Source organism: Canis lupus, chromosome 12 (genome assembly GCF_003254725.2).
Source record: "Canis lupus dingo isolate Sandy chromosome 12, ASM325472v2, whole genome shotgun sequence".
Taxonomy (NCBI): domain Eukaryota; kingdom Metazoa; phylum Chordata; class Mammalia; order Carnivora; family Canidae; genus Canis; species Canis lupus.
Window position 1 is genome coordinate 6,540,251 of NC_064254.1, and position 141,898 is coordinate 6,682,148.

At 47.7% G+C, this 141,898-nt stretch overlaps 2 protein-coding genes and 2 long non-coding RNA genes across 5 annotated transcripts; 1 reads left to right on the forward strand and 3 right to left on the reverse strand.

The window, feature by feature from the left end:
• Positions 1 to 7,334: 7,334 nt before the first annotated feature.
• On the reverse strand, positions 7,335 to 8,161 carry LOC112641522 (uncharacterized). Its single transcript, XR_003124682.3, has 2 exons — positions 8,062 to 8,161; positions 7,335 to 7,950 (listed from the first exon to the last, which is right to left on the reverse strand). It is a non-coding gene; the product is annotated as an uncharacterized LOC112641522 (long non-coding RNA).
• A 6-nt stretch (positions 8,162 to 8,167) lies between these two features.
• Positions 8,168 to 58,934, forward strand: CMTR1 (cap methyltransferase 1). 2 transcript variants are annotated; one of them, XM_025418621.3, is made up of 24 exons: positions 8,168 to 8,437; positions 10,413 to 10,550; positions 20,519 to 20,670; positions 22,565 to 22,723; positions 25,583 to 25,675; positions 27,291 to 27,362; positions 28,523 to 28,617; positions 28,737 to 28,809; positions 33,580 to 33,778; positions 34,830 to 34,948; positions 37,196 to 37,292; positions 37,601 to 37,733; positions 38,456 to 38,635; positions 48,451 to 48,507; positions 49,269 to 49,326; positions 49,799 to 49,867; positions 50,862 to 50,993; positions 52,045 to 52,167; positions 52,787 to 52,878; positions 53,665 to 53,733; positions 54,930 to 54,977; positions 55,807 to 55,919; positions 56,529 to 56,637; positions 57,451 to 58,934. In XM_025418621.3, exons 2-24 carry the CDS (start codon positions 10,418 to 10,420, stop codon positions 57,581 to 57,583), a joined length of 2,508 nt encoding a protein of 835 aa, XP_025274406.1. In that variant the 5' UTR covers positions 8,168 to 8,437; positions 10,413 to 10,417; the 3' UTR covers positions 57,584 to 58,934. The 2 variants fall into 2 exon arrangements, with proteins under 2 accessions (XP_025274406.1, XP_035553944.1); XM_035698051.2 differs by having other exon boundaries at positions 8,254 to 8,437; positions 10,369 to 10,550.
• Positions 58,935 to 60,269: 1,335 nt separating this feature from the next.
• CCDC167 (coiled-coil domain containing 167) lies at positions 60,270 to 78,269 on the reverse strand. The gene is made up of 5 exons (XM_049092556.1): positions 78,119 to 78,269; positions 63,552 to 63,839; positions 62,378 to 62,472; positions 62,128 to 62,180; positions 60,270 to 60,609 (listed from the first exon to the last, which is right to left on the reverse strand). Exons 1-5 carry the CDS (start codon positions 78,158 to 78,160, stop codon positions 60,506 to 60,508), a joined length of 582 nt encoding a protein of 193 aa, XP_048948513.1. The 5' UTR covers positions 78,161 to 78,269; the 3' UTR covers positions 60,270 to 60,505.
• Positions 63,846 to 77,845, reverse strand: LOC125752291 (uncharacterized). The gene is made up of 3 exons (XR_007401434.1): positions 77,669 to 77,845; positions 72,037 to 72,228; positions 63,846 to 70,427 (listed from the first exon to the last, which is right to left on the reverse strand). It is a non-coding gene; the product is annotated as an uncharacterized LOC125752291 (long non-coding RNA).
• Positions 78,270 to 141,898: the final 63,629 nt, after the last annotated feature.

Consider the following 141,898-nt stretch of genomic DNA (forward strand, 5'->3'; position numbering starts at 1 on the left):
CATCTAGGGGAATTTTTTGTTTCTCTTACTGTATTTTTCAATTCTAAAATCCCTATTTGGGAGGTGCCTGCATGGCTCAGTCAGTTAAGCATCTGCCTTAGGTTCAGGACATGATCCCAGGGTGCTGGGATGGGGCCCTGCGTTGGGCTCCCTCCTCAGCAGGGAGTCTGCTTCTCCCTCTGCTCCTCTCCTTCTGCTCATGCTCTGTCTCTTGTTTTCTCTCTTTCTCTCAAATAAATAAATAAATAAAATCTAAGAAATAAAATAAAATCCCTATTTAGGTTCTCTTTTATGTTTTTATCTTTCTTTGTGGAGACTTACTATCTTCCTATTCATTTTAAGAGTTTTTACTCCTTCTTAGATCATGGTTATAATGGACATGTTTTTCAATTGTGGTAAAAAGCACATAAAATAAAATTTATCATCTTAACCATTTTTAAAATTTTAACCATTTTAAAATGTACAGTTCAACAGTTTTAACTATATTCATATTGTTGTGCAACAGATTTTTTAAAAAGATTTTATTTATTTATTCATGAGAGACAGAAGGAGAGAGGCAGAGACACAGGCAGAGGGAGAAGCAGGCTCCATGCAGGTAGCCTGATGTGGGACTTGATCCTGGAACTCCAGGATCATGCCCTGAGCCGAAGGCAGATGCTCAACTGCTGAGCCACCCAGGCATCCCTGTGCAACAGATGTTTAGAAACTTTTCATCTTTCAAAACTGAAAACCTATTGAGTAACAATTCCCCATTTCCTCCTCCCCCAGTCTTTGTAAAGTGCAATTCTACTTTTTGTTTCTATGAGATGGACTAAGGTTTCTTTTTTTAATTTTTAAAAAGATTTAATTAATCAATTAATTAATTAATTTATGAAAGAGAGAAAAAGAGAGAGAGCTAGCAGAAAGGAGGGGCAGGGAGAGGGATCCTGACTTAGAGCTTGGTCCCACAACCCTGAGATCACAACCCAAGCTGAAATCAAAAGTCCAATGCCTAACCAACTGAGTCACCTAGGAATCCCTAGCTTGACTACTTTAGATTCCCCATGTAAGTAGAATTATACAGTATTTGTCTTTTTGTGACTGGCTTATTTCACTTTACATAATGTCCCCAAGGTTTATCCATGTTTTAGCATGTGACAGGATTTCTTTATTTTTTAAGGCTGGATGATATTCCATTGTATGTATGTACCACATTTGTATATTCATTCACCATTGATAGATACTTGGTTTGCTTCTACCTCTTGACTATGCAAATAATGCTTCAATAAACAGGGGTGTGCGAATATCTCTTTGAGATCCTGCTTTTGATTCTCTTGGATATATACTCAGAAATGGAATTGCTAGATTATATGGTAATTCTATTTTTAATTTTTGGAGGAACCTCCATACTGTTTTCCACAGTGGCTGCATTTGACGTTCCTACCAATAGTGCACTAGGGTTCCAATTTCTGCATGCTCCCATCAATACTTGTTATTTCTGTTAATATACACACATACACACATATATTTTAAGATTTACTTATTTATTTGAGAGAGAGAGCATAAGAGAGAGACCATGAGCGGGAGGGGTCTGCTTCTGGTGTGGACATGAATTTTCACTCCTTTGGGTAAATACCAAAGAGCACAACTGCTGGTTCATATCTTAATAGTATACTAAGTTTTTTTTTTTTTTAAGATTTTATTTATTTATTCATGACACACACACACACACACACACACACACAGAGGCAGAGACACAGGCAGAGGGAGAAGCAGGCTTCATGCAAGGAGCCTGATGTGGGACTCGATCCCGGGTCTCCAGGATCACACCCTGGGCTGCAGGCAGCACTAAACCGCTGTGCCACCGGGGCTGCCCAAGTATACTAAGTTTTATAAGAAACTACCAAACTGTCTTCCACCAAGGGGGAGGGAGAGAGAGAATCCCGAGTAGACTCCCTGCTGAGTTTGGAGCCCAGTGTGGAGCTTGATCTCACTACCCTGAGATCATGACCTGAGCTGAAATCAAGAGTTGGACACTTAACTGACTGAGCCACCCAGTTCCCCTTATATATTTTTTGATATGATCATCCTAATGAACGTGAGGTGATTTCTCATTGCAGTTTGGATTTGCATTCCTCTAATGATTTCTGATATTGGGCATACTTTCATATTTTTGTTTGCTATTTATATTTCTTCTTTGGAGAAAAATCTATTAAAATCATTACAAACTTTTGTCTCTTGCAGGATATAGGATTAATATACAAAAGTCAATTTTTTTCCTTTATACCAGAATGAACAAATGGAATTTGAAGATAAAACACAATACTAGGGGTGCCTGGGTGACTCAGTATTTGAGTGTCTGCCTTTGGCTCAGATCGTGGGCCTGGAGTCTTGGGATCGGGTCCCGCATTGAGCTCCTCATGGGGGTCTGCTTCTCCCTCTGCCTGTGTTTCTGCCTCTCTCTCTCTCTGTGTCTCTCATGAATGAATAAATAAAACATTTAAAAAAAAACCCAGAATACTATTTACTTTAGCACCCTAAAAAATGAAATACTTAGATATAAATCTACCAAACATGTACAATATCTATAGGAGGACAACTATAAAATTCTGATCAATGAAATCAAAAATTTAAATAAATAGAAAGATATTCCACATTCATGGATAGGAATACTGTCAAGGTATTAGTTTTACCTGACTTGACGTATAGATTCAATGCAACCCCAATTAAAATCACAGAAGGTTATTTTGTGGTTATTGATAAAGTGACTCTAAAGTTTATACTGAGAGACAAAAGGTCCAGAATAGCCAACACATTATTGAAGGAGAAGAACAAAGTTGGAGGGCTGACATAACCCAACTTTAAGACTTACTATAAAGCCATAGTAAGGATAATGTGGTGTTGGCAAAAGAATAGGCAAATAGATCAATGGAACAGAATTGAGTACCCAGAAATAGACCCACACAAATATAGCCAACTGATCGTTAGCAAGAGATTAAGGGCAATACATTGGAGAAAGTCTTTTCAACAAATTGTATCTGAGTAACTGGACATCCATATTCATTTTTTAAAGATTTTATTTATTTATTCATGATAGACATAGAGAGAGAGGCAGAGACACAGGCAGAGGGAGAAGCAGGCTCCATGCCGGGAGCCTGATGCGGGACTCGATCCCCGGACTCCAGGATCGCGCCCTGGGCCAAAGGCAGGCACTAAACCGCTGAGCCACCCAGGGATCCCCCATCCATATTCATTTTTTAAAATATTTTATTTATTTATTCATGAGAGACACACACACACACACAGAGAGAGAGAGAGAGGCAGAGACATAGGCAGAGGGAGAGCTCGATGCAGGATTTGATCTCGGAACTCCAGGATTACGCCTTGAGCTGAAGGCAGACCCTCAACCACTGAGCCACCCAGGCATCCCTTCCTTTCACAAAAATTAATTAAAAATGGATAACATACCTAAATGTAAAACACAAAACTACATATTTCAAGAAGAGAACGTAGGAGAAATCCTAGTGACTTTGGGTATAATTATGACTTTTAGGATACAACACCAAAGGCATGACTTATGAAAGACTTCAGTAAAATAAAAAATCTGTTCCATGAAAGACAATGTCAAGAGAAGGAGAAGACAGATTGGGAGAAAATATTCATAAAAAGACACATCTGATAAAGGAGGGCTATTTAACACATATAAAGAACTCTTAGAACTCATAAGACAGCAAGCAACTCAATTAAAAATTAGGTCAAAGACCTTAACAGACACCACACCAAAGAAGATATACAGATGGCAAACAAGCACATGAAAAGATGCCCCACATAATATGTCACCAAGGGAATGCAAATTAAAATAATGAGATAGTATTACACACATATTAAAATGTCCAAAATCCAGAATACTGACAACACTAAGCACTGGTGCTGGTGTGGAACAAGAGGAACTCTCATGCATGCTGGTGGAAATGCAAGATGGTACAGCCACTTGGGAAGACAGTTTGGTAGTTTCTTTTAAAACTTAATATACCCTTAAGATATGAGCCAGCCATTGTACTCCTTGGTATTTACCCAAAGGAGTTGAAAACTTCCACACCAAGAAAAATGTCCACACCAAGACCTCCACATGGATGTTTATAGCAGCTTTATTCACCATTTTCAAAACCTAGAAGTACCAAGATATCATTCATTAGATAAATGGATAAAGAAACTGTGGTAATCCAGACAATGGAATATTATGGAGCACTGAAAAGAAACGAGCTATTAAGTTATGAAAAGACATGGAGGAAACTTAGTGCATTTTACTTACTAAAAGAAGCCAGTCTGAAAAGGCTACTTATTATATGATTCCAACTATATGACACTCTGGAAAAGACAAAATGAAGACAATAAAAAGATCAGTGGTTGCCAGGGTTTGGGGTGGGAAGGGAAGAATAGGCAGATTGCAGAGGACTTTTAGGGTAGTGAAAATACTCTGTATGAAGCCATAATGATGAATACATGTCATTATACATTTGTCTAAACCCTCAGAATATACGACACCAAGAGTGAACCTTAATGTAAACTATGGACTTTGGGTGATTATGATTTGTCAATGTAAGTCCATCAGTTGTAACAAATATACCTTTCTTCTGGAGAATGTTGATAATGGGAGAAGTTCCCTTCAATTTTGCTGTGAACCTTAAACTGCTCTAGAAAAGATAAAGTCTTTTTTTTTTAAGACTTTATTTATTCATGAAAGACACAGAGAGAGTGGCAGAGGGAGATGCAGGCTCCCTGCGAAGAACCCAATGCAGGACTTTATCCTGGATCCTGGGATCACGCCCTGAGCTGAAGGCAGATGTTCAACCGTTGAGCCACCCAGGCGTCCCAAGACAAAGTCTTAATAAAAACAAAAATAACACTAATTCAAAAAAACAACAACAAAACACTAATTCCAACATATGTACCCTCACAAGGCTAGAGCCTGTTGATTTTCTTTTATGTTGAAAAATATTAAACATTTCCTCATTCTTTGTATATTGAGTAATTTTGGATTTTATCTTGTACACTTCAAAAATTATGCATGTGACTCTGGGTCTTGCTCAAATCCTATGGAGAATGTTGATTTTGTTTATTTGTTTCTGTTTGGTTGTTTTTTGTTTTGTTTTGTGTTTGTTTGTTTCAACAGGGAACTGACTCAGGTAGGTCCAAACCACAATTTCCTACCTACCTTCTGTGGGCTGTGATTCTAATGGGCTGTAGGCTTTGCTATCATAGTCATCTTGTGACTGTCTGAAAACTGGGATGGAAGTGGATTAAGGAAACAGACAAAACAACCCCCCCACCCCCCCACCCCCAGTTTCTCTGATCTGTAGGAACATCTTTCTTGTTTCTGGGATGAGAAATACATGGTTTCTCTTGAAGCTCTATCCTCATCTGCTGCATAGTGGTAGGTTTCAGGCTACCTTTCATTCCTAGCCAGGAAATAGGGTAACAATTAGGAAACTTACTTCTGATTTGGTGGTTCTTTGACTTTGGATTTCCTTCCCTAATAATCCTGCTACCATTTACTTTTCAGAATCCTTAGATAGATGTTCCATGCATTCTGCCTAGGTTTTAGTTGCATTCAGTGGGAGAAATGGAATGGAATGTGTTTTCTACATTTTTTAAAAAGATCTTATTTATTCATTCATGAGAGTCACAGAAAAAGAGGCAGAGACACAGGCAGAGGGAGGAGAAGCAGGCTCCATGAAGGGACCCCCATGTGGGACTCGATCCTGGGAATCTGGGATCACACCCTGAGCCAAAGGCAAATGCTCAACCGCTAAGCCACCCGGACATCCTTGTTTTCTCCATTTTGACAAGAATTGCAACTTTCTGGTTTTATTATTGAGTAATATATATATATATATATATATATATATATATATATATATATATTTTGGTGTAAGTCATCTGTCAGATATATCGTGAATATTATTCTCTCAGTTTGTGGCTTACCTATTCAATTTCTTAATGGTATCTTTTGATGAGCAAAAGCCTTTAATTTTGTTGAAGTCTATTTCAACAATTTTTTCTTCTTTTAATGCTCTTTGGGTCTTTTGTTGAAAAAAATCTTTGTCTCCTCTAAGTCTGCAAAGATATTCCCTTATGTTTTCTTTTTTTAACTTCCTTCCCCCCCCGCCCCGCTTATGGAGATATAATTGACATATAATATAGTATCCAGTTTAAAGTATATAACATAACCTGATATATGTATATATTATGAACTGATTACCACAAATAAGTTACTATCTATCACCTCACATAGTTATAATTTTTTTCTTGTGATGAGAACTTTTAAGATTTACTTTTTTAGTAACTTTCAAATAAACAATATATTATTGTTCACTATGGTTGCCTAATGTTTTCTGTTATAGGCTTTATCATTTTTGCTCTTATGTGTAGGTCTGATCCATTTGATTAAATTTTGCATATGGTGTAAGGTAGAAATCAAGGTTCATCTTTTGTCTATATATTTATCTAGTTGTTCCAGCCCTATTCACTGATTTTACTCATATATATTAAAAACTAATTTTATCTTTTCTCTATTTTTAAATGCATTATTTAATGTTTTACATTCAATTACAAATCACAAAATCTGTTAATTATATTTCAATATAATTGATTTCCTTTGTAATTCTTAATTTCCTTTGTATTGTATTTTATGCCCTTCAAATTATATTTTGAGAGTGGGTCCATAAGCTTTACAAGATTACCAAAGGTGTCCAAGGCACACATATGTTAAGAATCCCTGGTGAGGTGGAAAAACACTTAGCTTTACAATCAAAGAGGCCTCGGTTTAAATGTCCATTTGCTGCTTCCTAGCTCTGTGACCTTGGGTACATCACTTAACCTTTATTCACCTTCCATACTTACACAGATTCAATAAATGTCTATTGAGCACCTACTACCAGCTACTATATTAAATCCACAAGATTTAATGCAGACAGATGGGGATAACCTTTCCTGTACAAAGTTTACAACTGGATGGAGGAGGCAAGTGAGTCAAGGGGTCATTACACAACACTGTGATAAGTGCTTTGATAGCAGAAAGACAAAAAACTATGGGAACTTGGGGGTGGGATTCCCAACCCAGACTTGTGGAGTTAGGAAAGATTTCCAGATAAGGATGCTAAACATCTCAGGGATAAGTGGACATTAGCCAAGCAAAGGGTGAGAAGACTATCCAGGTAGGGGGTTGTACCCTTAAGAGACATGGGGATGGGGAGAAAGGGCCAATAACAGAAGGCACGACCGCAGATGGGGTCAGACTAAAGAGTTTTGTAGCCATCGTCAAGACATGAGTTTCAACCCAAGAGAAATGGGAGGTCGAGTCATTGACGGGTTTTAATCATTGATAGGTTACAAGATCAGAATACATTTTAAAAATTCTATACTACAAGCATCACCACTGGAGACAGGAAGAATGATTTGGAGATTATTGGAGGAATCCTGTTGAGAGGTGAGTGTATGGCTTGTGCCAATAGGGATGGAGAAGAATGTATGGATTTGGGAGACAATTAGGAGGTAAACTCAATGAAGTGTGTATCGGAGGCTCTGGGGAATGAGGGAGATAGGGCCATCCCAGATTTCTGGTTGGACCAACAGGATGAACGGTGGCACCGTTCACTGGAAAAAGAGCAGGTTTACAGAAGAACATAAAGTCAGATTTGAATTTATGGGTGTGAAGTGACTGACTAAGGATGTGAAGCAGACTTCTGGCCATATTGGCCAGAGAAGCGGAAGGGGGGCTTGGGATGGGAAGCCATCTGTTTCCACACGGGAAGATGCCACAGGCAGCATTCCTTTTTTCCTCCTGACCTTCGTTCAGCAGCTGTTGAAGATGTACTATACGCGGGATGTTGGGGATACAGCGGTGGACCCGAAGACTGGGTTTCTGCCCCTAACCAGTTCGCCGTTTACCTCTCTCGACTTGTTCTTAATCTGCAAGATGAAAATAATAACGGGATCAAATGAAATGAGGTGACGTGACGACACCTGCTCTTCTGATTTCTACGTCTGTTGCTCGCCCCGCAGAGCGGGAAGCGAGGATACCTCGGGCACCGTGGCTTTGGGATCCTTCCCCTCAGGCTCTTCCGCGCAGGCGCCCCGGCCCGCCCCGGGTGGGGTGGGGTGGGGTGGGGTGGGGTGGGGGTGGGGCGGGCCCGAACCTGAGCCTTCTTCCCCGGGGCCAGGACCCGGCCGCGCGGAGGGTGCGGGCGGCCCGTGACGTCATCAAGCTGCGCAGCCCGCAGGGCGGGACCCGAGCGCGACAGCGCGGCCGGCGGACCCGGCTGGCTGGTGGGGAAACGAAACTGAGGGAGGAGGCGGCGGCTCTGGCAGCGGCAGGGCCAGGCCTGGTGGCGGCGGCGGCAACGGCGGCCTGACCCCCGCCTCTCCGCTCCCAGGCAGCTCACTCTCTCCCCTCAGCGTGAGTGCCGACGCGCGGCCCGGGGGGAGCGAGCGGGCGGGCGGGCGCGCGGGCTTAGCATCCTTCCCCCTCCACCGCCGCCTCGGCCGCGCACCGGCGGTGGTGACCCTCGCCGCCCCTCCCCCCGCTTCCTTCAGCCCTCCCCGCCCCCACCCGCCCTCCCGCTCCCGGCAGCCCGAGTCGCCGCCGACGAAAGTCTGTGCGCACACATTCACACACTCACGTTGTTTTCAAATGAAAAGACTGGCTGGGAGAGCTGCGACCTCCTGTCGCTGCGTGGATAAGGGTGGCAGTGCCAAGCCGACACCTTGGGAGAGACGACTGGACAGGGGGTGTGAGCCCCTGCCTTGAGGGAGCAGCGGCTAGAAACAGGCCTCGGGGCTTCCCTGCCCCGAAGGGAAGTTCGCTGCCGGCGCACGTTCCTCTGGCCTGTGCGGGTCACTTGAGCGGGCCACTGGTTAAGGTGTGCGGCCTTCCCTCCTGCGCCTCAGGTTTTCCCACTGGAAAACGAGAGCGTTGGAGTAGATGATTTGGAAGGCCCCGATCGAAGGTGGCCTGGGGAGGAGCATCAGTATCTCCTGCCTTTCACACAACTCTTTACTCTCCCACCCCACCCCCTTTGTTTTTGCACCCACCCCAACGCAGTCCACATTGAGTTCCCCGTGCTTGCAGTCTCCCAGAGTCGCTAAGAATCAGATGGCCCTTTTTGCTTTTGTTAGGGGCCTCTTTTTTTTTTTTTTTTTTTGGCGGGGGCGGCCTTTAAGACGATGGCTTAAAGTGAAACGTGGTCTTGCTTTCTCTTTGTTCAGCGTCCCCCGTTCTTCCTTCCCCAGGATAACCCCTGCCTGTGGCTAGTAAGAGAGACTGCCTCCTTAGAATAAGATCATGCGTTGGGTTGACTGGCTCATCCTTGAGTTGTAGAGAAGCGAAACATGTGATTCAGGGTTTTGTGAGGTTGAGGGCATCAGCGGTGTCTTTGCCTTGCGTTGCTCTCTGGCTGCTGTGTCCATGTTAAAAGCCTGTTTTGTCACTCTGCACCTCCCCTTCCTCAAGGAATTGCAGCCCAGTTGGTCACCCACCTGTCTGCTCTTAACGTTTTGAGTTCTTTCTCTGAGTCTTCTTCTAGCCCATCAGTTGTATGTAAACCACACCCGATTCACTACTGCTCTCGCTTGCTCTTTAACTTGATCATTCCTTAAGGTTTCAAAATGTCACAATCACTTCATTCCATCTATTTTTTCCCCTCAATCTTACCTCTCATGTACCTACCCATGGGCATGGATAATGGTGACCTGGGACCTGATTGTTTCCATTCTTTTTTCATGGAGGTGTGTTGGTGTTCTTAAAATTATTTTCACACCAGAGTCCTATGATACGGCTACCTCTGGTTTCAATAACTTTCCCACTCTTCTGTTTCCTAAGTCAACCACTGCTTCCATTCCTTACCCTCATTGAAAACTCCCAATTCTTTCATGTTTTCAAACATCCTGAAATAAACCAAAACCAGTATTCGTATTATATTGTGTAACCTCTTAATTGTCTGGATAAAAATTATAATGGTGATGGAGCAGTCATTCTGAGATGGTCCCTTCACCTTGTAAATATTGGTTCATAATCATTAGGTTTCATAATTAATGTCCAGTATACACATGGCCAATGTTGCATGAAAAGTATAGAATAATAAGTACCCAAGACCTTTTACCCCTCTGTGGCTTGTGACTTTTTGATATCTGACATCAAGGCCCTGAGGCCTCTCAATTTGTGAGCTCCACACATTTTCCAGTAAAACGAACAGCTATTATTGAAGACTAGAGCTTGGCTAGCATCCTTCCTGGACCTCAGTTTGAGAAACTGGCACTGGAATCTGTTTGGAATTGCCAAATCCCATCCCTTTGATGATTTATATTTTGGAATCCCTACTCTGATCCTAGTGGCTCTGACAAGGGCAGCTGACGATCTGGATTTATGGTTGCAGTAACAATGAGGAGGAGAAATGATCCAGAATGCACTGCCCCTATCAAGAAACAGAAGAAAAGAGTTGCAGAGCTTGCCCTGAACCTGAGCTCTACGTCTGATGACGAACCTCCCTCTTCTGTCAATCATGGAGCAAAAGGTATGCTTGCCCATGTGATGTGAAGCCACTGGCCATCTGGTTATTTGAATCCCAGGTGCCTGAATTGGGCAGAACACGGTCAGCTACCCCTTGAGGGAAGTTGAGCAAGTTCTACAGAGAGATGTTGGCTCTAGCCTCTCTTCCCTTCTGCTAGTCTACTAAGAATGGGCAACTTGTTTTAGATAAAAAATTGGAATGTTAACAGTACTGTCTTAGTTCTGTGGCTAGTCTTGCAGTAGGTGGCACTCTTTTGCTGCCTTAAACCAGTTGGAAGTAGTGGTGAGCACTGAGTGCCCTGTGCTGTTAATTGCTGCTAATGATCCTGGGGCTCTTTCACAGGGGATGGGCTCTTGGCTGCATGAGCTGACCTAATTCCCCTCAGGTTTTTGCATTCTGTTTTCTCAATTCCCTCAGCTGTTGTGATCAGAAACACCCAAATGAGTTAGAGTATCCCTGTGTTCACTGTTGACACTAAGCTCAAAAGATTTCACTGATCTGGGGATCCCTGGGTGGCGCAGCGGTTTGGCGCCTGCCTTTGGCCCAGGGCGCGATCCTGGAGACCCAGGATCGAATCCCACGTCAGGCTCCCGGTGCATGGAGCCTGCTTCTGTCTCTGCCTCCCTCTCTCTCTCTCTCTCTCTGTGACTATCATAAATAAATAAAAAAATTTAAAAAAAAAAAAAAAAAAAGATTTCACTGATCTGGTTGAAACGAACATTTTACTCTGCCTGTTTTTTAGGGTTATGGACATACAATGTCCATAGATGCCTTTCTGTGAAAGAAATTGTAGAGTGCCTAGGAGCTTGCTTGCCTCAAATACCAAGCAATTAGAAGCAGCTCTATTTGCATTTACCTTGACTTGCCAGCTTTATTCATTTCCTGGGGCTGCTGAAACAAAGTACCACAAACTTAGATGGCTTATAACAACAGAATTTTATTCTCCATAGTTCTGGATGCTACATGTCTGAAATCCAGGTGTCAGCAGGGCCACGCTCTCTCCGAAGGCTCTTGGGAAGAATCCTTCCTGCCTCTTCTAGCTTCTAGTGGTTGCTGGTGGTTGCTGGCAGTCTGTGGTATTCTTGGCTTATTGCAACATAACTCCAGTCTTTGCCTCTGTGTTCTCTCTGTGTAGGTCTGTTAGAAATTTTCCTTTTCTTATAAGGGCATCAGTCATTGAATCAGGGCCCACCCTAATCTAGTATGACATTATTTTAACTTGATTACATCTACAAAGACCATATTTCTAAACGTCATGTTCCTTGGTCCAGTCCCTCCAAAAAGGGACACTATTCAACCCGTACACCAGCAGTCTTGCATTTGGGGATCTTTTGCTGGATCACTAATAAATTAGAATGAAATTTAGTAACAGATTGGTAACTGAAAGGGTGTGAAGCATCCTTTGAGAGTGGCAGGAAGTACTATTTTTACAAGTGGTAGGCTAATTGAAGGGCAGTTACTCCTCAGTTGTGCTGAGAAGCTGGTTCAGAGGAGAAGCTTAACAGGCAGTACAGCTGAAAGCATTTGGTGCAGCTGTGGTCCCAGTTGAATAAGAGACTCTTAAAACCTTGTGTGTGGAGATATGAGTGCCTTTAAAGTTGTCACTGTGGATTCCAGGCTTTATGTAATTGAGGTTACTACATGGGGGGGGCAAAAACATACTGGGTGTAGTGGCTCTAGGGACTGTTGAAGAAAGGGAGTTTTGTTTTTCACCTGGGATTTTTTTTTCTTTTTTCCTTTTTTTTTTTTTTTTTTTTTCCACCTGGGATTTGAACAGTGTGGTGAAGGTAGAGTCTCCTTAGGTAGAGCCACCTGGGTTATTGGGAGAGGTGGCCTACAATGGAAAAAAGGGAGAGCACATCTGGGGGAATAAATGTACTCAGGTGTTGAGGTATCTAGTTCTAAGCTGATCTCAGGGGGCATCTTTTTGAGGCATACCTCCCTCACAGGTAGAGGGAGGTATGGTTAAGGATCTTTTAAAGGAATCAGGCTTTTAAAATTGAGATTATCCACACACCCCCACCCCCCACCCCCGCATTTCCCTTAATTATACCAAGTAGCTTTAACCTTTTCTGGAAGTAGCACCATGTGATTCAATTAGGATTGACTACTGCTCTTGTGAGTACAGGATGGAAATCTAAATGGCCAGTACTTTGTATGAGTTTGGCAATAGGCCATTTGGTCTTTTTTTTTTTTAAGAGGGAATGAGAGAGAGAGGGAGGGAGGGGCTGAGGGAGAGAGAGACTCTTAAGTAGGCCCCACGCAGAGCCTGATGTGGGGCTCAGTCTTATGACCCTGGGATCATGACCTGAGCCAAAATCAAGAGTCGATGACAAACCCACTGAGCCACCCAGAGGTCCCTGGTCCTTTTTATTTTTCAGAAAATGAGGCAGGAGGCAGAGGCAAATAAACATTGTTAGATTTCCCTGTTAGCTTATTTTAGCTTTTGTATTGTCACAAAAACAGAGCTGGGGTTCTGGTGTCTTCATCAGCAAGATTGCTCTCTGTGACACTCCACCCACCCCATACCTGGCATGGAATAAATGCTCCATAAATATTTACTGAATAGAATTGATCGAAGGCAACAGAGTATCTTTTCCAAGAAGCTTAAAATGTTTTACCTTTTTCTTTTTAAAGATTTTATTTATTTATTCATGATAGAGAGAGAGAGAGAGGCAGAGACACAGGCAGAGGGGGAGGAGCAGGCTCCATGCAGGGAGCCTGACGCAGAACTCGATCCCGGGACTCCAGGACCACGCCCTCGGCCAAAGGCAGGCGCTGAACTGCTGAGCCACCCAGGGATCCCCGCTTTACTTTTTTCATTTTGCCTATCTCTCCTCCATTCTATAGAAGATAATTTCATTAAATACTTAGCATTTATATTATCTCTGTTTGAAGTTGGCTTTTTTTTTTTTTTTTTTTTTAAGATTTTATATATTTGAGAGCACAAGTAAGGGGGCAGGGAGGTTTCCTCCCCCCGCCAGGCAGGGAGTCTGATGTAGGGCTCAATCTCAGGGCCCCAGGATCATGACCTGAGCCCCCCAAGTGTCCCCTGGACAGTGCCCTGGTAGCTCACTGTCTTGTTAGACTACATATCCACTGAAATTTATATGCAGCTTTCCTAGTCAAGTCATTGGATTAAAGCAAATGTGTTTCCTTTTGCTTCGACCACTTCCACCTGGGCATAATGCTGAATAGATGATTGAAAGATGCTCTTTAGGGAGTACATAGAAAAAAAAAAAGATAGTAGTTACAATTTCTGTCTTTCTGGGCCTTATTTGTACCTTTCTCTGCTAGATCAGTGTGATGACTCATTAATAAATCTATTTAGTTTAATCAGTTTGTTTATTTTACTTTATTGACAAGGTAAGTACATTGCCAGGTCAAAGATTGATGTCTGACCGGAGTAAAGAATAAAAGGGATAATGTAATGGCCACTGTGGCATCCTGTGTTCTTTTGAGTATTTTAGGCAGAGTTTGAAGGCATTTTAAAGCCTAAATAAACTCTTGGAAATTCACTATTAAATAACAACCTTCTGAAGTAAGAAGAGGCAGAGAGAGGTCATTTTGTTCTTTTTGGTTGTTTCTCTCAGGGAAACTGTGGTCTAGACTCCAAGATAATTTCCTTTTATCCTTAGCTGTATATCCAGTGTGGGCTCCTGGCCCTCCCACAGCGTGTTGCTTTGGAAGTTGCCAGGCCCTTTTGCTGGCACCACACTAGTTAGTGCCTTCCCCTCCACCAGGTTTAATTCTTCCCTAAATAGGCTATTCTCCCTGAAACACCATCGCTTTCTTGTCAGCCCAGATTCATGACCTTAATCAAAAACTTCCTTTATCGGTATCTGTTTAAATTGCTCTAACGAGTTACCATTTTGTCTGACATGAAGGAGAAATTGAGTCTTTAAACAGGAATGAGTATATTCCACAGCAGTTGTTAGGCAGGATGTGATATTTATTAAAATCCATAATTTATTCTTCTGTATCTGTGTGCTGCTCACCTTGGCCATTAGTGGGTGGAGCTGCCCCTCCGTATGTGTTGTCACTGTCATTTTTAATCTTGGCATGTTTGCCCTACTGTTCTATTGCCATGTAAAAAAATTTGCCCTACTGTTCTGTTGCTATGTGAATAATTTTGAACTTTTCTTTTTTAAAATGACTTAAGAGTAATGATATTTAACAGGTGGAGAAGAAATCTTAAATGAAAACTCTAAATAATATTTTGGGCTTTCTGTTAGGTTTTGAAGGGGAGCTCACGGGAAGGTAAATGGTAATGCCACCCAGCTTTGGCAAGTTCTTAATGAAACTAATCATTTTAATAGACTGACCTTATTGCTTCTGTTAATTTAGATCTTCATTACAAAATTGCTCTGTGTTTGCTGAATTCTTACCAGTCTTGGGGGATGAAATCTCCTCTTTAGTTATTGCTGCAGCCATAACGGTTGTCTTCTTTCCATCTGAAAAGAGTGGCCCTGAAGGCCCAGGGGTGAAAGTCGTCAATGGCTGTGGCTGTTGTGGACATTAGGACTAATCTAGGCAACTTTGTCTTAAATCATGTCAGGCTAAGAATTGACTTCAAATACCATAAGAAATAAAAGAAATAAGGCTTATCCAGCACACTTTCTTGGTCTCACAAAGAAATGCTCAGTAGGATGGTATTTTAGCTTCCATTCAGCTTTACTCTCAGAACCTGTACAGACATCTGCACATGAGGTAACACCTAGGGAGGAGGAATGGAGTAGAAAGATTTTTGTCCCAGACTCTGGTGTTGGTATTTTATACCAGATTCACCACCGATTTGCCTAATGAGCCCTCCACCCAAATTTGGTTCTCCCTGTCATTTTGGTCCAAGAATGTTATGAAGACAAAGAAAACAGAAGATTTCTCTCTGAGATCTGAGGGTGGTTCGTACCCTGCATTTGGAGGGATAGTATACCATTGATGTGTGCCCACTGATGGGTCCTCAAGCAAACCTAATTGCCTGGTAACTCCACCTAGAGCTGGGCCAAGGGCATACTCTCCTTTGAAGGATACCAGGTTTTCCTAACCTTTTCACAGGTAGACCTATGAATCCCCAGAAAGCTGGTGAAAAGAATAGTACTGATTTAACATTGTAGCTTCTCGTCAGTCAGGACCCTGGATACCTGGGCTTCACAGAAAGAAACTTGAGGGCTGTGCTCAGGGAGCTACCCACATTCCTGGTACCCCTTCTTTCTTCAGTCAGTACAGATTGAAGGCAGGGAAGCAACAGAGTGAAGAGAAATCTGCACCTTTGGAAGCATAGTTCTTCAGCATGTGGGCCCTCTCTTATAGAGTGCATCTCTTTCCCTTGCATGGGAGATTATAGATGAGAGACCCAGCATTAGTCTTGAGCCACTTGAGTGGTCTTTCCCCTTAGATCTGCTATCCTCCCAAGATTGGTCTGGAAGGAACCAAATTCCTCTCAAGGCGTGGAATGGTACTTCATTTCTTTATAGCTTTATTTTTTAAACTCTAAGTTTCAAATGAATATATTCTTATTTCTCACACAGAAAATGCAGAAAAGTACAAAACAGAAAATAAATATAACCTCACCTCACAGTTTCCATGGTTACTCATTGTTAATGTTCTGGGTCTTTCCTTCTGAGTGGCACTCTCTGGCACTCTGTGACATGTGCTGCGTTGGTCTATGTAAACAAGTTGGCTCCTTATTGAGGGAATTGGATAGGTTCCTTAAGAGGAAGGGGTAGGGGTACCTGAATGGCTCTATTAAGTGTCTACCTTCCGTTCAGGTCATGATCCTAGGGTCCTGGGATTGAGTCCTGACCTGCATTGGGCTCTCTTCTCAGTGGGGAGTCTGCTTGTCTGTCCCTCCTCCTTGCTTGTGCTCTCTCTCTCTCTCTCAAATAAATAAAGTCTTAAGAAAAAAACATGAGGAAGGGGTAGATTTGGTGCCTCTCATCTAGGGATATTCTCAACCAAAATTTCTCCTTGCTAATTGCTTAGGAGCCAGAAGGTTGGTTTTCAGTTTATTCTAATTTTTTCAAACATGTTCCTCTGCCTTTTCTTTCTTCTGCAAAGTGTTATATTCTTAAAAGAAAATGGGGATCCCTGGGTGGCGCAGCGGTTTGGTGCCTGCCTTTGGCCCAGGGCGCGATCCTGGAGACCCGGGATCGAGTCCCACATCGGGCTCCCAGTGCATGGAGTCTGCTTCTCCCTCTGCCTGTGTCTCTGCCTCTCTCTCTCTCTGTGACTATCATAAATAAATAAAAAATTAAAAAAAATTAAAAAGAAAATGCATGTTTATTTTAGCTATCTGATTTTTTACAAAGTTTTATTATTTTAATTTTTTTTCATGAACCAATCTAAGTTATTTAAGCTATCTCCTACCATAAGCAAAGGGCTGGAAGGTGGAGCTTAAAGTCCCATATACTTTTCTGGTCCTCCTGCAGAGTCATGGTCCAAACCAGTGCTGTGGTCCACACTGGGTAGTGGTCCAGGTTCTCTTTATTAATTTTCATAGCCAGTTGGAAAGGATTCACATGAGAGTTAATGGAATGGAGTGTGAACCATCTCCCCCGAGAAAGGGCTTGGACCTGATGAAGAGATAGTCGTAGGCGGCGAACTCAAGGCTCTATATGCTCTCCAGGTGCGACTTCAGGAAGACGGTCAGCATACTCACTCCCTCACTGGTGAGCTCTATGAAGTAGGGGAGTGCCTTCCACATCTGAGCTGAGCCCTCCTCATTGCTGTGAGCACCACTCAACATGGACTGCCCCAGCTATGCCCCAGACCTACCTAGCAGCCTAGAAACCCAAGACCCAGCTGTCACTACCATTTTTGACCTGGACCTTAGTTATTTGATTTTTAAACTCTGTGAGGGTAGGATTATTTCTTTAGGAGAGTGCCCCATTGTGTATGGCATTGACCTTTTATAGAACATGTCCTGAGCCAAAGTTATTGTCTAATCAATTCGACAATACCAGTGTTTTGTTCTATGACAGGTCTGACAGATGTCCTATTTCAGCCTACTGGTCAGAGGGGTGGGGAACTGGGAGTTCTTAAATAGTAGTCCAAGGAAGGCCCAATTCTCTGTTAAGATAATCGATATTTTGGTACTCATGCTTAAATTCTTTGTTGTTTAACCTTTTTAAAAAAAAATTTTTTTATTTTTTATTTTAAAGATTTTATTTATTTATTCATAGAGACACAGCTAGAGAGAGAGAGAGGCAGAGACACAGGCAGAGAGGCAGAGGGAGGAGCAGGCTCCATGCAGGGAGCCGGACGTGGGACTCCATCCAGGGTCTCCAGGATCACGCCCTGAGCTGCAGGCGGCGCTAAACCGCTGCGCCACCGGGGCTGCCCCTAAAAAAAAATTTAAAGACTTAATTTTTTTTTAAATGGCACCAGGTTATAAAGCAGCTTTATTTATTTGTTTGTTTGTTTATTTAAAGCAGCTTTATTTAAGACCATCTTTGTCAAAGTTTTAATCCTGGAACAAAGTTAAATGTACTTAAATGAGACTCAGGCTTTTTTTGGTAATAGCACAGAGTTTGTCCTATGGGTATTATTATTTTCAAGTTTTCTATATGACATTACTGAACAGAAAATTTAAGTATGTTACAACTCCTAGATTACTTTGAAATGCCTCATTCTATAAACAAATTTATTAGTAATTAATATATTATTGTCAATCAAGACTTAAAATTTTTTTTAAATTCACTGTAGTGAGTACTTAATTTTTGTTAAGTGGAAAGACTCAGTCCAGGTGTTGGAGATAGAAAGTTGAGTGTGACACAGTTCTTGCTCTCCAGGAGTGACCCTGTCCAGTGGGATGCTGTTTGTGATGGGTGTTGTGCTGGTGGTAGTGCTGCTCCTAGAGCACAGTGTGAGGGAGAATTGGGCCTGGGGTGCTAGGAAGGTTTTGCTCTTCTCAAATGCTAACCCTTAACAAATTTGTGTTCTCATGGGGAAGTGGAGGGATCAGTGCAGATAGGCTTTAGAATTATAATGTAATTGCAAGTTATGAATACCTGAATAGTGACCATCATTGAATTATTTTCATGGCTGGCTTTCCTTAACACCTCCCACAAGCAGCCAGGCTTTGACTAGACATCTCTTCTCAGACTTCCTTTCTTCCTTAATGGAATTGTGCTAGTCAGTTTCTTTTTATATTTATTTTAAATATTAATAGGTAGTATATTAACATGGTTCATAAATCAAAAAATATAAAAAGAGAGTAAATGTATACTCCACTGATACAAAATGTAAATCAAATGGCATGTTTTTCACTTTCACTCGTTCCAAGTGATCATTTTGGTTATTCTGTCTCCATGCTTCAACCCCTGCATATGTGGATAATCATTTTTATTTGATGATCTTCTATATATTTCCTTCTAAAAGCTTTTTTTGCAATTACAAGAAACATAAATACATATTCTTAGTTTCTCTCTTTATTATTTATTTATTTGTTTGTTTATTTATTTATTTTAGTTTCTCTCTTTAGTACACGAGTTAGGGTACTGTGTTTCATGCATATGGTCTAGCTCTTCTGTTCATTCGACAGCGTGTCTTGGTGATCTACATATTGCAGTGCATAGAGAGCAGAAGCTCCCAGGTTTTTTTGGTCCTTGGTATCCTCAGCGTTGCCTTAACTTTTTCACCATGCTCCAGGCCAAAAACAATACCTAAAAGTCATATTACTAAGTATTTAGGTCCAAATAACAAGCATTTATAGCCTAACAACTAATATATCTTTGAAAGAATAATATGTGTAAATTGAAAAAAATTTGATTTTATTCTTAAATAAGTACAGTTACTTATTAAGGAAATGTGTACAATGTTGAGCACTGAATAACATCTTAAGCTTTGGGATGAGATTAGACACCACCATCTTCATTTTCTGCTCTGCGTTCCTCCTGATTTATGATTTATACCAGCCTCAATGGGAATATACAGAAATTATTAAGCAGATTTTGAGATACAGTCTCTTTCCAAATTTGGTTGGGTTTGCCCAAGAAATGACCTGAATAAACTGTATCGTATTGAAATAGCTTTCAAGTTAAGGAATTCATATATCAATAAAAGAGAGGGGAAAAGCCAGACAGACATAGTGAATATTTAGAGCTTGAGTCATGCCACTTTGAACCAGGAGACAGGTAATCGACCACTTCTGGCAGCTGGTAAGGTGGTCTTGTTTAGAGTCCTTTGGTAACAAGGTTGTTCACCATGAAGATAATAGTTTAACTTACTCAGGCCACCAGCTTCCTCCTAGAACATTTAGTTGTAGCTCCTCTACTATCCAGTTGATGCTGCTCCATAAGCACCTTCCCTCTTCCCTGTCCTTCCTCTCTTTTCCCTCTTCCTGCTCTTTTTCCTTCCTTCTCACCCTTCTCTTATCCCTTGCTCTTCTTCCACCTTTCCCCCATTAGCCAGCTCTTCTCCGAGGGGCAGTGCTATAGACCTATCCTCTTACCTGTAATTTTGAAAGACGGTGAAAACAAAGGCAGCTAGGAGATTAAACAATCAGAAACTGTTAGTCTCGTGATAGAACATTGAAAATGGAGTTAGGTATCAGTGTTTGGAAATTGATGTTCAAATAATAGCGGAAATAATAATCGTATCTTCAGTAAACATGTTTTATATTTGATGGTGTAGTTTTAAACACATTATTTCACTTAACCTTCCTATAAGCCCATGAGATAGGTATTACCATCTCAGTTTTGTAGGGGAAAACGTGAAAGAATGGGAAAAGACACCTGATATTTTTGAGCTCCCTTCATGTGTCAAATACCTAGGAACTTTCATTTTAGTGACTTGCCTAAGATATCATCGTTAGTAAGAGGTAGAGAATACATATGACCCTGGGTCATTTAATGAACTTGATGTGTGCAATGCATGTACTGAACACTAGGTGAATAAATGAAACTTAGACTTCTAAAGGCTACTTGGTGCCATAAACTCACCTGAACATTTTCTTTTTTTTTCTTTGCCAGCATCTGCCACAAGCCTAAGTGGGTCTGACAGTGAGACTGAGGGAAAGCAACACAGCTCTGACTCTTTCGACGATGCGTTCAAAGCAGACTCCCTTGTGGAAGGAACTTCTTCTCGCTATTCCATGTATAATAGTGTCTCCCAGAAGCTTATGGTATGTCAGTGCTTGGATTGGGTTTCTAAAGCTCCACCAGAGGAGTAAGAGAAGGGAAATTGTATTGGTATGAAAAGAAGAAAAGCTAGGGCATGAGTTTTTCCTCTGGTTTCTAGCTACTGAAATTTAGTAGAGAGTGTGACCCTCTTCTTAATAGAAGTATGTGTCACTTTTGAATTATCCATGGGAAGTGTCTGTGCAGGCCTGCTTCTCCTGTCCTTCTCAGAGCTGGATCACGCTTAGTCTCCTTAGTAATGAAAGCTCATCATGAGTACATGTGAATGTACTTCCTACACATGGATGTGTGTGGTTGGGTAAAGAGGCTTCCTGCTGTGAGTTTTTGCTCTAGTGAGTGATCTCAAAAGAAGTGACTAAAATCCTGCTCACTCTCAGGTGCCTAAGATAAATTGGAGTAGTATGATTTTTTATATTACTTCAGAAAGAAGGTCTAGTTCTCCTTCCCAGTTTCCATACCCCATTGACATACTAGAAGAAGGAAAGTGACTAGGGAGACCTGCTTGCCTTCTTTATCATATGTTAGTGCATGTGCACAAAGCTTAAGGAAATTCAAGTTTGCTTTCTGGCTAGCTTTAATATTACAGCTGACTCCTCCATTTTCTTCTGGACTCATTTAGGAATGAGAATTGCCACTTCTGAACTCATAGTCAGGATTCTAGTTTGGGGACACAGACTTTGGGGTAGTGGACAATGGGGAGGTTTGTGACCCAGTTGGCCATTTTTTCCCCAAAGATTGATTTATTTATTTGAGAGAGAGTGAGAGAGTGCATGTGAGCATGTGAGAGAGGCGCGGGGCAGAGGGAAGGGGGAGAGAGGGTATCCCTTCAATCAGCCTTTTTGACTGGGGAGAGATTTGTGGGTACTATAGGAATTCTGTCCAGCTCTTGAGTTGGTAATGCCCCTTCCAAAAGGAGTATAGACCCTCAAGGAGGGATTATGTTTTTTTTTTTAGGATTGGAGTTCTTTTATTAGATAAGGGTTCTTGGGCTTTGGGAATTTGGGTCTCTGATTTTGGGGGTATATAATGGGCCTAGTGACTCTAGAGTTTATTGTGAGCTTACAGACAGTTGTGTCATTAAAAAAAATGTTCTGGGGCACCTGGGTGGCTCAATCAATTAAGCATCTGACTCAGTTTCGGCGCAGGTCATGATTGTAGGGCCATGAGATTGAGCTCTCTTTTGGGCTCTGCCCTGGGTGTGGAGTCTGCTTGGGATTCTTTCTCTCTGCTTGGGATTCTCTCTCTCTTTTTCCTTCAGCCCCTACCTCCACCTCTCTAAAAAAAAAAAAAAAAAAAAAAAAAAAAAAGTTCCTGTCCAGTATCTTATAGTACCTACAGATCCATACCTCAGTTTTACATAAAGTGAGTTTTCAATTAGTATCTTGATTAAGTGGGCTCCTCTAGGCTCTCGTTGTCTTTATCTAGTAAGGCTATTTGAGTGGCTGAGGGTAAGGTAGAGTTGCTGCTTGAAACAGTTCCATTTGTAAATTATCTTCTCTTTACCAATTCAACTCTGGCTCTGCTTTTCACTTAATCAGACAAATTAGCTGGAAGGGTAGTTGTGTGAATGTCCAGTGAGATTAAGTGTTCTTGGTGCTTTTAATTACAGCTATGAGGTCTCTTCTCATTTATCCAACTTTTGGTTGCCCTAGACTCTCACCTCCGGAGTAGACAGCCACTGGGCCCATGGTTAAACTGCAGTGACTTATTTATGCTTATTTTCTTCATTAGGTTACAAGGAAAACTTTAGGCTTTCCTCATCTATGTTTCTCGGAGTTTAGCATAATGTCTGACATGTGATAGGGGCTGTTTGTTTATATAAGTGCTCCATTATTATCTGTTTATTTGTGTAAATGCTCTATTTTGTCTCTTTTTCAGGCCAAGATGGGCTTCAAGGAAGGCGAAGGATTGGGGAAATACAGCCAGGGTCGGAAGGACATCGTTGAAGCCTCTAATCAGAAAGGTCGAAGAGGCTTGGGTCTGACACTGCAAGGCTTTGATCAAGAGCTAAATGTAGACTGGCGAGATGAGCCAGAGGTAACTGATGAGGGGAGGAGGAGATGGGAAAGCCAACTTGTGTTTTTGTTTGCATGACTTTATGTAGCCATGTTAACAAACTAGAAGTCTCCAGAGGCAGTGGGATTTGGAACTGGGTTTTTAACATGGACGATATTAGGGATGTCCAGAATGGAAACAGAAGAGAGATACTGAGGGAGACTTGCTAGGGTGTGGATCTGTTAAAGACCAGCGGGTAGAAGATGCTGGAAGGCAGTTTGGCTCCACAAAGAACTTTAATAAATAGATACACCTTTCCACTAGTGGCTAGGGTACTTCATGAGGTAATGTGTTCCCTCTGCTGAAAGGATTCAAAGGAGTTGAATGAGAACCCACTCTCCCACTAGGTGACTGACTGCATTAGGTGCCCTCAAAGGTTCTGCACTTCTATGGGTTTCTGATATCAGCTCTATGTAGATGTTTGTTTATACTGTAGAGCTTTCCTCTTGTGGCTTTAGTCTGCTTATCTGCTTGGGTACCACTGTGTTTTAACCCTAGCTGTCAAAAGAGACACACACCCTTTTTCATGGCACAGGTGATGTTGAGATTTTGTATTTATTCATTTATTTATCTCCTATGTTATTTTACAGAGAATTTGAAGTAGATATAATAAAATAGCTAAAACTAATGATGAAATACTACCATTATAGAATTGAAACTAGAGAAAATAGAACACAAATGTCCTAGTCTTCTATATAAGCTGATGTAGTTGAACTTCACATGTGGCTGTGAACTCTGGAGAATTGATATTTTATTTGTCTCTCTGATGTTCCAGTTCAGGAAAGAACTTCCATGAATTGCACATGATAAAAACCTAATAAGGCTTCAGAGTAAGATACTGACAAGCTAGGAGCTAATGGCTTCTGGGGCTAGGCCTGCTGTGTTGGCTTGTAGTGTGAGGAGATGAGACCAGCAGAATAGCAGATGAGAAAGTGCAGGATAGGGTAAATATTTGTAATTGGGTACTAGATGTAGGGTTTTACCTCAGTGAAATTCTTGGTGCTTTCTGTGTCCTCATTTGTATGAAAACCAGTAAATAGTCCTGATACTCATAGTGAGGCAGAATTAGAACTAAGCTAAACTCAGAATCTTAAATTTGCCCATAAAATCTCTGTTTTTAATGGAGACAGGCTATTGAAATTCCTTTTTGAGGCAAGGCTGTCCTAATTATCGTTTACCATGATTCAGTTTTTCTTATACAAAAGATGCCCTATTTATTGGTTTACCTATTAGTTGGTATCCACTTCTTTAAGGTAGATGAGTCTGGGTTGCCTCAGGTGACTGTCCAATCCCGCAGTCACTGTAGAGGAAGTGCCTGGTGGCTACTGCAACCCAGGAATAGAGAGTGCAAGGTTTGACCCTTCAGACAAAGTCCAACAAAGTCCACTTTGCAGTCCATTTCTGCTCTTAATTTCACATTTCTAGAGATGGGAGATTGAGTCTGCTTATTCTCTCCAAAAGGGACACGTTCAATGTATATGAGCTTTCTTTCCCATAGAGTTTATAACTTATAACCATTTATAAATGGTTAAAGGTGATAGATTTGACTGGGGTGGGGGCGTAATTCACTGCCAGATTCATTGAAAAAAGGGCTTCAGTAAATTTAAACTTTTTTCTGTTGTTGATGGTTGGCTTGCCCTTAGGACCTTCCATTGTGTTACCATTTTATGCCTTTCAGAGCATGTAATACTACCTTTAATTACATTGCTTCAGTTTGCAGTGGTGAATCTCCACACTTGCTTAGGAGGCAGTGTGTAGAGTACCCTGCAGGTTAGCCACCTGTCTAGGTTCTATAATCCACGTCTCTAGCCCAGTGGACATAGTTCTGGCTGCATATTAGAATCATCTGGGGTCTTCTAAAAATGTGATTATACCCAGTTTCTGCCTCAGACTGACAGATTCATATACTTTAAGGGTGGGGCCTTGTTATCAGTACTTTTTTTTTTTTTTTTTTAATTTTTATTTATTTATGATAGTCACAGAGAGAGAGAGAGGCAGAGACACAGGCAGAGGGAAAAGCAGGCTCCATGCACCAGGAGCCCGACGTGGGATTCGATCCTGGGTCTCCAGGATCGCGCCCTGGGCCAAAGGCAGGCGCCAAACCGCTGCGCCACCCAGGGATCCCTGTTATCAGTACTTTTTAAAAGGACTGCAGAGGGTGTTTGGCTGGCTGAGTTGGTGATGCATGCACTTCTTGCTCTCAGGGTTGTGAATTCAAGCCCCATGTTGGGTATAGAGATTACTTAAAAACAAATAAAATCTTAGGGAAAACAAAGGACTCTAGATATTTCTAATGTATAATGTAATTCAAAAATTAAGAGAAAGCACAGTTGAGATGCCAGTTTCTGCTCTGGGAATGAATAGGCAAGAAATCTTTGTGAATAACACTTGGAAAGGCATCAGGAGGTGAGACCCATTAACATTGGGTCTTCCTGGTATAGTTACTTTTTCATAGACTTACTTACTATATGTACTTCTCTGTGTCTCCAGTGCTCTGATTGTAGGCCCGTTGGGTCCAGAACCAAGTCTTTTTTACTGCATTCTGAGTACTTAGCCCATAGTACGTATTTATGAAATAACATTGGAACAAATGAAAGAAACTTTGAAGGTTTGGGAAGTTTCTAAAGATTCATACTAGAATTGTACCTGGCCTTCAAAAGTTAACCTTCAGCATCCTGGCTCTCAGTTCTCATGTCTGACCACAACATTTGGCTTCAGCTTCCTGGGGCCTTCCCAGTATATCTGAGTCCTTTTTGATTGTTTTGGGGAAGCCCTTCCAAGTTGGGGCATAGCCCTGAGGAGCCATCTTCCCTGACTTACTTGCCTCTTTTTTATTTGTAGCCCAGTGCCTGTGAACAGGTATCATGGTTTCCAGAATGTACCACCGAAATTCCTGACACTCAGGAAATGAGCGATTGGATGGTTATGGGAAAGGTAGGATTTCAGGAAAGTGTACCCTGAATTTTTGGCACTTACCTCCTGACTTTTCTTCTTGAGTCCAGTGTGTGTGTATGTATACTCAGTGTAAGAAAATTGTGAATCTGACCATTCTGGCAAGAATAAAGTTTTTTCTATTTCTTTTTTTTTTTTTTTTAAGATTTATTTATTCATTCAGAGAGAGTGAAGAGAGAGGCAGAGACACAGGCAGAGGGAGAAGCAGGCTCCCTGCAGGAAGCCTGATGTGGGACTCGATCTTGGGTCTCCAGGATCACACCCCGGGCTGCAGGTGGCGCTAAACCACTGCTCCACCAGGGCTGCCCAAATAAAGTTTTTTCAAGATAGTGTGTCAAGGGCTTTACAGCTATGCCCCTGGGAGATGTGACAGGATTTTTTTCTCCTAGTCATTTACCTTGCAAGGCAGCACAAAATGCATAACTTTGGTCTTCCTCATGGATGCTTTTTAGAGTAGCTTTTTACACGTTTGTATGTATTCTGTCATTCATTGCTGGGCACTGTTCCAGGTAGATGAAAAGATGCTGTCTCTGTCCTCAGAAAATAATGAGGGAGTTGTTACAGAGAGAATTTGTTTAATCTCCTTCTGGAAAACTGTAAGAATTTAGTACATAGCTACCAAATCAGTATGGTCTGGAGAGCAGTTCGCAAAGTGTAGGGCCCCCTGGGGATCTCCAAGACCCTTTCAGGGGCTCTATAGGGTGCAAGTTATTTTCATAATGGTACTGGAAAGTTGCTTTTTTCACTCATTCTCTCACAAGTGTCCAGTGGAGTCTTCCAGAGGCTTTATCACAACCATGAATGCAAATGCAGAGAGGAGACTAGCCATCTTACATTAAGCTAGATAGTAGAGGTTTGTAAAAATGAAAAATAATGCCACTCTTCTCAGTAAAAGTTTTTTTGGGAAATAGTTATTTTTCATAAAAATATGTTATCTATGTTAATGTGTTGTTCTTTCACACTGAATAAATTAAAATTGTCTCGGTTTCTAATAATAAAGTTGGTATGTGTATATCCTCCACACAAACAAAAGCTCTTTGGGATCTTCAGTGATTTTTGAATTGTGTAAAACCTGAGAACACCCAAGTTTGAGCATCATTGGTTTAAAGATGGCCTCACTCAACCATCTGGTTGGATATGACACCCCTGTGAGGGTTGCTTGAGCCCTTATTTTCTCTGATGTTACCAGGACAGTGTCTGGTGTCCGACGTTTGTCCCCTTTACAGGTCAAGAAGCTTCCTGTTTGAAGGACAGGGTTCTGTCATTTAAGGCATCCCTATCCTTTTGCCTCCATGCTCTGGGGACTGACAGCTTGAATGTTTCCTTCCTGTTTGCTTTTCTCAGCCTCAGCATTCACGAGTCTTATATCCATATGGTGCTCTAGTCAGAGCACCCAGGAGGCTGCTTCATCTCACAGCCATCTGGAGTATAGCCAGAGGGAGTTAGGATTTTCCCTTTCCTGCCCCTCAGGGATTGATATTCTTGGCAGAGACTCAAGCCCCTTCTTGCTCTACTCACTTGGAACCCTTGTTTCTCCATTCATTCCCCCAAATGCAGTCATACGTGATCAATATTGGTTGTTTTCTTCTTTCTGTAGAGAAAGATGGTTATTGAAGACGAGACAGAGTTTTGTGGGGAAGAGCTGCTTCACAGTGTGTTGCAGTGTAAGGTAAGGCCTGTGGCGAGAGCTGGGCTGGAAAACCTGGTGTGAGCGCATGTGCTGGGCTCTTCCAGTCTTTTGAATTGATTGTGAGGGAGAGCTCAAATTTAGCTAAGATTTTTCCTGGAGATTGGATGTTTGGCTTGCTACATTTCTCCAAAGGTATCCTTCTTTCTGGGGCCTTGTAGTGTTGCACTGTCCCTGTGGCCAGTAGCCAGGAAAGGCTCCACTTAACCTCATTGGGTTGGTTCATTATAGTCCTGAGGGGGCCTGGCATAGTGAAAGGTTTGGATTATTCTTTAGTGTCAGATAGACCTGAATTCACATCTTAATTTTTTAACTTTCTTGCTGTGTGACCCTGGGCCAGTTGATCTAGCTGCTCTGAGTTTGTGTTGCCTCATCTATAAAATGGGAAAAAAATACTTCCCAGGATTGTTGTGAGAATTAAATGGGATAGTCAGCGTGAAGCTCCTACTACTTGGACAAATGTTAATCTCTCCTTGATAGCTTTTGGCATGACTTTGTATCAGGAAGTACACATTGCCCAGGGCAGAATGAGCCAGGGAAACTCTGAGGAAGAAATGGGTTGGAGAAGAAACAAGGCCTAAGACCAGCCTCACCAAACTTATTTTTTTGTAGGCAGAGGGTTGGGAATAGCCTTAAGGTGCCTAGAACTCATGTAAAATGAGGCTTTTTTTTTTTCCTCAGGGAGAAAATTGGAGAAGGGAATAGGGTCCCTGCTGTGTGGGTAGGTGCCATCACAAAACACCGGTCTTGGTTTGTTTTGTCCTCTGAGGAAGCTTTAATATCAGAATTCTGGTCCCTAGGCAAGTTGATGATGGCGTGGAGAAACAGATTTGCTCTGAGGACTTGTGATGCCAACAGGTGGTTTGTGCCTACCCACAGGTGCCATTTATTAACCACTTACTGTACAGGATCTAATTACATTTTATTTGTTTGTTTTTTTTTTAACCACTTTACAGGTGAAGTGGTTGAGAGTCAGAGTGTTGAGCAATTTGTCTAGGGTCACACAACTGGTCATTACAGAGCTGGGATGCAGCAGTATAGTAGCTCTTTCGAGGGCTGAATTGCACTCCTCAAGCTCTTAAGCCCCCTGTCCCATCCTGGAGGGTGGTGCTTATCTTGAGGTTCTGATTCTCTCTGGGCAGAGTGTGTTTGATGTCCTGGATGGAGAGGAGATGCGGCGAGCTCGGACCCGGGCCAATCCCTACGAGATGATCCGAGGAGTGTTCTTCCTAAACAGGTTTGCTGACATTCCCTACCTGTCCTCTCCCCTGACATGCACTGTTCCATTTCTTTGTCTGAGCCTCAGCTTTCCATACATCTAGTATACTGAGTTGCGCTTTTCTGTCTTTATTGCAGGGCAGCAATGAAGATGGCTAACATGGATTTTGTGTTTGATCACATGTTTACAAATCCACGGGACTCTTGTGGGGTGAGAACAAGATTCTTTGTCTGAATTCATAGCCCTAAATGGCTTTAAGCTTCAGTGGCCCAGAAATTGCCATTTGTGTGATGCTAGTAGAGTATTCCTGCTCTGTGACAGAGATTTTGCTTTGAGCTCCTCAAATTAGGTCCCATGGTGCTTCCTATGGTCCCAGGGATGGTCCAGTAAGCAGTTGTCTCGAGGGCTTCAGGCCCAGAGCTCTAGCCTCCAGCTTTGCAGATCCTGCTGCTTGCCCCAGGTGGAGGAGAGCAGGGCTTGCAACAGTGGCAAAGGGACATTTCTGGGCAAAATCAGCTGTTGTGACATCTATAAGTGTAGGGAACAGAGAGGGGAGTGTATGAGATAGAGCTTGGGCCCTCCTGCTCCATTTAACATGTATTTATCCAGCTCCCACTTTGTGCCAGGCACTAGGAATATAATTTTGAATGAGATAGATGTGATCTCTTCCCTCATGGCACTTAGGTTCTGGACGTTTTGGTGAGTTCAAGAACTGGTAAGGGTGAAAGGTGAGGATGTTTGTAAAGCCCTTCTGTAGAGGCCAGTTGTTGCCAGGGTGAGTATGTAGTCCTTACAATGAGCTTGTTTTTCAAATTCAAATTTGTGACATCATCTGATTGGGGTGCCCTTTGTGGTATGAGAAGGGAGTGCTTGGGGAAATGTGAGTATTGAATGAAATGTAGGCATCTGGATCCTTTCACTGGTGTATTTAAAATCAGTATCGTGTCTGAAAATACAGGCTGTGGTGTTCAGTGAGGGATTGTGAGGCAGGAAGTACAGCACTTATATTGTAGGTGGTGTCACTTAAGTTCTTCCCTTCTTTGGGCCTCAATTGCCTCATCCCTGAAATTAGCCCTACTAACCTGTCAGAGGATTGGGGTGGGACCAGAGGCCCTTAAGATCTGTTCCAGTTCTAAGACCTGTGATTTCAGATGTGGCCACTTTCCCTTTCTGCCTTTCTGAATCAGCTTTGTGTGGGATCATAATTATTAGATTTTGCCCCTTCTCAAGAAGTGGTAGAGCAAAATGATTTTCTACTCTGTTACCTCTCGTTTCTCTGAACACAGACACACCATAATGATAGAGAAAGAAAAAAGGAAATTTCATTCTAGCATTCCCTTCAGGGTTTCAAAGCATTTTTACTTACTCAGTCCTAGAAAGTTAGTTCTCTTTGACAGTGAAGGGCCAGGAGCCAGCTGTTCCCAAACCTGTTTCTGCTTCACTCACTCTCCTTCCACTAGGCCCCCTGATTATCCACCTGCTAAAGGAACTTATTTTCTAAGTTCTTTCATGTTTCAGTTCTACCTCCCTAACTGCTTCCCTCCATGCTGGCAAAACTGGCATGTGGACCCCTCTAGCCTATATTCATTTCTCTCTCCCAGGCCTCTCTTGCTGTTCTCTAGGACCAGCAGGCAGTGCAAAAGGGCTCTAGGAATTAGCATCTTGAGAAAATTAGATTGATATAATGTTGCTTTAATTTTCTGAGCTCCAAATGATTTCCTTTAAACCCCTGCCTGGCAGAGGAGCTCTGTCAAGCTGCTGGGAAGTCACAGCATCATTTTGGGCTTTTGAGTATAAACGCCTCCAGCAGCTGGTATCTGGTTATTATCTTTTGCTGTCAGGAAAATGAAATAGGCACCAGGGTTGTACCATTCAGGTCAAGGGTGGAGATGTTCGTTACATAGGAAAAGGCAGCTGTGTTTGTAATGCTTCAGGCACCTTCTTGACCTGAATTGATTGTTAGTGGCCATGGAAAATTGCCTTTTCAGAGATGTTTCTCTACACTCCACTATAAAAAGTGATTTCTTTCCAGCCCCTAGTGTTTTCTTCTCCCTGAGGACCAGAGTGACCGCCAAGCCCAGTAGGCTTGGTGTGTTTTCCAGGCGAGTCAAGATGCTCTAGAGCAGTCACCAGCAGAGATGGAAGTGACCGAGGGCCCAGACACACATCTGGGTTTGCTAGGGTCTCAGTGACTCTTGGATCAGGCAAATTTTGGAATAAGAGCATTGAGAAATTGAAGCTTGGGCAGGTATGGGGAGGTTGGAGGTGGGAGGTGGATGGGACGACGAGGTTTTTCACTGGCATTCTGGTTCTGTGGGTTGTGGTAAAAGAAGAGAGACTAGGTAGGGAAACAAATTGTAAATACAAACTGGAAGAGACAAGGAAAAGAAGGGAGTTTAGATTCTTTAGGTATATGCTAGCATATAATAAACCATAACATTATGTGCAGGCTTTGTGTGCCTGGGAATATTGCTGAAGTAGGTAAACATTGTCTGTGAAGCCTAACAGAAGACAAAAATTGAATGTGGGTCTCTGAGTTGTGGTGGTATCTTAGAGGGAATTAGGAAACACTTAAAAAGTGCCCATTGAGCCCAGGAGTACTGCACGAGACATTGGAAAAGGAAGAAGATGGAAAAGGACGAGAGTTTTGACTCCAAGGAAGTTGATCCAGTTGAATATTGAATCATCTTATGTTTGTTCAGTACTTACAGTTTATAAACATCTTTGACATATGGTACTTTAATCCTACAACAGCCTGGAGAGCCTACGTTAGTCCCAGTTTACAGTTGAGAGAGCTCAAGCTTAAAGGCGTAAATTGTATGCTGCCCTTAAGTGCACAGCCAGTAAGTGGCAGAGGTGAGAACTCCAGCTGTCCTTTCTCTGAAAAGACCTTCTGGCCATGACCTGTGAGGGCCACATGTCTGGAAATTACAGAATGAGATCATACTTATGCATACTTATGCCCTCTTTTTGGAAGTGAGATTCTTTCATTGATTCATTTTCCTTTCTTGCCCAGTTTTCCTGTGGGCCAGTGGCTCCCCGTAGAGCCTAGAGCCTGGGGCTAGGGCATGGCTAGTGGTGAGGAACATTGTTTTTCCTCCTTCCAGTATGTGTAGGCCTTAAACTTGTGATCCCTGCCTCATCCCCACTATACTGCCTCAAAAATGCTACATAATGTTCTCAGCAAATGCTGTTAGGTCTTTTTTTGTGTGTGCAAATGAATATAATCCAAAAATATGAATAACTGATGGCTCGGGAACAAAGAATACTGGACTAGATTGGTGAAGAAGAGAAAGAACTGATATATCTCAGCTGTACCTGGGTGGGCTTGTCATAGGATGACAAAGTTTATTTTTAGCTAAAGTCAGTTTCTCCAGAGACTTCTTCACTGTTTTGATATAGCTGGGTAGCTATCATCAGAGGCATGGCCCTTTTTAACCCAGAAAGTGGCTGGATTGTGAACATTAGTATTTTCCATTTCTTTCTTAAAACTGTCTCTCCTAAAGCTTTCTGGTCTTTATCTAGCAGTTGCAGAACTCTGGACAGGTACTCAGCCATTACAAACCTGTGGAGAGGGAAGGCCGAGCTAACTAAGCTCCTTCTAGATGCTGGGTGTTCCTCGGGGACCTCTGTAGTTACCTGCTCTAGAGCTCAACTTCTTGTCACCAGTGCAGATGGTATATCCCCTCTGCCTTAGACACAGTATGGGCCAGTATTGGGTCCAGCATAAATTTCAGGTTAAGAGTTAAAAGGTACTGGAGTGACCAAAACCCAGCAACAATTCAAATGAGTATTGTAATTTAGTTATTCCTGAGGTGGGTGGGTACTCTGGGGGCTGTCTGGAGGCTACACACCAGCATTTCCTTCGCCCTCTGCCTGTCAGCCTCCAGCCTCTGCACCACTGCCCCATGTCCTGGCTAGCAGAGGATTAAAGGCAGAAGGGAGTGCAAAAAGGGGAGACTCAATGCACTGTGATTACTTGGATTGGATTCTGAAGCAAAACAAAGACTAGTGAAATCTGAATCAAGTTGAATTTAATAGCAGTGTACCAATGTTGGTTTCTTATTTTTGACAAATGGCCATGCAAGATGTTAACAAAATTGGAATCTGGATGAAGAGTATATGAGAACTTGGTCTTTGCAACTTTTCTGTAAACCTAAAATTATTCCAAAATAAAAAGTGAATTGGAAAAGAATAGGGAGAGCCAAGAAGGAGGGGGAGAAGGGAAGCAAAGGCTGTGGTTTGGAAAGGTAGACCCTGTGACTAGGAGGGGGAGATGTTAGAGCCCCTCAGGCTCTGGATAGGAAGACCTGAGTCCAGCAGCCAGGCTGACTGGATTCTCATGTAGCTTTGCTGCACACAGTCTGTGAACCGGTTGCTTTGTGTCTTGGTGTCTTTTTTTTTTTTTTTTTAATTTTTATTTATGATAGTCACACAGAGAGAGAGAGAGAGAGAGAGAGAGAGGCAGAGACATAGGCAGAGGGAGAAGCAGGCTCCACGCACTGGGAGCCCGACATGGGACTCGATCCCAGGTCTCCAGGATCGCGCCCTGGGCCAAAGGCAGGCGCTAAACCGCCACGCCACCCAGGGATCCCTGTGTCTTGGTGTCTTTTATTTCCCTGTCTGTAAGTGGGGGATGCAGCATCTATTCCACTCAGTAGGACTCTTGTAAGGCAGGATTTGGTAAGGAAAAGACTCTGAGAAATAAAAATACATACTCAGATTCCTATTAAGATGCTTTTATTATAAGTCTGAGGTAGACCCTATGCTTGAAAAGCATTAGGTGTATTTTGAGGTAGGGATGGGCAACTCCAGAGGGTGATGACCATAGGAGATCATATCCTGGGTGTTGTGGCCTCGGTGGGAGCTCTGTGTTATGTTTGCTGAAAGGCTCATTTTACTCCCCCTGCATTCTCCTTCCTGTTCCCCATTGAGCCAGACTTTTTCCCTTCCTCCCCTGTCCTCCACTTGCCTTTGCAGAAACCACTGGTAAAGGACCGGGAAGCTGAGCTTCTCTACTTTGCTGACGTCTGCGCAGGCCCAGGCGGTTTCTCGGAGTACGTGCTGTGGAGGAAGAAGTGGCACGCAAAGGGCTTTGGAATGACTCTGAAGGGCCCAAATGACTTCAAACTGGAGGACTTCTACTCGGCGTCCAGTGAGCTCTTCGAACCCTATTATGGTAGGGACATGAAGGAGGAGGGTACTGGTGGTGATGAGAAATAATCCTCTGTGGGGACTTGAGATCAGAAGCAGTTATTATCCCCTGAGAATGTTTTCTTTACCAGGTCTCTCAGACTGGGGTTCCCAGATTATGTCGTGAAGGTCTTGGTTTCCTCTAGACTGTCCCTTTTTATCCCAGGCCTGGAGGATGCAGGTTAAACACTCCACTAGGCAAACTCTCCTCAAAACCATATTAAAAAAAACAAAAAACAAACAACCATATTAAATCCTCTTTTCTTCTCTTGTGGTGACAGGAGATAATGAAATTGCCTGATCTCCAGTTTAGAATTGGCAGGGTTATTAACCAATACAAACCCCATGCCTGTCGCCGGCACCGTGCACCGCGTGTGGAATGCGCTGGGTAACAGCTCAGCAGCCCCACAGCAGTCCCCTCCACTCTTTCTTGATTGCTGTGATTTGGCAGCAAATCTCAAGTTTTTTTGTAACAGTTCTTAGTTAAAAATTGATATCAGTTCCTAAATGTAGATGCTTTAAACACAATTTTAGTCTTGAAGAGGAAGAACCTGTGTTTCAGTTGATGACTCTTAGCTGGACAACTCTTTTTGTTTTTTTTGTTTGTTTGTTTGTTTGTTTTTTGTTTTTTTTTAAGATTTTATTTATTTATTCATGATAGTCACACAAAGAGAGAGAAAGGCAGAGACACAGGCAGAGGGAGAAGCAGGCTCCATGCAGGGAGCCTGACGCGGGATTCAATCCCGGGTCTCCAGGATCACGCCCTGGGCCAAAGGCAGGCGCCAAACCGCTGCGCCACCCAGGGATCCCCTGGACAACTCTTTTTGAATTTATTACAGCAGGGCCCTGTTTTTGCCTGTTGGTCTGTCACTGCAAGGCAGCTCTGCAGGATAGATGTGGATAGTGGGTTGCTCCTCACAGGGCCTTTTCTCTTGGTCCTTGAGGAGAACGTATGTTCAAAACCCCAGAGAGCTTGTGTCCCAGCCCCTGAGACACACAGGGCAGATGAGCTAACTGTGAATCTTGTGTCCTATCAGGTGAGGGTGGGATCGATGGAGATGGAGATATTACCCGCCCAGAGAACATCACTGCTTTTCGGAATTTTGTCTTAGATAACACAGATCGCAAGGGCGTCCACTTTCTGATGGCTGATGGGGTAAGTGATCTCTCCATAGGGTGATGCTTTAGGTATTTATCTTGTTAGAAGCTTTTTTATTTGGTCCTTTGCTGCCCCAGATCGTGGTAGCTCACTGTTCAGATAGTAGGGATGTATGATGTATGTTTTTATTCTTTTTGCACATATTTTCAATGATACTTTCGTCAACGTTGTAATGTTTTGGACACCTTTGCTTGGAGCAAGTGGCCCTTCTTCGCTTACTTTCTCAGAGGACCTTGATGAGAAATGCTAGGGGAGAACTATGACTAAGATGGGCTAGGCAAAATGGATTGGGAAGAACATTTCCATCATTTGTCACCAGGGCGTGGCTCCTGGTAGAGGCTGTCCTTAAGCTCCTGAGCCTCTGGATGGCTGACAAATGACCACATAACCAAAGGCAGCAGCTCAAGGGAATCCACAGGAGGCTCTGTCAGTGGTTGGGCTGAAGTGAATATTCAGGGAGCCTTGTTCTTTAGGCAGCTGCTGGAGTTACCTAGGACATCCATCCCACTGTAGCTTTCTCACCTAGCAATCTGATGCCGTGGGTGGTCTTTTCTGGAGTGAGGCACCACTTATTCTAAGAAGGACCGAAAATATGGCAATTGCTCCAGGGTCACATGGCTAGAATTGAGAAGGCCTCTAGAGCTCCTTGGGTGGCCTCTAAAGCAGTAATCATGTGGAAAGGTGAAGGAATGTGCTGGATGTCAGGATCTGAAGATGCCCTGGTTTACCAAAGCATTATGCACAGTAGGGAACAATGGAGAGACAGGCCTAGGGGAAGAAGAGGGAGGGGCTACTCCAGCTGAGTAGATGTGGGGGCCCGATAATGCTTGGGAGGCAGTTGAGGTGCCATGTGGCAGCCAGAGTGCAAACTCAAGTGTTGTCTTTCTGCTTAGTCAACATAGACTGGAGACTTGGGCTTTTTTTGTTGTTTTTTAAAAAGATTTTATTTATTAAAAAAAAAAGATTTTATTTATTCATCAGAGACAGAGACAGAGAGAGAGAGGCAGAGACATAGGCAGAGGGAGAAGGATGCTCCTTGCAGGGAGCCTCATACGGGACTTGATCACAGGAAGGACCCCCAGGATCACGACCTGAGCCAAAGGCAGATGCTCAACCACTGGGCCAGCCAGATGCCCTCCCCCCCTGTTTAATTGACTCTACAAATAGACATGCATTTTGGGAAACATCTATAAATTTATAAAAAGGGCATTGCTAAACAATTTTTGATTCTGAGTCTTTTAGCTGTTACCTTTCTGGGACTGAGTGAGAGAGACTTGATCTGGCTGGAGCCAGCTTAACAGAGGTCAGCCTCTTATACTTTTTTTAAGAAAATTATTGTGATAAAAAACATACAGTGTACCATCTCAGCTGTTTTTAAGTACATAGCTCAATAGCGTTAAGTATGTTCACATTTTCATGAAACGGATTTCCTTGCTTTTTTCCTTTTTGTGAAATTGGAACTCTGTAGCTAGTAAACAATAACTTTCCTCTCCCTCCTCCTCCAGCCACTGACCTCCTTGACTTCTCTGTGAGCTTGGCTCTCTGCCCCTTGCTGGCATCTCACAGGGAGGGAGGCCACTTCAGGAATAGCAGGGCATATTCTTTGAACAAACACCCTGGCCAGAGAGTCTGCAGGCCTGAGGGAGAGTCCTGAGATAGGAAGGGAGTTTTGGTCAGCAGAGAGAGAAATCGCTGTGACTGGCAGAGTTGTGTTAACTTTACTCCTGTCACCACACTGGGGCCTGTTCAGTGGTCAGCACGGTGGCTGAGTAAGCCCAAGCAGAGTATTCATACCCCTCTCTGGGTCTTGGACTGACGGTATTCTGTATCCTATGTTGTAGTTGGCCTATGACCAGCCAGTATTTTCCCTCTGTCCTCCTTTACTCTTCCCCTGGATTCCCCCATGGGTTTTTTGTTTGTTTGTTTGTTTTGTTTTTTAGTTTTTTTGTTTTTTTCCCCCATGGGTTTTAAAATTTTTTGGACCATCTCTTCGGAAAGGTAGACTTGGTTCTATCTCCTCTGAGTGATGGAGCAGAAGAGCGGCACTGTTCTAGTAGTCAGGCCTGGATCCTTGTTCTAGCTTCATCCATGAGGTGCCATATGACCATGCCAAAATAATTTAAACACTGAGCCATATCTTTATCAGTCAGATGGTGGAAATCAATGAAAACACTTGTAGGGTAGGGATGAATGAAGTCCTCATCACTTATCTTTCCTACTCCAATTCTTATACTCTCATTGCAGGGGTTCTCAGTGGAGGGGCAGGAGAACCTGCAAGAGATCCTCAGCAAGCAGCTGCTGCTCTGTCAGTTCCTCATGGCCCTGTCCGTGGTCCGAACAGGTGATGTTTCCTCAGCCTAGGACCCATTAGAGGCCCTATTGGACAAGAGCATGTACAAGGCTTAGGAGTAAAACAAACTAAAAAGTGTTTATATTAGTTGACAGGTGGTTAAACAAGGAATATAGAGAAGTAAGTGCGAGAGAATCTCCAAATTCCCCTTTAAAGCTGAATCTCCCCCTTAAATTGCCTCTTTATAATGGGCCCAACTGGTGGGTCCCTGGTTTTGTCACATTTACTCCCTGAGATTACCTTACCACCTCCTGGGATAGAACCCGCTGACTACTGTTGGTGTTTTTGCTCTAATCTAGGAGGCCACTTCATCTGTAAAACCTTTGATCTTTTCACACCGTTCAGTGTGGGGCTCATCTACCTGCTGTACTGCTGCTTTGAACGAGTTTGTCTCTTTAAGCCAATTACCAGCCGTCCTGCCAACTCAGAGAGGTGAGGCCTTCCTCTCCACTTTAATCAGACTAGTTGACTAAATGTTAGAACAGCAAATTTTGATGCACCTCTATGGCGTAACTACTCAAGCTTACATTAAAACCCTGATTTTAAGGAAGTTATTAGAGTCAATAGGAGTCAGGATTCAGATCTTAATGGTTCTGTGATGTGCCAGTTCAGCTTCTGCCTCCTTCTCTATGAGCCTTGTTCTTCAGACTTTGTGGGGGATCCTTGGTTTGGTCCAGGAAGAAGGTGACCAAAAGAAGCGGCACCTGAAGGGACATGGGCTGGGCAAGGGTAAAGGGGCTGCCAACCAGAGGCACTATTGCTATCCCAGTAGGGACACAGTACACATCATGCATGATGTGAGAGAAGATGTGGCCAGTCTTAATTGTTAGATGGCTTATGTTAAAAACACAGATTACTGGGTTCCATTGCTGGAGAATCCCACAGTTAATTAGGTCTATAATTTACCAGACTCCCTAGTGATGGTGATGCAGCCAGCCTGGCATAGGGCATTTGGGAACCGCTGCCACAGAGAGTAGAAATACAGCCCAGCATAAGAAGGAAGGAATTGCATTGAACTTTTGCAGCAGAGTCTGTGCTGTTCTTTGTGCATAGACTTAAGGTTGTTGAGCTTTATGGCTCAGCAAGGAGTTTGGGGAGGATGAATGTGGGAGAGAAGCCCTTGCTCAGTGGACTGACAGGGTGTTCTCTGCCAGGTATGTCGTGTGCAAGGGCCTGAAGGTGGGCATCGATGACGTGCGGGATTACCTCTTCTCAGTCAATATTAAACTCAATCAGCTGCAGAACACCGATTCTGATGTCAACCTTGTGGTCCCCTTGGAGGTGATCAAGGGAGACCACGAATTTACTGACTACATGATACGGTCCAATGAGAGGTAAGCAAACCAGGTGTTTTTGCTGACACCACTGGGGTATCAAGGAAGACTAGAGGATGAAGAACTGAATGACTGGCTCCTGGTATCACTTTGTCAGTCATAAAAAATTGGTAACTAGGATTGGTCTGCTTGTTCCAGGACTCTCTGGGATTTTGACACCTTGTCCTTCTCCCTTGCTCTGTCCCTGGGGTGGCTGTTGGGAACCTGGTTGTCACAGCCCTGCCCATGGGAACCTGAGTATGATAGTGAACTCTGATAGAGAGCAGCCTTGTCCTGTGTTCCTGGAGGCAGGAGTAACTACTCTTTAATTGCTTCTGTTTGTGAAAGGCTGTCATGGTTGTTGCCTTCTGAAGCTCCCTGTTTGGAGACAGGAGATGGCTAGGAAGCAAGTATGCGGCATACTTTGGAAGTTTCTGATATTAAAGCTTTTTTGCCAGTTCATAAATTCCCCAGATGGGTGATCTGAATGCAGTTTTGTTTTGTTTTAAACCTTTGATTCCCCCCGCCCTTGAAATAATTTTGTAATGATTATAATAATTTAAAGCTGTGACAGTTGGCTGAGTTTTCTAAGTGGTCAAGCCTTAGAGAAAAGTTTTTGAGGTATGTTGGAGTGTTGTATAGTAGCAGTGAATCACCAAGTGCTTTCTCATGGGGCAAAACAGGTATTGGAAAGGTCATTTCTAAGGGTGTAGAGTCCTGTCTCTCAGAGAAGGTATAGGAGGCCCTGGAGAATTACAGGAGAGGTAGTCTTTACCCATTTACCATCATCCTACAGTATTTTAACTTTCCACGGTACTGTCACAACGCTCTCATCTTGATGGTAATGCCAGATACCAAACTGGAGCAGATACTGAGCTTCATGTTATATGTGAGGAAACAGGTGTGAACTGGCCTAGAGTCAGCAAAACCAGGGCTTTGTAATATTTCTGGACTTCTTTTTTGCTGAACTGTGCTGCCAGCTGCTATGAGTGTGTGTGGATACGTTGCACAACTGGACTCCTCAGTGCTCCCAATAGTACAGTGTTTAAACAGTCCTATAATGAATCAGTTTTCTTTCTTTTTTAAAAGGATCAATGTAAAATTCCATAATTGAAATTCAGATCTTATGTAAACACTTCGGTCATATTTGACAAATGTATATATCCATGTAGCCTACATTTCATTTTATGAACAACAATATTACTGTAACCTCAGAAAATTTATTTGTGCCCCTATCCATCAAGCCTAAAATAACCACTCTTATTTTCATCATCATAAATCAGTTTTGTCTATTCTAGAACTTTGTATAAATGGAATCATAGACACTTTTGTGTCTGTTTTTTTTTTTTTTTTTTCTCCTTACCATAGTGTTTTTGAGATTCTTTCATGTGGGATTTGTTTGTTCCTTTTTATTGCTGAGTAGTATTCCATAATATGAGCATACCAAATTTATTATTCTTTTGATGGACACTTAATGATATTTTTAGTTTGGGGCTGTTATGAATAAAGCTGCTAAAAACATTCTTGTGCAGGGCTTTTGATGGACAGATATTTTCATTTTTCTTAGATAAATATCCAAGAACAGAAATTCTAGGTCATAGGTTAGGTGTATATTTAACTTTTTAATAATGCCATACAGTTTTCTAAAGTGCTTGTACCAGTTTATACATCCTCCAACAGAGTATGAGAATTCTGATTGCTTTACATCTTTGCCAACATATGATATTGTTAGTCTTTGTCATTTTAGCCATTCTGGTGGGGGTGTAGTGTTATACCATTGTGGTTTTATTTTTTTGTATATTTTTATTTTTATTTTATTTAATTTATTTTTTTGAGATTTTATTTATTTACTTATGAGAGAGAGAGAGGCAGAGACATAGACAGAGGGAGAAGCAAGCTTCCTGCAAGGGGCCCATTGTGGGACTCAGTCCCAGGCCCCTGGATCACAACCTGAGCCAAAGGCAGACACCCAGCCACTGAGCCACGCAGACATCCCTTTTTTGTATATTTTTAAAATTGAATATTGTATTAGTTTTAGGTGTAGAACATAGTGATTCAGTATTTATATACATACATGAAATGTTCACTACCAGAAGTCTAGTTACCATCTGTCACCATTGTTGTTACAATGTTATTAACTATGTTCCTTATGGTCTACTTTATATTCCTGTGTCTTACTTATCTAGCTGGAAGATTGTACCTCTTAATCCCCTTCACCTATTGTTCATAGGTGTTCATCCCCCCTACTCCTTCCCCTCTGGCAACCATTAGTTTGTTCTCTGTATCTGTAAGTCTGTTTCTGTTTTGTTTGTATCTGTTCATTTGTTTTGTTTTTTCAATTCCCCATATAAGTGAAGTCATAGTTTTTATCTTTCGTGTCTGATTTATTTCACATAGCATAATAAGCCTCTAGATCCATCCTTATTGTTGCAGATTATAAGATTTCATTCTTTTTATGGCCAAGTAATACTTCATTGTATATACATGCATCTTCTTTATCCATTCATCTATTGATGGACATTTAGCTTGCTTCCATATGTTGGGTGTTGTAAATAATAATGTGATGAACCTAGGGGCACATATGTCTTTTCAAATCAGTGTTTTTGTTTTCTTTGGATACTAGAAGTAGAATTGCTGGACTGTGGTAGTAATTAATTTTTTGAGAAAACTCTGTTGTTTTCCATAGTGGGTACACTAACTTACATTCCTACCACTGTGCAAGGATTCCCTTTTCTCCACATCCTCACTAGCACGTGATATTTCTTTTCTTTTTGATAATAGTCATTCTGTAAGGTGGTATCTCTTGTGGTTTTGATTTGTATTTCTGTGATGGCTAATGATGTTCAACCTCTTTTCATGTGTTTATTGGCTGTTTGTATATTTCTTTTTTGATGTGTCTCTTCAAGTCTTTAGACCTTTTAAAAATTGATTTGTCCTTTTATTAAATTATGGGGACACTTTCTATATTTTGAATACAAGTCTGGTTTCAAATAATGTGTTGTGAATATTTTGTCCTAATATGTGACTTGCCTATTCATTTTCTTAATGGTATCTTTTGATAAGCAGAAGTTAAAATTTTTTTTAATCATTTTTTTATTGTGGTAAAATATACATAAAATAGTTTACCATTTTGACCCTTTTTAAAGTGTATAATTCAGTGGCATTTAGTCATTCATATTGTTGTAGAACCATCATCACTGTATATTTCCAGAATGTTTTAATCATCCAAAACAGAAACTCTGTAAACAATAACTCCCCATTTACACCACCCCAAAGCCCCTGGTAATCTCTAGTATACTTTCTAGCTCTATGAATTTGCCTCAGGAAATCATGATTGAATCCAACATCATGAAGCTTTTTGCTATGTTTTCTTCTAAGAGTTTTATAGTTTTAGCTTTTATGTTTAGGTCTCTGATCCATTTTGAGTTAATTTTTGTATTAACTCCAGCTTCATTCTTTGCATGTAGATATCCAGTTTTCCCAACCCATTTGTTGAAATGATTGTTCTTTCATCATAGAATGGTCTTGGTACCCTAGTTGAAAATCATTTGATCATATATGCAAGGGTTTATTTCTGGGCTCTCTATTCTTTCCATTGCTCTGTCTGTCTTTATGCCAGTACCACAGTTTTGATTACTCTAGCTTTGTATTAAGTTTTGAAATAAGGAAGTATGAGAACTTCAGTTTGTTCTTTTTCTTTTTTAAGATTTTTATTTTTTGACAGAGAGAAAGAACACAAACAGGTGGAGCAGCAGGCAGAGAGAGAGGAAGAAGCAGGCTCCCCACTGACCAAGATGCCCAATGTAAGGCTCCATCCCGGAACCCTGGAATCATGACCTGAGCTGAAGGCAGATATTTAACCAACTGAGCCACCCAGGCTCCCCTTGTTCTTTTTCAAGATTGTTTTGGCTATGAAGTCCCTTGAAATTCCATATGAACTTTATTTAGGACGGCTTTTTCTGTTTTGGCAAAAATTGCCATTGAGATTTTGATAGGGATTGCATTGCATCTGTAGATTATACTTTGGATAGTATTGTCCTGTTAATAACAATTTTGATCCAATATTGATCCAATCCATGATCACAGGATGTTTTTCCATTCATTTATTTCTTTTCCCGTTTTTGTCAGCAGTGTTTTGTAGCTTTTAGTGTATAAGTTTTATACTTCTTTAATTTATTCCTAATATTTTATTCTTTTTGACACTGTTGTATGTGGAGTTGTTTTCTTAATCCTTTTCAGAATTCTCATTATTAGTGTATAGAAATGACTGGTTTGGTGTGTTGATTTTGTGTCCTGCAAGTTAGCTTAATTTGCTTATTATAATAGATTTTGTTGGAAACTTTAGGGTTTTTTGCATAAAAGGTCATGTTATCTGTGAACTGAGATAATTTTACTTTTCTTTCAGTTGGGATGCCTAGAACTTTTAAATTTTGATGATGAAATTCAATTTATCAATTTTTTTCTTTTTGTTAGTGATTTTTTTTTCTCTAAACAGTCTTGGCCTATACTAAAATCCGGAAAATACTTTCCTCTTTTCATCTAGAAGTTTCATTCGTTTAGGTCTGTAGTCTACCTGAAATAAATTTCTTCATGTGGTGTGATGGTAGGAATCGAGGTTCTTTCTTTTTCCTTATAGATAGTCAGTTCCAGCATTGTTTGTTAAAAATACTTTGCTTTTTCCATTTAATTGGTTTGGCCCTCTTGTTGAAAATTATTTGACTATAAATATGTATGTGCAACTGATTATATCTAGAGGACTCTGTTCTGTTCTGTCCATCTGTTTGTCTTTTGCCATATTCTCTTGATGACTGTACCTTGAAACAAGATACTTTGAGGTCAGGTAGTATATATTCTCCAGCATTGATTTTTTTTTTCCCCCAAGACTGTTAGCTAGTCTAGGGGTTTTTTGTAGTTCTATGTAAATTTTAGAATTTGTCAATTCCTGCAAAAAGCCTGCTGGAGTGTTGATGAAGAGTACATTGAGGTTATGAATCAATTTGGCAAAAATTAACATCTTAACAATATTAAATATTTATATCAATAAATTTAAAAGCTAGCCATTTATTGAATTTCTTTGATGTCTCCCCAGCAGTAGTTTATAGTTTTTAGTATAGAGGTCTTACACATCTTTTGCTAAATTTATCCTTAAGAATTTTGTGCATTTGGATGTATTGTAAGTAGTATGTTTAAAATGGCATTTTCTAGTTCATTGCTAGTGTGTGGAAATACAATTGATTTTTGTGTACTGACTGTATCCTGTGAGAATGCTTAATTTACTTATTGGTTCTATGAATTGGACTGTTTTAGATACCTTATATAATTGGAATCATACAGTATTTGTCTTTCAGTGACTATTTCACTTAGCATGATGTCCCCAAGATTCATTCATGTTGTCTCATGTTGCTTAATTTCTTTTTAGTTGGAATAATACTTCATTGTATGTAAAGGAGTGCCTGTGGTTGGCTCAGTAAGTATATGACTCTTGATCTTGGAGTTGTGAGTTTGAACCATACATGTGGTATGGAGTTTACTTAAGATAAAAAAAAAAAAAATTTAAGATAAATTTTTTAAAATACTCCATTGTGCATGTATTATCACATTTTCTTTATTCTCGGTCAGTGGACATTTAGGTTGCTTCTGCATGTTGGCTATTGTGCATAGTGCTACAGTGAACATGGGAGTACTGATACCTTTTCAAGATTCTGATTTCAGTTCTTTTGGATAAATACCTACAGGTGGAATTGCTGGATCATATGGTAGTTGTTTTTTTTTTTTTTTCTTGTCTTAGTGCACTGACTAATTTCTCCAGTTTGTTGTTGAATTGAAGTGATAAAAGCAGACAGTCTTGCCTTATTCTTCATTTTAAGTAAAAAGTGTTTAATCATTCATTAAGTATGGTGTTAGTAAGTTTGTTTAGAGAGTCCTTTATCAGGTTGACAGTTTATTCTGAGTTTGTTTAGAGTTTTTATCATAAATGGATGTTTAATTCTGTCAAATACTTTTCTGTATCTATAGAAATTGTATTTTTCTTTATTCCATTAATACAGTGAATTACATTGAGTGATTTTTGAAATGGTAAACAAATCTTGCATTTTTGGATATACTTTGATTATGAGTATCATCCTCATATTGCTATATTTGATTTTACTAATATTTTATTGAGTCTGTGTTCATGAGAGATATTAGTGTCTAGATCTGTATTCTGTTACTCTTCACGAATTGACCTTTTGTCATTATGAAATATCCTTTTTTAGCAATACTCTTTGTTTTGAAGTCTGCCTTGTCTGGTATTAATATAGCTACATCAGCTTTCTTTTGCTTAGTATTTGCTTGGTTTGTCTTTTTATGTCCCTTTTATTTTCAGCCTGTCTTTGTCTTTATAAATAACATATGTTGGGTCTTACCTTCTTATCCAATGTGACAGTCTCTGCCTTTTAATTAGAGTGTTTAGTATAGTTACATGGAATATAATTATTGATATGTTTGGATTTAAATCCTCTGTCTTGGTTGTTTGATTTCTGTTTATTCTGTCTTCTTTTTGTTTCTCTGTTCCTCTTCCCACCCTTTTTTGGGGGGAAAGTTTGGCATTTTTTAAAATGCCTTTGTATCTCCTTGGGTTTTTTTTTTAAAAATACCTGTTATGTTTTAGCTGCTTCAGAGATTACAATATGCATCTTTATCATGCTTTACCTTCAAAAAGTATTCTGCTTCATGAACAATGTAAGAACCTGGGCAGCCCCGGTGGCGCAGCGGTTTGGCGCCGCCTGCAGCCCAGGGTGTGATCCTGGAGACCCAGGATCGAGTCCCATATCAGGCTCCCTGCATGGAGCCTGCTTCTCCCTCTGCCTGTGTCTCTGCCCCACGCCCCCCTTTGTCGCTCATAAATAAATAAATAAAATCTTTAAAAAAAAAAAAAAAACAATGTAAGAACCTTACCATAGTAAATATGCATTTATAGTCCTGCCTTTATGTTCTTACTTCATATTAAAGTCTACTTTACCTTGCTATTATTTTTATTTTAAACTGTAAAGTCCATCGTGTCTTTTAAAGAGATTTAAATGTACACATGCCTGTACAGGCATATTTTGGAGATACTGTGGGTTTGGTTCTAGACCACTGCAATAAGGTGAATATTGCAATAGAGCAAGACAAATTAGTTTTGTTGTCTCCCAACGCATCTAAAGTTATGTTTACACTGTAATATAGTCTGTTAAGTGTATAATAGCATTATGTACAAAAAGCAATGTACAAATATTAATTCAAAAATACAGGGATCCCTGGGTGGCGCAGCGGTTTGGCGCCTGCCTTTGGCCCAGGGCGCGATCCTGGAGACCTGGGATCGAGTCCCACGTCGGGCTCCCGGTGCATGGAGCCTGCTTCTCCCTCTGCCTGTGTCTCTGCCTCTCTCTCTCTCTCTGTGAGACTATCATAAATAAATTAAAAAATTAAAAAAAAATACTTTATTGTAGGATGCCTGAGTGACTCCGTCATTTGGGCATCTGCCTTCAGCTCAGGTCATGATCCCAGGGTCCTGGGATTGAGCCCTGCTTATTAGTGGGGAGTCTGCTTCTCTGCTACATTGGATCTGTAGATTGATTTTATTGTTATCAGTTTGGGAAAATTCCTTCTGCCTGCTGCTCCCCTTGCTTATGCTCGCTCGCTCACTCTCTTGTCAAATAAGTAAATAAAATCTTTAAAAAAATTTTATTGCTGAAAAAATGCTGAGCATTGTCAGGGCTTTCAGCAAGTTGCAATCTTTTTGCTGGTGCAGGGTCTTGCCTCAGTGCTGATAGCTGCTGACTGATCAGTGTGGTGGTTACTGAAGGTTGGTGCGGCTGTGGCAGTTCTTAAAAAATAAGACAACAGTGACATTTGCCACATTAATGACTCTTCCTTTCATGAACAGTTTCTCTGTAGCATGTGATGTTGTTTGATAACATTTTATCAACAGAGCTGCTTTCAAAATTGGGTCAGTCCTCTCAGACCCTACCACTGCTTTATCAACTAAATTTATGTAATATCCTAAATCTTTTGTTGTCATTTCAACAATCTTCACAACATCTTCACCAGGAGTAGATTCTGTCGCAAGAAACAGCTTTCTTTGCTTTTCTGTGAGAAGCAGCTTCTCATCTGTTCAAGTTTTATAGCAATTCAGTCACATCTTCGGGCCCCTAAGTTCACTGATCACAGATCACCATAACAAATATAATAATAATTAAAAAGTTTGAGATATTGTGAGAATTACCAAAATGTGACATGGAGACCTGAAGTGAGCAAATGCTGTTGGGAAAATGATACCAATAGATGATGAAAATGATACCAACCTGCTTGACACAAGGTTGCCACAAACCTGCAGTTTGTAAAAGATGCATTATATGTGAAGTGCAGTAATGTGTGAGGAGTAATAAAACAAGGTATACCTATATATGTAATTAAAAAAATTTTTTTTTTAAGTTCCTTGATATCTACTGACCTACTTACCTGTTCTGGTGTTCTTCATTCCTGCAGACCCAGGTTTCTATTTGGAATCATTTCTCTCTGGCCCAAAGAATTTCTTTTAGTCTATTTTTGTTGGGCAAGTATGCTGGAGTAATTCCTTCGGCTTTGTCTTTGGAAGTGCATTTCCCTTTCATCTTTGAAGGATATTTTCATTGGATATAGAATTTGAGGTTGGCCATGTTTCTATTTCAGCACTTGAAAGATAAGGTTCCATTGTTCTCTGTCTGCCTTGTTTCTGATGAAAAGTCAGTCATTATTCTTACTGTTTTGTGCATGCCACATGTCCTTTTTCCTCTGACTGTTTTCAAGATTTTCCCTTTATCTTTGTTTTCAGCATGTTGACTATGATGTGTTTATGTATGGTTTTCTTTGTATTAATTCTGCTTGGGGTTCTCTGACATTGGATCTGTAGATTGATTTCATTGTTAACAGTTTGGGAAAATTCTTGGCTATTATCTTGTCAGTATTTTTGTCCTATTCTTTTTTCTGTTTCTGAGGCTCTACTTATTTGTGTTAAACTGTTTGCTATTGTCCTATAGAGCTTCAGTGCTGGTGTGTTTTTTTCACTTTTTTCTCTCTTAATGTTTCAGTTCCCAAGTTCACTGATTCTTTCCTTTGCTGTTTTCAGTCTACTGATAAGCCCATCAAAATCATTCTTCATCTCTGTTATATTTTATTTCTAGAATCTTTGCTTTTTAGAAATGTGGTTTCTGTATCTCTGCTAAAATTCTTTATTTTGCATGTGCATTGTACATCTTTTCTGCTAGATTCCTTAACATGTTTTCCAGTTATTTTAAGGGCTTGGTCTGATAATTCCAACATTCCGACCATTTTCTGGGTCTTATTATGCTGTTGAATTGTTTGCCCGCTTTGTAGTTGGTCACATTTTCTTGCTTTATCACATGTCACATGCTTTTTCATTTAATGCCAGACATTGTGTGTAAAAGAACATTGGGAATTAAAGTAGAAAGGGCAGCTGTTAGTATAGGTGGGTTTAGACTGCAGTTGAACTGGGTCTGGATTTTGTTGTTGCTTTATTTAGAATTAGTTCACTACTGCTTTCAAATTTTTAAGGATGGGATCAGAACTTTACTTTTAGCAGGACTTGGGAGCTGAGTGTCTGGAGGGCTTAACTCAGTTCTGCTTTATTGTAAGCCTTCAGCAGGCCCCGTGTAACGGTAACTTCGGGTGTGGTCGAAGGAGTTCTCTTTCCGTTGTCCAACCCCTCTCCCCCAAATACAGATGCTCTGGCTGAACTTCTCTTTTTTGATATCTTTTGGCTGTCCTTTTGGTAATCCTTCTGAAATTAAATCATTTCCCCCCCCCTCTCTCTCTAGCCACTGCAGTCTGCAGATCAAAGCTCTGGCCAAAATCCATGCCTTTGTTCAAGACACGTGAGTGTTGCCCACTCCCCAGAATTCACCTATTTCAAGGGAAGATCTTTTCATTTTGCTCCTCACCCTAAGCTCTTCATTTATTTCAACAAACTTAATTTTAAAACATCTTCTCTTTTATCTTATATTCTGCTGTGGTCTGTGAAACATGCCAGAGAAGTATATGGCAAGAACCTTGCCCTCAAAGACTTTCTGTTTGGGCAGAGAAGAATAACCCAGGAAAAGGATACAGGAAGAGTTATTAATAGGGCATTAGAGGATGTTGAGTGGCATAGTATGAATGGAATATATAATGTTGGGGGACACAGACTAAAGAGAGATCAAAAGAACGGAGATAGGACTGGTCCAGGAAAACCAGTCCCCTGGTAGGGGGTGAGCAGAAGCTGATTCAGCTTCCTGGGGCAGAGTGACATCCACTGGGATGGACTTAATGTGACCTATATCAGCAGAGAGGAGCCAGGAAGTACTGACGGGTAGTTGGGAGAAGGTTGTATGGGAAATTCTGGCATCCAGGGTGATCAGAAGGATAGTCTTCCTTCCCTTTGCTGTGGGGAGGGGAGGTGATCTCATTTTGTGTAAAACAAGTGAGTTCCCATCTTTAAGGGGCAGAGCTATGTGAGTATTGTTAGCATCCTAGGCTGAGGGCAGCGTGGGCTCTGTGTGTGCATGCACGTGTTTATTCACGTGGGCTTCCTCTCTCTGGGATTCTGAGGGGTGTACCTCTTGGAGGTTTTAATCGCTTGTTGGCTTCATTTTCCCAGGACCCTGAGTGAGCCTCGGCAGGCAGAGATCCGGAAAGAGTGCCTTCGACTTTGGGGGGTGAGCATCTCCCCAACCCATTGTTGCTCCAGGACAGGGAGGCTGTAGAGACCTTAGGGTCTCCCTTGCGTGAAACCATCTGCCTACCCTCATGACGTTCCAGAGCTGGACGTCTCAGCATTGTCAGGAGTTACCTTCTTGGCTCTTTCACTGTCAGTGTAGTCTTGCAGTTGGGTCAAAAAGGACAAGGGTGCTGGGTGACCAGGCTTCATTTTGCTGTTGGGGCTTGTACAGCAACATTGCGCACAAGAACCTCAGAGAGAAGGAAGTGGCCTCTGTGGTGTGCAGCCTCAGGGCCTGCACTGGGGTGGTGACTGGATTATCCACATCCATCTCCTGCTTTCTAGCGTCCTTTTTTAGGTGCCATTGCCTCCTCCCTTGTCTGGACCGATCCCCTCACCTGCTTATGCTCCCACACAGCCTTCGTGGAAAGTGCATTTGAAAATCAAAGCTCTTTGCCGTCTCCTTTCAGATCCCAGACCAGGCTCGAGTTGCTCCTTCTTCCTCAGACCCCAAATCTAAGTTCTTTGAGCTAATCCAGGTAAGTTTGGTATCTGGTAAAAATAAAAAGTTAGGCCTAACTTTAGATGTGGAAGGTATTGCTGAGATCTCCCAGATGCCTGGTCTCCGTAGGGCTTGTGCAGGTACCTCCCAGGCTCTGAGGGTCTGGGTTGAGGCCACCATAGGTGGGAACCTTTGGTGTAGGGTTTTGAGTTCCCCAAGTGCCCGTCGGGTTGTCTGAAGATGTGATGTTGGTGATGTGATGTGCTCAGCATTCCTCCTTGCACAAAGGGTGGGGCTGGCTGGCACTCCCTGGCAAGTTCAGGGTCACATGAGATTTGCCTACAGGGGAGACAAGTGTGGGATGATCTCAGGCAGGGGAGCTGGGCAGAGGGCCAAGAGGGGCTGCCAGGGGAGCTCCACAGTGGGGCTAGCCTAACCCTAGACTCCCGTTGTGTTTCTGGTGAGCTGGTCCTTGGAATTCTTGGGCTCTGTTCTTTTTTTATCACCTGACTTCCAGCTTTTCTGTGAGCTTCATTTAAATCTGGCCCAGATTGTGGGCCATTGTGCTGGTTTTGTGAGGTCAAGGACTGGAGAATGTGGTTCAAGATGACCTCAAAAGAGTAGCATATGTACATTTTCCTGAGTGGGGTGGAGAGGTCATTTAACCGCCCTCAGACCTATGATCAGAACTACTGATGAGTCCTCACCTTCAGTTTGATTGAAGGGGTGGCTTTTATATTCTGGTGACATTTCCTTATAGCTCTGGTAAATTGATCTGTACTCAGGGACTCAGTGTTCTTTCCCTTCCCAGCCTCTCCTAATAGGTCTTAAAAGGAACATTCCAAGCAGATGGAATTAGATCCCAGTTAATGCATGGTTAGGTAGAGCAGGGGGTGCAGGGGGGCATGTTTTAGCAAGTGCTTCCTGTCCTTCACCTCTCCCGGCCTGCCCCCTCCCTCATACAGGCACCCATACTGAGCGCCTGTCCCTTCCCCCAACTCAGCCATGTTTTCTCTGACCCGGGGCTGCAGGGCACTGAGATTGACATCTTCAGCTATAAGCCCACGCTGCTCACCTCCAAAACCCTGGAGAAGATCCGCCCAGTGCTGGACTACCGCTGCATGGTGTCTGGCAGTGAGCAGAAGTTCCTCATCGGCCTGGGGGTGAGTCTGCTGCTGGCTTCCTATCAAGTAGTTGGGATGGTAGATCCTTGGTCTATGTTTGTGGGAGTCTGGACAGCTGCCTGCCACACTTAGTGCATGTTCTCTTAGCGCCAGGGAGCCGAGGCTTAGATCCCAGGAAAGGTATTTCTTAAAGCTTCACTTCCTTTCTTCCTCTGAGTTAGCCAGGTGCCATTCATCCATTTAGTTTTTCATTTATTCACACATTTGCCTAATCATCTCTGCATTGCTCCTTTTCTTGTGATATTAAGCTTCCCAGGCTAGCAGGATGGTCAGTAGGCTAATGTGGCTTGAATCCATGCAGCCATTTCTTTGCAGTGCTTCCCTCATCATCTCATCTTGCTCTGGAGCCCTTGGAGTCTAAGATGAGGGAAAACCTTGGCAATTTTTTAAATTTTTTGAGAGGGCATGTGTGTGAGTGAAGGGCAGGGATGGGTAGGGGGGATAGAGAATCTCAAGCAGGCTCCACACCCAGGGCTGAGCCCAACAATATCACGACCCTGAGATCATGACCTGAGCAGAAACAGAGTCAGCCGCTTAATTGCCTGAGCCACCCAGGCACCCCAAGCGTTGGCAGTTCTGTATCTTAATTGGGTAAAGTTATGATTGCTCTTGTCTTTCCACTTTGTGTTGTATCTCTGTGGGGCTTTATCTCTGTTCCCTTACTGCATTCTCTCACACGTTATCTTTCTACTGCCGCCCTCCCTCCCCAGCTTGCTGTACCCTTCTGCAAGCTCATCTCAGAGATGTCCCAAGCTTGATCTTTCCTGAGGGCCACTCATCATGGATGTAGGGCCACTCATCATGGATGTAGTCCTTTGGAATGGTGCCCTGGGCCTGTTCCTGACCACCAGGAAGACCACCAGATCCCTGTTGCTGAAGTAGAACTGGCTAGTCTCCCCTAGACATTTTCTGCTGACATTTCCCAGCCCTGTCAGCTTATAGCTGCCAACTAAGAGCCCTTCTGAGAACTGAGCCTCTCAGCCCTTGCTCTCCATGCCTGCCTGATGGGGCCGTTTCTTTCTGCCCATAGAAGTCTCAGATTTACACGTGGGATGGCCGCCAGTCAGATCGCTGGGTCAAGCTGGACCTGAAGACGGAGCTACCCCGGGATACTCTGCTGTCTGTGGAGATCGTCCATGAGCTGAAAGGGGAGGTCAGAGGTGGTTCTGTTCACGTGTCTGGTCCTGCCAGCTAAGCTGTATAGCTAAGCTCCTCCTGAGTTAACTGGGTTACCTTGTATGTGGTACTAAACAGGGCCCAGAGCTGGGGGAAGGCTTTATAATGATTCCTTCTCCTCCAGTAGTTGCTCTGTGATATGTTCAGGTAGGAAGGACCACAGTCTTCATGTGTGTAAGAGGGATCTCCATCATCTGTGGGCATTGAGGGCCCCAGTGGGCCTGCTGGGTATTTTTTAGCTGCTGATTTTGTTTTTACCAGGGACCCCTTGAGCTTTGGCCATTACAGCCAAACAGGTGACTTTCAGAACAGTCCGTGGGAACAGTTGACAGGATTGGGAAGCTAGGCCCCGGCTGGAGCGCCATGGCAGCCACCTCTCACTGAGCCCCAGGGGCTCATCCCCTGGAGCCTCAGATCTCTGCTAGAAGTCTGGGCCAGTGTGGTGCTGAGAATGAGCTGGGAAGGCAAGAGAAATACCCTGTTTAGAGTCTTTCCCTTCCTCGGCTAGAAGTAGAATGGAGGCCAGCATGCCATAGTGGGCAGAGTGGGCCCCAGGCCAGTGCCTGGCCAGGTGGGCAGTGTACTTATCCTTCTAGGGGAAGGCCCAGCGGAAGATTAGTGCCATCCACATCCTTGACGTCCTCGTGCTGAACGGCAGCGACGTGCGGGAGCAGCACTTTAACCAGCGGTTTGACCTGGACCCTGGGGTGGGAGGGTGGGGTAGGCCAGGGCAGCTCTGTGGCAGCAGCCTCAGGGGCTTGGCCCCTCACCCAGGCCTTCTCTGCCTGAGGATGTCCTTTGCTTCCCTTTCCCACCCATTAGCTGCTTCCAGGGGCAGGGTGAGGAATTAGTATTGGTGCTGCATAGTTTGCTAGGCCTTGGGCCCTGATTGCTATAGATACCAGCACCCTCCATTTTACCATAGCTGTTCAGATCAAAAGTGATGTTTGTGTTACGGTTGAGCAAGAGGATAACCTTAGGGCAAGAGGAAGGGTCTCTGAAGAACATGTCTTAAGCATGGGTGGACCTAGTTAAGTCTGTTCATCTGGATCCCTTTTGCGTGTGGATGGATGCCTAAATCAGTTGTTAGAAGGGAGGAAGGGAACATCACTGCAGTGATGCTGACCTTACTCCTAAGTTGCTTCTTCCTGTGGGTGTGATGTGCTATCACTGGGTTGGGGTGAGTGGACATACACAGTAAAGGTGATGTTTGAAGTTTGAGTGGAGGGGCTGAGCCCAGCTCAAGGCACACTTCAGGAAAGCCTACCGAGATGTCGCAAACTTGGTGTTGGAATCCAGGAGAGGGAGGGCTCATAAAGATGTTAGTGGAGAAGGGCAGGGCGGGTTTCCTGGGGTAGGAGTGCTGCCTCTTGGAGCACTTCTAAATGTCCTCCCTCACTGCTGTCATGGAAATGCCCTGGGCTGGTGGTGGAGGCCTTTTGCTTGCCTCTGAGAGACTCTGTTTGAACCGTAGCATTCAGCTTGCTGAGAAATTTGTGAAAGCGGTTTCCAAGCCCAGTCGACCTGACATGAATCCCATCAGGTGAGCATATGGTCTCTCCCTCCAAAGCCCAGCTCCCATTGCTGCTTTCTGGTCACTGCCTGCTTCCCCATCCTGTGGGGGATGGGAGAGCTCAGGACAGGGGACCAGGCAAGGTTGGCTTTCTACAGATAAGACTACCCTCGGTGAGTGTGAATTGTTTGGGGGGGGGGGGGGGGGGAGTGGGCACTAGGATTAGTGTCTCCTTCACCCCAGGGCCTCTCCAGCCTAGTCCCAGTGGGCCAACCTCAGAGAAGAGATTCATTCCTAGGGGATAAGGTGTCCCCATTTAAGACACACGTGCTCCTGGGAGCGCTCACACCCCTTGTGAATCGCATATTCACGCTTGAATGTCGTTAGCATATCACATGGTCTTTCCATTTTTCTCAGGTAAGAAAAGGGTGCTGAGGGAATGTGAGCTTTTGAACATGAAAAAGAGAAAGTTTGTTGCCATGTTAGTGTGATGGTTCCAGGCATTTGAGGGAGGAGAGGAGGATTCGAGCAGTCAGGGAGCCAACAGATGGAGAACAGGCTTTGCAGGCTGTGTCCAAATCAGAGGTTACTACCTTTGGGGCTTCATAGGACTAGAGACCGAGGTGTTTTTTACACGTGATGTACAATGTCCAGTCAGCCTGATCCTGAGGGGCACCTCCCAGGCACCCTTCCTGTGCTGGTTGTGGTGGCTGTTGGGTCTCTGGGGATCTTATCTTACCCAGGAGCAGTTTCAAAGACATATTCCAGGGCTCCCAGAGGTGGAGTCTTGTACTTGGGTTGGGGTCCCCTGCCCCCTATGGTAAAAGGCCTGTTAAGACTGTTTGGAAGGAATGCTGCTACAAGAACCCCTAAGACCCATGGTGACGGATCTGGACAGAGCCTGGACCTTGGTGCTCTGGCCTCTGGTGACGGTGAGGATGGCCTGGGGTGGGAATCCAGCAGAGACAGCTTTGCATCAGACCATGCTCTGCTTTCTTCCATAAGCATAGTGGTGCTCCCCAGTTACCCTGGGGTGGGACCAATGCAGTGTTTGGTAGCTCTGGGCTATGGCAGGTCTGTGAGGGACAGCAGTGAACCTGGCCAGGGGTCCTCATTCTGGTGGGTTGCAGGTACCCAGGCCAGAAGCAGCAGCTTCCTGCCTCCCAGCTGCTGCCAGACAAGAACATCCTCCCTGCAGCCCTCAGGAACTCTCTCTCTCCACACAGGGTGAAGGAGGTATACAGGCTGGAGGAGATGGAGAAGATTTTTGTCAGGTGAGTGACTCCCTTAGTTCAGGATTTCAGAGGAGTATTCTTTTGCAGAGCTGGGTTGTGGGGGAGGCAGTGAGTTGGCCCTGGCAGACTGCCTCTAACCCCACTGCTACAGCCAAGAGCCCCCCAGCTGAGAGCTGATTCAGCACCCTGTCAGGAGGGGAGCAGGCGAGTGTGCGCCAGGCAGAAATACGGGCTCATTGATGCTGTAATAGTTACGATTGTCCCTGTGAGGGGCAAAGCAGCAAGCTGCTTGAAACGCTATAAATCCCAGCTCCTGGTGCTGACAGAGAAATTGAGCCTGGAGGGGTAGAGGGGGCATGACTGCTTCCTTGCATTCTTAGCACTGTGCAGGGTGCTCTCATCTGTGGGTCTCATTCTGGGTTGAGACCCAGTGGGTGGCCAATGTGGCCATGGGAGCCTGGCCAGGTCCCCTGGTCTCATGTTAACTCCTCAGTGGCCACTCTGATGCCTTTGGTGGTGGACTGAAGGCCCAGTGGCACCTCTGGTCTCAGGTCTTACCCTTACTGGTGTCACCCTATGGCCCCTTCCCCACTGAAGACAGCAGCAGCAGAGCAGGGGCATCCATCACTTTCCTGCCTCCATTGTTTAGTTGAGAGTTTAGAGCCCAAGTCCTACATCTAACTCTGCGCAAACTCTCTTGCTGTGTAGCCTGGAGCAACTCATGTCTCTGCCTCAGTTTATGTTGAACTGAGATAAAATGCTGTGGGTGGTGGGACTCTGATATTAGCCAGAGACTAATGTGAAGGCGTACGTGCTCACTCACTCTCACGTACTCACACTCCCTGTGTACTCACCTCGGGGGAATCAGGTTAGAAATGAAGATCATCAAGGGCTCCAGTGGCACTCCGAAGCTCAGCTACACAGGGCGGGATGACCGGCACTTTGTGCCCACCGGCCTCTACATCGTCAGGACGGTGAATGGTAGGTGACAAGTGTTCCCTGACCTCCTTCCCGCAGCCAGGGGGACTGGCCCAGACCCTGACTGAGCCTGCTCTGGTACATAGTGGCCAGCTGGCATATCTTGGAGGTGTATGTTGGAGTGGGGACCATGTTTCCCGAGCCTCTTCTGTTCCTTGGTGGGTCCTGGGGGTTGGGTTGGGGCTGGGGAGAGAGGACCCCAACTGCTCTGTGTATACATGGTGTCCTCATGGCAGGGAAAAGGACCTTCTCAGGGGGCACCAGATGCAGGAAGTTTTAAGCTTGGCCATTTGCATCTTCTGTACTGTCCCTTTTCTTCAGCACCCTCTGGCTAACAGAGCCCTGCCTCTGCCGGGGTCCCAGAGTCGTCGCCTGGGTGGCAGGTTGGCAGGACTGGGATGGGGTTGCTGAGAGGTAATGATCTCTGTTGCCCTCCTTGACCCCTGTGGACTGGTGATTGAGGCTGCGTCCTCACAGGCCGTTCTCTACCTGCTTTCTGGGACAAGAACGAAAGAACAGGAGCACAGAAAGACCCACCCCTACTCTGGCCTGCCCCTGTCCCCTGTGAATAATTTGTGTCCTTTTTGGCCTTTCCCCTCTTCTTTCTGTCAGAGCCGTGGACTATGGGATTCAGCAAAAGCTTCAAGAGGAAGTTCTTCTACAATAAGAAAACCAAGATCTCTACCTTTGACCTCCCTGCAGACTCCATTGCCCCATTTCAGTAAGTGGTCCTCCTTCATGCCTTCCCCCTCTGCAGTTTCTGGTGCTCCTGCCAAGATGCCAGCCCTCTCAGGGCACACCCCAAGTCCCGAGAAAGATGGCTGCCCAACCAGGTGCTCCCCTGAACATGTGCCGGGCTCCTCCCAAGGGTGGGGATATGGCCCCCCCTAAGGTGTGGCCCCCTTCTGGGTAGAAGCTCAGTGAGAGGTGAGTGATGCTAGGACCTGCTGTGATGGTTGGGGTCCCAGGTGGGCAGCCCCTTGGAGCAGCCACTGCTTACGTGACTTTCTGGTACTGGCCTGGTAGTGGAAACATACTGAGGACACCTGCAGCCCTGTCCCTTGGGACTCAAGGTCCTCGTCATACCGCATAAGGACCTATGTCCATTTGCAGGATTGTTGTCATAGGTTTTGGCAGCAGCCAGCAGCCCTAATGTGCTTATAACTAGCCACTGACAATAGCTTCTGTTGCCACACTATACGGTTTTATTAAAGCAGCAGTCAGATACACCAGGAATATCAGTAATTGTAGGTAGGAATCCTGTTGGACATAATCAGCAGCAGCAGCTTTTTGTTGGGAAAAGCTGGTTCTGGAAGGCAGGGAGGAGGAGCTAGGGCCTACTGGTTATCTTTTGGCTGCCAGAGGGAAGACCCTTAATTGGAGTCAGATGAACTTCCTCCCTGCTGACCCCACTTGACCTGACTCCTCAGAACCAACCCACTAAATCTCGGTCACTGGGGCTGGGGTGGTGATCTTTTGGTCCTGCTCCACCTGAGTGTAGCCCTCTGACCTCCTTTCTCTTCCTTCTCCCCAGCATCTGTTACTATGGCAGGCTCTTCTGGGAGTGGGGGGATGGCATCCGTGTGCATGACTCCCAGAAGCCCCAGGACCCAGACAAGCTGTCCAAGGAAGATGTCCTCTCGTTCATCCAGACACACAGCGCCTGAGGGTGTGGGGGGGCCCACCCCTGTTGAATGACCTGTTGTTCTTTGAGTCAGGGCACTCTGCCTGGGGCTCACAGTACCGGTTTTTTCCCCTTCTAGGAAAGGGCCTGGGGAGCACAGTCACTGCAGCCTGGCCATAAGGGGTGGGAGGTGGTGGTGGTCTCTCCATTCTCCCTGAAGAACTCCGTTAGGGACCTTCAGCGGACGCTCATGTTTCTTCTGGGACACCTTTCAGACTTCCCTTCCCAGAGACCTGCCTGGGAACAGTCTTCCCTGCCAGGGCTCAGCCTGAAGGATGCTGCTCCTACAGCGGGTTTGAGGTTAGGGCCCAGGGAAAGTGCGGCCAGTGGAGGACGTGTCAGAGGACAGCAGGGTCTTGGCTCTGCCATTCTCTCTTGTATCCTGTAGACTCACTTTTCTGAGTTCCATGCACTGCCCTGAGGGTGGCCACGCTCCTGCTCTGCCCAACTTTTTATTGGGCCGACCCTGAGTGGGTGTAGGCCAGGGGCAGCTCCTGTACAAATCAAGGTTTTGTTTCTTTGAACTTGCTCTGTTTTGATGCCAACCTGGAGAAGATTTTGTCTCCTCTTTGACCCCTGTCCTGGTCTTCCCTGGAGTTCCTCCCAGCCGGACCTCTGACAGTCCCGCAGGCCGGGAAAGGGAGGCATGTGGGCCACACATCCCTGACACTGCATCATGACACAGGTAGTGTCTTGGTAGTGGGTGTGACTGCCTCCTGGGGTTGTAGAGCTTTCCTGGACCCCATCCCCTCTTGGTCTGAACCTTGGGCAGCTCTAAAAGAGGAAGCAGCCTTGAAGACCTGCCTTTTTCTATGCCCCAGAGAAGGGGCCCCCTGGCAACACGGGGTACCTCTGGGGTGGGGTCACACCTGACCCTTTGGCAATCATGGCACCCCTATTTGCCACAGCCACTTTGCTAACCCTTCCCTTCCCCAATAGGAAGTACAGTCACTTTTGTTTGTCCTTTTGTGGTCACTCCGTTTCCTGTCTTGGCAGGGGGGGAAGAGGGGAAGCTGGGCAGTAGCTTTGGGTGGGGGAGGGCACCTGTGGTTTTTAATGGGAAATACCTCTCAGAGATGCTCCTATGGGCTCCCTAGAGCCCCATCCCAGTGCTAGGGTGGTTTCCATGGAGATAGGGCACTGAGACTCTCCATGAGGTTGGAACGGACTCTACCTCGGGGGTTGGAGGGGGGGGTGTCTCCAGCCAGCATCCAGCCCCTCCCTGCCCCCAGGTTGGCGGCAGCACCGCTGAGAAAGCTGTATTTCCACCCAGTTCTGGGTATATCAGTGTGTCTTGCAGAATCTTGGATCATTAAAGATAAACATATTTTTAATGCCTGTGTGGCTCTGTGCTGGGGCTATTGCTGTTTGTCCTTGGTGCTGTGTGGTCTGGGATTGGCTTGGATGAAACTGCTTGGGCTGGAGAAGGGGGGAAGCTCTGCTTAAGAGGGGAAAAAGCAAAAAAAAGAAAAAGGGAAAAAGCAGGCTGGTTTATTCAGAGCCTGTGCCAAGTTCCTGGGCCCTGCAGGCCCTGCTGCTTGCTGCCAGAGAAGGGTCCAGGAAGAGTCCAGAAACTATGCAGCTCCTGTTGGAAGCAGGAACTGGAGAATGAATGAACCTACAGCCAGTGGGGCAGGGAGGCACCTTCCGCCCCCTTCACATAAATCACATGGCTCACTCCATGGTGGCACTGTGACAGTCCAGGATCAGTCTGTGTGACTAAAATAACAGAGGCGTCAGACCAATTAGTGTCACTAGACTGGAGGAAGAGAGGGAGGGAGACACGGTTTTGCTGACCCCTGGCCTGCCTCCCCTCCGTTCTGGGCCTGCACTGGCGGGGGAGGGTGTCGGGGGGTGCCGTACTTGGGGTGAGGCGGGAAGGTGCTGATGGCACCTCCCTCTCGGCTCAGGGCTAGAGCTTCTCTGCAGCTCCACAGCTCCGGGGCTGGCCGCCTACAGCCTGCCTACGCTCTCGCTCTCGCTCCTTCCTCCACCCTGGCCCCGAGGGTCCTTTCTTTTCACCTTTTTCATTGGTGAATTCTCTGCCAAGCCCTACTGTGATCTGCCTTGCTCTGGGCTCCCACCTCTGGCCTTCTGGGTGCTGGGACAGAGTCCAGGTGGGGTAGGGGGGTGGAGTCTGTTTGCCTCTCCTGCCCCCTCCCTCCCCAGCTCAGGTTGGCTCTGCCCCTACTGCTTCTCCAAGCGAACACTGCCTGATTTACTGGCCACCGTCACTGTAAGTCTGGTCATCACCATGGCTCTGGCTGCCCACTCCCTCTGCCAGGCCTCACCAGCCCTGCTTGCCTCTTGAAGATGGATTAACTCTGTGCTCCCATGGGACCTCCACATGACTTCAACTCCCCAGTCACCCTCTGCACAGGCTGCAGTTTTTCCTGCCATAATTACAGGCAGTGGCACTGACTGGAGGGCAAAGACAGTATGTTTGGTGGGGGCGATGGACAGGTGGCGCAATGCCTAAGCCCTGGAAATGGCTCCCAGAAGAATAGTTTTGGCTTGAAAACTGCTTTCCGCGGTCTCCTTATTCCCCACTTAAGCTGGGGACTCCAAGCACTTCCCCTTGAACATCTTTCCTTCCTGGATTCCCAAGTGCCACCCCCCACTGCCGTCCAGCTGCAGTTAGACCATGACATTTACTCAGCAGACGGGAGCAGTGTGGCTGTTCTTTATTGCCTTTCCCTTGGGCTGAGGGAGGAACCAACACACAGTCCTGGAGACTCAGGCCCCAGAGCGGGACCAGGAGGCAAGAGGGGCTGAAGTCCTGCTCCAGTGTCTGGGTTGAGGAGAAATGCTCCTGTACCTTGGCTGTCTTGAGGCTTGAAGGGCCTGCTTGGTAGTGACCAGGAGGCCCAGGGGACCCTGTGCTGACCGTAGAGAAACCTCAGGCTCACATGGTCCAGCAGGCATAGATGAAGGTCAGGAGGATGAAGATGGCCACCGAGAGCACCATGTTCCTCCGGTTCTCCTGTCGAAGCAACTGTAGCTCCTTCTCTGGGAGAAAAGAGGGCAGTGAACATGTAGTTTGGGCCCATCCGCTGCTCTCCTCTGCCTCTCTGGCAAATGGGTATAGACACTCCGAGAGCAGAGGTCTTCCCTCCCTGCTCCTCCACTTCCTTATCCACGAAAATGACTGTCCTTGATCTGCCCAGATTCTCACAACCTTTTGGCTACAGATCCTGGCCCAAAGGAATCCCACCACCCAATGCTGCTCAACCATTTTTCTTCAAATGCAGTGGAAGTTGACAATGGAGTGTATGAGGGGGTCATCAAAAAGGCCACACCTGAAAGCCAAGCTAGGTGTTGGCTTGGCATCACCAGGTGAGTCCTCTGGCCTGTCACTGTCGGTGGTGGTGAGGGGGCTGCTTTGTGGTGCTCATCCTTTCAGGGGGTCTCATCTGGGCAACTAGAAACTCAGGGCGACTGGGGCTTTTTGAGCCTGACACTGGAGTAGGTATGGGGTGGGGCCACCCCATCAGTGCTTCCAGTTCTGCCCCCTGCTGGAGGCCCAGCTAAGTGGAAACCAGGGATGCTAAGAGCAGACAGTCTGTGCCCAAAGGGTGGTTGGGCTCCCTTCTAGAGGAAGCCAGTCCTATTCTGTGGCCACACTGAATCCATTCATCCCCTTGTGTGACAAGCAGGTGGGTGGTACTGTGGTGCCTCTCAGGTAAACTGAGGGCTGATACTGCAGTTGTGGAAATTGCTAGGCTTGAGAGAGAATGAATATCGCTCCCCTCCTTGTGTAGAGGAGTGGGTAGGTACCTGTAAATCCGCTCTGGGCAGGCCTGACTGAGACCAGGGCCCAGGTAGGGGTATGTGTGCATACACATGTGCTGTGCTTACAATGTTGATTCAAACTGGTCCCTCTGGGAGGTTCCCTGTCACCTGGACTGTTCTAGGGCTGATTCTTGGCAGGTCAGGTCTCTCGGGGAGAACAGAACAGAGAAGTCTGATGAACCTCTGCAGACCGGCTTCCTCTGAGGCTGCTTGGGGCAGGGTTGGGGCAGGGTTGGGGTAGGGATGCTAGTAGCCACCCTCCGGCTCTGCACTCTCCTGGCTCTACCTGGCTCTGCCCCCGGCGCCCAGAAGGTGGCAGCATTGCTCCACCCACAGTAGCCCTTCCTTCACCTCCAGGGGTTTTCCTGGGATGGAGTGCAAGGGGGGGAGGGGATGGGAGGTGGATCTCCCAAGTCTGGGTGGACGGGAGTCTCTTCTGGACTGACGGCAACCATTCCCCTTCATCCCACAGAGGAAGAGCAGACCCACAGGCCTCTCCATGTCCCCCAGAACAAAGGAACAAACCTGCTCTCCTTCCAGGCCGCTGGGCTTACAGTGGGTTCCCTATAGCCTCAGCGGGGGACTGGGGGTGGGTGGAGGGGAAGAGGTGGTGAGGTTGACTCCCTTCCCAAGAACCCTCTTGATCCCCAGGACCTGGTGGGTTCCTGGGCTGTTTGTCCTCTCTTGACCCTGGGACTGGAGGATGGGCTTGGTAAAGGAAAGGAACTTTCTTACCATAGTTGGAGGCTTTGCTCATCAGGCTGTTTTTCTCCTTCTCCAGAGACTTCCTATGAGGGGAGAAGGTGTTTTATGGCTCAAGCCCTTTCCCCCCATCTGAGGGGCAGCTGGCACACCAGGGCAACGGACGAGGGAACAAGGGCCCCAATCTCCAGTGGCCAGGGGTAGGGTGAATGGAAGCCCAGGGCCAGGGCCCCAGGCTGAAGATGGGGGCTGGAGGAAGGAGAGGCGGGGGCAGACACAGTACCTGGCCTCTGGGCTCAGCTCCGCCCCGTGGAGCCTGGAGTTTACTGCCTCCAAGTCTTTCCTACACCGTGACAGCTTCTCCTCCAGCCCATCGATCTGCAACACAGCACCCAGCAGAGAGGGATGGGTGGCAGAGCCTTTCAATGTACAAAATAGTTGGGATCCTGGGATGGGGAGGAAGGAGGCTCTCGGAGTCTTCCTGGACAGCACCCTGCTCCCCTGGGCCCCCAGCCTCTCTGTTTTGCTGTCCTCTACCTCCACACAGTGCAGCCTGAGCCCCACAGAGGCAGCTCTGGGTGCCAGAAGGTTCTCTGAACCACCCTGACCCTCTGGACCGAGCATGGGCTGGGGGCAGACAGGAGCAGTCCCTCATTCCACCCCACCTCCCCAGCACCTGCCCCAGCTGGCCCCACAAAAGGCACCTGCTGCCCAGGCTTAGCCTAGAATGCAGTGAGGCCCTGCCTTTCCCCAGCCCTCCACGTGGGAGGGATTGGGGGGTGCAGTGGTTGGACATCTAGGGGCCAAAAAGCAGAGGTATTTTTTGCATTGACACACTTCTGCCGGTAATCAAGTTAAGAATATATATTTTGCTATAAGAATCAATAAAAATCACTGAGTGTAAAAAAAACACAGCTCAAAAAAACTTGTTTCTTTCTGACTTGGTTCTTGTGCAAAAACATTGCCTATCATCAAGGTAGCTGTAACTTGTAGGGCAAAATAGCTAAGCTCCTCAAAGGCTGGCTGCCAAAAGTATCAGTTTTCCCATTTGTTTTGATTATAGTTTCAGAGCTGTGTTCTTGGGCATATAATGTGAGTTGTGGGAAAATGATTTGTAAAATACTGGACTAGATCGGTCAGGCCTGGTACTCGTATCATACATGTGGCTTTGAAAATTCATGTCCATCTGTCTCCAGGTGTCTGTCTCCTCGGCCACCTCCTGCTGGCAGGAGCCTAGATTTCGGTGGCTGGGAAGGTTCTGAGGGCCCTGTGTTCCTCATGGCAGCTGACTGAATGGTCCCTCAGGTCCCCAGGATGCTCCATCTTCCACCTGACTTCACTCCTCACCACATCCCTGGGTCATAGCAAATATGACCTCTAGTTCACAAATGGGAGACTGGGATCCCCAGAGGGAATGAGTCTTCTGAGAAATCAGCCTGGAGCACCCCTCTCCTTACTGGTCTCTGCCAGTTCTTTATCCAGTCTCTTCCAGAAAGGCCCCTGCGGAGACAGTAATCCATGACTACAAGTGCAGAGGATCCCAGAGTCCCAGGCAGGTGTTCTGGGGCTGGCATCAGGAGAGCTGCACTTGAAGCCACCTGTCCCTCTGCCTGGCCAGCACCTAGCTCAGCCACTTCTGGGTCGGCCGCTTCGCCTTGTCCCAACGCCTGGCCCAAGTGCCACTCCATCTGCCTCCTTTCCTGCAGCCTCAGCTGGCTGCCGACTCCAGCTCTAGAAGCAGGGCCCTGTGGGAGGGAAGAGCCCTGAGTTGACTGCCTGCTTAATTATGTCACTTCTCTGCTAATTGGCACCAAAGGTAGGACTGTCCTAGGGAGCAGCCTCCGCAAGGAGCTGGGGCTGTGCCTGTGGCGGCCAGCGGCCATCCTGAAGCCTGCACTGTCGGGAAGTAAGCACCAAGCAGCCAGGCACAGGGAACAATGACAGTCCAATGTGATGGTCAGTGGGGCTGGGAGAGAACAGCATGTGCTTCAGGCCACTGCGCGGCCCAGCCCCTGGGGACCCTGAGACTTACTGCTGCCATCCCATGGTGTAGACATCACAGGGCACCAATTCCACACCAGATCCCAAAGCTTAATTCTCCAAGCGTCACCTCCTCCATGAGGCCACCTCTGCTGCCCCTGGCTGAAGGGTACCATCTCCTTCCATTGGCAAATTAATTAGCCCTTCTCTCATAAGGCTGACGGCACACTAGGTCATCCCAGCGACAGGTGTCCAACCTCCTCCCCTTCCTGGACTCTGGGGACCTCTACTGACAGTATAAACTTGTGGCCCAAGGATCCTGTATAGCCCAGACTGGCCCATTCCACTTGTGCATGTGACTGCCTGGCTCCTAAGGATGCCTGACTTTGTAGCTGCCATCCTAGGATGGGGGCTGTCTGTCTCCCCTTTGTGGTCACCACAAGGCCCGGCCTGCTGCAGTCTTTGTGTGTGTGTAGCTATGGAGGAATGACTAGGGTTGGACGTGGATGGAGCTGAGGAGCTAGGGGCAGATCTAGACCTCCTGTAGCAACCAGAGCCTGAACTCCTCCCCTCGTGCCCACAGAAGCTCGAGGAAGCTAAAAGGAGAAGCAACTACACAGGCACATAGATTATGTACTTGGTGGAAAACCCTGTGCCAATCTTTGGTCCTAGGTTAGATTTCTTCCTGTCACCCCTTGGGCCAAGTCCCAGTTTGCATGTCACTCTGGGGGGAAGCAGGTTGGGGATTTCCATCCCTAAACACATCTGGAAGGCAACCAGGTGCCCAAATAAGTGGTAATTGGCCCAGAATAAGGCCGGGAACTCATGCTGAGCAAAATCTTTAAATTGAGGCTGGCAAACCATAAGTGGCCAAGCCAATCTGCCATCGTGCTCTGGGCAGGGCCTGTGGAGCTGGCAGTTGGAGGCCTTTATCTGAACAAGCCCAATTTATCTGCAGTTCCACTGAATATCCCCACTTTCATTTACCACTTTTTAATGAGGCTTAAACGGACGAACACAAATCAAGGTTTTAGGGACTCAAGTTCTAACCTCCCTCTATGAATATTTATGTCCTGCTGACAGCTCTCCCTCTGATTCCCTTCTAAATAGCAAGTTCCCCTTTTTTATAACCCAGCTGCTTGATGTGGGCTGAGTGAGGGGAGGCTGAGACTGTCAGGCAGCTCTTCTGTGGGCCACAAACCCGTCCTCAGAAGGTGACCCTGCTGGCAGTCAAACACCCTGCAGCATTTGCTGAAGCAGAAGCCGGCTCTCCAGCAGCTATAATGATGGGTGCAAAGATTCAGGGTGACCTGGCTGTGAGAAGGCGGGGAGGGAAGGTCAGGATGCATCTTTTAGTCAGGAGTGGTGGCTACAGAGTGGGGCTGACTCGGATGGGCCAGGAATGGGGGAGAGGACCCAGAAAATGGGCATTAGAGGACGCCGCTCATTGGGTTTTCAGTCAACTCTGGGTGGCATGCGTGTGGATCATGCACTTTGCAGGCTCCCTAGGGTAGATCTATAGTCCTTGATTAGCTTTCCCTCTGTCGCCAGGTTAAAGGCTATAGATGACAGACAATAGAGAGGACACAAGGTTAAGACCAGAGTAAGAAGACAAATGGCCAGAAGAAGATTCTAAAAATATAGGGTCAGAGCCAGGCAAGCAGTTGGGAGCCCAAGTGCCTGGAAGCCTGAGACTGTGGTTCCTGAGAAGTGCAGTAAGGAGTATAGGCTGCCATCAGGTGCCTCAGCTTGTGGATCACTTGCCCTCTGAAGGACTTCCGTAATTCTGGGCCTCATTTTATTCCTGTGTAAAACAAAGTTAATGTTTCGTATTTCATAAAGTTGTGAGGATGATATGAAGCAATACATGTCAGGTGCTTAGAATAGAGCCGAGTACGCACACCGTAAGAGTTAAATAAGGTATGTGCTATCATTATTAGCAGAGAATGGTTTTCACTAGATCTTTAGAGAAAAGAAAAGTGAGTTAATGTGAGGTTAGAGTAAGGGAGGGAGCAGTAGGGGTGTGTGATGGAGAGGAGTCTCCACTTATCACTGGCTGGCAGCAGCTGGAAGGGGAGGCTGTCTAGCTTGGATAGAGCCATCCTTTCGAGTCTATGGAGGGATTCAGCGGTCAAGGTGGGGAGGGAGGGCCTGCAGGGTAACTCATGTCCTACCTGGGGATGAAGCTGGGGTGGGGCTCTGAGGTTGGGCCTGGTGGCACCTGAGGCTGACACCCAGAGCAGTGTCTAAGCGCACAGACTTGGGTGTGGTCTGGGCAGGGATAGGCATCTGAGGGTACATGGAAAGGCAGGTGTAGCCTGGCAGGTGGAGACCATGTCTACCCACACCATGGCTCTACAGGGCCTGGCATCCAGCTGACCTGGGAGAAGGAATGTGAAGCCCCAGGACTAAGGCAGAAAGAGGCCCCATCAAAGAGATTGGACCAACTCTAGTAGGAAGAGAAGGCTGTACTCTGGAGGCCACAGAGGCTCCCAGGACTCCTGCCCAACAGGCTGGATACAAGGGTCAACCAGCAGGAGGAGTGTGGCCGGCCCCAAACTGACTCAGGCACTGAGACTTTCCTAGAGCTACAGAGGGCAGCATTGCTGGCTGTCACCATCACAGGCAAAGTGGGAACAGCCAAGGTGGCCACTGAGATGCGGCACTCATTCAGGCACAGTGTGGGAGCAGAGAATGGATACCCTCAATGTAAAATGTCATTAAAAAAAGTCTATGCACGACCTTTATATTCAGAAGACCAAGTGTCCATTTTTACACAGGAACAAAGAACAGTGTCTACTTGAGATGATGGTCAGCAGGTGAAGTGCAGCTGCAAAGAGACACTAGAAGTCAGAAAGTTGGGGGTGTGAGCTCTCTACCAGTTACAAACTGTGCCTTCTGGCACTTCACACAGGGTTGAGGACTTCGTAGGTGTGAAAAGCTGTGTGCTGCAGTTCAGGGGACCGGGAAGTAGGTGGTGAGTGTGCAGGGTGCCCTGGTGGGACTGCTGGCCTGAGCCCAGAAAGGCAGATGCAGAGCAGGAGGGAAAAAGTATAGAAGGTAGGCAGTGGGAAGGAGCATCCCTTAAGTAGGGGAGGAGCTGAAGGTCCCAGAGGTGGCTCTGGAACTGGGATCCAGGAAATCTGTACTTGATCAGGAAAGGCCTGTGAGTGATTCCACCACAGTGGGGACGAGAACCGCTGCCTTTCTGACCTAAGCGTGGACTGAGGAATCAGAGCCTGGAGCCTGGTGGGCGGCTTCAAGAGCGGGCAGAGGAGCAGGCTCAGTGAAATAATTTAGGACCAAGGATTATCCACGGGGTGGTAGTGGCAGGTGGGGGTGGGAGTAGGTTGCATTTCTTGCATAAGAATGTGAAGATCTGGGGATCCCTGGGTGGCGCAGTGGTTTAGCGCCTGCCTTTGGCCAAGGGCGCGATCCTGGAGACCCGGGATCGAATCCCATGTCGGGCTCCCGGTGCATGGAGCCTGCTTCTCTCTCTGCCTCTCTCTCTCTCTCTCTGTGTGTGTGACTATCATAAATAAATTAAAAAAAAAAAAAAAAAAAAAAAAAAAAAGAATGTGAAGATCTGAAGTCAGCCTGCCAGTCAAGGTCAGCAGAGGCTCCACCCCAGCCAAGTGGGGCCACTGATCTTGTTGGCAGGTGCCAAGGGAAGGGCTTCTTCATTTCTAGTCATCAGGGACAGAGACTTCCTGCAGGCTTCCTCAAGCGCCCTTGGGATGCGGCTCAGAGTGCTGTGGGCACCGTGTGTTGCTCCCGGGGTTCAAGAGCCCCGAGCCAGCTAAGCAAAATCCCCTCTGCCATCTGACGTGGGGAATAACACCTTATTCTCAGAGCTTTAGGGAAGTCTCCCTGGGGCCCTATAACGCCATAAAACCACTGTGTTAAGAGAAACTGTAAAATTCGTCTGGAATCCCCGTGAGGCTTCTTTTCAGGAGTGTGGAGCCTCCTGGAATAGACACCCTGCCTCTTTGGGGACAGTGAACCTGAGTGCCAGCTCACTCACAGATAACTGCCCAGCACACCGGTCAGGTCAGGCCCAGCCCCGTGGGGTTGGGGCGGGGCAGCTCCAGGTCAGGCTGCTGCCAGGCCCTCGTCCACAGCTCATACTCTGACAGGCATGAGCCACGGGCTGTCGCAGGTGCTCCTACCGAGGCTGGCTGAATGGGGCTCCTGTGGCAGCTCGACAGCCTGGGAGGTGGCTCCCCACCCACCTCAAGCCACTGTCTCGGGTCAGGCTTTGCAGAATGCACTCTCAGGACTTAGAACTCTGCGTTACGTAGGCTATTCTACTCTTTGGTTTAGTAAGTTATTTCCGGTTTTCCCAGCCTTGCTCTCAAGAGCTTCTGGCCAGTGACTGCCAGAAGTTGCTGGAACAGGTTAACCTCAGGAGTCAGGCAGTGGTCACGGGGCATATCCCACAGCTGCCTGGTCAGATACCTGCTAATAAAGAGCATGGTGTGGGGGTATCTAGATGGTACAGCACAAGGCAAAGCAGCTTCCAGAAGCCAAAAGCCCATGCAAAACTAAATCACACTACCAGCAGCAGCCAACATTTCTACGGCATGTGCTGTACGCCAGGCCCTGTTCTGAGCACCTCACACACAGAATGCTCACAATAACCCTGTGAGGGGAGAAGTAGTATCGTCAGTTCAGCAGCACCCCCATCTGCTGGGAACACGCCCCAAGAGCCCAGCAGATGCCTGAACCACGGATAGTACTGAACCCTATATATATGATGGTTTTTTCCTGTATGTACATACTTATGATAAAGTTTAATTTATATATTAGGCACAGGAAGAGACTAACAATAATAGCAACAAAATGCTATATAATGAAAGTTATGTGAATGTAGCCTCTCTCTCAAAGTATCTTACTGTCCTGTATTCACCCTTCTTGTGCTGATGTGAGAGGAAAAGGTACCTAAGTGGTGAGACGACACGAGGTGAATGGCGCAGGCACTGTGACACGGTGTTAGGCCGCCATCCGCCTTCTGACAAAATGTCAGATAAGGAAGCTCTGGCCGTGGAGATGAAGTTACTTGTCCAGGGTCACCCAGCCAGGACACGGGGGTGCTGGGCAGTGCAAGGCTGTACTGTTAGCGCCCCCCTCCCAGAGCGCCACCAGCCGGAAGCCACCCGTAGCTACTGGGAGTAACTGCCCTCCTTGTGCCCCAGGCTGGGTGGGCCTGTGGCAGCTTCGTGGACACTACCAACCTCTGCAGCAGCTCTGTAAGGAAGGGGCTGGCCCTGTTTTAGAATTTTTTTTTTAAGATTTTATTTATTTATTCATGAGAGAGAGAGAGAGGCAGAGACAGAGGCAGAAGGAGAAGCAGGCTCCACGCAGGGAGCCCGACGTGGGACTCGATCCCAGGTCTCCAGGATCACGCCCCAGGCCGAAGGCGGCGCTAACCCGCTGGGCCACCTGTGCTGCCCCTGGGCCTGTTTTAGAGAGAAGCAAACTCCCAGGAAGGAGATTTTAAGCAAGGTCACGTAATTGGAAAGTGGCAGAGCTGAGGGTCTGAATCTGAGTCTTTCTGCTTCAAAGCTTATGTTCTTTCCAACACTTCAAGCTCTTTCTCCAAAATCCCTCATGAAAACATTCATGACAAAGAAGGGTTCTGCTGGAACAAAGTCATTCCACATCCCAGTCGAAGCCAATCTAAGCTTGTTGATCTGGTTTCAACAGTCTCTACTCTGAATAATCTCGTACAAGGGCTTTGCCTAGTCTCTGTCCACGTAACAGCTACTCTCCATGAGGGAAGAACCTGACCGAAATCTGCTTGGAGGCAGTGAGACGGGAGTAGAGCGCCCATGCTCTGTGTTGAAGGCAATCACCTCGCAACTTCTAGCTTCTCCAATATCCCTGGCACCCTCCCCCAGATTGCCTAAACGGCCACAGCACCCTCCAAAATCCAGACAAAACAGACCCAGTTTTGAGGAGAAAGGTGAGCCAGGTGGGCCCGATAAGCCCTTCTCTCCCAAGTCGGTAGCAAGGCCTCTTTTCACGTGCCAATTCACAGCCCTGAGAGTGGTGCCAGCTGTTTTATCTCCAGCCCCAGCAGCCTGGGAACTGGATTTCTGGAAATCCACTCATTTTCACATGTCAGGGAGGCCTCGGGACATTTATTATAATGGGTAAGGAGGCCAGAACACCTGCCCAGATGGTCTGTGGCAAGAGTGCTGGGGCTTTCCATCTGAGGCCATCAGGCCACTGGGCCAAGTCACATTGGGGTCAGGAGCCTTGATTTTCCAGGTGACCAGCCTCAAACCCCAAAGGGCCGATTGCCCTGACACTGCTGAAGGGAAGTTTTCCTGTGGAGGAGGCTCAGGGCTCTGTGGGGACAGAAGACAAACACCTCCATGCATGTCTCCCCAAACCATCAGAAGTTTCTCTCCCAGGCCGAGCAGATGAAGACCGTAAACCTTCCCAGTTTTAATCAACCAACAATTTCAGGAAAAGCAGAGAGCTCATCATTTCTCTGGAGAATCACTGCCCCTGCCCCAGGTCAGGAACACAAGAGGCTCTGCTGAAACGCCTGCAAGCTCTGAGGCCTTGTGAGGCCTTCTGGTGTGCTGCTCTACCAGGAGAGCCACATCAGTCCTTGCCTGAAGCCTGCAGCTGTCCCTGGGCCAGGACGTTGTTTGGGGTATGTTTTCTCTTCTTCCCCCCCCCATATATATATTTTTTGATAAATTAGCAAAAGCTTCTTCATCTCTGAAAGGCTCAAAGCACTATTCAAGAACTGGCATCCACCCCACGCCTTATGAATTCATTAATTAAGATGCTGGCAAACAGCCACTCCACACATGCTGACATCCAGCCGTGTTAGGTAATGAGGTTTTAGTCTCCTGACCCCCGTCAAGTGGAATGGAGCCAGACACAGGCTGCCGAGAGAAATCACCTGCCCGACGGCAACCTGTCGCTTGTGCCAGGCAGCAGGTGGGGCTCATTTAATGGTCAGTGGCCCTTGTGGTGTTTGCATGCTGTGAGCCCTTCTCCCAGCCCCTGGACGGTAGCTGCCCGGCAAGGTGGTGTCCAACTGCCTGCCCTACAGTGGCCTCCTAACCTCTGACCACTGAACCCCTCAACGGGGCCTGGATGGCAGGGGCGAGGTTCAAGTGCTTCCTCCAGCCATTCAAGCCAATTCGGGAAGTATTAATGCTCCACTAAGCTACTTCTGGCCCTTGTCTCAGAAAATTGGTTCCAGAACTGTGACTGTTCCAGAACTGTGACTGTCTCCACCCTTATGTTGGAGGAGGTAACAGAGAGGACATGACCACTGGTTGACCTGAGTGCGGGACCAGGGCCATCGGAGGCTCCGCCTCCCTCCACTGACCTTGGAATGTACTGTGCTGCCCACTGTTTCCGCAGTGGAGCTGTTCCAAGGACAGAGCCTTGAGAGACCATGTGCTGTGGAGACCATCTGGACTGTAGACGTGACTGAGCCCAGTTACGGCCTCTACCCAAACTCTGAAGATTTGGCGGGCAGGTGCAGAAATCTATTCCTCTTATTTATCGCCCGAGACAAGCCTCACATGTAAGTTCCCTTGCTTAGTAAACCTGCCACCTACCAACCTGGAGTGGTCTGCCTCTTTTTTGGGTATCTCTCTGCCCTCCATGGAAGGAGGCCAGTGTGCAAACCAACAACTTGGTGCTTCTGCCCCTCTATGCCTTCAGAGAGCTTTCAGCAGTGGTCTATACTAAGCAGATAATTATAATGTCAACGTTCTTTCCTCCTGGTGCTCATCTGCCTAGGCCATTTTCTCCCCTCAATTTACCACCTCTTTTTCTGGTAAGGATTCTGAATTTAAATGACTCCCATTTGCTTTTATTCCTTCTAGTAGATGTTTAGTTAGCCAACACAACATTAATTCCCAACCCCTCTTCCTTTGCCCACCTCCACTACTTAGAAAAGCTCAAGAGAAGATTTCCCATACTCACTGCAGCAAGGCATGGTCATGATCCAGTTCTGGCCAACGAGATGTTCCAGAAGTCAGCTGGAAGACTCCTGGGACAGCTAATGCTTTGTTGATAAAAGGGACAGTATTGTAGTTCCTTTATCCTTCTTTCTGACTTAAAGTTGGATATGATGACTGGAGCGGTGGCAGCCATCTTGTGACTATGAGGAAACAGCTAAGAGAATGCAGAAATACTGGCCTTGACTTAGCGTTTGAACCAATGTCAATAGCTTACCTCCAAATTTGTTATGGGGAAGAAAGTATATTCCTTTTTACTTAGATCAGTTTTCTGTACCTTGTAGGCCAAAGTTTCCAAACTGGTAGATTTTTGTACTAGGGACCAAATCTAATCCAGTTAACCCCCTTAAGATGTCAGCTAAGACACCACAGACCTGTTAAGACCCACTGGCTGTTGAAACATCTAAAGACACCAAGCTGGATGGTCTAGCTGTGAAAGAAAAATACAATGACCAAGTAACAGCTCATTACTATCAGAGGTTACAAAAGCAGAAACAGGATTTACATCAGCCAAAATCCTGCATTAGACTGAAATGCAGACTTTCCCTCCTTCCACACATTAAAATCAGTAGCAGAGCTGGTGATTTCTCATCTGAGTGTTCTCTCGTTAATCAGAATTAACTCTCAGAAGCTAAACTCATAGCCAGTTTTTTCCAACTCTGAGGTCTTACAGGGTGGCAAATGAGTTAGAGAAAAAGACCTTGAGAGGAGACATGAGTGGAGGCAGCTAAGGGTGCTTTGGTTATCCTGGGAGGTGACTGCCCTGTACAGCTGGTGCAAGCCAGCCCTCAGGGTGAGTGCTGCCTGCTTGGTAATTGCTTCATTACAACAAGTAGAGACTGTTTGCAGGTGCTGAGATCACTCACTTGTGGGGGTTTTATTGCACTCGTCAGATTAACAAACATTTTGATTAAATCACTACTTTATTGGCTCTGAGCGTACGACTTTTAATAAGAGGACAATATCCACTGCTATTGAGCATCAGTGCACATTCAATACTCAGATCCGCTGGGGGCAGAGGAACAGGTGGGGAGACAGCCAGATGCCAAGCTTTTCCTAAGGTGCACAGTTATAGATCTCGAATCTTAGAATATCCAAGCAAAAGTAACCTTAGATCACAAATATAAGTATCTACATTGGTATTGACAGGATAAAAAAAAAAAAAAAAAAAAAAAAGAGTGAATGTGACCGGTAAAGGCACTCAGAGAGCATATGCCCACCAAATTTAAACCATTTTAGGAACCTCTATGTCAGCCAAACAAAAGATATCTGATCTGTATTTGGATCACAGTCAATGAACTTATAACCCCTATTGAAATCCAAGGTCTTCATGTTTCAGAAAAAGAAACTAAGTCTGAACAAGGGGATTGGGCTTAGCCATGATGGAAGACGGACTGCCAAAGAACTATAAAGGCTACTAATAAGGGTATTGTTTGTTGATTTTCTCCACCTTGAGCCAGGCACATGCTAGGTATTTCACACAGATGGTCTCCTCAAAGCCACACTTCAGTCTGGGAAAGCATCTCTTGAGCTTTTCTAACCTCGGTAGTGGAGATGGGCAAAGGAAGAGGGGTTGGAGACCCACTGGCTGGTATTTCACACATATGGTAACTTCAAACCACACCTGAGGTTACAAATCAAAACCATAATGAGATATCACCTCATGCCATTCAGAATAGCTAAAATTAACAACATAGGAAATAAGAGACATTGGTAAGGATGCAGAGAAAGGGGAACCCACTTACACTGTTGGTGACAATGCAAACTGGTGCAGCCACTTGGAAAACAGTACGGAAGTTCCTCAAAAAAGTTAAAAATAGGGCAGCCTGGGTGGCTCAGCAGTTTAGTGCCAACTTTAGCCCAGGGTGTGATCCTGGAGACCCGGGATTGAGTCCCACATCGGGCTCCCTGCATGGAGCCTGCTTGTCCCTCTGCCTGTGTCTCTGCCTCTCATGAATAAATAAAATCTTTTTAAAAAAAATTTTTTAAAGTTAAAAATAAAACTACTCTACAACACAGCAACTGCACTACTAGGTATTTAGCCAAAGGATACAAACATAGTGATTTAAGGGGCACATGTACCCCAACATTTACAGCAGCAATGTCCATAATAGCCAAAATATGGAAAAAGCCCAGATGTCCATCGATAGATGAATGCATAAAGATGGGCTTTATATATATATATATATATATATATATATATATATATATATATAATATTATATATGGAATATATGTATAATGGAATACATGTATAATGGAATATTATATATACATAATGGAATATTATATATAATGGAGTATTACTTAGCCATCAAAAATAATGAAATCTTGCCATTTGCAATGACATGAATGGAACTAGAGGGTATTATGCTGAGTAAAATAAGTCAGCCAGAGAAAGACAAATACCATATGATTTCACTCATATGTAGAATTTAAGAAACAAAACATGAACATAGGGGAAAGGAAGGAAAAATAAATAAGATAAAAACAGAGGGAGGCAAATCATAAGAGATGTTGTACTCTAAGAAACTAAGGATTGCTGGAGGGGAGGTGGGGGATGGGGTAACAGGGTGATGGGCATTAAGGAGGGCACTTGATGTACGGAGCACAGGGTGTTATATGCAGTGGATGAATCACTAAATTCTGCCCTTGAAACAAAAAATACAGTATATGTTAACTAAATTGAGTTTAGAAAAGAACTGAAACCCACCACACTTGAGGTAAATTGCAATCTGCAGTAGAGATTGCAGGTTGTCCACTAGACAGGCTAGGCCCTTCTTCCGCAGTGATGCAGTTTTAGCTGGCCATGTGGCCTTCTCCTAGCCAATGAATGCATTTCCCAGCAGCCCCTTGCAGGTGGGTGAGGTCTCAAGTCTTAGCTCACATTGCTGCCAATGGAAAGTAGGCACACTGGGTCCACGGCTCTTTTTTTTTTCTTAAGATTTATTTATTTGAAAAGAGAGAGACTGCAAGCAAGTGAGCGTGTGAGTGGGGGGAGGGGCAGAGGAAGAGAAAGAATCTCAAGCAGACTCTCCGCTGAGCCAGGAGCCCAACATGGGGCACTATCCCAAAACCTATGAGATCATGATCTGAGCCGAAATCAGGACTCGGATACTTAACCAACTGAGCCACCCAGGTGCCCCCGGGCCCGTGACTTTTAAGACAGTGATGCTTATGCTTCCTCTACTCTCTCTCTGCCAGGGTACACATCAATGGGATGTGACTTAGTTTCATTCAGGAGGTGACATTAAGGTACTGAGGGATGGCAGCACCACGAGATGAGGGAAATATGGCAGAGCCACTGCCGCTCTGGTACTTCTAGACCAGGGACTGGCAAACTATAAGCTGGGGGCCAAATACAGGCCACTGCCTTTTTCTCGTAAATAAAGTTTTACTGGGGGAGCGCCTGGGTGGCTCCGTGGTTAAGCGTCTGCCTTTGGCTCAGGGCGTGATCCTGGGGTTCTGGGATCGAGTCCCACATCTGCTTCTCCCTCTGCCTGTGTCTCTGCCTCTCTCGGTCTCTCATGAATAAATAAATAAAAATCTTTTACAAAAAGTAATATTTATTGGAACACAGTTACACCCATTAATTCTATGTTAATTCTATTGCCCATGGCTGCTTTTGTGCTGAGATAGCCTATCTAAGCATAGCTGATGCTCCTTATTCATGATAGTTATGTTCTATAAAGTTGCTGCCAAAAATGAATTATCAAATACTGAACCAGGTTAGATTCCTATGAGCCTCTGGTCACAACAGTTTTATCAAGTGATCAATACAAAACCTTGTTTCTTGTGTGTTTCTGTTTAGAGACCTTATTTAATATATATTATTGATTCATTAACATTGAACTCCTAGCCAACAGCGCTATAACTCATTTCTGAACAAAGCCTATCTAACATATTTTCTCTGTAAGGCAAATACAGCCCTCTTGCAGTTTAGGAAAACAAGTATCACTTCAGCACTACACTTGAGGGCTGTTTTTAGCAACAAAATCACCAACAAAAAGCACAGAGACACCCAAAAAAAAATGTGGCACTAAATGGACACCTGTTTACGGTATAAGCTGAAATAAGACAGCAGAGCAATGCTTTGTTCGACCTTGGCTGCACCTCAGGTGACTCTAATTTTTTACTGGTTTGTTTGAGGCTTACTGCAAAAGCACTGCAAGTACTGATCTGGAGGCTACAAAAACATTTTAGCAAGAAGGCAAATTCACAAATACAAAATCCATGAATAATTAGGATCAACTGTAGTTGCAACAGAGATCACAAAGCCTAGAAATGTACTATCTGGTCATTTATGGACAACTTCTGTCAATTCCTGGTCTGCCTTATTAGAATAAAATAAACTTTCTGAAGCCACTGAATTTTAGGATTTCACTGTTACAGCCGCTTATTGTGTCCTAATCAGGTTATAAAGTCTATGCTTTTCCCATCACCCAGTGCCACCTCATTTTACCACTCATATTCTCTTTTATTTTACTTTTTAGATTTTATTAATTCATGAGAGAGAGAGAGAAAGAGAGAGAGAGAGAGAGAGGGGCAGAGACACAGGCAGAGGGAGAAGCAGGCTCCATGCAGGGAGCCTGATGTGGGACCCGATCCCAGGTCTCCAGGATCAGGCCCTGGGCTGAAGGTGGCGCTAAACCACTGAGCCACCCGGGCTGCCCTCATATTCTCTTTTAGAGGGAGGGTCATATTTCCATCAACCACTTTTCTGTACCAAGTAAGCCAATATTTCTCAAGGGGTGATACTAAAACCTGTGTCAGAATGGGTGTGTGTAGCTGGTTAAAAATCTGCATTTTTAACCAGGGGGTGCCTGGCTGGCTCAGTCGGTAGGGCATGGGACTCTGTCTCAGGTTTATGACTTCAAGCTCCACGATGCGCATGTAGCCCACTTTAAAAAAAAAAGAGAGGGGGACGGGGAGCAGTAGGTTGAGCATGTGCCTTCGGCTCAGGTCATGATCCCGGGGTCCTAGGATTGAGTTCTAGCGTCGGGCTCCCACAGGGAGCCTGCTTCTCCCTCGGCCTGTGTCTCTGCCTCTCTCTATGTGTTTCATGAATAAATAAATAAAACCTTTTTTAAAAAAATGCTTATTTCTTATTGAAAAGGTACACTCAAATGTTACTGAATTACTCGGGGTGGGAGACAATTCAACTTTCCATTTGCAACAAGCTCTACAAATTATTCTTCATTCATTCTGAAGTTTGAGAATTCCGTTACCGGCAGTAAGCTCCTGAAGACCACTCCCCGTATCTGTCTGGTAACCCCCGGCAGCCGTCGAGGGACTGGAACACAGAGGAGAGGCGCCAGAGGGCAAATCGCCAGTGCTGCCTCTCACCCCCCCCGCCCCGCCCCAGCCTGGGCTCTGCCTGAAACCTGTTTCCCCATCGCTTTAGGCTTGTGGTGAGGGCTGAGCACGCGAAGGGAGCAGCACAAGAAGCCTTAATGTTCTTTCCCTTCCATGTGCAGTATATTATTTTTAAGCTCTTTGGGAACTTCATCATTCCAGAATCCCCCACAAATTCCCAGAGATTCCCAAAGTAATTTTCAAGCCACGAGCTTCAATCCCCCAGACGAGAAATTCCCCACCTCAGGGGACGTTTACGCCATTCAGCAATATCCTCAGCAGTTCGGGTTCCCTCACTTCGGGGGGCTCCCCCGCAGGCGTCGGAGCTCTGGGGTGCCCCTCCCCTCCGGGGCCCGCCCGCTCGCGTCCGCGGCCGTTACACGCCTCCCCTCGGGGCTTCATGTCCGCGTCCCGCCCTCCTCGCGGCTTCCCCTTCCCCTGCACGCGTGCTGCCCCGCGGAGGCCCCGGCTCCCCCGTTCCCACCGCCGGTGCCCCCGCGGGATCTCCAGACGCCGTTTCCCCCACGCTGCCCCTCATCTCCGGGGGCCCCGTCGGCCGCCCGCAGGCCCCTAGCGCCCCCCCCGCCCAGCGCGCGTCGCCCTCGTCTCCTCCCCTCGGCCCCTCCCCCGCCAGCCTGCAGCCAGGCCGCCCCACAGCTGGCGACGCGGCCCAGCCCCACCAGTCGCCTCACCTCTAGAGCGACGCCCAGACTCTCCCGCTTCTTTTTGGTCATGTTACTTGCGGGGATCCCCCGGTCACTTATTGGACGCACCCGCCGGCGGCACCACGCATGCGCAAACGCCGTACTCCGCTCCCGCGGCCGCGGAGGGGGCGGGGCCGGGCCTCCCGGAGGTCACCATCTTGCCGAGGGGCGTGGCCTTGGCGGGGCGGGGCGGGGTGGGTGGCCGGGTGGGCCTGGGAGGCCCCGTGGCCGCCGTGCGGAGGTGCGGCTGCTCCTCCCCTCCGTAGCCCAAAACCGCTTTACACCCTGAGACGGTTTTCCACTCCATCTTCTCCTTCTGTACCCTTCATCCCTTCTTGTCACCACCTATTTTGAGGCCATCCCGCCTTCAAATTCTGTCCACGGCGCCTGAAGCACTGCTCCTCCAGGGAGCCCCACCTCGAGGCCCTGGGCCCCCGGGCTCTGATAATGACCTGTTGGTATGCCCCTCCCCCCCCTTTTTTTTTGGCCAGGTGTTCTCACTCATTTTTATTGTTTTATTGTGAGAACCGTCTACAGGGGCTCCTGGCTGGCCCAGTAGGTGGAACACGTGACTCTTGATCTTGGGGTTGTGAGTGAGCCTCACCTTGGGTGTAGGCATTACTTAAAAATAAAAATCTTAAAAAACAAACACAAAATCCGCAAAGCTGCCTACAAACATCGCAGAAAACTTAAAATGGAAAGCAACACCCTTTACCCTACCTACCACTCTTAGCATGGTTCCTGTCTTAGTTCCTATGTATTCCCTTCCAGGCCTGGTCTCAGATATAGTATCTTACACTATTGTGATCCTATTGTACAGTACACTGTAGACCTGTGCCCTTCGAGATGTTTCCTGACCCTGTGATAAAAAAATGCTATGGGTATTTTGGCCCAGTTACCCAATATAACCGAAACTGGTTTCCTGATAAACACCTTTACCACCTGTGATGTACTCTGATATTTTCTCTTCTAGTCCATTTCATTTGTAAAAAGAGTTGGTGGCAGGAAACCTATTAAGTTTATTTCATGATCCATTAATGGATATTGAATTGCAATTTGAAAACCAGTCATAGACACTTCCTCAGATCTTTCCAATCGTCATTTGTGCTAGCTGTATATACCACCAGGTGAGTACATACCATTCTTGTATTGGACATTATTCTGTTGCACATTACTTCCAAATGCCAAAGCAAACATTTTTGTGTGCATGGCTCTTTAAGATAAGTTTGCACAAGTGGGATTACCAGAATCAAATTCCTTATTTTCTGTCCAGTTACCTTTTGGAGCTTGTGTTTCTGTGTGTGAATGATAACCCTGACTCAACGTTTGGGGGAGAAAGGGTGTTTTCAGATCTGTGTTCTCTTCTTGATAGAGTCATTGAGTAATGGAGCTGGAGGGAACCTTAGATATCATCTTGCCTGGCCGCCTGACTGAAGTCCACAGAGGGAAAGTGTAGTAAATTCTGTCTAAACAGGAAGCAGGCTGTGGAGTGGTTGTTTTGAGCAGTTCTCAACTTAACACCCAGCACAGGAAAAACTTGTTCAAGAACATTGTCCATCAACTGTCACTCAACAGCATTTATTGTCAGAACACTCTTCACAGCATTGGTTCCAATCCCAGAAAAACCAGACTTTGTACTTCCCAATTATCACAGCCCCAGGCCCAGGGGAGGTGAGAAGAGAGGGGAAAAACACTGTGTTCTTTTAAAAGTGGCTCCTTATGCATTTGTTTGGCACCAAGAAAAAGCCACAGAGATCAAAGTGGGCTTCGATCCCTTGTCTCTCTCCCCTACTCCCTTGTGAAATGATGGGCAAGCTGTCCTCTTTCTCTGGAATAGCCTCAAATTTTCCACATCAGACCTTGTCCCATGGTTCTAGTAAAGGTACAAATACTTGAAATGGGGCTGGAATAAGAGCATATGTGGGTTGTAGCATCAGGGGCGGGGGGGGGGGGGGGAGGCTGACCTGGACTCTAGTCCCCAGCTCTGCCCCTTAGTGCTGTGATTTGGGACAAGACGCTTAAATTTCCTGACACCATGTTTTCCGTGCTTGCAAAATGAAATGAGCTCAAGAGGCTGGGCTTGTAGGGTCGTTGTGAGAATTACTAAGCGGTCAGTGCTGTGCTTTGTGAATGACCAGCAGAGGCTCAGCAGGATTGATGCGTCAGCCACCAGCTTTCCACTGTAGGGGTTTGCTTAGCAACTGTTGCCATTTGTATTTTTTTGTTATTGTTTTGATATCAGTGTCCATCAGCTTTGACACTGCTGTAGACTATCTGTTGTTAGGAGTTTGGGGCGAATAGTTGGGTTGTTGCCTGCTATCAAGTGGTTCCCTGCAAAAGGCAGCTCCCAACCTACACAAGTGTCCCTTTGTGACGCTCTCTGCTTTCTCCACCTCTCTACTCCTCCTTCCTGCTGAGCCAGCCCATCAATCATGGGTTTCTTGTGCTCGGACGTTACAGACAGCATGATCCGGTGGTGCTGGGGAGGCTGAAAAGCCCCAGGTGACCGCTGAGGCTGCTACATACAAAGACCAGCTTTGAGTCCCATGGGGGCTGACTGGTGAGCCTACTGCAGCTTGGCTTTGGCTTTGTGCTGGAAACTCTGCCCGCATGCAGATGGATTACTAGGGACCGGTTGTCTGTCTTTGTTTTCTAGTGGGCTGTGGTTCTGAACTGTCTATCTGTGAGTTTTAGAGCTAAGTGCTTAAGTGAAATAGGGCACCGCATTGGCAGGCTGGATAATGGGTTCATTCCTGGCTAGGCCAGATGCTCACTGCATGACTTGGACAGATAGAGCCCCCTCTTTGACTTTCAATTTCCTCATCTGTGAAATGGGCATGGGGACGGGGGCGGGGGGCAGGGGGAAACTAGACAGCTTGGACACCCTGAGATTCTGTTTTAATGACCTCATTATATGTAAAGCATTTAGACATAAGGCACCCTCCTTGGCTGTAAGGTAGATATGTGAAATAAGAACCAATCACTACCCTCAAGATATCTTCGATCTAGTTAGAGAGACAGACTGACAACATGAAATAGTGAATGCCAGACATCATATAATTAAATGCCATCTGTCTGGTATGTACTGTGGATGTATTAAGAGCTCAGAAAAAAAAGAGAATGCCGTGGGCTTTGTGGAGGCTACGGGTCTCAGAGGATAGACGAGATTAGGTTAGTTGAAGATGGGGAAGAGGGCCCCCTAGGTGGGACCCCAAAGGGCTTCCTCTGCCTACAGGGTAACCCTTTCAACTTTGCACAAAATCACTGTGTAGGCTACCCACAGTCCTGGCTTATTTATCACGGAGGCCTTTGGGTGCATTCTTCTATCCCTTGTTCCATCCTGGGCTTGCCTGACCTGTGGGGCCCAGACCTTGTCCTCAGGCCTCTCCTTCCCACCACTGCCTTGAGGGCACCTTCTCAGAGCAGGAGTGGGGGAGAGTGAAATCGTTCACTGTCAGAAGCATTTCAGGCAGGAAATGAAGAATTTCGTAGGTGGTTAAAAATACAGTGGAGGCTGATTTATGTTTGAATTTTGTTCCAGGACAGCAGATTATAGCCCAAGTTCTAAGGCAAAGGCAGTGGTGTCTTTATGGCCTGCTTGGATCAGTTTTATGTCTTGGTGATTTTTGTATGTTTCAGCTAAGCCAAGATGCTCGAACTTTTTTGTCCTGTACTTCGCTGGGGAACTCATGTACCACTCCTTGCACCCAATCTCATTTTACCATAAAAACAGAGCCAAAAGAGATGGAAGGGAGGTTTTTGCTTGCTATTTGATTGGTATCTAGTTTTTAGCTAAATTAAATCAAATCATAAATGATGACTCCAGAGGAACCTGGGTAGCTCAGTGGTTTGAGCATCTGCCTTTGGCTCAAGTCATGATCCTGGGGTCCTGGGATCGATTCCCGCATCGGGCTCCTGCTTCTCCCTCTGCCTATGTCTTTGCCTCTCTCTGTGTCTCTCATGAATAAATAAATAAATTCTTAAAAAAAAAAAAAAAAGATGAATCCCCATGAGACCCTGAAGTAGATGTCAAGTGATATTGTGAAAAAGGACAGAGATCTAAATATTTGAATATGCAAATCCATAATATATTGATATCCATAATATCCATTTGATCAGATACTAATGGTTACTATACTTTTCATAACTGATTACGCTTCCCACATTTTTGTTCATGAGGAAGCTCAGATCTGAACTGAACTTGTTCAGGGATTTTGAGCATAGGTTTCCATGTACCAGCATTTTCCCTGGCTTTATTCTTCTACCCTTGTTTTCCCTTTGCTCTATCACTTTATCTATTTTTATCTCACTGTATTGTGTGCGTCTTGGTAAACCACTTCAAATCCTTTTTTGGAACACAAAGGAGCATAAGTAAGTCAATAAATACACCCTGTGTTTGTAGATATGGCACTTTATTCTTTCTAAAGCAATTTTCACATCCATTAGCTCTGTGGGTCCTCCCACACCCCTTCCTGTAAGGGAAGTTGGGCAGAGGCTCCATCAGCCCCATTTTGCAGGCAAGGACGCTGAGGTACATCCATGATGAAGTGGCTTGCAGGAAAGGACAGACCCACCCCTCCATCTATCTAGAAGACCACCTGAATACCTTTTGAAGAAAAAGGCAAGAATATGGAACTAACAGCCATCAGGTGACTTTTATTTTATACATGTGGATTGAGAAGGAGGAAACCAAGTTTGGAGTCATCAGCTGGAGAGGACACAAACTGGGGTGACCACTGGCTTCAGAGATCCACCCCCTTCCCCCAAAATCCTTATCGGTGCAGCTATCTCCACTGTCCCCTCCTTTCTGATAACAGACCCACTCCCACTGCTCATGTGGGTGGCATGTGATTCAAGATGGGCAGCCAATCACAGACTCACATGCTCCTGGCCATGTAGTGACTGGTTCAGAGGAGAGGACACATGATCTGAACTGAGCCAATGGAGTTCTTCACTGAGATTTTTAACCTCTAGCTGGGAAATGAAATCCCATCTCACCTCTGAGGTTGTAGAGCTGTTGGGATATGATCCTGGAATTAGCTGTACTCTCTTCCAGAAGAAGGTACATTAGCTGTACTCTCTTCCAGAAGAAAAAGCTCATGTGAAGGATGGGAGAAGGTGGGCAGCATGCACAATGTAGCAGCTATGAGAGACAGAGAGAGAGAGTGCCCAGCAGATGTTTGGAGCTCAGGTTCCAGGATCCTCACCCTTGCCCCCTCCCAAGATGGAAGCCAGTAAATTTCCTTTCTTGAGGAAGCTAGTTTGAGCTGAGTTTCTTTCATTTAACCTAGAGATTTCTTAATTCATATATATTTTAGACTTTTTTTCTTTTCTGAGGGAAGAAACCCCAAAGTTCTGTTTCTCTGGAGTCCAAGTTTTGGTTTCCTAGGTCCCATGTCCGGGAACTCAATGTGTAGCTTGACCAAGGGGCTTAGGCTCTGGTAATAATAATTATCACCACATTTTCATGCATCTGTCTATAGCTGGGCCATAGAGAAAGGCCGTGGAGCTTAGTAGTTCAGAATGGCTCTGAACCTGGTTCTGTTGCTCATCAACTGTGTGAACTTGGGCAAGTTACTTAACATCTGAGCCTCAGTTCTCTCATTTGCAAAAAAAAAAAAAAAAAAACAAAAAAAAACAAAAACACAGGAATAATAATACCAGGTACCTACTAAAATTCTTGTGAGGATTATACAAAATCATCCATTTTAGCATATAATGCTATCCCTAGCATCTAACTAGCACATCATAAATGTGGTTCAGTTATTTTGGATAATTTTACGTGCAATATCTCTATGAGTGAGGCAGAACAAATATTCTCATATCTGTGTGGCTGATGAAGACTTCGATGTTCACAGTGGTTAAGTGACCCACCCAGGTCATATAATAACTAGAAGAGCCTAGACAATGGAGTCAAATCCAGGGGAAAAAAAAAAAAAAAAGACCATGTTTACCAAATGACACTGTGCTGGCTATTGTCGGGAAGCCAATTTAACTTATAAAGAGCACTATCCCTCCAAGGGCAGAGTCCATTAGAGAAGCCAAATTCTGTCCAGAAGGCTGCTTGGTGAGGACAGAGGATTGACACTGGAAAGATGCCCAGAGAAAGGACTGCTTAAATTGGCTTCCCTAGGCACCTCTGGCCAGCGTCTGTCTACCTTCCTCTCCCTCTTCTTCCTCATTGTCAGCTCGCAGAACTCCCACAGCTCACATATAAGCATTCTAGAAGACAGACTCTCACAATCAGAAAGTAACATAGAGATTGCTTGACCCTAGTCATTCATTCAACAAACATTTGTTAAATGTCTACTATGTGCCAGGCATAGCAAATATAATGGTAAACAAGACACAAATGAGGAAACTGAGTCCCAGGAAGGAAGATGGCTTCTTGAAGGTCTACAGTGAATTTGCAACTTTATTAGACACTTTCCAGAGATATCTGCCTAGCTCACAATGATCTCCCTTTCCTGAGGTGTTCGTGATCTTACCTCCGTCACTACAGCTGATTGAACCTGAGGAAAACACCTAACTGAAGCTGGACTGATCAGATTTCATCACCCAAGAATTTTACCCTGGAATGGGATGCTGGTCTTAAGCCCAGAGAAAAAGGCACAGAATGAACGCATGGTCCTATCAGTGCACCACTCTTTGGTTCAACGGGTGGATGTCCCACCAGCACCACCCATCCTTTATAATACAGCTTTCCTCTTCATTTTGGGAATTTTGAAGTTTTTTTTTTTTTTCTTCTTGCAACAAAAATAACCTAAACTAAGACTGTGGCCAAGAGTGGATTAAAACCCAAGTCTCCTGGCTCCCAGGTCTGTGTTCTTTCCATCACTCTGACTGGCAGCAGAGATGCATTTTCAAGGATGGCTCAGAACACTGACCTTTGATTATGATCTTAGATATATCAAAACCATGCCATCCAAAGGGGTTCTCAGAGTTTCAGGGAAGGGATTTCTGGGAGGTGCCAAGTTCCATGATCTCTAAAGCAATTGCCTTGGGGGTATGTGTGATGGTTTCCAGAACAGCTGCAGAGAATGGTGATTAAAAGTTCAGGCTCTGAAGCCGGGCTGCCTGAGTTCAAACCAGTCGAGGTCCTCACTCACCAGCTGTGTACCTCAGGCAAGTTGCTTTTCTCAGTTTCTTCCTCTGATAGTTACCCCCCTTGGGTTGTATAAGCCTCCATATATGTATAAGGTGTTTAGAACAGTGTGCAACAATAGTAAATTCTAGCTATTTACTATTATCTGCTTTTTTTAGATCGCATTTTCCCACAAAACATTCCCAGACCCTTAGGGTTTAGCTTTCACTCACTTCTGTAGCTGTTGCTAGTCCCCTGAGATCCACCTTGGTCTGATCACATTTTCAGCATAAAAATCAGCAGCATTCAAAGCCCAAATCAGATACCCACATGAAAAGCAATCAGTCTCTGACATTTTACACACCTTGATGTGTGTATTGTATGTGTGATGAGTCAGTTGTCTCAACTCTAAGACTCAGGAGCTGACCAGCTTGATTAAAGTTTCTCATCAAACATTCATTCAACAGTTTTTGACTAAGTGCCTACTAAGTGCTGATCTGTATGCTGGGACTGGTGAGACAGGGGCTCTCTGTCTGGTGACAGACTAAACATAAATACAGTGCCATGTTACCAGCTCTGTGAGAGAGGAAAGCATAAGGAGCTAGGGAATCTCAACACTGAGAATGTGGGCCTAGTTCAGGCTGGGGAGTTAGGGAAGGGAAAGATGAGTAAGAGACAGACAATGCAATTTTACATCCCATCAGGTCAGCAGACATCTGACAAAACCAACTGTTGTCAAGAATGTGGAGCCATGGAAACTCTGATACTTTGCTGGTGGAGTGTAAATTAGTCCAAAATTTTGGAAAACAAATCAGCATTACTAGAAAACTTGAAGATACACTGTTGCACCCAGTGACATATTATAAGCATGTACCTTGTTGCAATAGCCAAGAACTGGAAACAACTTAAATGTCCATTATATTAGTCAGCTACTGCTGCAGTAATGCTGTGTAACAAATAATCCTTAAAAAATTTCAGTGACTTACAGCAATAAACATTTACTTCTTCTCATAGGATTTGAGGTTAGCTGAGGTGATTCTGCTCATATTCACATCTGATCCATGTCTCTCTCATTTGGGGACTCAGGCTGAAGAGGTAACAGCTTGCTGGGAACGTGCTCTTCTTGCAAAAAATGGCAAGGCTGCAAGAGGCCAAGCTAAACCATACAAGTACATTTAAAAACTGTTTGAATCACATTCATTACATTAGTAATGTAATGCTAATGCAGTATGGAACTGGTGTACTGGTTGATATATTAAGCATGAAATTCTGTCTTAGACCAGTGGATGCTGTTGCCATTTGCTGGGACAGGAAAACCAAGCAGAGTGGCTAATTTTGGAATAACAATGATGGGTTCAATGGACTGGTAATCCTGAGGGCTGGACTCCAGCTGGAGGGATCTTAGATGGGCTGGGAGTGCAGACATGTGGCTGAAGGAGCCTGAAGGTCATTGTTTTCTTTGTGCTCCAGAAGGAGTGTAGTAGGGACTGGGATGGGCAAGGCAGACACTACACATCACCTACCCCACAGCATTCCTCCTCCCTTCTAAAAGAGCCCCAATTTTCTCCACCAGTCCATGTGCTGAGGCCCAAGATGAACCATGATTGGTACAAATCAACAATGATCATCCATTGCCTTCTACTAGTGATTGGGTTAGGAGTAGACATGAGACCCATTCTGGCCAATGAGACAAAAGGTCTTCTGGGAAACTGTTTTCTCTATGATAAGAGACATATGTGAGAGTAAAGTCTTCTTGTCCTCTCACTGTACATATACATTTTTCTCTGCCTCAGGCTTTCATTTCTACTTGGGAAGCTGTTGAGAGGGGATGTAAGGCTTAGAGCAGCAGAGGGTAGCAGAACGAAAAAACAGGAAAAGGCTGGGGGCCTGGATGACATCTGTGAACTGTTAAACTAGTTTTGGGACCCACTACCTTTAGACGCTTGTCCAGTACATAATATAGATCCTTATGATCTGAGCCAGTGACTGTTGGTTCTTCAAATGTAACCTAATTGCCAAATGCACCCTAATTGATACAGGGGTTTTGAAGTTTTGAAATAACTCAAGTGTGGCTTGAAAGAGGGAAACTAAATGCAGTGTTAAGGGCCTGGTTGAGGGTGAGGATCTTGCAATAGCCTCCAAGACCCTCCACAACTGGAACCCCCCAACTAACTCTGATGTTACCTCTTCTTACTCTCCTTTGCTCACTCTCAGTGCTACATTGGCTCTTTGCCGTTGCTTAGATATTCCAGGCACACTCCCACCTCAATGTCTGTGCCTGCTGTTTGCACTGCTTGGAATGCTCTCCCTCCAGGTGCCTACATGGCTTCCTCTCTCATTCCCTTACTCAGAAGTCACTTTCCTGATGAGATCCTCTCTGGCTACTTTCTTCAAATTGACCCCCCTCCCAAGTCCCCTTATTCTGCTTCCTTTTCCTCCATAGCACCTCCTATGTATTTTGCTTATTTATTTTGTTTGTTGTTTCTCTACCTTAGGACATGGCTCCATTTCATTCCCTGATGTATCCCCCGGGGCTTGAAATATTGAACATAAGTAGTAGATGTTCAGTAAATATTTATTGAACAAATAAATGTGTGAGTGAATGAATGAATGAATGAATTTGTAGGGACTCCAGGACTAACAAGAAGAAATTACTTTCTCTGGCAGACATCAGCAGTCTGGAGAATAAAAGAGGATGGCTGGCCTAATTCAGGGTTGGGGCTTTGCTCAGAGGGAATAGCAAAAAAACAAGAGGAACACAAGTTTGAAGAGGCTTCTCTGGGGTAGGGTCTCTACATCTATGCTGCTCAAGACACATGGTGTGCTGGGGTGCCTGGGTGGCTCAGCCAGTTAAGTGTCTGATTCTTGGTTTTGGCTCAGGTCGCGACCTCAGGGTGGTGAGATCAAGCCTAGTGCTGGGGTGGGCTCCGTGCTCAGCTGGGAGTCTGCTTGAAGATTCTCTCTCTCTGCCCATCCCGCCCCCGCTCAAATAAATAAATAAACTTTTACACATACAAAAAAAGGCACGTGGTGTGGTGTTGAGAGTATGCTCACCCCAGCACACAGAGCTCCCTGTCTTGCTTCCCTTCCCGGGTGCTGTTCCTACTCCATGCTCCTGCTTCTACCTGAGTGACTCCTCTCACCTGGAATTCTGACTCTAGCACTGCTTAGGCACACTCCCTGCCTCCTCTGGCCTGGTTCCCCCCTTCCCAGAATCGCCACACACAGAACTTGTGTCCCCACCACCCCCAGAGTTCCCTCCTTTTATGTCTGTTTGATCTCCAGCCCAGCTGCCAGCCCCCCAACCTCTCGGGCACTCCCAGGCAGCCCACCAAGCAGGGTGGGGGGAGAGTGGGGGAGTGGGGGCAGGAAGACACTCAGTAAACCCATAGGGGGTGGGAGGGGGGTATCCTGTTATTTCAACAAGACGCATTTAGAGATGAGTATTCCTTTTGGGTATTCCATAAAATGGCACTTGCCCACCATCCTCCGTTTCTTCTGGTGAGGAACATATGCTTGCACACGTGTTGTCGCATTTACTCCTCCAAGAACCCTGGGAAGAGGGTGCTATGATTGCCACTTTCCAGATGAGGACACTGCGGCCCAGAGAAATGCAGGAACCTGCCCAGAGCTACACGGTTAGAAAGATGTTAGCCACTGGCCAGGTCTGGGGGGAGATGGGGTCTGAGGTTTCCCAGGAATGAGAGCCAACTAACTCCCTCCCCCTTCTCTGCCAGCTGTCTTTCCCCTTCTCCCCCCTCCCCTCTCCTACCCTGCCATAAACACCAGAACCCTTGCTCCAGGGGAAGCGGGAACCAGCTCTTTATATTCGCAGTGAACAAAGGCTCAGAAGCTCTTCTTAAATGGCTTGCTGGAGGCAGCAGCATTTTTATCTCGGGCTCCCCTCTCCCTCACCTCCTCTCTTTGAGGCTGCGAGGAATCAGAGAGATTCCATCAGTGCTGGGTGCCGGCTCAGGCGATAGTTAGCTAGATCACTGCTCAGCTGCCTCCACCTGTCTGCCAGGAAGGCTCAGACTTCTTCCTCCAACCTTCCACGTGCCAGGATCCCCCCACTCACTCATCCAGCCTCTGCTTGGGGTGAGAGCCCCTCCTGCTCCATACCTGGAGGGCTATATGGAGGCTGGCTGGGGTCATGCTGAGCACCTGGGGGACCAGGGGCCCTGGGGGTCTCGGCAAAACCTTTTGGGAACAGAGGTCACTTCTGGTGCTGGCAGGAAACTTCCTCTTTGTCCTCCCAGATCCGAGCCCCACTTTTCCACACCTTGCTGCCTGGCCCAGAAAGCTGTTGTCTCTGGACACATCCAAGGGCTCCCCTGACCTCCAGCCTCCTATTGGGTTTGGAGGCAGGGAAGAAGTGAGGACAGGAAATCTATGACCCTAGTTCTCTCTTGGCGAGGTCACCATGGGTTGGTTACGTCCCTCTACCTGCAGTTACCCATGTCAGGCGGCCCCTTCCACACTGCTACTCTCAGGGGTCTCCACTTACACCAGCCTTAGTCCCCCACAGTACCCCTCGTGGGTTTCCCTAAGCCCTGCCTACACCCTTGTAAGCAAACTATTAAGCTCCCTTCACCAATGGGAAATAAGGACTGAGAGGCAGCCAGGTGAGCCGGAGGAGGCTCCTAGGCCAGGTATCCCAGAGGGAGGAACCCCTGCAGAGCCACAAGTGGGTATTCAGTCAACTCCATCTCCACAGCGGACTGGACACCTGCTGCTCCTGAGTGGGGAGGGGGAAGCAAGTGCTGGAAACCTGCTGCCTTCACCTCTGCCCTAGGAAGAGGAAGACTGCCCCGTGGGGTCCAGATTTCTGGGCAGACTACGCAGTGAACAACGATCTCCAAATGTTTTGATCACATACCCCTGTGGGTAAATAATTTTTGACAATGTGCGTGTGTATCAGCTGGGGTCTCAGCAGGAAAGACGTCATGTTCAAATTAGGGTCATCCAAGGAAGTTTATATACAAAGGAACCACAAGGGACTGTGCAGTAAGCAGAGCAAGGGCCACCCTTCTGTCCACAGGGTAGGGGGAGGGAATGAGTATCAAAATTTGGAGGGAGAGAGCCAACCTGTGAGGAGCTGCCCAGTAAGAGACACAGCCATCTGAGGTGGCCCTGCAGGGAGGGAGGCCTGAGAATAAATTCCCTCACTGGACTATCCTCCTGCCAGCCCTCCTATTAGCCAAATCTTACCTGAAACCCCAGGGCAGGTAGCTGCTGGGTGGAGCAGAAGAAGGCCAAGGAAGCCTACGGGACGCGCAGGAGAGATATTCAGCTAGATCCCCAGCAAATGTACATTTATCTATTAATTCTAAACATGCACAACTATGCTAATGTATTACATGCATTATAAACTACACACAAGGGATCCCTGGGTGGCGCAGCGGTTTAGCGCCTGCCTTTGGCCCAGGGCGTGATCCTGGAGACCCGGGATCGAATCCCACGTCGGGCTCCCGGTGCATGGAGCCTGCTTCTCCCTCTGCCTGTGTCTCTGCCTCTCTCTCTCTCTCTCACTGTGTGCCTATCATAAATAAAAAATAAAAAAAAATTAAAAAAAAAAAAATAAATAAAAAAAAAATAAACTACACACAAAAAGCCAAATTGAAAAGGATGAGGTAAAAAAGAAGTGGCACCCCAATAGATTCATGCCTCCTTGGGGTGTGGGCTCCCTGCCTTGACGAAGACTGTATTAAAGGCCATTGTCCCTATAGGAACCTTCTGGGGTGATGGAAATATTACCCTGACCTGCAGAGTGATTCTACTCGTGTACACATATGTAAAAACTGACCATGCTGTACACTTCAGATTAGTGCATTTGACTGTACAGATCTCTCTCTCTCTCTCTCTTTCTCTCTCTCTCTCTCTCACACACACACACACACACACGCACGCTTGGGCACACACATGTTGGAGCCCAGTGGGTTCCCACCTGTCCTCCAAGGTCCATCCAAAAGGCTGAAGTAGCCTGTTATTCCAGGGCTACTTCTCCTCCTTTCTTTCTTTTCTCCCTTTGCCCACATGGTCCAAGTGGCTGGGCCCAATGTAGCTTCCTCAGGAGGAGACCCAGCCACCTTGTTCTCTCAGACTAACGAGGCACGCTTCCATAGCTCTCACGAGGCACTGGGAGCTGCTCTAGGCACTTCATATACATGAACGTATCTAGTCCCCACAACAACCTATGAACACTGGTATTATTTTTACCTTCATATTACAGATGAGGAGACTGAGGCACAGAGAGTGGAAGTGACTCACCCAAGGCCACACAGCTAGCAAGAGGCAGAGCTAGGATTTGGCCCTTGGGTCTGTGCTCCACAGCTAGGCAGCTTCTGTTGGCTTCCCTGGGGCCAGCAAGGAAGCTGTCTTGGGCCTCATCTCTTTTTCCTCTCTCATTTCCTTTAAACCCCACTCTCTTCCTCTCATGTGGTGATTGGTATGGGACCAGTCCGGGCTGGGTGGGCAGTGGTGTGCCAATTAGGGAGGAGCCCCTCAGGACAAGTGGCCTGGGAGGCAGGGCTTGGGCCCAGGGCCTGGGCCCTCTGTGCTTCCCCTGGTCTGGAAGAAGGAGAGGTTTGTTTGCCCCACACCCTCACTCTCTGGGCAGGCTGGCTTCCTCTTCTCTCTGACTGGTTGATTCTGGCCTCTGCCCTCTGCCAGCCTCCTCCCCACCCTGTGCAATGCATTCTGCCCCCAGCCCAGCCCGGTTCAGCCCGCCCAGCCTGCCTCTGAGTCCTGTTAAAATCTGGGACGCCTAAGTGGCTCAGTGGTTGAGCGTCTGCCTTTGGCTCAGGTCGTGATCCTGGGGTCCCGAGATCTAGTCCCGCATCTGCTTCTCTCTCTGCCTGTGTCTCTGCCTCTCTCTGTGTATCTCTCATGAATAAATAAATAAAATCTTAAAAAAAAAAAAGAAAAGAAAGAAAAGAAAAGAAAAGAAAAGAAAAGAAAAGAAAAGAAAAGAAAAGAAAAGAAAAAGAAATCCCACCTTCCCTCAGGAGAGTGCCCTGCCCACCCCACCCTGTCCTCTGAATCTGGAAGCTGGGCCTCCTCCAGGGAGGGTAGGAGCCATGTCTGTCTTGCTCACTGTCACCCCCTGGACACCTTCCTTCCTCACAGGTGCTTAGGAGGGAGCTGGCACGTGTGACTGAATCAGCAGAGGGATGCTGGGAGGTTCGTGAATCTTGTGGTTCTGTGAGCCAACGGCAGGCAGATCAAGATCACAGGCGTTTTGTGAGCCCGTGCATCAGGCGAGCAGAATTCTCCCAGCGCCCAGGGGTGTTTGGGGGCCCCCTCCCTGCCTTCTGAGTGCAGGAGGGGTCTTGCCGAGGCCCCTCCTGGTGGCTGTGAAGGAAACGCTGACTCCTTAGCAGCGCGAGCCACAGGCAAGCAGGCAGGGCGGCGGCCACGCGGGCCTCCTGGCGGCAGCCTCCGGCACAGGGCCCCCGGGCAGCCTGAACTCTGTCCCTTCACAAGACAGGTCACTTCCCTCCCCGGCTTCCAAGCCTTTACCGGAGCTGTTTTCTTGTCGCTCAGCTCTGTGGGCATTGAAGTCTGGGCGGCCTGACAGCCCTGGCAGACAGCCCAGAGGCCGGCGCCCCAGGCAGACACTCTCGCTGCCTTATTATTCAGCTTCAGTGGCCTCGCGGCGATTGGGTGGCATTTGTGAGCACAAAAGAGGAGACACGAGCATTCTGGAGGCCCTTTCAGAGAAGGGCGCCGCAGGCCTCCTGGCTGGAGGCTCTCTGGAGGTCCGGTTGAGTCTATTTTCAGCCGTCCAGGCATTTCTGTCTGCATCCTAACCCTGGCCCCTGGGCACTGCGGGGGGGGGGGGGGGACGTGGGGGGGAGCGCCTGGCACGCCTGGCACGCCTGGAGGACCTGCTGCGGGCTGCCCAGCCCTGGGGGTACCGTCTTCCCCAGGCGCCGGCTACTTGTACACTTTCTCACAAATGGGGTGATGGGGGTGGCGTCCACGGGGGTCGGGGCCCTGCTGCAGGCACATGCATCCACCTGGCTTCCCTCCTGCCTCTAGGGGACCCGTTCCTCCTCCCTCTGCGGGCCCCTCTAGGAAGTGAACAGCCCCCCCCCCCCCCCCCACGCTGCAGCGTGTAGCTGGAGTCAGCAGTAGAGGGCCGAGTCCCTTAATTGGTGCCTTCTGTGATTCAGGGCTCCTTTGTCACCCACATCATCATCTGTGGTACCCAGATCAAAGCTGCTGCCAGCTGTGCACTGAGCCTCCCTCTGGGCGGGGAAGAGCGGACAGCCCAGGTGAGGATGAAGGTGAGCTGTGAGCTCAGGATGGGAGGGTGCTCTCCTCACAACAGCCTCTGTCGGGCTCCACTCCCGCCCCCAGCCTTGTTTCTGGTCCTGGAAGCAAGGTGTGTGTGGGGGGGTGTTGCGCTTTGAAAATCCCACCCCGGAATGCTGCCCTGGTTCCCAGCATGCCCTGTGGCCGTCTGTTGTTGATTTGAAATCTGTTCGCCGGGAGTCCCAGTTCGGCTCAGCAGACAGCAGTATTTGCTTATTAATTTGTTTATTGATTTACTGGGCTGTACTTGGGGCTTCTCCCGGGAAGAACTCCAGACGTGTGGGCCGCCCGGCAGCCAGCCACCGTGAGCCTCAGGTGGGGGCTTAAAATGCCAAGGGTCTAGAGCAGGCCGGCCCCTGAGCCCTGCGGAGCCCTAGAGGGCCACTGGCCGGTCAGTGGGGCCCCCAGGGACGGAGGGGTCCAGGCCAGCTGGTGAGGGGTGGCCTGCCACCCACTGAGCTCAGGGCCTGTCCCTGCGGGGAGGTGATTACAAATCCTTGGCTGGAGCTCAGCAGGGTGGGGGGGTTGGAGGGGGTGCACATCGCTGCCGCCAGAGGGGCCCTTCCCAGGCTCAGCACCTATCTTAGAGGCCTCTTTCCCTGAGGCAGGGGATGGAGGGGGACTAGTTCAAGGTCTTCGGTGCCCCAAGGCACTCACATTCTCATTTTAGGACGGGTTTTCCAAACGTGCCAGGACTGAGTAAGGCAAGAGGTGTTTCTAGCAAAGATTCTTTCAGCTCTTGCATAATAATACTACTTTTTTTTTTTTTTTAAGTCTCTGAGGATGTCTGTGGCTTTGTCGCCTTTTCCAGGCATATGTTGACTACAGATTGTGGTAGCAGGATGGGAGGGAGGGGGAGGGGAGGGCGGGGAGGGAGGAGGCAGCAGCAGCTGAACGGAATTCTGTCCCTGAAATAAAGATCTCTGACAGCGAACTTGGTAAGAGCCAGGAGACCAAGAGCGGGCTTGCGGGCTTGGGGTCACACAGAAGGGCTCTATCGTTTAGGAGTCGGGCAACCTCAGACAAGTTACTTACCATGTCTGTGCCTCACCTTGTCCATAAAACGAGGGTGAGAGTGTGAACTTTTTTTTTAAGATTTTATTTATTCATGAGAGACAGAGAGAGAGAGAGAGAGAGAGAGGCAGAGACAGAGGCAGAAGCAGGCTCCATGCAGGGCGCCCGACATGCGTCTCCTGGGATCCCAGGGTCATGACCTGAGCCAAAGACAGACGCTCAACCATGAAGCCACCCAGGGGCCCCAAGAGGATGAACTTCATAGAGTTGATGTGAGGGGTAAATGAGAACACGTAAGAAAAGGGTTAACACATAGATGGTTGTTACCTCTCTATTGCACAAACGAGATTAGAGATTAGATACTTGATGTTTCCTTTGGGAAATATCCCCCCTAAAATGAAACTAGGACCCTGGAGAGTTCCCCTTTTCAGATGTGCCACTCTCGGGCTGTTCTGGATTTTGCGGGCCTCCCTGGAGCCCCTTCTCTCCCTTTCCATTCAGGACCAAGACCAAAATCTCGTGGCATTGCTATAAGCGGGACGGGGGCAGATGTGAGCCTTCAGAGGATGCCAGGTGTGGATGGGGCAGGGTGTGCCAGGGCAGGTGGAGGCAGAAGGCTGAGAGTACCAACCGCGTGAAGTCCACGACTCTGAGAGAGTGTGTAGAGTCTCGGGGAGCACGCGGGCTGAGGGGTCCTACTGCCCAGACTCCTATCTGAAGCCTGCCATTCACTGCTGGACAGTCTGGAGCAAGGGGTTTAAGTCTGTCTGCACCTGGTTTCTGCAGCTGCAAAGGAGATTGTAAGAGTGCTCGCCTTGTTGGGTTGTAGTGAGGTTGAGGAGTTTACACATGTTACACAACACTTGAAACACTCGCCACCTGGTACACAGCTTTCCAGTCTTACTCCAACCAAGGTTTAAGACACTTGTGACTCATCCTCCATGATTCCTACCCCATCCCTATGCACACTGTGCTCGAACCACACCAGATGAGCCCTGTCCCTCAGCTGTGGCCTCTCTGCCTTTGCACTTGCTGTTCCTCAGCCAAGAATGTCCTTCCTCCCAACCTTGGCCTGACAAAATCCCTTTGCTCAGTCTGGTTCCACTCACTCTGGGAAACCTTCCCTGGTCTCTTGGGACAAAAGTCCACTGCTCCTCCCCCCAGAGTTCTCTCCGCTCTCCCATTCAGCATCCCCCCCCCGTCCTTCCCACTCCCCCCACCTCCCACCATCTTGAAAACTCCTCCTCATTCCCTGAAATCCCTTTCCCCCACATCCTCCTCCCAGGTGGGTTGTGGTCTCCCATCCTCTGCGTACTTCCTGTAATAAGTACCCTCGGTATGTCCCTTACCACCTCACTGGGCAGAGTTGGTCTGTTTCCTGTGTATTTCCCCTAGTTGACCATGACCTTCCAGTGATGGGAGAGATATTCAGCTAGGATTGAGATGAGCTGCAGGTAATAGTAAACCCCCAAATGTTGGCTTATACAATTTAGAGGTTTGAGTTCTTTGTCGCCGGAAAATCTGGCATCCAGGGCTAGTATGATGGCTCTGCTCCATTTGATCCTCTGAGATCCAGGCTCCTACCATCTTGTTGCTCTGTGACAGATGGCTTTCATCACCAATGTCCCCTCACAGTCTAACATGGCTGCTCCAATTTCAGTCATTACATTCACTTTCCGGTCAACCGAGGGAAGAGTGAGCGCCACCTATCTATTAAGGAGACTTCCAGAAGCTGTCATTTGACTCTTCCCTTTAACATTATTGGTCAAACTTTAGCCATATGAGTATGTCTAGCTGCAAGGGAGGCTGGGACATCTAGTCTTTGTTCTATTTGGCCTTATGATCTTCCAAAAATTCTAGGACTAGGGAAGAAGGAGAGAAAGGAATGAAGATAACTAGCAGTCTTTGGCATAGGGCCCTGGCTTCCTTTATCCCCATGTGGTACCCCTGCCACCCCGTAGCACATTGACTGGCAAAGAGTGAATGTTCAGTGTTTGTGGAAAGATAGACTCATATAGACTGTAACAGAGTGTACATTTGTTTCCCTCAAGTGTGGGTGTGTGGCAGCCTCTGATTGATCTGTGTGTCTACTCTCACCACCAACATTCATTCATTCATATATAATTTGTTGATGCCTCCCATGTGCTAGGTGGTATGCTAGGTGCAGGGATAAAGCAGTAGATCAAAGAGGTGAAAGTCTGCACCCTTCTGAGCCAGTGGCTTCTACTGTGATATGAAGCACTGTGCTAAGTGCTTTCTGAAGATTAACTCACTGTAGGGTGTCATATTAGTCATCTCTATTTTACAGATGAGGAAACTGAAGCTTAGAAAGGTCAAGCACCTTGTCAAGGTCATGCAGCTTGGAAGAGACAGAGCAGGGAATTAAACCCAGGTGGTCTGGCTCTAGAGCCTGTTCTCCTAGTGTCAGCTGGATATCACTTCTTAACATTATTCACACTATGGTACTCTCACTGCACATTTGGTACTCTCACTGCACATACTGTGCTGTGTCCTGCTTTCTGCACTTAGCTGTGCCACAGATATTTTCCCATAATTTTTGTAATCACCATTTGTAGTGACCACCTGGGGGAAGGTGGGGACAGAATAGCTGTGGTCTACTTGTAGGGGAAGAGGGGGGCCCCTGTCTGGGGCCAAGAAGGATCTATGTGTATCCGATTGGGAGGGGCCTGTGACTAGTAGGCCTAGGGCCCTGCTGGCTTGGAGGACCTCTGCTCTCTATCCTTCTTTGACCCTCCAACTGGGATCTGTCTTCTCAGTCGTTCTCCACTTGACCCAGCTTCTCAGGGAGGCTGCTGGGCCTTCGGCCTTCCCTATCTCCCTTGACTTGTCCTATGACTGACTTCTAGGCCTCAGGGTCGTTTTCTGCCTTCAGCTAGTAGAGGCCTGAGGGCTTCCCTGACCCCTACCCTATGGACTCTGTAGAACATGTCTGTCTTCTCAAACCCTTCCCTAGACAAAGGAGAGATGGAGGGAATAAGGGAACTCTGGGAGAGATGGAGGGAATAAGGGAACTCTGGGCTCAGTTGGTTAAACATCTGACTCCTGATTTTGGCTCAGGTCATGATCTCAGAATCGTGAGATCAAGCCCTGCAAAGGGCTCCATGCTGGGTGTTGAGCCTGCTTAAGATTCTTTCTCTCCCTCTCCCTCTCTCTCTGCCCCTCTCCACCTTCCTCCTCTCAACAACAACAGAAGAAAAAAGAAAGAGAGAGAGAGAGAGAGAGAGAACTCTGGAGTAAGGCAAGTAGTACCAAAGGCAAGACGCTAGGCCCTGTATCTCTCCCACCTCCCCCTTCCTTACCTCCTCCCCAGTTTCCCTCCACTGTGCTTCAGGAAGTAGGACCAGAGAAGGGAGCAAACCCTTTCTGAAGTCCTGTTCTCCTTTGAGGATGTTACTGGGGAGGACCTGGAGCTTGAGGAGGCCTGGTTCCTAGCCCCTTGTTTCTGGCTTGTCGGTAGCAGGCTGAGAAGTTGAAACTCTGCCCCTGGCCTAGTGGGCAGGGTGAGAGGGGGGCAAAAAGTGGCTTCCTGTTTTGCAAATAGCACATCAAAGCCCAGAAATTTGGTTAAGCTGTGCCCAGGCCACAGGTTACACAGTGAGTCAAGGATGGAATTTGGGTCAAGGGGACTCCCAGTCCAGGGTGAGCCACTCTGACTCCATCTTTGGCCCTATGGGTTTGGCTTCTAAGACCCCAGAGATCTCAAAGCGCTTGTTCAAACCTGTAAAAGGCCTCATAATCAGCAAGTGCTATGACTAGGCTGGGTCTTGGCCATAATCGTGTGAAGTGCTATGGGGGGTACAAGGACAAATTAAGATGTGATTCTTATTTGGAGGTAATGGTGGGGTGAGGGTTCCAATCATGTTGGGGAGATGAGCATTTGGAAATAGAAAACATGCTTAAGACATAGATATTTCAATATGCGGTAGTGCCCTTGGGTGCCTTGAGAGCCAGCACAGTTTGAAGCAGATAAGAAAGCTGAATGGGAGAAAGGGGTTTGAATTGGACCATAGGAAGTAGTAGGAATTGAACTCATAGCAAGGGATGGAGAGATGGCAGGAGGCTGGCAGTGCCATCTGGAGTAAAGGCACAGAAGCTAGACCAAGGTTGCCCACACGAGGTACAGTGTGAAGCCTGGCGTGAGACAGGTGGCCTTGTTGGAGAAAAGCAGGTGACAACACAAGAGAGGGGCCAGCCAGTGGAGGGATTTGAAAAAGCAGCAGAGGCATTTGGATTTAATTCTGGAATCCAGGGAAGACAGCTCTTCAGCACGGGTGCTTCCCATCTCCCACCTTCATCCATGGCAGATGCTGCCAATCAATCATTATACTCTCCCTGCTGAGCCACGCTGGGCCTTGGATCTCTATCCCTGCCTATGGTTTGCAATGGAGAAGAAGCTTAGCCGCTGTGGGTAACTGGGACCCACTGTAGGTTCTTGAGCAAGAGAATGAGTGTCAGAATGAGTTTTGTGTTTCTGGAGCCTGCGTGGACTGCTTGCCATGATCCCAATCAGCCTGGAGTCACCACTGCAGCGGGGTCAGAGCCTCTGAAGATCACAGGGCAGTGGGGCCTCTGCCTTTACCCTTATAAACCCACCTGGTCGAGGCTTGCCTCTTGGGGAGAGGGTCCAGCTTTTCTCATTATGGAAACTGAGCAGAGGGAGAAGCAGTCACACCACTCAGGTGAGATTGAATTCTGAACAAAGCCCTGGTTGGCTGCCCCCCTGCTGAGGGAGAGCGGAGGCCAGGCCAGGGCTGGGTGGGTGCCACCACCAACCCAGATTCTAATTTAGCGAGTTTAAATGCACCCTTAAAATGCATAGAGGTCCGAACAAAACTCATCTGTCATGGTTTTCAGGGTGAGAGAGATCCATCCATCCACCATGGCTATATATGTGTGTGCGTGTGTGGAGCGCGTGCCCGTGGGTGCACGTGGTGTGTGTATTTCTTTCTCAAAAGTAAGTATTGATTCTCAGTGACTGTAAACAGGCCATAAGAATGCTCTCATGCATCTCACCCTCTGATTTCAGCCATGCAGATATGACTCTGAGGTGACATTCTTCCTGTGGTTCTGGTTTGTTTGTCATTGCTGGTGGTGTGTGTGTGTGTGTGTGTGTGTGTGTGTGTGTGTGTGTAGGGATTGGTAAGAAGTACAAAGACTGCAAAGGTGGAGATAAAAAGGGAGCCATTCTGCCTGCCTGGAGCTGCTGTGGGCATGGAGTGCAGGTGTTTGTCATGAGTCTAAAAGCTGGTGAATGGGAGGGGACCTCTGACACCCCTGGAGTGGGGAGCTGCAGGTCCCCAGCTTTGCAGAACCCCAGGCCCCTAGGCTGCAACTTCATCCTTGGCTGGGGAGGCTTGTTGATAACCCAGCTCCCTGGTGAGTGCCAGGTCCGTGAGCAGCTGAGAGATATGTTTATTTCCTTTTAATGTTGTTCAGGGTTCAATTTACCCAGTGGCATGCTAGTAAATAAATAACAAAACCAAACCTTTGACAGGGGGAAATATGGACTTTTCCTCCTACATTCCTGAGTAATATCTCAAAACTTTTGTGACTCACGAGGGCCTGCAGTATTTGGCTAAAGGAAAAAAAAATAAGAGAAAGAAAACCATTTTGTTTCTTATATATTTGTCAACAGCTTTACAGCAAGTGGAGAATATTCTATATAATGTGGCCCCATGCACCATACGTGCTCACGCCAGTTTCCCTGAGGTCTGTGGCTGTGTCTGAAGCCAGGGAAGTGTAACCTGCATAATTGTATCTCTGTAAAGGGGGCCGTTTGCTACTGCCCAGAACCCATTACCCACCAAATCTCCTGACACTAATCTCCCAGGCCTCCAAGATCTGGGCGTTGGGGGTGGGGAGTTATTGCACAAAAATCGTTCAAATGCTCCAGCTCGGAACACAGCAGCAGTTAAGGAAAAAAAAAAAAAAAAGGCAAATGAGGGAGAAGCTGTTACAGGCGAATGAGGCAGTAGGAGGCGAGACCAGCGAGGTGAGAACGACAACTCTGCATCCTGTTATGTGTTTATCTGCAAGGCTTTGAGACCCTGTGTGCCAGGTATTGGGCAGGGCACAAGGAAAGGAGGGCACAATAACACTAACAATGCAATCATAACACTGGTGATGATAAAAGGGGCCATTTCCTGAGCAGGTACTAGGTGCTAGGCACTGTGCAGAGCATATTACCCCAGAGTTGAGTAGCAGAGCTCCTTGTTCTCCGAGAGTTTATAGTCTGGTGGAGGAGAGGGGAGTGGGATCAGCTGCCCACTGAAAGTCCAAGGATATTTCTGGGCTTGCAGGATAGTCTGGAAAACTCCAAATTAGAGAATTCTTATAAATTTTTTAAATTCAGGCTCTGATTGATGTTGGAAACCTCAGGCTCATCTCTGAGGGATTTAGGGTCCAGGTAACCAGGAACCTTGGTAAGTTAGGTTTTCATGGGAGAGCTGGCCAAATTTAGCACAAAGGCAAGGGAAAAGGGGTGCAGAGGGGAGGAATCTGGGGGGAACTGACAGGGAGAGAAGTGGAAATCAGGGCACAGAGAAAGGCAGGGGGTAGGAAGAGAGGAAAGGGGTGAGGAGATGTCTGACCATTAGGATGTGAAATGAATAAAGTCTATGACATGCAGATGAAGCTGGGGGACTTAGAATCCCCCAGGCCTAGGCACAGTTTTGAGAAGGAAGGGAGATGAGGGCTGTCGGCTGGCCGAATGGGAACTGTGTTCAGTAGTGACTGAGGTCTTCTGCATCCTGCAAGGAATCAATGAAAGCGACTGAGAGTGAAATTGCTCCTTCATTTGCAGGACAGAGTTCTAAGATATGCCTCCCAGGGAGGGAGGGAGGAGGAAGGGGTTGTGAGTGGAATTCAAGGGGAAGCTGATGGAGAGAGATGGTGGGGAAATCACCATTCTCACCTGTTCTCAGCAGGCTCCCCGTCTCACGCCTGGGTGGAAGAGAAAAACACTGAAGGGAAATGCCAGGAACTGTCCAGGACCCCACGGGCTGATATGGATTCCTGGAACCAGATCTTTTTGGTTCACAGAAGCTGACAGCCTCCTTCCCAGTGGTTCTCAAAGTGTACTCCCTGGACCAGCAGGATGGGCATCACCTGGAAACTGGCTAGAAATGCAAATTCCCAGGCCCCACTCCAGATTCGATGAATCAGAAACTGTGTGTGTGGGGGGGGGGGGGTGCAACAGCAATCTATTTTTAGCAACCCCTACAGGCTATTTGGAAGCCATCAATTTGCAGAACAACTGCTCTAACCAATAGCTTTTTCTGTTCCCAATCTCAGGCCTCTGGCTTCTCTACAGTCAAACCCTGCATATAGCTCTACCTTGGCACTTGCCACCCTGCCTTTAAGACATCTCTTTGTCTATTTCTTCATCACTGCTGAGTGTTAGGAGAGGAGAGTAAAGTCCTACTCAATTCTGAACTGCCAGTTCCTGACACAGACTGGCACACAGTAGATGAATGATAAATCTTGTTAATGAATGGATGGAAGGATGAGTGGGTGAATTCTAGAGAGGTGGCTAAGGTGACTCTTTTTAAAGATTATTTATTTATTTGAGAGAGAGAGATTGTGAGAGAACACACATGCACGAGTGAGCAGAGTGGCAGAGGGAGAGGGGCAAGCAGACTGAGCAGGTTGCCCAACATGGGGCTCTATCCCAGGTCCCTGAGATCATGACCTGAACAGAAGTCAGGCACTTAACTGACTGAGCCACTTAGGCACCCCTAAGATGACCTTTAAAAACAAACGAGATTGGATCACTTTCTTGCTTAAAATCTTTCAATGGTTCACAGTGCATTTAGAGTGAAATTCAGCTCCTTGCCATGGCCTGTGAGACCCTTTAGTTTAGACTTGGTGGCCTTGTGACCCTGATTTATCCTGTTGTCCCCCTCAGCCTCTGCTCTCAGTCTTCCAAACAGCCCAAGTTCATTCCTATCTCAGGGTCTTTTGTGACTGTGCCCTCTATCTGGAGTGCTCATCACCTGATGGTAATATAAAGGGCTTCCTCTCATTTCTCAGGGGTTGTCTCATATGACACCTTCTTAGAGAGGCCTTCCCTGACTACCCATCTAAAGCATCACTTCCTTTCCCATCCCATTACTTTCCTGGTTGTTGACTGGTTAGTTTTTTTTTTTTAAATAAATTTATTTTATTTAATTTATTCATGATAGGCACACAGTGAGAGAGAGAGAGAGAGAGAGAGAGAGAGAGAGAGAGAGGCAGAGACACAGGCAGAGGGAGAAGCAGGCTCCATGCACCGGGAGCCCAACATGGGACTCTATCCCGGGTCTCCGGGATCGCGCCCTGGGCCAAAGGTAGGCGCTAAACTGCTGCGCCACCCAGGGATCCCCTGATTGGTTAGTTTTATTTCTTCATGGCACTAGTACAGTTTTCAAGGTGTATTAGGAGAGATTCTCCTCCACCATTTCCATATGTTCCTTCCAATGTCCCTTCATATAAAGGAAAATCATCATTCATAATAGACAACTGACAGTGTCTCAATTAAAAAGAAACTTTCCAATATTTATTTAGATTTTAAGTAAAATCATTGTGAATACTTAGCAAATTCAGCTTCAAGATGAGTTCCCTTCTTATCTTGCTGCCTCTAAGTCTCTTTGGATAGGAGTCTCTTTGGATAGGACTTCTGGAACAGGCATGGACCTAGCCCCTTTAATTCCACTGTGGTGGGAGTTATAGACTTAGAGCAAGATGGGTCCTATAATCTGGAGTGTTCCATTGAACAGAAGGCAAAAATGGGCCAACCAAAGAGGACATAGAGATTAAGGCTAAAGGCTTCAGTGTATTCAGAAAAATGAGAGAAGGATGGGTGCTTTGTGACTGGGGTGCAAGTTTCATTATAGTTAATCAGAGAAGGCTTCCTGCCTAACTGGGCAGTTGTGTCGCACTGGGAAGATTTTAAAGGGATGAAGATGACTAAGATAATAATAATAATAATAATAATAATAATAATAATAATAATAAAATAATTTTCTTTAGTGCTTGATTCTATGCTTAAGCACTATTCTAAACACTCATATTTGGGGTGCCTGAGTGGTTCAGTCAGTTAGGCATTCAACTATTGATCTCAGCTAAGGTCTTGATCTCAGAGTCAAGAGTTCAAGTCCCATGTTGGGCTCCATGCTAGGTATGGAGCCTACTTTGAAAAAAAAAGTTAAAAACTCATATTCATTTAGTCCTTATAAGGTAGGTGCTCTTTTCACCTCTATTTTACAGGTATGGAAACTGAGGTACAGAGAGGTGCAATAACCCTTCCAAAGGTACCCAGATAGTTAGAGGTTGAGGCAAAAAATCTAGTTTGAGTCTTAACTATCACCCTCTACTGCCTCTCTGCTAATGATGCCAGCTGTACTTTGTTTCTGTAGTTTCCCAAGCCTGTCCCCCGTACTCTAGCTGGGTTTGAGAGCCCATGAGGTAACCAGGGCAGGTGTTTCATCTCCATTTTCTAGGTGAGGATGCAGAAGTTGGTGAGGTTAAGCAAACCACCCAACAATCCACAAAAAGAAGAGAAAGAAGTGGGACTCACATCCATGCCACCAAGCCTGACTGTAAGAAAGCCTTGGGGGTGTTTGTCCTCCCACCAACCTCCATCCATAAGCGCTGGCCCCAGGCAAGCAAAGGGCATTTAGGAGATGACTTTGAAAGCCAGCAGGCGGGCAGCGTTCCTGCTCTTTTCCCCAGCCCACCCTCTCCCAGCCGTAAGATATATATAGCGCCAACGGAGAAATGAATCGTGTGTTTGTCTGCAGCCCCTTCTGCAGATCCATCACAGAGCAGCGCTCGGTGCAGATTTTGCAAACAGCTTGAGATTACTGAATTAATTAGAATAAAATTAATCAAAACACCCACCACAAAGGAACCTGAGCGTGTGGAGTGTGACTTGGGTGAAGGAGGAGGTGCAGCAGAGAGATGGCACCACAGCCTGCACTGGCTGTCCGCCCAGAGCCCACTGGGGCAGGCCAAAAGCCACTGGGGTGGGGCTCAGATTCCTGCAGGCACTTCCACATGCTCCCCTGCCCCCGTTTCTTCACACTGGATCTAGAAAAGGAGAGGGCTGTGCCCTTTCTGTCCAGGCTGTACATTTTGTAGGAGCTGAAGCTTGGGTCCCATAGGAGTGTTTGAGGTGACAAATGAGAGGGAGGTGGGAAGGCAGGGACAATGCAACAGATCAGAGGTCAGAAGAGCTGGGGTCTCTGGGCATCAGAGCTTAGTTCTACCACTTGCTAGCTGTGTGACCTCAAGCACTTACTGGCTGTATAATTTCTCTGACCCTTGTGTCTTCATCTGTCAAATAAGGGTAATAATAGTACCTCCCTTCTGGGGTCTGGTATACAGTAAGTGCTAGATAAGTGTAAGCTGTTATTATTATATCTAACCAGTCGAGAGGCCCTGTCCGTCTTCCTTCAACTTGGCTTCATATTTCCTTTTTCTTCCTGGTGTCACTCTCCCAGTCAGGCCTTCATTCATTCACTCATTCATTCCATAAGCATTTATGGAGCTCCCACTATGTATGTACCTGACATTGGACCAGAGCCTGGGAATGACAAAGATAAGACCCAGCCACTGCTTTCAGGGGTTCTCCATCTAACAAAGGGGTGTGGATGCACCTGGTCAGACTCCCATGGGTCAGAAAACGCTTTCCAGAGAATTTTCAGCTATAATTCTCCAGGTGTATGAGGGAGGAAAGGCCTTCCAAACAGGAGGAATAGCATATGCAAAGCATTGCCACCAGAGTTAGCGTGCTAAAACACATATTTGATGAAGTCACATCCTGGTTCAAGAATCTCTAATCAGCCCTGTTGGCTCACTGCTGTCCATGTTGTCGGTGGCATGCCCGTCTGCTTGGGTTTCAGGCTTCTCCCCAAATCCGCCTCCACTTACTCATCCCTGAGTTCCTAGTGCTCCCCTTCAGCTGGAGATGTAAAATGATAAGATTATTGTGCAACTTAAATGATTATGTGTATGCAGCAGGTGCTTAATAAATAAGCCCCTCCACACATACTAAGCTGCTGAATCTGGTTCTCTTTATTTAAGTGTGTGCAGGAGGCAGTGCATTGGGGCATTCAGAGCACCAAACTCTAGCCTGGAGATCAGCAGAGCAATTTCTAGTCTTGGCTCTGCCTCTATCTGGATCGGCCGTACTCCTTTTCCTGCCTCCAGATGAATCCTCCCTTTATTTCCTCATTTGCTGAATGAAAGGTCCCAGATTTTCTTAATAGGGGTGCTATGGGCATTTTGGTGAATATTTCTTTGTGAGATCCTCCCATGCAGCGCATCACACTCAGTAGTATCCCCAGGCATTGAAGCAACCAGAAACCACCATTTTTTCAAAAAAAAGATTTTTATTTATTTATTTATTTATTTATTTATTTATTTATTTATTTATTTATTTATTTAAGAGAGAGAGAATACAAGTCATGGGGAGAGGTAGAGGGAGAGGGAGAAGCAGACTCTTTGCTGAACAGGGAGCCCAAGGACTCCAGGATCATGACCTGAGCCAAAGGCCGATGCTTAACTGACAGCTACCCAGGTGCCCCCAGAAATCACTCATTACCACCACATTTCTAACCCCTCCCTTCCCGAGGCAGAGATCTCCTTTTGAATAGCATTTCCATGGTCCTTTCTAGCTCTGACCTTCTATCTGTCTCTGGCTACTCAATTATATGTCTAATGCCTTGAGGGTACTCTATTGTGTATCCCCACAGTGCCTAGAGGAGTTCAGAGCACATGATAAGGCATCAAATAGGGTGTCTGTGAGTGTCTCCCGGGAGGCAGACCAGGCTCTGGAACCAGAGAGGTTTCTTTCTTTCTTTTTTTTTTTTTTTAAGATTTTATTTATTTATTCATGAGAAACACAGAGATGTGAGAAAGAGAGACAGACACAGGCAGAGGGAGAAGCAGGCTCCATGCAGGGAGCCCGACATGGGACTTGATCCTGGGACTCCAGGATCATGCCCTGGGCCGAAGGCAGGGGCTAAACCGTTGAGCCACCCAGGGATCCCCACCAGAGAGGTTTCAAATCTGGTTCTGTCACTTACTAGCTATGTGATGCTGGGAAAAAACTTAACTTCTCTGAGCTCAAATACTTGGTTCATCTGTAAAATGAATGATGATGGTAAAAGGACCTGCCTCATAGCATTATTGGGAGTGTTAAATATGATAATGAATGTAAAGCACTTAGCACAGCGCCTGCCATGCAATTAAATGCTCAATAAAAGGTTTATTGGGTCATTTTAGGCAAAGTTGAATCTCTGTCAATTTCCTCATCAAACAAGGATGATCATGCCACCCTCCCAGGGATGTTGTGAGATCAAAGTCAACAATGCACACACATGCCTGGCACAGTTGGCCCTCAGCAGGGCATGTGGCTGGCGGGAGTGTCAATGATTCGCCATATTTGGAGGCCAGTTTGGCAGCATCTTTCAAAATTACAAATGTGCTATCCCTAGTCCCAGCAATTCCATCCCTAGTTAATTTTCCTCTATACTCCCAAGTGTGCAAAATAAGGTACATACAAGGTTTGAATGAGCAAAGGATTGCAAATGGATGGGCATATCCATCCGCTGGGGATTGGTTAAATCAATTATGGGACATAAATACACTGGGTTGCTAACAGCTGTAAAAGGGAACGAGAAAGTTCTTTATGTACTCATATAGAAAGATCTCCGAGATATATGGTTCTGGAGAAAAAAGAACAATGTGCTATAATGCCTACATTTGTGTGCTTGTCTATCCGTAGACTATCTCTGAGAGGATGCACAGTAAATCAGCAACAGTGGCTGTTGTCTTCAGGGAGGGAAAGTGAATGCGAAGAAGGGAGGAAGTCTTTTTGAATTTGGAACCATGTGCATATAAAAGCTATTGATAAGTATAAAACTTGACTTAAAACATCACAGCCTGTAATGAGTCTCAGTCTGAAGTGTGGTCTTCTGCTGGGGGATGGCTGTGAGGCTCGGTTCCTCCTGTTTCAGGCATATGGCCCATTGCTCTTGCCTTCAGCACGCACTTCTGAGGCCAAGAGGGAGGCTCAGCTGGGGGCCAGGAAACATGACGCCCCCTCCAGGCAGGCAGCCCCTGGGTCCATCCCCAGCACCCTGGGAGGCCACTTTCATTCCCCTAAGGGTCTCCACATGTTTACACTTAAACTGGCGCCGCAGTACCAAGCGCCTGATTGCTCTGCCCAGGACTGCGCCACCCAAGGGCTCCGTGGGTGTCCGTGTGATTGGAAAACAAGTCCTTGGGTGGCCTCTCAGTGGCTGCCAAGGAGGAAATTTCACAGATGGTCCTGGCCCTGTGCCCCATTTCCCTGCTTGGAGCAAAGGAGCAGCCTCTGTAGCTCTGAAGGAATGAGGTGTCTGTCCCTGGAGCAGGATTCAGAGGCAGGCAGATGGAAATATAGAGTCTATGGAGTCAGACACACTTGAGTTCAAATCCCAGCTGGGCCACTTACTTACTTGTGTGATCTCGGGCAGGGCATTTAACTTTTGTGAGCCTCAGTTTCCATATCTGTAATAGAACGATCACACTCACTTCACAGAGTTGTGGCAGTGAGTGAAGTAATGTCTGTAAAGTGCCTTAGTGCAGAGTAATAACTGAGGGAAGGATTTGTGTGCAAGCAGCTTATCTGGAGGCTGATCTTGGGAAGCCCTGGGAGGGAGGCAGAGAAAGGAGGAAAGCCAATAAAGTGTGAGTTGAAGAGCAGTTCCCACCCTGCATACCGGGTTCAGTCCTCTGGGAAACTGCGTAGAACAAGCTTCAGGGTCGCCCCAGTGAAGGACAAGGTTGCCAGGTTCCCGCTCCCTACCGTCGGTGGGTGAGGGCTGCTCTGGGGTGCTGAAGCTTCCTTGCACTTCCAGCTGGCCTGGAGCTCAGGGCAAGCAGTGTAGGGGTGGGGGTGAGGGTATCACAGAAAGCTATCAGGCACAGAGACACAGGTCCTTGGAACTGGAGCAAAAGTCCAAGGGCTCCCCATGGGACTGGTGAGTGCGGAGGGCATATGGTAGGGGTGCCAATATCTCTGTCACAAGTGCTTCAGCATGTGCTTGGTACTATTTTAAGGACTTTACAAATACTAGCGCACTTAAACCTTACTACAACCCAATGAGATGGATGAAGATACTGAGGCAGAGAAAGTTAATAAGCAACTTGTCCAAGTTCACCCACCGAGAAAGGGAAACCTGGATTTAAGCTGTGGAAGTTCAGTTTATTAGGCTTCCAGGGACTTTAGAGACCACCTAGGTCAACCCCTTTATTTTATGGCTGAAGACCAGAGAAGGGAAACAATTTGTCCAAAGTCACACAGCTAGCTAGTGACAGAACCAGCACTTGATCTCGGATCTCTCGTTTCTTCTCTGACATCCCCTTGCTTAGCCTTACCCTTTTCTCCTCTGGGTTATCAATCTCAAGTAGGGCCCAAGACAGGTGGGTGGTATGTGGGAGGTGGTATTCTGCAGACCTCTGGGTGCTGCCGCACAGAAGTCAGGGTGCCATTAATCGGCTGGGAAGGGGAGCATGGCAAAATCAGATTATGATCTTGAAGATGCGTGCTTTGAATCTCGAAACCAGCAAAGGACTCAGGACTCAGAGGAGGTGTGTGCTGCGTGTCCCTGCTTTTTAACCCCAGGCTGGCATCAAAAAGGAAAAGACGAGCTGGGCTCACTAGGGTGTGAAATTTCCTTTTTGTCTCCTGAGGTGGGGAGGGAGAGATGAGAAATTGCAACGCACCCCGAGTGTAATTAAAAGCTCTAGAATTTCTGGGGGATTATGTTACTCAGAGACACATGGGGGCTCTGGGTGGTATAGCTGGGGCCTGGCTGATGTGCCTCTGCACAGACTCAGAAGTAAAGAGGGGTTTTGTGTATGTGCCTGTGTGTGTACACACATCTGCTTGCACGTACTTGAACTGAGGAGAAATAACAACTGACAAGACACAAATTCACTCTTACAGCTTCATACTTCTCAGAAAAGCCAGAACAGGTGCTGGCTGTCCTTGCCTGGAGATAACCTAGAATCTTCACCTTTGGGTTGCCAAAGGGTGTCCTTGCCAAACTCTCATGGGTTGCTGCTGACTTGGCTAGCACAAGGGTGTCCCCGTCCCAGTGTGCGTGGGACGGTCTCAATTTTAGCACCGAGAGTCCTGCATTCTGAGCACCCTCTCAGTTCTGGACAAGGCAAGACGGTTGGACACTCTAGGCATGACCCTTCAGTTCCCATCCTTGCTAAGGCTTGACCAAGAGAAGCCAGCTGGGTCAGAGGACTGGGTGAAAGCAAGGCCACAGGCAAGTGTCTAAATCTGTCACCACCCTGGCTCGGTGTCCAAATCTGTCTCCAACTCTTGTCTTTGGTTCCTCCTGCCCGTATGGGGCTGCTCCCTCAAATCAGGTCACACTCCTGTCGGAGACCCTTTCTGCTCTGGGAAAGGAGTCCATGATTCCCTCGTGGGCCCATTGAGCCTGACCAGCAGGGCCGTGTGCCTAGGAAGGAGACTGCTTCGGGAACAGTCTAGGACAGGGGCTGAGGCCAGGCTGTGAGCACCGCGCAACCTGACAGTCCCTTTCCCTCTCTGGGCCCAGTTTCAAATGAAGGGGTTAGGCTGGAAAATTTCTTTGTTTTTTCTTTTCTTTCTTTTTTTGAGAAAGATTTATGTTTAAATTAAGAGAGCAAAGCAATAGTTTGTTGGAAAAAATTGAACAGCACAAAAATTCAAGAGTGAGAGGTTAAAGTCCCTTTCTCCTCATCCCATGGGACAACCACTGGTAACAGTCTTTTTTATCTTCTCATTTTCTATGCATATGCAAGCATGTGAGTATATATAGCCTTTATTTAAAATGTAACACAAATAAGATGGTTCTCTACATGCTATTCTGCAACTTGCTTTTTCTGTTTAACGATATAGCCTGAACATCTTTACACACAGACACACACAGAAATCTCCTCCATTGTTTTTTTTTTAAAGATATTTTAATTGGAGTGTAATAAACACACAATGTTAGGTTAGTTTCAGGTGTACCATGTATTGATTCTTGCCAGCTGTCAAATGTTCTACTGTAAGCGTGCACCATGGCTTGTTTAACCAGAACTGCTGGTGTGTGAGAGCCCCACCAGCTCCCAAGCTCCCTGCCCAGGCAAAAAAGAGAAAAAGGAGAGGGTGGAATGGGGGTGCGTAACACCAGCACATCGTCAGTCCAGGAAAGCTTGGTGTATGTCACACGTCTTCAGGGAGAGATGGAAATGATTTGGGGAAGGGTGAGGAGGGAAGAGAACTCCCGAGTCCAGACAATTAGGCATGGGCTGGGGGGCTTTGGAAGATACCCGAAACAGCCCCTCTGGCGCCTGTGCGGAAGGAGCAGGGCCACATACACAGGCTCTCTGCTAATGCAATGTGACAGGGCTGCGGGGCCTGAGAAGTTTTTCCATTTCTTTGTCTTTCCTGAGAGAAGCTCATGATTATCACCTTCTAGGTCACCAGAAGCGGAGCGCAGAGGGACAGCGCGGCTCGTGCGCTTCCAGCTGGCTCCCATCTAGAAGTTAGAAGGGAGCCTGCAAATACATTTCCTATTATCATCTTGCCACCCCACGATGACTCTTCCTGGCGGGGCTGGGCGAGGGGAGGCGGGCAGCACACCCCTCGGGAGGGCCTGGGAGGGAATATTCATGCCCGGAGACTTCCCAGCTCCGGGAGGACGAGCGGCAGCCCCGCCGGGTCCTAGGAGGGTCTGGAAGCCGGCTGCCCAGCAGCCCCGCGGGAGCGGCGGATCCGCCCGGCCGGCCGCAGGGGCCGCCCGGGCCCTGATGAAAACCTCTCCTGGCTCCCGGCAGGGCGCCCCGGACGCACCGCGCGGCCTCTCTGGGCCCCCTGGGACACACCCCCGCGTGGCTGGGTGTGCGCGCACCGCCGCCGCGCTCTCCCCCCGGCCCGCAGCCGTCTCGCGGGTCTGCAGACAATGCAATGCCGTCTCTCTGCCCGCACCCCACTCGCCAGGAGACAGCCGGGGCTTCTGAATTTTTTATGGCCTCACTTTAGCTTGGAGGAAATCCAGAGGTCAAAGCAGGCGCAGACGCTCCAGTCACCTTGCCCGTCCGGAAGCGCAGCCTTTCCCAAACGGGCTCACCCATGGGGCCCTAAATTACGGCGATTACACTGCAATTCGCGGCGCGGTATTACTTGGATACACTACCTGCTGCGGCCGCGACCGGGAGGCAGGCGTGCATTATTTACCACGGAGGCTGCGGGAGCGGCGCCCCGGAGCACCCAGCGCCCCACGGGGTCCCTCCTGCCCCTGCGGTCCCGGCCCCGCTCCGCCCCGCTCGCAGGGTGCGGGGGCTCGGCGGGGAGGGGACCCGAGCAGACACCCTCTCGCGCAGTGACCCTTTCCTGACTGCGGAGTAGGCGGGGAGAGGGGAGCGAGTGACAGGCGGCGGCTTGCCAGGAGACTGGGGTGGGTTGGTGGGGAGAGGTGCTGAGCCCCCGCGGCGGGCCCCCTCTAGCCAGCCCACAGGAGCCCGTGCAGCCGGCTTCTGGGGAACCGCCCCGAGGGCGCGCCCAGGGCGCACAGCTGGCTCCCGGGCCCTGGCCAGGCGCCAGCAGCCCATTAACCCCTCGGCCAGCCCAGCCCGGCCGCTCGGCGCGCCTCGGCGGGTGGCAGAGATGGAGGGAGACGGAGCTACTCCCTTTCTCTAGGTCCGTGGAAGCGGAGTCGGCCGCAGCGGAAGCCTGGCTCCATCCTCGCTGGGGGCTGGGGACCGGAGTTGGGCAGCTGGCCTCTCTCCGGCTCCCCCATTATGACTTGGCATCAGCATCTAGATTGCAGGTTACTTCTGCTTTTATCCAAAGCGGTCCTTAAGGGAGATGGATTTCTGATTGAAATCCAGTCAATTGGCGCTGAGGCTCGAAGGGCGCAGCGTGAGCACACTTCAGGGGAAATTGGCCTGGGTCTGGGAGGAGGGGTGGGGGAGGGATCAGGGGCCGCGGGCCCTGCTCCGGCTCTGCTCTGGTGCCCCTGAACAAGCTCCCTTTGGCCAGTATCCCTAGGAGTCCCAGTTCCACTGCCCTGGGATTGATGGAGCTAGAAACCTCCAGCGGGGACCCCCAGAAGTCGCTGCATCCAGCCTCCGGCATGCCGTGTATGATTAATGAGCTTCAAGAGGGGGCCCAAGTCAGTGAGATGAGGGTGTGTTTTGCGGAGGGGTGAAGGAGGATGGTCCGTAGTGGGTCGTGGTGGTTGGTTGGTTCAGGTGTGGATTAGTGTTGAACATCTTAGTTTCTGTTCTCTGGGATTTAGCAACAAATAGGGAGAGGTGATTGATCTCTGCAGGATATACCTGGCTGGGGACAGCCCTGCCATCAGTGCCCGGTGGAGAGGGCAGCCCCCAACCCTCAGTGATGTGTCCAGGCTCCTTGTTATGTGCCTCCCCTCCCAGATAATGCCCCCACCTCCACCTCAGCCTTCTTGCCCCATTCAGGGAGGAGCTAAGGACCCCCCAGAAAGCATCTTTGATTCCCACTCCCCATCTCTCCCTGTCATCCTGAAAGTCCGTGATGTCCAGCTTCTGGACCCTAGATTAAGCCTTCTCCTCAAGCAGAGCCTGACTTAATATGTAAATTCTCCCGGGAGGGGCAACACTTTGAATCTCTATTATCTCCTAGTGGAGGAGTTTATCAGCCATCAGCAGCCTGGAGGAACTAGATGTGAAGGGGCTCTAGGAAGGAAGTGAGAGACACAAAAAATTTTCCATGCTTCCCACCTGCTTGGGAGAGAACAGGGCTGGGGGAGGAAATGAGACAGTGTAACATGTTTCCTTCCCTTGGAATCCCAGAAATGTCAGGAGCTCCCCCTACCTGCTCTTCCTGGGCCAGCAAAGAACATATATATCATCTCTGTCCACTTTGGGACTTGCCTGAGATGAACATATTTTTCAAAAGGAATCCCAGCTGCTGCAGGAGCATATGGCACTGTGGGGGCAGCCAAGAGTGGGAGACAGAGCACCCGCTTGTGAGTAAGGAGCCCCAGGGCTGTGCCCTGCCCCCGCCCCTTGCAAGTCGGAGCCAGTAGCCTGGGACTTTTGGGCAAGTGACTCCCTGGCTCTGGCCCAGGTTCGCTTGTGAAGAACGAGCAGGTGCCCTGCAGCGTGCTAGGTGACTGGAGGTATCACTCCTCTGCAGGAGTGAGGATGGTGTACTATCCTGGCTGGCAAGGCAAGTTCATTTTCCTATTTATTTGGCTGTGCAGCTGCAGACCAAGGGCCATCTTCCAGCCCTGCAGCAGCCACCACGGTGTTCATGCTTCCCTGCAGTCTCTCTTTGCCTGACTGATTCAGTGGCCTGGTTGGCTGGGGCCGGGTCCCTGTGTCCTCCTGTCCATTGCCTCTGACCCATCCTTGGAGTTATTAGGAGGAGCTGCCCTAGGTGTGGGGGTGGATGAGACTAGGATATCCACTGTCACTGGCTGACCCTTGGATTTGGAGAGGACCTTAAAGGTACTGGGTCCAGCTGCCACCTGGAGCTTCAGACCCCTCCTCAGATGTTTGGCCTTTCATGGGGGGGAGTGGGGTGGCTTTCATACCTCTTGCCCATCCATGCTCTTAGAGAGTTCATTCTCTTCTGGAGCCAAAGTCCAGTCTCCTGTGTCATCTCCCCTTAATTCTAGCCTTCTTCTTGGGGGCAACACTGAGAAGGAGTGGATTTGGGGGCATCCGTCCTGTCCAACTCCACCCTGTCTTCTCCAGTGACCAGCACACAGCTGTAGTCCTCACACCCCTGCTTCCAAATCCCCTCACCATCTTAGCTCTGACAAGAATTGATTGAATTCCCAGCCTGATGGCACAGCCCCTGGTCTTCAGGGAGCTCCCAGTCTGGCAGGTAAGTCTACCTAGGACCAAAAACAGAATCATGAAATTACAGACATTTGGGACTGTTGAATTTCTGACTGGTGTGGCTGCTGGTCTGGAAACCTCCTCAGAGGTGAGTGACTTGAGTTATCTTCCAGGGAGAGAAATTTTCCAATTCTAAAAAAGCCGTCCTGCCTTTTCTCTGGGATTAGCAGGTGCTCTAAGGGGGGCTGGGGCCTGCTCCAGTGGCCCCACCCTCCACTGAGAGGGAGAAAGAGAGCTGTGGGAGAGAATGTGCTTCAATTTTTCAGTCCCTCACCTGACCATCCTAGGTGATGGTGATGGTGGGTTTGGTACCACGAAGATCTGGTGTCCAGTGGCCATGTGACCTTGGGGATGCCATCTCAGCATCTCAGACCCCAGAGCTCCCATTGTTTTTCCTAGAAGATGTTCCCAGAGGGCCCGGTCTACACTGGCAGGGAGTGGGCCCTCTGCATCTAGTCCCCTTCCACCCGCCCCCAGCTCTTAATTTATTATTAACTCTGGAACTGACTTTGAAATTATGGAAGACCATGTTGTTTCTTTCCTCAGCGTCTCTTATGGTCCCCGAGGGGAGGCGAGCCGAGAGCGCCAGCTACACAAATATGCTGTGAAAACCCTGTGGATTTGTGGTTCTAGCAAGGGGAAGGAAATTAGCTGTAATAAGCTGCTGTCGCCTCACATGAAAGCCTCCAACGCAGACCCGTAGAGGAGCTCCTGGCCCTCTTCCTCTGCTCTGCCTGCTTCCCTGTCACCTGGCTGGAGACCTCTGTCTTCACTGTCCCCTGCAGAGCAGTGGCTTCCTCCCCACCTAGTCCTGTGACATCACTGATGGGCATTATTTATACCCCTGGGCCACTGAGGAGGAGGAAGAGGAGGAGGAGGAGGAGACCACAGCACACAAAGAAGCTGTCCCTGCCTCTCCCTGAGTGATTAGCTTGAATGGTGGTAGGAGAAGCAGGTGGGAGTCAAGTTTCATTCTCCTAGAATTACTGGAAGGGACAGGGTTATTTGGAAGTTTCTGAGAGGTGAGAGGGATTCATTGGCTCCCAAATAAAAGGAGCAGTAGGCGTCTGGCCTTTCCTTTTTCCTCTCCTGAGGAGAACCAAGGTCTAAAACCTTTAAGTGACTATCCCATAGTGGCAGCTGTGTGCTAAGGCAGAAAATAGCCCCAGGCCATCCATGGCTCAGGCCAGGGAAGAGTGTTCTAGCCCTTGGCGGGCTAGCAAGGGGGCCTGCCGTGATCTGGCCTCCACATTCCCCTTTGACTTCTAGTCCAAGGAACATAATCACATAGCAGGTATTATACAAATGTTCATTGAATTTTGTAGGATAGGTTCTCCAGCTAACTTGCTGTGTGACTTCTGGGAAATCACTTAACCTCTCTGGGCTTTGGGGTTTTACATGTAAAAGAAGAACGGAGGTGAGATGAGTGTGTCATTCCTGAAATGCAGAAGTGGTAGTTAACAGTGTGTTTTATAACCGTGACCCAAACTCACTTTCTACCACGTCCAGCAGCCAATGCGGGCACGCTAGCTGCTGCAGCCTCGCTCACTGATAATGATATTATAAGGTAAGTTTTACACCCAGTGTGATAATCATAATTTTTCACTGCTAACCATCATCTTTGTGATTTAAAACCTTGGTAATAAAATGATTTTTACCAATATTGCTGTACCTTTTTACCTCTTTAAAACTTACTAAGATTTTTTCTTTTTCCCTTGGAGAGATAGCAGGATTCCATGGTAAAAAGCATAAGTTCAAGAGTCTATTTGGATATGAATCCTGGGTCTGCGATTTACCAGCTGTGTGAGCTTGAGCATGTTCCTTGACATCTCTGTACCTAGGTTTTCTCATCTATAAAGTGGGGGAAAGGATATGTTTGAAGGTTGTGACCTGAAGGTCTTAGAACAGTGCCTGGAACATAGTAAGTGAGTACTTGGTTGGGTATTTTTACTGTAATAAGAGAATGCCCTTAAATGCTTCTCAGGAAAGGTAGACTTTTGTTTTTATCATGCTGAGTCCTGAATCTTTGCTAGGGTGATCAATTAGAAATATTTAATTTCTGGGATCCCTGGGTGACTCAGTGGGTTAAGCATCCAACTCTTGATTTCTGCTCAGGTCATTAGGGCTCTGAGATGAACCCTGCGTTGGGCTTCACGCTCAGCACAGAGTCTGCTTGTCCCTTGCCCTTCCCCTCTGCCCCTCCACCTGCTGGCACACCTTTCCTTCAAATAAGTAAATAAATAAGGGCAGCCCCGGTGGCTCAGTGGTTTAGCACCGCCTTCAGCCCAGGGTGTGATCCTGGAGACCCGGGATCGAGTCCCATGTTGGGCTCCCTGCATGGAGCTTGCTTCTCCCTCTCTCTCTCTCTCAATCTCTCTCTCTGTCTCTCATGAATAAATAAACAAAATTTTTAAAAAATTAAAAAAAAATAAGATCTTAAAAAAGAAATATGTAATTTCTCAAATCCTGAGAAGCACCCAACAGGATGATCTTTAAGCTATGCTTCTAGCTAGCATGTTGGGGGCTGGGGGAGTGGGCATGCTCCTGGTTAATAGAATATTCTGGTTAATGGGCTATTCTGAGAGTAGCCCATTCCTTTCAGTTTCATTCCCCTTGTAGGTGAAAATTTATTTGATATGGACAAACTCCCTTCCTTGCATTAGTCAGCAGGGGAATTAACATTCCTTTCTGCAGAGGCCTCCAGGTATCATCAGAAAGAGCCCCGGCCAGACTGTGAACGGCTGGCCAGTCCGCCCTGCCCCCACACACTGGCTTCTGCATCTGTAAAATGGGGGTTGTGACCTCTAGAGAGAGTACATACTTTCCCTTCTGACAAGGAGATATCAGGTGGGATGGAGGCTTCAAGAGAATTTTCTAGACTGTAAAGCCCGGGGCACCCGAAATGGTGCATGACCCTCAACTGGGAGCCTCTGCTGGAGACCCATTTCCAGGACAAGAAGTTATCTTATCCCAGACCCCTGGAGGGAAGGCCCCGGTGATGGCTCAAGGCTGCTGGGTCTGGGACTTCCTCCTGAGGAATAGGATGTGCTTTCGTGCATTCTTTTCTGATCTTGCTTTAACCTAAAAGTCAAAATGCAAATCCAACTCCGGACAGTCCCACGAACTGGGACTTCAGAGGCTGGCTGTGTGTGTCTAAAACACGCAGTGCACGTTTGTGGAGTCCATGCGGAACCCGATCTTGACCAGTGGTTTCCAGAGTTCATCCTCAGGTCTGGCAGCCACTGCAGGCTTGGTGCACGCACCCCATGTTCATTCCCCGGAGGAGAACTTGTGGAGAACCAGTCAGATGCCATTCTAGGCCCTGGAAAGACAGTCACGAATAAGACTGACACGGTCCATGCCCATGGACCTTGGGGAGACCATACTGAGGAGAGAGAGACCAACATAAACAGAGGGATGAATAAGAAGGGGCGTTTAGGTTGTGATGAGCAACCCATGGGGCCGAGGCCATTCCTTGGGCATGGATAGGACGGGACAGGCTCTGCTGAATGGGCAACTATATGAATCAGAGATTGTCCTAGTCCTTTTTCTTTAATACAAATATTACTGCCATGCATAAAAGAATGGCAGTAGTTAGCAACGAGCCCTACTCCACATGCTTTGAGAGAGTCAACTCATCTAACCCCCATGATGGCCCCATGAGAAGGGTATCATTATTACTCCACTTCCTGGAGGAACAAACTGAGGCACGGAGAGGTAAAGTAACTTGCCCAACATCACACAGCTTAAAACGAGTGAAACTGGGATTCGAGGGTCCTGGTGGATTTATGAATTTTGTCACTTTTGGGGACTCCAGTGTAAGTATTTGTAACTGTCGCTTGAATAGTTATGCTCCATTAAGTATTCTTCATTCAATTTGACCCATTTTCAAAATGCATTTGGTAATTTGTAGTTTTATTTCATCTTAGCGAAGAGGGCTTCCCTTGGGAATCGGGAAGCTGGTGATTCAGGGAGGTTTGTAGCTCTGAGGGTGGTAGAGAACTCACAAAGCCTTGGGATAGGAAAGCTGCAAAGGCCATGGAGACCATCTGGTCCAAGGTTGTTGTTGTGTAGATTGGAAAGGTAAGTCCAGAGAGGGGCATGAGTCTCCCAGACGTGCGCGCACGCGCACATACACACACACAGGCACACACTGCACACTACACACCCCATACATTTTGCATCCCCCTCCCCTTGGCCTCCCGCACATTTTGAGAAACATGTCAGATTCTATTAAGAGTAACCAAGCACAGTGTTCAAACACATTTCAGCCTATTTATCCAGGGACACCACAGCTTTGGAGGCAGCAAACATGCCCATTTGTTACTATTTGCAAAGATGGTGTACACCAAACATGGGCTTTCTGTAAACAAATTAAAAAGTAATAAAGTGGCCCCATCTGCATACTAGAGCACCACGCTTCCATTTTAATGAAGCTTGCTATTGCAAAGCCGTTTTGATGGCTTGTCAAACGTGCTGAAGTCCATGGCTGCACATGGAAATGTGCTGTCATTCCTTCCTGTGGTCCTTTCTTCAGCGTGTACGGGGCACCTGTAGGAGCTGGGCCCGGCCCCTGGACTGTCTGCTATGCTATGGAGACCTGACGTGTGCATATGATGCCATTAAATATCCGAGTCGGATGTCTCAGAATGGTCCACACGAGTCATCTGAACAGTAACCAGAGTAATACTATTCCATCCGTGGTTCCCATATGTCAAGGGCTGGGTATCATCTGTCCATTCTTCCGAACCCATTCTCTGCCTCTTTCCCCCTGCACTGTGGCCCTGGCAGGCTGGCCTCTGGATTGCTTCCTCTGGGCTCCATGACCTCCCCGGCTTGGTGTTGCTCCAACAGGAGGCCATGCTTGGAGGTGGAGGAGGAAGGGGAGGAAGGTGGAGGCAGGTGTTTGAGGATGCGGTGGCCCCTTCCTCATGCCCATGGTGCCTGTCTCGGCCCCTCCCCTACAGCATAGTTTTGCCTCCGGCTCCCCATCCTCCTCTAGGCCTAGGGGTGCTAAAATGTCCCAGTGTTGTGAGCCCAGAGGTTCTGTAGCATTCCTTGCTGCTTGCCTCAACCTTGCCCACATCTTTGCAAACAACCTCTTTGATTGACTCTGCTGGTGGTTTGAATGAACCATCTGTTTCCCGCCAGGACCCAGATGAACACAAAGAGCCTGAGCTAAGCCTTTGCAGATGTGCATCCATCCTCCTCAGAACAGCTCTGTGAGGGTAGCTGGCTGTCATCAGCCTGGTTACAGATGAGGAGACGGAGGTTCAGCTTGCCCAAGGCTGAGGAGGTAGCAGAATCCGAACCTAGTTTGTCAGTCAACAGAGATAAGCTCCGACTCCCTGTCTCACCTCAAGGAACGGGGTCAGCCCACCTGGCAGTAAATCATTTATCAGCAAACTTTTATTGAGCATCTGCTATGTTCCAACCATGGTGCTAGGCTTTGAGATTTAGGTTTTGTTTTAGATTTTATTTATTTATTCACGAAAGACACAGAGAGAGAGAGGCAGAGACACAGGCAGAGGGAGAAGCAGGCTCCATGCAGGGAACCCGATGTGGGACTCGATTCCTGGTCTCCAGGATCACGCCCTGAGCTAAAGGCAGATGCTCAACCGCTGAGCCACCCAGGGATCCCTGGCCCTGGGATTTAGTGATAAACAAAAGCTCCCTCTTCCTCTGGAGGACACTATGGCCTGGTCTCTTGATCCCATGGTGCTCAACCTTGCAACATGTTAGCATCACCTGGGGATTCTGTTTAGCACGGAATCAATGCCCTGCAGCCCCACACCCAGGCGATTAAATCAGAATCCCTGATGGTGCAGCCTGGGCGTTAGCATTTTAGGAAGCGCCCCTGGTGAGTCGAATGAGAGCCAGGGTCGTGGAGCCCAGTCTAGGGCCAAGCTTGGATGTAACAGGGAGTCCAAGAAGGCTGAGAGTCTGTGCCTGGGCTGTTTGGGATGCCGGCTGGCCTGGAGGGCTTGGGGAGGTGGAGGCTGGGAGAAGGGAGCCGACTAGGCTGCGGGAATACCTGGCCAGCATATTTGCAATTATTCATTCAACAAACACTAGATGGGCAGCAACTCAAACTTAAGCAATCCGTGCAGCTCACGTGTAGAGACGGGCCTTTTGGCTGTCACGGCATAGGAGCTTCCCTCCGGGGCTCCGGAGAGGGCCGGGCACTGGGGAGCTGTCCCCCGCCTCCCTGCCCCTAAGCCACAGATCAGCTCTGGGAAAGCTGCGAGCCTGGCCGCGGCGGGATCAGGGAACAGGTGCACCCTGGGCGCGGGCTCCGTGGGCCCCACCGCCGCCGCGGACTCGGCTCTCACCGCCCTTTCCACTTCCCGCCGGACCTTTAATTCTCATCTCACTGCCCTGAAGAGGATGAAAGGGATTTTGAGGTAAATAGAACATCATCCATTATTCCCTCGCTAGAGCACCTTCCAGTCTTGCTCCAGGAGACAAATGAGGTGATACCTATGAAGGAGAAACGGCCCTGGCCCCAGGGAGCCCCGGTGTGAGGGAGACACAGCCCTGCCCCCAGGGAGCCCCAGCCTGAGGGAGACACAGCTCTGCCCTCGGGGAGCCCCTAAACAAGGGAACAGAACAGTGACCATTTCTTCAGACAGCTGGATATCAGAGGCCGTACCACACGTGACGGAGCCTCTCCCCCGTGTACACTTGGGACAGAGACTTTCTTATCTGAGGCCCTCGCTAGAGACCCCTGAAGACAAAAGAGCCTCCTGGTTCCTCGTCAACACTCTGCTACAGTGGTGACCACACGGACCTGATGGAGTCCTAGGCCAACGGGGGGGCAGAGATCCTAAAGGAATGCCTGGTAGCCTGAGGCCCCCTGGGTGATGGGGGGATGACCAACAACAGATAGGTTCTCTCTGTTTCTCTCTCTGGACTGGAGCGGGAAGTGAAGAAAGTAAAGAACGAAGGAGGGCAAGGCATGAGCCAGGCCAGGTAGCTTAAGCTCAGAGTTCCAGTCCCTTTGGTAAAGACCCCCGCGCTTCTGCCGCTGCCCTTTGGGGATCCCCTCTGCATTGCCCCTCCCCCCTCCACTGTGAGGCCCTTCTCCAGCTAGGGGACCTGTTGCATATCAAATGCCTCCCCTGCGCCCCAGGGAGGCCTGAGGCACATCTGCCTCACTATCATACCTAGGCCCCTGGTGCCCATGATGACCCAGCTGGCCCAGCAGCTGATAGTGACAGTTGAGCGGTTCCCATGGGCCTGTGATTGTTCGAGACTTTTATCCATATTATTACTTAATCCTTCCAACAGCACTAGGAGGTGGCTTCTAGTATGGCCTCCAGTTTGTAGGTGAGGAAACGGAGGCCCAGAGAGCATAAACAACTTGTCCCAGGTTGCAGAGCTGGTGAGCAGGGGGCTTGGATCCAGGCAGTCCGGCTGCTGCTCACTCACCCCCCTGCCTCTCAGTAAAGCGCGCAGATTAACGAGGTGCGGCTGTGAGACCGCAGCTTTGATAGATGGAGTTAAAGGCAGGAGGCCTCACCTCCGTGCTCACCTCCATGCCCCTTTGTCTGCCCGTCCCTGGGGAGCAAGGAATTGAGGCTGGAACTTCCTCGGAATTCTGCTCCCTCCTCCTCCTCCTGCTGAGAGGCTGGGCTGAGGGCTTACAGCCCTTCTGGCTCCATATAAATGGGGAGCAGGGCAGGTTACAAATGAACTGCCCTCTGAGACCGGCAGGTCCGGCACCCCCCCTACACCCCCCTCCCCCGCCTATCCCCCCCCCCCCCACAGATGGCAGCCCAGGGCGGGGGGCAGGAAACTCTATTAGCAGCTCTGGCTCAGCTGCATCTGGAGCCAGGGGCGGCCTCCTTTTTGCTTCCCTCCTGGAGAGGAAGGTGAGTCATGCTGGCTTCAAGGTGGCCCAGGGTGGGCCAGGAGGAGTGGATTAGCCCTCAGGGAGCTTCTGGGTAGTATACCCAACTCCTGTTGACGGCGGGGCGGGGGTGGGGAGGGGGTGGGGGGGGTGGGGGGGTGGGGGGGTGGCAAGGGGGGCAGTGGGGAGGTTGTCATCCAGGGCTGGGTCTGTAGGAGGCTAAACTACCACCCACCCAGGGATCCCTGTGCTAGGATGTGTACATTAACTCACTCCTCACAAAAACCTGTTTTTTTTATAGGTTTAAAGAGGCCAAATCACTTGCCCAAGGTCACACAGTCCCTGCTAACTGCAGAGCCAGTGTCCTTGACCACTGGGCACTTCTGCTGCCTTGCCCAGGCAGTCTACATAGCTGTGCCTATGCCTCAGTTTCTTCTCCGAGCCTCCAGCCTTCAGTGGAAACAGAACGCTGCCTGGAAGGCCTACCTCTGTGTATGGGGTCCTGACTCTTTTTGCCTAGCTCTGGCCACTTGCTCCCCCGAGGGATTAGTTGTGGCTTCCTCGGATGCCTATGCCTTAGCCTGAGACAGAGTCTGACACTGTGGTTCAGGGCTTGGGCCCTAGAGTTTCATTCCAGCTCTGTTGTGTGGTCCTGAGCAAGTTACTAGCCTCTCTGAGCCTTAGTTCCTGCACCTGCCAAATGGGGATGATAACTGCTGGTGGGACTGGCCCAGGGATCTGAATTTCTATATTAGCTTCCCGGGTGGATCTGATGTCCACTGAAATATGGAGCCTTTTTGCGGGGTGAAAGGGTCGGGTCACAGATTTGTTTGGCTGGATGTCAGTCATGGGAGACCAGATGGGCTAACCCTAAGGTTCTCTGACCTCTCACACCTTCTTATTGAACTCCTGCTGAGGAAAATTCTAGAAAGCCCCTCTCCCCTCACTATAGTGCTGCCTGTGAGTTATACTTTCCATGTTCATCCAAATTTGTCTCATGACAAGGGGCCCCCAGCATCCCTGGCACCACACCGAACCTCCCTGCTGGGGTGGTTCCTTCTGGCACGGCTTTGCAGGGGAGTGAGAGGGTATGTGTGTGAGAGCATGTGTACACACCTGTGTGTGTGCGTGTGTGGGTGTGCATGTGTGTGTCTGTGGATCTGTGTGTACCTATCGCCACGTATCTGGTTCTGTGAGCACACAGTCTCTCACAGCGGCAGCATCACTCTGGTGATGAAGGGGTTCAGGCTGTTTCCTTGTCTGAGTGGCGGCAGCTGCCCTCCACAGCTCAGATTCCTCTTAGCCTCCTGGCACCACATCCCAGAGGCCTGCAGACCTGGATCTGGCTTCGGGCTTCTGTGCCCTCCCTGGAATTGTACTTTACCTTAACTATTTCCCTGCCTGAAGCCTGCAGTAGCATCTTCAACAATTTACTGCCCAAAAGGCCAGCACGGAGCCACAGGCTGAAGGAGCAGAACTGGGAGCCCCTAGATATCACCCAGACTGAGGCCCTGGGACCAAAATATATGGGCCACGGAGTCTCATTTTGAGATTTGTTCCCTGTCTGGTGCCAGCTGTGTGACTTAGGGGTAGGTGGTCAGTTAATTGCTTTGCATTTCAGCATCATTATATTTAAAATGAGGCCAATAGAAACTATGTCATGAGGTTGTTATGAGGACAGAAGTCTAGGGTCCCTGGTCTAGTTGGGGACTCATCATCAAATTATAATATACTACAGTGAGGGCCTAAGTGGTCTTTTTTTTTTTTTTAAGATTTTATTTATTTATTCATGAGAGACACAGAGAGAGAGGCAGAGACATTGGTAGAGGGAGAAGCAGGCTCTCTGCGGAGAGCCTGATATGGGGCTCAATCCCAAGACCCCGGGATCACAATCTGAGCTCAACCACTGAGCCACCCAGGTGCCCTAAACTGGTCTTAATAATAATTTAAAAATGCATTTATTGAGTGCTTACACAGTGTCAAACTCCAGGCTAAGCACTTACAAGCCTCATTTAATCACCCCACTGATCCCATGAAGTGGTTTCTGTTATTATGCACATTTCACAGATGATGGCACAAAAGCCCAGAGAGGTGAAGCGACTTGTCCAGGAGCACACAGTCAGTAAGTGGCAGAGCTGGGATTTGAACCCCGGCAGCCCTAGCACTAGGAAAGACAGAAGAAGGTAGGACTAACTCTGCTAAGGACAGAGGACAGCCAAAGTCAAGAAGCCCATTTTGGCTTTTGCTTTTGGGGTAGAACATAGACATGTCTCCAGAAACACAAGGATGGGGAGCAGAGGCTCTGCTGAGTCTGATTCATCTCCCCATCTGTGTTGGTGGAGGGTTGCAGCCCCAAGACTCCGTCTTCTGTCATCGGGATGGGAGTCCCGGCTCTGAGTGTCCCTCTTTACTGAAGGTAATAAACCTACCTCCTTATGCCCCCTTGCTAAGAGGTCCTTTTGTTACCGCTCAGTTCCCCTCTCACCATTGTGCCAATAAACTGCGTCTTTATGACCAACAGCAGACACATTGAGCTGGTTAGGGATGCTCCCTCGCCTCGTGTTTGCCCAGCATCTAAGAGGAGACCTGGGCCCCATTCCCATTTCTCGTTGCAGAGCTCAGTGGCTTCTTTCTTTTTTAATAGTTCCACTCCAGGAGTCAAGTCTCCTAATCTCTTTTCCAATCTTTGGTTACAACACTTTATTAATTCTATAGCCATATGGTGTGTAATAGGCCTCCTGGTTCCTGGGAGTCTTGGCTGTGCTGACAGGTTCCTAGAAGGTACTGACTAGACTGGGTCTGGAGGTGGGGGCACTGTGCTTACCGAGTGCCAGGCCCACTGTGTGCCTGGCACTGGCATATACAGTGGACATCCAATCCTTCCCGGTGATAGCCCCAAGGAAGGCGGATGACTCTGGGCAAGTTATTTGACCTCTGTGGGCCTCAGTGGTCTCATCTATAAACTGGGGGTAATAATACGACTCACCCCCCAGCATTGTCATCAGGTATAGATGAGTCCATCTGGGTAAAGCAACTTAGAATAAATAGGGTCTGCACACAGCAAGCCCTATAGCGAGGGTGAGCCGTGTTGGCAGTGGTAGTAAGCATGGCGACAGATGAGGCTCGGGGACTTGCCCAGGTGACACAGCAAGGATTCGGATCCAGGCCTCCCTGGTTCTTTTTTTTTTTTTTTTTTTTTTAAGATTTTATTTATTCATGAAAGACACACAGAGAGAGGGAGAGACATTGGTAGAGGGAGAAGCAGGCTCCCCATAGGGAGCCTGACGTGGGACTCGATCCCAGGATGCCAGAATCACAACCTGAGCCAAAGGCAGCCGCTCAACCACTGAGCCACCCAGGTACTCCTAGGCCTTCCTGGTTCTTAAACTCACACTCGTTTCCCCACATTGTTTTGGCATCCAATCCAAGCCCTTCCTTCTAGGTGGAAGAAAATGCCGAGCCTGAAGAGGAGCAAGAGCTTCCCCAAGAGCACATAGCAGCCAGCCTGGAAGGTGTGTGGGAAGGTGCCCTGCATGGGTGACAGATGGCCTGGCTTGGAATCCCACCCACACATGCAACTCACAAGGCATTTCCCCTCCCTGGACCTCCATTTTCTCATCTGTAAAATGGGTGAGAGAGTTGGTCAGACTGGATGGGCTCCAAGGCACCTTCAGTTCTATATCTGAGTGCTGGAGGCTGGGTCTGTATCATAGATTTTTAGTGGGAGAAGGGACCGTAAAGCTCAGCCAAGTTGTAACAGGTGGTCCCGGAGCTGTGTGCAGCCCACAGACCCAGTTCATTTGGCTTGTGGAGTATTTTTTTTTTTTTTCAATTTACATTTGAATTTGTTTACATAGGCTGCAGTTTTGCCAAAGACTGCTCCACTCCCTATGGCCTCACACCCTGTCTCCCTCCTCACACACTTATCTCCTTGGTCCCTGAGCTGTTCGAAACCCCTCCTGGTTCATAAAATAATAACTGTTATTATGGCTAAATTAATTGAGCTCTTCTCTGTGTCAGACCCTGCTCTGAGCCCATTTATATGAACTCACAACATCGTTGTACTGTAGGTATCATTATGAGCCCCATTTTCCAGAGGAGGAACAAGAAGCCCAACACCCCTGGCAAGACTGAAGCCCGGATATGGAGCATAATTCGCCCACACTGGCAAAACAGAATTGTCCAGATTCATTGTTCTATGCTCTTTGCACAAAACTGCACCTCAGCCAGGGCAGAGGTTGTTTTGGGGGGCTCCCTCTGGCTCTGCCCTTGAAGAGAATTGGTTGAAGGAGGGAGAAGAAGGGGTGTGCCCCCACCTCTACTCTTTCTTTCCACCAGGCAAGCACCCCCCACCCCACTCTCTCCAGGGGTCCTACATCCTGGTGGCTGGGAAGGATCAAAACAGCCAGTTAAAAGCAAAAACCCACAGCATTTTCTTCACAATTCCCTCTGCTCCTGAGGAAGGAGGCACGCGTGTTCGCGGAGCTTTCAAGTTGTCGGGAACAGAAATGGGACCCTTTCATGGCTCCTCCTGTGTTTTTGAGGCGCTCGGTGCAAAGTGCTATTATTAGCATCGCCTTCACTATCTGCCAAACAGGCTTTCCCTGGAAGAAGTAATTAAATGCGTTATTTGGTGTAAAATAAAAGCGCATACCCACATTTGCAGCCTCAGACACCATCACATATTCATTTTTGCAATTTTTACAGTTAAGCCTTGTGGCTACATCACATCTAAATAAGGAAGTTAGCTGTGGGGGAGGATAGGATGGAGGGTAGAGGGCAGGCCCTGGCGAAGTTTGTAGCAGCTGAATGAGGCGGTTTGGTTTTGGGTCATTTGTCTGGAAAGGGGGGTTCCTTGGGGAGCAGGAAGTACTGGGGTGCCTGGGTTTGAGCCAGGTAGGGCAGGGCCAGTCCCTGTGGCTAGGTGGAAGGCAGGGATTAGAGGGTGTGGCCACTGGCCTCCAGATGACCTGGAGCCCCCAGGGGACTTGTTCTTGGCCTTTGGGGGTATCTGCCTCTTCTGAGCCGGAGTGATCCCCAGCGAGAAGTCTCTTTGCTGAATCTTACCTACTGGAGCCAGAATCTGGGCTTCTTTCAGCTTCCATATAAAATCTGTTTCCTAAGCCCTGCCGGTTTGATTTACAAAATAGTCTCAAATCCATCTGCTTCTTTTGCTGGCACCAGGTCCTTAGCACAGATCCCAATGGAGCAGAGGTGAGCTGGGGTTTGAATCGGACTCCACCATTACTTGCTGGGTGACCTTGGACTAGGGTTGGCAGATTGAGAAAATCAGAAATGCAAGATACCCATTTGAATTTGATATGCAACATTTGGGACATATTTATACTTAAAAAAATTGTTTATCTGAAATTCAAATTTAACTGCTCATTCTGAATTTTATCTGGCAACTCTGCCTTGGACAAGCTCCTTAGCTTCTTAGCTCCCTCCTTATCAAGGATGGATAATAATGGTACCTGCTGCAGAGGTGGTTCTCAGGGTTAAATGAGTTAAAAATGTAAAATGCTTGGAACAGAATGACAGTCACTATCCACACTCAGTGTATTAGGAAGCGCTTCCTATATTACAAAGCAGCTGATGTGTTATTTTTTTTTTTTTTTTGATGTGTTATTTTTATATCTCCTCTCTGCCCCGGCTCCATCAGAGCCAGCAGAGCAGCAACATGGGGGTGGGGTGGGGTGGGGTTGGGGGTGAGAGAGGGAAGGTGAGGGGGATGGGGTGAGAGCTAAGGGATCTTTCCAGGCAGGAAGGGCTGGAGAGATCTGCAACAAGTGACCAGGAGCTGTCCCGGAGCTTGCCGTTATTCCGTTATTGCGTGTAGAGCAGTTAATCTCACCGGGAGGGAGGGCAGGAGGGAGATTATGAGTCTAGGAGGATCCTGCCGGCCCACAGAGTCTTAGAGAGATGCTAGTGTTAAGAGCTGGTGCGGTTGGCTGCTGGGAGGAAGGGCAGAAAGGATGGCCACCTAGACGCATGGTTTGATCCTGGGAGGACGGTCATTCATTCACTCAGCAAACACCTGCCAGGCAACAATTAGGCACTACATGTCATTTCAGGTTCTCTCCCTAGCTACTGCCAATGACACCATTAGAACTTCTCTCCATGGAGGCCAAAGTCTCCTAGGCTCCCCATTAGCACCCAGCACTCCCAGGAGGGTGGGCGAGCTTGGGTGCAGGGCCCAGAGGTTGGGGTTCACTCACTGTGCAGTTGGGACAAGCCTGTCTGCAGGGGCTGCAGAGGACTTTGGCTGGTTGCTGCAAGGATCAGCCTGGTCCCCACCGTGCAGGTAGCCTGAAGCACTAAGGTGCTGCAGCTGGTGACACCAGGGCCGGGCAGAGGGGTGGTGGGCCTGGGGCACGGAGCCAACAACAATTCTCCATGACAATGAGACTGAATGAACTGTGACTACACCATGCACGACGGGCCTGAGGTGCACAAACACCACCAGCTTGGTTGAATCAAGCCAAAAACAAGAGAAGACATAACATACGATTCTATTTGTGTAAAGTTCAGAAATAGGCAAAACAACACTGGATTGCTGAGGGAGCACACCAACTCTAAGGAACAGTTGGAAGTGACTGCCTGGGACCTCCCGGGGACGAGGGAGGTGGACTGGGAAGGGGTCCGAGGGGTTGCTAGAGCTGGTGATGTTCTGGTCCTTGGCTGGGGTGGTGGTTACCCTGGTGATTGCTTTAAAATAATTTATGGTGGGGGATCCCTGGGTGGCTCAGCAGTTTAGCGCCTGCCTTTGGCCCAGGGCACGATCCTGGAGTCATGGGATCGAGTCCCACGTCGGGCTCCCGGCATGGAGCCCTTCTCCCTCTGCCTGTGTCTCTGCCTCTCTCTCTCTCTCTCTCTCTCTCTATCATGAATAAATAAATAAATAAATCTTTAAAATAAAATAAAATAATTTATGGTGGATGGAACTAGAGGGTATTATGCTGAGTCAATCAGAGAAAGACAATCGTAGAAAGACAATTATCATATGGTTTCACTCACATGCGGAATTAGGCTATAGTGAAAGAGACCCTAAAGGGAAGGAGGGAAATTGAGGGGGGAAAATTAGAAAGGAAGACAAACCATGAGAGACTCCTAACTCTGGGAAACAAAGGGGCACAGAAGGGGAGGTGGGGGGGTGGGTAACTGGGTGACAGGTGCTAAGGAGGGCACTGGATGAGATGAACACTGAGTGTTATACTACATGTTGGCAGATTGAAATTAAATAAAACATTAAAAAATAAAATAAAATAAAAATAATTTATGAACTGGAACCTTTGTTTCATGCCCTTTTCTGGATGTGAGATTTATTTTGCAATGAAAAAAAAAAAGGTTATGGGACAGAGAGGAGACATGAAGGGTCACTGCTGGGAGGACCTGAGACTCGCGGTCTAACTTCTTCCAGAGAAGAGCCTCCAAGGAAAAGCTGGAAGCTGACCTCTCCTTGGCCCAGAAGTTAGAAAGTGGAGCTGGTGTGGCACCCCCAACCATGGCCCTCTGGCCTGGGTCAGACTCATTAAGATTCCTCCTCGATTTTGTGCTTAGAGCCCACCCACTGGGGCAAAGAGAAACACGTGAACCATGCAGACCTCTGGGGGGAGAGGGGGAAGAGAGCTAAGAAAGAAAGGGTAGGGGAGAGAGAGGGTTTGGGAGAGAGGGAGAGAGGGAGAGAGAGAGAGAGAGAGAGAGATAAAGGAAGCAGGTGAGTATGAGAACCCCAAGCCCACCATGCCAGGTCGATATTCTTAGCCCGTTCAGTCTAAGAGAGCTTTTCAAGCCTCCCCCTGCCCTTGCCTCCACCACAGGAGCAGGGATAATTATTGGAGATAATGATCACTCAGGGATGGGGAAGGCACTTTTCATTAACCCCAGCCCACTGCCCTTCCAGAGAAGGCTGACCCCCACCTCGTCAGCCCCCTCATCGGGCTGTGCCAATGCAGGTCCCTCTGTCCGTGTTTACTTTAATTCCTAGGTAAGTGACATTTAAGGGTGACCCCTTCATTGGACCATAACGATTTACAAGCTGTGCAGCGGCAGGTTGTTCTGGGGCTGGTGAGGGGGAGCAGGGACCCTCCATCATCTGCTAAGGTGAGGGGTCAAGTGATGCATGGTCCCTCATTGAAGTCCTCACACCAACAGTGATGGTGCAGCCAGGGAAGTAAAACATTTTAGCAACCCATTCACTTTTCATTTCCTGAGTCACCGTCCCTGTCAGGAAAGCTGCTCCTGACTTAGGGCAGCTGGGCAACACAGTGGCCTTCAAATGCCTTATTTCCATCCTTTCCTCCATCCCGCACCGGCCAGGGTGGGGAAGCTGGCAGGGCTTCATGCTGCTGTCCTAGTGCCCAGACTGTTCCCCCAGGCTTGCCACTCTTTCAGGGGCCCCTTTCTTGTTGGCGTTTATAAAGAGTTTTAGTCTGCCGAATCTTCACGGAGCCCTCAGCCATTTAAGAGCTGGTGTGCTAGCACATGCTGAGGTGTGTGGGGGACAGCTAAAGCCAGGTCTTTCCTAACAGGGGTGAGGTCAATCAGAGAAAACTCACAAAGGAGGTGGCCTTAAGGGTCCCTGGAAGCTGCAGAGGCATGGGGAGGACAGAGGACTGGCCCACACCATCTGCGAAACTAGATAGCTCCTTTTGGTCAGAGGAGGTGAGAGAGTCTGTGATGGGTGACTCCCTTCTGGACCAGGGTCTTCCTGGAATCTCCTTCTAGCTCTTTCTCCACTCAACCTTCCCACTTGCTCCCTTCTGTGGGAATCTTTTTATTATGCCTCTCTCTATCCTATCCTCTCTCCCTCCCTCATCCTTTCCTTTATTCTTCCTCACTGCCTGCACTGCTTCCCTCTTTTTTTTTTCTTCCCTCTTGTTGATCTGTCTCCAGCTCTCAGACATTTTCTAGAGAAACAGCTTGGCAAGTTAGGAACACCAAATGCCACGGGCCCTGACACACAAGTCCCTGGGTTCAAATCCAGGAGTCCCCACTGAGGGCTAAGCCTCTTAACCTCTCTGAGCTTTGGTTTCTCCTTGTATAAAAGGATTAGCAGTCTTCAGTTTTCAAGGCTTGCTGTGAAGACTAGAATAAATTGCACTTTATAAGAGGCCTGGCCCAGAATAAATGCCCAATAAAAGCCAACAACCTAGGCAGGGCTAGCCAGCAGTCTGCCACAGTGGTTCAGGACCCCCTTTCCAGGGTGTGGAGTCTTTGGCTGAAAAGCAGATGCCCTGTCAGGGACCCCAGGCTTTCGACCCCTTTCCATCTAGATGGGGCCATATTGCCAGTTCTGGCCAATGCAATGTGGGCAGGGTGTTGTTGGGTGACACTTTCAGGCAGAAGAATCAAGAATTGGGTGCACCTTCCTGGGTGTCTGTCCCACTCTCCTGGCTGAACAAGGAGCAGTCAGAGATCTTAAGGGGGGTGGAGACACAAGAGAAAGAAGCATGGGCCCTTAGCAGCCTCGTGGCAGGCCACCCCCATGCTTGCATTGGGCCATGACTGAGGAAGTGAACTTTTATAGCTAACCTATATGTGGGGTTTTGCCTGTTACAGCAACTAGCATTGCCTCTTGTTTTTCCTCCATTCCCCACAACCCCCAGTCCCTGTGTCTATCCCTATATGTCTTTCTGTCTGGGTTCATGCTCTGGAGTGAGTCTGTGTCTCCTTCCCTGCCTCCCCCACCTCCAGGGCCACTGCCACCCTGCTGTTCATCAGGGACCAGAGGCAGTTGTCTTTGTTGTTGGGCTCAGGGCAGAGTGGGGGCTGCTTTCTAGGTGTCAGGTGCAGCCCCAGCCTCAGTAGATGCTGACAGGATGGGCTGGCCACCCAGGGATCTCCCTTAGTTGTATGGTCTCCTGGGGACCAGTTTATGGGAATCTAATAACTTCAGAAATCTCCCTTTCCCTTTAGTAGTGCTCAGGAAGAGAGGAGCCAAGAGCCAGGGGACCAGTTAGCCGTGGCCTCCAATCTTTGCTCCCTAGTTCTCCATCTTTCAGGGGCAGGACCTCCATGGGCCCCCCCTCCTGCTGCCTCCCTGGTGGTGGGCTGGGGGCCCTGTGAATTTGTACCATTTTCTGTGACAGTTCCTTCTGCCTGGATCCCTAGCTCCTGCCTTGCTTCTCCTGACTCCTCTCCCTGACTTTTTTAGCCCTCACCACCTACCCCCAGTCCTCCCGGGGGTGCTGTGGCACAGACACCTGTGTCCTTCTTGAAATAGAAGCGTGGCAAGAGTCTTGGAGAGGTCATCTCTGGGGCACAGGATTTCTCTTTGCCTCCTTCCTGGCAGCCTGTGAAGTCCCGGGAGGACACATGGCAAATTGGATAAGCATCTCCATGCGGCAGGTGTACTTACATGGGGTTAGGCAGAGCTTTGTGCCAGCACTTCCGGATGCTGCCTCTCGAGTCACGTGCACCTGACAGGGGAGGTGGAGAGTATCTCCCCTCCCCACCCTCCTCCCCAGGTCCCCGCCTCAATTACTCAGAGTCCTCAGCAAGCCCCTGGCCACTTGGCCCACCTCACCCCCCAGCTCAGAGCCCCTCACCCCCACCACCAAACCTCAATCCTGTCTTCTCTCCTGAACTCTGACCCACATTCATTATCCAAAAACATTTCTTTTTTATTTTTATTTTTTTATTTTTTAAAGATTTTATTTATTTATTCATGAGAAACATAGAGAGAGAAGCAGAGACACAGGCAGAGGGAGAAGCAGGCTCCATGCAGGGAGCCTGAAGCAGGATTCGATCCCAGGACCCCGGGGGATCACTCTTTGAGTAGAAGGCAGATGCTCAACCACTGAGCCACCCAGTCATCTCAAAACATTTCTTTTTTTAGAGCCTTAAAGATTTTACAGAGAGCTAGCACTCCTTCAGTTGTTGGCAAGATGTCTTGAACGATCCATTCAGGGAAGGTCACACTGATGCAACCTCACGAAGCCTGTGTCCTCCGTGTTGAGGGACACATGAGCGGCACTTATCAAGGCCCTGTTTCCAGATCAGACTGCAGGTTTGAGCAGATGTGGCAAGAGCAAGAACTCTGGCCGCATTTTCCCAGATGGCTCTGGGAGAGCAGCCGGTGACCCATCTTGCTTTCACGGATGCACGGAGGCAAAGGGATTGAGACATTTTGTAGACTCATCTCCCAAACTCTGGTTCCTGGCCTCTTCTCCCCAGGAACAAGCATTCGGCTCTGATTTTCCTGAGGAGGTGCTGGGGTGCGGAAATTCGAAAACCGCTTTGGACAAAGAGCTCTGTCTCTAATGAGCTGCATGACCACAGGTGGGCAATTTGCCTGGGGATCCTGAGCTGGCCTGCAGAGCTGTGAGACCTCTGGGACTCCGTCCAGGAAACAGACACACAGGCAAAGGCAGGAGATTGTTCCTGAGTCCCTGATTCTGTGAAGCCCAAAGTGGGGGGTGGTGTGTTTTGTTGGGGAAGGGCCAAGTTCATGAAAACCTTCACCAGAAGGAAGGAGACTGGAGCTAGTCTTGAGGGACGGCTAGGAGTGGGCAAGTGGAGGGAGAGAGCAACAGGAAGAGGGTTCCCCGGAGGGCATGGCATGTGCAAAGGGCCTGGTGGGGAGTGTGGAGTCCGAGGCAGAGGAATGGCAGGGGAGGAAGACAGGGACAAGATGGCAGGGCATTGCTAGTCCTGCTAAGGGGTCTGGACTTCATTCTGTGGGTGGTGGGAGCGAAACAAAGCAAAGGAGCAATGTGATCACATGTGTTGGCTTGCCCGCTCCGCAGTCCTCAGACTCCTACCCCAACACCTTAGCTGGGTCTAGAGCTGACAAATGGTAGAGGTCAGTACAAGAATGGTTGGAAACCACTCACGGCTCTCCTCTCTTCCTATGAATCCAATCCACATTCCAAGAAGGGCTTGCCCTGGACACTTCTGCCCCCACTTGGCTGTTCCCACTCCTGACACTGCCCCGGCGCACTGCTCCCACCATACCAGCCCTCCTCAGGTCTTGGTATAGTGCCCATGCTTGGTATTGCTTTACGGCCTCTGCTGGGGCTGTTCCTTCCAATGGGGCCCAGTTTCCTTGCTCCCCGTCCCATGCCGCACCCATGCTTCTTCTTGGTTGGCCCCTTCTCATTAGGAAGGTCTTTTTTTTTTTTTTTTTTTTTTCATTAGGAAGGTCTTGATCACAATGTCACCTCTTGGAAAGACTTTCCTGAGCACCCAGGCTAAAGAAGCCCCTTCACCATCATTCCCTTGCATTTTGTAGCATTGAATCCGATTTGTCATTATGCATTTGCAGTTTGTTTGGAGTCTGCTGTACTAGACTATACAGGGAGTCTGTGGCTTTTTTTCCCCCACTGCATCTCTGGGGGCCTGGCACTGAGCCTGGCACAGGTTCCTGATCATTTGGTGAAGGAATGAATGAAAACCAAGTCTCTCCTCAGACCCAGGGTTCCCCGAAGGCAGGAATCTGCCTCTCTTCTCAGCCTGGGATGCCTCCACCTCCTGCACAGAATGGGGACCATATTGCTCCCCTGTTTTCCTTCTAGGCTCGCCTCACCAGGCCACAGCTGAAGCAGGTGGCAGGGGTGGGGCGGAGAGAGCTGGGGATGTATTCACAGCTCAGACCCCGAGGCTCCTCCAACCCACAGAGCCAGCATGATTGAGCTGAATGTTAGAAATCTCCAAGGAAACCCCTGCCAGTGCCCTGAGCTTACTGCCTGGCCCACACCCGGCCACTTGCTTGAAAATGGCCACATCTTCTCCCCATCTCTAAAGATATCTCAGAGCCCAGTTGCATAGTCCATTTCAACCGATGATAACATAGCTGCAAAACCAGGGCTATATGGTAATACACACACACACACACACACACACATTCACCCTGGACACATCCCTAGCTCCACCCTGTAGCTCAATAAACTTTTCCATCCTGCTCCTTTTCTGCAGTCATCTCTCTTGTCCAGACTCTGTCTCTGTTTCCACCTATTTCTGTTATCTCTCTGTCTCTGTTTTTGTCTCTGTCAATCTGTGTCTCTTTCCATCTGCCTCTGTTCCTCTGATGTGTCTTTATGTCTCTCTGCCACATTTTCCATCTTTTGCCCATCTCTGCCCATTTGTGTCTGTCTCCCTGCATCTGGGGCCTTCTCAGGGCCTTTGTTACAAGCCTGCTGCACTTCTCTCCCCACCCCCATGCCCTCTAGGCCTCCCCTTCTCTGTCTCTCCACCTCCTAGCAGCCTGCCTCTCCTGTGCCACTAGCTCACACTCAGGAAGCTCTCAAGGCAATGGCAGAAAGAAGAAAGGGAGCAAGTGGCGGGATGTCCGTGTGAAGTATGTGAAGTAGAAGTAGCGCTGCATAAACAGGCAGCTGTCCCTTTTATCTCTTCCCGAGCAGGAGGGAGAAAGCGCAGGGCAGGGCAGGCTAGGAAGTGTGGGCTCAGAGGGGAGATGGGTGGCAGCACCCAGGAGCGAACCAGAGAGCTGGGAACAGCAGACCCAGCCTGGAGGGAAAGAGGGTGAGAGGTTTGCATGACCTCAGGCTCCCAGGGAGGGGGCTTTGACCCTGGTTGCTGGGAACAGGGAGTTGTGAGAGTCTGGGAAACAAAAGGATTTGAGAAATTAGAAAGCCAGGGATGAGTGGTGAGTTGTGTGTGTGTGTTTGTGTGTGTGTGAGCACACACCTGTGTTGTGGTCAGCATTGGCACTACCTGTAAAAAGGTTCCAGGTCCCCAGCTTCCTTGGGTGGGGCCCTATGACCAGTTTCTGGCCCCATGAACAGAAGAGGAAGTGTCATTTCCAGGCATCAGTGGCCAGTGCAAGACCTTCCAGAGATCATTCTTTCCCTCTGGCTCAGGGACCTGCAGGGTTTGGAGTGATTCAGGTCCTGGAGTGCCTGTGATGAGCAGAGGCTGTGATGGACACGTCATGTGAGCAAGAATGAAGCCTTTGTGGTGTTAAGCCACTGAGAGTTTGGGGGCTTGTTTGTTAGTGCGGCATAACCTCACCCATCCTGACTGATACGGTATAAATATCGGTGACTATGTCACTGTCCGTACATGAGTGCAAAGTGAGCAAGCATGTTTGTATAAGCGTGTGCCTGAGCCTATGTGTATATTTATGGTGATATATACGCCAGCATGTGTGTTTATGGGTGTGTGGGAGTACAAATCTCTGGGTATTTTTGGTGCCCGCCCAGCAGGACACAAGGAAGGAAAGCTTCCCTCTGCTGCCTTCTCACCTCCTGTCTCATTTAGAAACACAAAGGGCTATATCTTGGTCCCAGCCTGCCTCCTCCTCACTCTCTCAGCTTCAGTCTACAAGTGTCTGCTTCCCAGCAACTGTCACCCTCTTCTCTGTCTCAGTGCTCCCAGTGTGGCGCCTAGGGCGGCTCCTGTGGTGGGCTGCCTGGTGCCATTTTCCTCTTCCCTAACCCAGGCAGGGTGACTGCTTCTGGGCTGGGCCTGTGACCCAGGCCAGACCGCTCACACACCTTCTCTGAGATTTGCTGTTGGGTGACAAGCAACTTTCCTTTTGGGTCACCCCTGTGGAAAGAAGCAGAGCTGAGAGAAAGGTCCAGGGGAGCCTGGAGCCAGTGCCACCCTGTGTGTCTGGTTACATGGGGTCAGTCTGGTTACATGGGGTCATTCATCTCTTTGCTCAACCACAGTTGTGTGGCCTGATGGAGTGTGTGGGCTCCATGGAGTGTGTGGGCTCCATGGCAGACCTCTGTGGGCCCCACAGGAGATGAAGGGAAGGAGGAGAGTGAGGCTGAGGGATTTCCTGACCTGCTTACTGTGAGCTGTGGGGGGCTGGCTGTGTCCTTTCACCCCTGCCTGTATCTCCTGGCAAGTGGCCCCCTCCACATGGCTCCCCCTCCAGGGCTCTTCTGGCCTGGCTCTCCCATTCCTAGCCCTGGAGCTTCACCACACCCTCTTGGTTTCCTTACACCCTCTCCATGCCTCTGTACCTTGCCAGCACCTTGTTTAAACTCTGAACCAATCCTGAGTTTCCTGCTAGACCCTGATTATGCCAAGTGCCATGTCTTTGGGGCATGCTCGATGTTTTTCTCATAAGCACCTTCTGTCACCCCTCATTCACTCCTTCCCTCCCTCCCTCCCTCCCTCAGCTTCCCCTCTCCCTCCCCCAGCCTTCTACAAATTTCCTTTTCTCTTTGACAGTTTCGTCTTGATCCTTTCTTTTCCATTTTTATTTAAAAAAATTTATTATCGAGCTATAGTTGACAGACAGTGTTATATTAGTTTCAAGTCAAGTGTGCAACGTAATAATTTGACAATTCTATACATTGCTTAATGCTCACCACAACAAGTGTGGTCACCATCTGTCACTGTGCAACGTTCTTACAATATGATTGACTATGTTCCCTATGCTGTACTTTTCATCTCTCTGACTTATTTAATTTATAACTGGAACATTTTTTAAAAAGATTTTATTTATTTACTCATGAGAGACAGAGAGAGAGAGAGAGGCAGAGACATAGGCAGAGGGAGAAGCAGGCTCCCTGTGGGGAGCCCTATGTGGGACTCGATCCCAGGACTCAGGGATCATGACCTGAGCCAAAGGCAGACACTCAACTGCTGAGCCACCCAGGCGTCCCTATAACTAGAAATTTGTACTTCTTAATCGCCTTCACCTCTTTTGCCCATCTCTCCCACCCACCTTCCCTCTGGCAACCACCAGTTTGTTCTCTGTATTTGAGTCCATTTGTTTTTTTTTGTTTGTTTGTTTTGGTTTTTAGATTCCACATATAAGTGAAATCATATGGTATTGGTCTTTCTCTGACTTACTTTACTTGGGATGATTCCTTCTAGGTCCATTCATGTTGTTGTAAATGGCAAGATATCATATTTTTTTGGCTGAGTAATATTGCATTGTATATGTATCATGTCTTCTTTACCCATTTATCTAGTGATGGACAGTTGGCTTGCTTCCATATCTTGGCTATTGTAAATAATGCTGCAATGAACATAGAAGTGCTAATTCTTTTGAATTAGTGTTTTCCTTTTCTTTGGGTGCATACCCAGTAGTGGAATTACTGCGTGCCCACCCCCAGTGCATGAGGGTTCCCTTTTCTCCACATCCTCGCCAACACTTATTGTTTCTTGTCTTTTTGATGATATCCATTCTGACAGGTGTGCGGTGATATCTCCCTGCCGTTTTGATTTGCATTTCCCTGAGGATGAGTGATGCTGAGCATCTTTTCGTGTGTCTGTTGCTGGGCTCCCTGGCTCTTCCCTCTCCCCTGGGGCAGTCCCCTCCATGCCCCTTTGGGGACCTACCATGCATTGTGAGTCCAGACTTCACCCACTGGGCTCAGGGCAGAATATTCAACTACCCCTTAAGAGTTGGTCTGCACATCCTCAAGCTCAGCATGCTCCAACTGGCCCAGTTTTCCCTGAGTCTCTTCTGATAGCACCATTCAGAGAGAGTGGCTTTACCTTCACCACAACCAAGCCAGACACCCGGGGTCAGCCTCAACTTCAGTTCTGTTCACTCTGTCTCTATCCTTTTAGGTCCTGATACTTTGACTTCCAAAATATTCCTTGACTCTGCCTTCCCTCCTAACCCAATTCTTACTGCTCAAATGTGGTTCCCCATCATCTCCCCCTCCCAGTGGACTCTCGCAGTAGCTCGCTGATTGGCCTCCCCGACTCCAACACCCACTGCCTCCAATCCACCTGCCACATTGCAAATCTCAACTTACTACTCCTTTGTGCACAACCCTTCAGTGACTCCCTACCGGCAGCTTCTTAGACGGAGAACAAGATCTCCAGATCTGAGCTCTGCCTCTTTCTCCTGAAATCTCTTTGTACTCCTGCTGAACCTTCACCCCAGGAACACAGAGCTGTCTCTAGTCACCTCACACTCCAAGGCTCTCTGCCTTTGCTCTGCCACCCCTTCTGCCTGGATTTCCCTCTCTGTTCCTCTAGACTCTCGCTAATCCTGAATGACCCCTACTGCTTCTTAAAGACTGTTTTGGTATCACTTCCTCCAGGCAGAGGCAAAGAGGCAAAGTAGTTGGATTTTTTTTTTTTTTTTAACTCAAGGGCAAAGAACTGGAGAGTGTTCATGAAGCAAGGGGGAGTGGCGGGACTCGGCCATTATTTGGAGGGGAAACCAGTTCATGAAAAAGGAGCCACGCTCCTTTTTTCTACTTTCTCTGTATGTCTCACATTCCTTCCTTGCTGCTTTCTCTAATTCTTCATGACTGAGAGTTTCTGGCCACAAGCCTGCGGTGCGCTGAGCTAGTCACTTGACCTCTCTGTGCCTCCCTGGCTGGCCTCTCTGCAGAAGGTTCCCCAAGGTTTCCTGTTTCCAGGGGCCCTAGGGTAGAGTAATAAGTGGTTATTGAGAAGCCACGCGAAGGCATGGCTTGCCTCTGTGCTTCCAATTCCCAGTGGACACGACGCAAGGATGGGTCTAGGCAAGGGGTCCTTTGTTCCAGCAGCGACAGCTCCACCCCCAGGACCCTAACCCTCCCCGAGGCCCCCACTACTGGGGCTCCTGCTCCTCCTGTCACCTCCTGTGTATGCGGGGCTGAGGGAGCGCCAGCGCAGCAGGCCGTGCTGGATGCAAGTATTCCCCGGGAGTGTGTGTGTGTGTGTGTGTGTGTGTGTGTTGGGGGGTGCTGGGAGGGGCTGCGCAGCCCCGCTCGGCTTCATCCCAGCTTCGGCTGATCCGGGGTCTGGCTTGCTCGGGCCCGCACCCCCGATTCTCCCAGGAGCTCGCCTTGCCCTTTCCAGAACAATAGCTTCCCTCGCTGTCTCTCCACCTCGTTCCTGCTGGCTCCGGGGACGGGCTGGGGTCGCTCCGACCCTGAGCGCGGGCAGCAGGGAGGCGGGGCCGCTCTAGAGCGGGGCGACGGGGCCGCGCAGGGAGTGACCGCCGAAAGCAGCGCACGGCCTGGGGCCGCTCCGGCCCGCGGGCTTCCACGGCTCGCGCGGGCTCCGGGGCGCAGCCCGGCAAGGAGCCTCCCCGGCCCTCCCCGCGCGGTCTTCAACGAGGGACATTATTTACGCGGGGCCGCAGACGGGGTGGGGGCGGGGGGTCACGTGGGCCCGGGCGTCCTGGCAACAAACTCGGGCTCCGGCCGCCCCGCCCCCGGGCGCCCCCTGCGGCCACCCGCGGCCCGGCACCCCGCCGCCCGAGCGCGCCCCCGGGGAGGGGCCCAGGGAGGCCGAGGGGCGAAGGCCGGGGAGCCTGATCCGGGTCCGCCCATTTATTCGTCGTCTCTTGGCACACCCAGCACCTGCCGGCGGCCCGGCTCCTTCGGCTCAGCCCCCTGTGTCCTGCGACCCACCCACCGGCACGCCTGGGCGGCAGCAGGCCCGCCCTGGGAGGTTCTGGGTGGCCATTTGGTGCCTGTGGCCGTTTCTCCAGCCCCGTGCCCAGGAGGGCCCTCTCCGTGCTTATCTCTCCGTCTTGTCTCCTAGCTACCGGCCGGCCTCTGATCTCCGTGCTTCTCTCGTATCAATGCATCTCCCACTGATCCTGGATCAGTCCTTGCAGCTGCCCCTGTGTCTCTGAAACTGTCTTCCTCCCTCCATCTATATGTATCCACACATCTATTACCCTGGCAGCTGCCTATACATCATGCCGGCCCCATTATCCATCATTTATCTGCATATGTATCATTCATGCTTCCAGCCATCTATTATCCATCACCTCTCTCGCCGCCTCTTTGATGTCCTGCACTCTGCCATCGGGGGTTAACACTGTCAGGCGTGCTTTCCGGAGCCGGGAGAACAAAGACACCGAAGGGACATGGTGGGAACAGAGGGGCCACTGGGAGGGTGTTGTTAAGAGAGCTGGGGGCTCAGAGTTTAGTGGAGAGTGGAAAGAACTGGGGATGTGTCAGGTGAGGCTGTTCTGCTGGGAATTCCACGTATTGTCTCTTCGTCCCTCTCTCCCACCTCTGGAAGGATTGAGAGGACACAGCAGGAGAGCTCCAGGCCAGACACAGGTGGGACTTGTTGACCGACAGGGTGGAGGTCTCTGGAAGAAAGGGTGCCTGTGAACACAGCATATGTACGTACGGAGATGGTCCAGGTTTGGAGAGTCATGGGGCTGGGCAGAGATGGAGAGGGAGCTATGCGTGAGGCGAAGAGGACCCCCCCCCCAACACACACACACACACACACACACACACACACACACACACGACTCTTTGGGAATCACAGGCTTTCACAGTCAGAGATGCTTTCCTTTGACTGAAGAATTCTTATTTAACCGCGGCAGCACAAATCCCTGTGGGGCCAGCGTCTCACATTGGTTTTATAAGCATCACTCCTCATGTTGTTGATAATATTGCATCTTTTCCCTTGAGCATGGTTTCCTGGAGGAACTAGTAGACTGTGGCTCCTTTGTGCCTCTGGTTTTCACACATCCTGTTTCCTGGGTGTAAATCTCTCTCCTCGGCTCCCCTGACTTCATCCACCTCCCCTCACAGAAGCTGCAGAAGGGGGCAGGAGGGCCCTTTGGACAGCCCGGGCAGGCCTCTGTCGTATCCAATTCTGTGTTCCCAGTTCTTCACATCTGGTAGGAAAGAGACCTCATACAAGGTCAGTAATAGGAATGGAACTTTCTCCT

What these genes read in the sequence shown, in the direction of transcription:
- CMTR1 (XM_035698051.2), top strand. Translation starts at nt 10,403, where the DNA reads ATGGTTGCAGTAACAATGAGGAGGAGAAATGATCCAGAATGCACTGCC. An exon ending in CCTGTCCGTGGTCCGAACAG is followed by an intron (nt 37,293 to 37,600) that starts GTGATGTTTCCT and finishes GCTCTAATCTAG; the next exon opens with GAGGCCACTTCATCTGTAAA. An exon ending in CCTGACATGAATCCCATCAG is followed by an intron (nt 53,734 to 54,929) that starts GTGAGCATATGG and finishes CTCTCCACACAG; the next exon opens with GGTGAAGGAGGTATACAGGC.
- CCDC167 (XM_049092556.1), bottom strand. Translation starts at nt 78,160, where the DNA reads ATGACCAAAAAGAAGCGGGAGAGTCTGGGCGTCGCTCTAGAG. An exon ending in TAAAGAACTGGCAGAGACCA is followed by an intron (nt 62,473 to 63,551) that starts GTAAGGAGAGGG and finishes GCTGTGTTGCAG; the next exon opens with ATCGATGGGCTGGAGGAGAA. An exon ending in GAGCAAAGCCTCCAACTATG is followed by an intron (nt 60,610 to 62,127) that starts GTAAGAAAGTTC and finishes CTTTTCTCCCAG; the next exon opens with AGAAGGAGCTACAGTTGCTT.